This window comes from Podarcis muralis, chromosome 3, assembly GCF_964188315.1.
Source record: "Podarcis muralis chromosome 3, rPodMur119.hap1.1, whole genome shotgun sequence".
Lineage (NCBI taxonomy): Eukaryota > Metazoa > Chordata > Lepidosauria > Squamata > Lacertidae > Podarcis > Podarcis muralis.
In genome coordinates this window covers 31,334,089-31,478,267 of record NC_135657.1, presented here as the reverse complement: position 1 = coordinate 31,478,267, position 144,179 = coordinate 31,334,089, and the positions used below count along the sequence as shown (strand labels likewise).

The window sequence follows — 144,179 nt, the reverse complement described above, 5'->3', positions numbered from 1 at the left end:
AGCTTTACTTACAACTACATCATCTGTTACTTTAATGCACAGATTACCATCACAGTGCCGATATTTCAGTACCACACGCACCTGAAATGAAAGAAGCAACATCTTATGGGTGAATAAATGGCTGTCATCTTCGCACTCAAAAGCACAGAAGCATAGTTTTTCAGTCCACCTGTGAAAATAGCTCTGCGGGGATTAGTAGTCCTTTCATTCATTTTACTAACCCGTTTGCCCAAACCCATTTACCTTAGGAGTCATTTGATTCCTAAAAGGAACGCACACCAATTAATCACAGCTTTCTCTGTCTGCTCACAATACCTTCCCAAATCTAGACCGGCTTCTTGAACTGGAAGAATGTGACTGGGCAAAGTTCGCATGAATGCTTACAACGCCATCTTATATGGAAACCACTACCCGAGGGATATTTTCCTACAGCCATTTAAATGTTTCTTTCCCCAAAAACCCGGGGAGAGAGCCGTTCTGGTCGTAGAGAAAACCTAGCAAAACAATTTCACAAATGAATTCAAAGGAAAGAACCTTAAAAAAATAAACCACATGAAGACTTTCAGGATCACAACTACGAGCTCTGGCCGTTTTAGTCAGACCGGCGCGCCTATAATAGACGTAAATGAAAGCGAGGAGCTATTAGGTATTGCAAGATCCTGGCAGATCTTGTGGGCGAGACATTCGACCAGACACTCCTTCCCGCCCCTTCAGCAAAAGCTTGCGAGCCTCCTCGCTTCCCCCAAATTACCTTCATGGGGTCGGACATGTAGAGTTTCTCGGCCGCGCGGGTGAACTCCTCCCAGGTCTGATAGTGCGGCATGGCTGCTCCACTTCCCTTCGGACCGAGAATGTACAGCTCAGCGGTCTGCAGAGCGGGCAGCAAGATGGCTCGCCCAGGCGGGCCGGATTCAAGCAACGGGCATCGCCATTGGCTTGAGGGTGCGCGCGCACCAATAGCGAGCCGCGTTGTTCAGAAGTCGCTTACTTCTCTTTTCCCACCCACCCTCCACCGCCTCTTCCTGCGCCAAATGGAATGCTGCCATAGAGAGGAGCAGAGCGGCTTCCGGAGCTTCGCCTAGCGAGGAGCTGAATTCACAGCGCCCCTCGATGGCCGGTAGGGGGTTCCGCAAGTCTTGCCTCTGAAGCCGTTCAAAGACGGCACTCTTTTTTGCCAAGGAGGGAGGGCGGCCGTTGGTCTCTGCTCGGACAATTCAGAAGGGGGTGCAAAGGGCGAGTAAGAATCCCGTTTTTCTTACCTTCGCTCAGTATTCCCCCCTAAAAAAAATAATACTGGGAACTGTAGTTCCACCCCAAGCTACAATTCCCAGCACCATTAACAAAAATTCCAAGATTCTTTGGGGGAAACCATGCGCTTTAAATGTGCGGCTTTGGATGTGACGGTAACAAACTAGCAGTGCTGCATCTTACAGAATGGTCTTTCATGTAATGTGGGGCTTGATATAGTATAAACGGGACAGGCAACGAGGCTGGCCCATAGCTGTCAAGTGTCCCTTATTTGAAGGGACAGTCCCTTATTCTAGTGCCATGTCCCGCTGCTGTCCCTTATTGAAGGATGTCCCTTAAATGATGTCCCTTAAATTTCAAAGGAAGCAGCTCCTCTCCCTCCCTCCCTGCCGGCCAGGGAGGAGGGAGGCTCCAACTGTCTTGCTTGGCTGTGTTGCTCACCCAATAAGAAGTCTAAGAACGACTGTGGGGTGGAGCTTGCATGCCTTGTGTGTGGCTAGTTAATGCAAGCTGAGGGGGTTTTTGAATGCGGGACGCCATTTTGTTGCACGTGCAACAAACTTTGTAGTGCAAAGCCAGGCCAGGGAGCCATCTTAAGTTGAGGCTGCATAGGCCTTGTGGTGCATGTGATTCAGATTCTATTCAGCTGAACCTCTGGTTACAGAGTTGGTTGGACAGTGTTCTCAAAGCTACCCAGCATGAGTTTGACCAGCCCGCAGGAGGACAGGAAGACTGGAGTGCCTGGAACAGGTGAGGCTGCAGGTCCCTTATTTTGGCTGCTGGTCCCTTATTTTCAAGGCTGCTGGTCCCTTGTTTTCAAATCTGTAAGTTGACAGCTATGGGCTGGCCTAGCTTGTGCCATTTCTTGTGATGTGCAGTCAGCCACTCAAGGTTGTTCAACCGCAAGGTAGAGGACATACACCCCCAGTCTAAATCAGTGGGTCCACAACTTCATTGCGGTCATTTTTGCTGTGCAACTTATATGGGAGTAAAAATAAATGTACACAAATGTTCACACAGGCTAGTTTGTTTTTCGAAATACGGTACTTGGCATTCTAAATCTTAGTAGCCTTATTGTTAAAGAGAATCTTGCAGTAGGTTTGGAGAAGTTGTTGGTTGTGCATATGAGAGACAGCAAGACTAGGGGTGGGGTGGGCGGAGGGAGAAAGCTGGAAAAGGTAGACATTTTGGGAAGAGGGACACACACTCTGAAGTGAAGGTGCTTTTATGCTGCTCAGCTTATTAAAACTAGCAAAGAGACAAAAGAATTACTCCGTTGGGTTTTGAAAAAGAAATTGTTTGATTTTTCCCTGGCTAGAAGATTCCTCATTAAGCAAGAACTTACATGACCATCTACAGAGGAGAAACATTTTGTTCTAAAAATGTCTTTTTAAACCGCTGAATTTGAGATGTTCTAGATCCAGCCACATCTATTTCAAAGCAAAGGATTGAGTCAGAAGAGGCACTGTAGTTTAGCCAATAGCTGAAATGAAAGCTGCTTGCTTCAGCAAGAGGCTGAAGATGAGAGAATTTTTAGAGATCCTAGCTTTCCTAAAGTCAGTAAAAGCTAGTTAAAATTTATAGGAACAGCAGGAAAAATATTCAAGCTTTTCAGATTAAAACAAAATGTGAATGCATAGATGGGCAAATGTTGCTCCATAATTACAAATATAGCAAGCCTTATTTGTTGTTTCTGCCCATTCTTAAAAAAAAAAAAACTTCTATGATTGCCATCATATAGCAAGCAAGAATAGCAGCCTTCTATTATCTGCCTTAGGGGAGATGTACTTAAAACCCAGAAGTTCCTGATCTGAATTACAATGGAAACTGCTGTTGTAGATTAGCCAAAATGAGCAAGCCTCAGTGGTGTACGGCCAAGTAAACAAGAAGCAAAGCACCCCACAGAATAGCTCAGCAAACCAAAAGTTGAATTCTGCAGAGTAGCAGCTCTGGACTCTCCAGCTAGCAGCAGAATAAGCAAAATAAGAAAGTGCAAGCTATGTGTTTATTGGCTGCAAAATGATGGAATGTGGATCAAAGGGTTGTAGGAATTGTGGGAGAAGGTGTGCTGTTATTGTTTTTTCCAGCATTCTAGGGTTGTTGCTTGTGTTTGGGTGAAGAATGCCACCCAACTGTGCTGCTAATACTAATAGATTGTTAGTGTGGGCCAGTTTTTGTGGTGCTGGGTATTCTGTTAAGACATTATTAAATGATGTGCAATAAAATATACTTTTAATTTTAAAATATCCAGGTCAAACTATATATTACACAGAAAACAGTGTAATGAAAGCCCATTAAAGAGTAATACTCTTAATTGCTTCCCTGTTCCCTGAACTGATGGAGTTTTATTTGAGCACCAGGTTAGCTGAATCTGGGCTATTACAATGAAAAACACTTAAAATCAATGAAGCAACACACCATCCCAGTAGCAGAAAACTTAAGCAGCACCACTAACCAAACAGCATCATTAGTCCATCAACAGCCTGGGGAAATGGACATTTTTATCAGGTGCCAAATATGTCAAAGAAGACTCGAAGTGGACCACGGTGGAGAGGGTCACATAAATGGGGAGTCAGAGCGGAAAAGGCCCTCTTGCTTGTCATTGTCCTCCGAGTCTCCCTCAAAGGAGGGAGCCAGAGATGAAGATCTGAGGGTAGGTTCATCTCAGGACAGAAGAGGCATTCCTTGCTGCCTGCTCTCTCTTCTATTTCTCAGAGGGCAGGTGGAAATAATGGCCTATGGTTTGAGAGCCCAGCCCTCATTTGAGTTGATGTTCATTTGTGTAGTTTCGCCCCCTCAGTGGTGCCATCACAATGAAACCTTGGCCAGTTTCAAGCAGCATCCTTTGTAATGTGTAGTTATAATGTGATTATAATTGTTGCTATAATGCCTCTAAGCCTGAGCAGCTGCTGTTTACACTTGTTATTGCTCAGACATATATTATGTATCTTACCTTTGGCTCTTTTTTTCTGCCTGCTCACCCTTCTGCCAGGCAATTAGATGCAATTACACATTATGAGAGAAATACATTTGTCTCACAGTGCTAACATGGGCGCTGGAGGCGACATTTGCAGGGAGAACTGGTGAGGGAGCAGGGGGTGCTTAACCCTTCCCCTGCCGGCTGATTCTTCCCTGCAAACATTATGGTTTCATCAATCCGTATCCAAACAGATTCTTGGATCGGAAGAAGCCCCTTATATGTTAAGAGAGAGAGAGAATGCATCACCAAAAAGGAAGATCAAAGAGGACTCAGATTTACATAAAATTGGCATTTTAGAACTAATTATTATACTAATACAATACATCTCATCCTAGTTGAGGAGACAAGCCAGGTGTGTATCTGCTCAGTCAGGTGCTAACTGTTGATGGGCAACTGATTTATTTATTTTAAGCATTTTTTCCTGCCAAGAAAGGCTTCCAGAGAGGTTTTACAAATGTCATTGCTAAGGCACTGGTAACTTGTAAGACCACAGCTTTCCATTCTTATCATTCTTTACTTTGAAGCTGGACAACCCTTCAGACAGAGGTTGCTTTCAAACAGAGGAGTGCACTCTGAAAAATAGGGCAGGCGGCCACCCAACCAGAAGCAAGATCGGCTGGGGAAGAGGACTTTGTAGTTGAGGCACAATGGTTATTAGAATCGCTAAGGAGGCCACCTTCCTACACTGATTTCCCCCTCCTTATGCGTGTTTCTGAGAATTCCTGTTTGCTGAGGTAATATATAGTTATTGTTAGGGCTTTTTCAGGTGGAACTTGCTGGAACTAGGTTCCAACACTTGTCAGGTGGGCGCCATTGTCGTTCTAAGAGAACGAAGGAGGTGTTCATGGCACTGGTTATTGTGATCCTGACATTAAAAGTGCAAGTTATACCACCAATATTTTACATTGCAGAATAGCAGGGGTAGAGTCCCGATGGCCATCCAACTGTTGTGGGGCTCCAAATCTCATCAGCCCTAGCCAGCGTGGCCAGTGGTCAGGCATGATGGGAATTGTAGTCAAGCAACATCTGGTGTATGTGTGTCACAGGTTCCCACCCCCGCTGAGCAGTGTAGTTCGGCCCTTGCCCAGCTCCATGTTTGAGGGGGCACTAGATAGAGTGCCCTAGGGTGAGACCCCTCTTATGTTTGTAGGCCTTTTCTGGTGGATGACAGCCAGTAGGCAGTATCTGACCAAAATGGCAAGTTCTTTCAGCTTCAGGAGAAACGTAGCTCCTTTTTAATAGGCTGGATTTTATTTTGTTTTAACCATGTGCAAGTGTTTCCTGATCTTCTAAAAGCTCTGCCATATTTATAGTTTTGTGGGGTTTGCTATTGGGTGTACAATATATGTGCCTGTCCCATCCTCCCTGCTCCACTCCCAAAAGTCTAAATTTATGTCGCCTGATATGGCTTAGTTTCAAAATGAGAGATGTTGTCTGAAAGTCACGTTCCTTCTTTCTTAAATGGAAGGCATTCCCTCTGCCTACAGAGCAGTTGATGTTTCCTGCTTGGCAGGGGGTTGGACTCGATGGCCCTTGTGGTCTCTTCCAACTCTATGATTCTATGATTCTATGATTCTATGATGTTTCTCAGGGAGGAAAGCAGGGCACACTGACATTTTTTAAATCACTCTTTTCTTCATGGATGCTGTAAAAAATCCTGGTTTGAGGAAGGCACCAGTCCTACCACTTAAAAAAAGATACTAGCTACTAATGCCTCACAGTTGTGTTTAATATTTCTGAAATCCTAGCTGACTTATCTGGGCCTTTGTCTCAGAGACAAAGAACATTGTAAAAAATATTTGCATCAGTGAGAAGGGTTAGCTTCCTCCCCCATCCCTTTCACATCAGCTTTATTAACAACTGGAAAAAACACCTGCATACTATATAGCTCCACCACTGTCTTAAAGCAAAGCAACACATTTTTCTCCTGTGATTTCCATCTCAGATTGTGTGACAGTATCACAGTCATTTAGGTCCTCTCACAGGAGAGGAGAAACAGGTGTTGGGCCTTCGATCAAAAGCAAGTTTTTAAACCCTTTGGGGTTCATTCTGCTTTTGTATTTATATACACCTAGTAGCTCTCCTATACCATCTATATTATGATCTATAAAATCTGCCTAGCTATAGCTGGTGCATCAACTGCAGCTGTTTCTGGACCAGGATAGCCTGGCCTCAGTGACCCACATTTTAGCATCACTTCAGATTGATTACTCTTTGTTTTCCTTGAAGACCGTCTGTAAATTACTGAGATGAAAGAGCAAGCAAGGCTCAAGGCATCTCCACCTTAGTTAGAACTAGGATATTTCCTATCAAGCATCTATTTCCTAGCTATCTTATTTTTCCCTAAACTCCAAGTCTCCGTGTGATTATATCCAGGGTAAAGTGTGCTCCTCCAAAAGGGATTCAGTATTAAGTTAATTAAGTTAATAAAAGTTCTGCAGAACATTTTAACTCCAAATGCCAACACTTAAGAGGTCATACAAAGGTGTTTTCATGTCCCTATTTTCCCATATGCTCCATACCACACATATGGTATGGTGATCCCTTATGTAAACTTATTCTGGTTATATTTCAGCTACCTTTGCTCTGCAAGAGAAGAAAACAGTGCCTATAGAAAAGTGTCATTTTGAGGATATTGCCAGGTAAGAAGGTACAGGATTGTAGCTTTAGAACACAAATAATCTGCATTTAAATGTATGTGGTCAGGGGAATGTGGTAGCAATATATGTCCCAGTTAGAAAGAATGGTTGAAATGATCTTTCAGGTATCCTGGTCCCAAGCTGTATAGGGTTTTATATGCCAAAACTAGCACCTTGAACTTAGACTGGTAGCTAATATTAGGCTGTGCAGTGTTTGACTTTGATTTAGGACGATGTTTTAGGAATACAGTGTTGTATTCCCACAACTCAGTGAGTGTGGATCTGGGTCCTTGGCAAAAAGATAGTTTGGCAATTACTACTTTCTCATCCTTCCCCTGCCCTACAGTTTCATGCAGATGGATCATATGCCTATTTACTCAGAAGTAAGCCTCACTGTGTTCAGTTGCGTCTACACCCTTGTAAGTATGTACAAGATGCATACCCTTGCAAGACTTTGCCTGAGTACAGCTGCACAGTTCAAGTCTCTTGCACTAGGGCAATCTGGAAATACTGAAACTGTGCCAATACAGGAGCATCTATGCATAATCTTATTTATTTTGAGCTCTCTTTGGCAGGAGATAGAATTACTCTCTTTAAAAACTTATAATTGCATAAACAGAACAGCTCCTGCTGAAAGCCAGTGAATGTTTAACATTAGTGAGGTTTTGTGCCTTTAAAAAAATCTCTTTCTGAACTTGTTATTGCAGAGAAATTAAATATTCAAAGCCTTGGGTGGGAAGCGTGTGTGAAGAGAAGCCTTCACGAAACTCATGCATTATGTATATGGGAGGGGATTCCCTCTTTCTGAATATGTATTTCAGATTCTGGCAATCGGCTAAGTAAAATCACTTCTTTCCATGGTAGTGAGTATTTTTAACTTCTCTTGGAGAGAGAAAAAGCAACTCCCTCAAGATGCTAGTGGGGGGAAAGTACTAGCTTTTACAGAAATTAGGCTAGTCTTCTGTCATCCTGAATATTTCCAGAAACCTGTGAGTTTAGAAAAAAAGATTTCCTAGGGTCACTCTTCAGTACTGGGGTGAAGGGTAAGCATTTAGGAAGTGTGAAAGACTACCCTGCAGGTAGCTAAGTTTCCAGTACAGTGCCATCTAATTATTTTCCCTTCCGAAACTTTAGCGGTTTTAGGAAATTGTGTGATCTGTGGTCCTTCAGGTATGCAGAAGGGAGTTTTAAAAGTCTCTCCTGAAGGATTCTCCCCAACAACTCAAAGAAAGTGACTGCATTCAGTCCTGAATTGACAACATGACCCCATTTTAAGGTTTTGGAATGTACAGTAATATGTCACTGAGAGACTAGTTACATTCCCATGAATTGCCTTCTTTAGATGAAATGGCAAATTATAACACCTTGTCGTTTCTCTGTTTCCTTAAACTTTCATTCATTTGCATACGCCTGCCTCTCATGAGATCGCATATGGACAGTATCTTATGCTTCTTCCATTTCTTTGTAGTTAAAGAAGGCAAAGGGCTTGTCATAGATGCCTTACTTTGGCTGCCCTTTCTTCTTGGCTGGAGTTTTCTGCTGGGAAATCTGAAACAATAAATTGCAGGCTTGTGAACCAGGTCTCCAGCTAGCTCTTAGGCTAAAGGTTGTGCAAAACAGCACTTTTGCTTCCTTATATGATAACCAGTTGATACTGATGTCTTAGGTCCCTTCCATAAGAAACATTTAACACACTGTTTTGCTGCTACACCCCCCCAGGAATCCCAGGAACTGTAAAATACTGGGAATTGTAGTTCTATGAGGAATCTCCTAACAACTACATACTATGATTCCCAGAATTCTTTGGGGGAAGCCATGATTGTTAAAGTGGTATAAGAGTGCTTTAAACATACAATGTGGGTGTGACCTTTGTGCTCCCCAGCTTCCCCATCTGATAATAGATTTGAAGCATCTTAAGTGAGGAGCATCCTCTTAATATCCCTGAACCTTTAACATTTCTTAACCAAGGCTGGATCTAGACACCTCAAACAAGCGATTCAGTTAAACGTGTTGTAAATTTAAACAGGGAAAACAGGTAGAGAAAAATGGGAGTCCACATCGCCATCTGGTGGCATAATGTTATATCGCGTATACAACACATATAAATCGCTTTTTCTTTACCAGTCTAGCCGAGTCCCAAGCTGTCCTCCATTTTCCCGCATAATGATTGTAAAACAGCAACAAGAACATAAGAATGCTGGCATACCCCGCCCGTTGGTCTGAACCTTTTGCTTTTACTTATTTAAAGCAAGGATTACAGAGAGACAGCTAACCAGCATCGCATTTGCCAACAAACATGAACACACAGTTTCTGTGAACTAAACTCCCTGCGGAAGTGTGATGGATCATGAGGTTTCCATTTTTTGGAAGACTGCTGCTTCTCATTATCAAATCTCTCTCTCTCTAGGGTAGTGTATAATGTTCTTCCTCCATTTCTATTGAGACAAGCAGCTGTTTTACGGGAGGACAAGCTCCTCCTGGAAGAGGAACGTTAATTTGCTTTGCTGGGGATGACTGCTGGTGAAAGACTGACATCACCCTTCCCCTTTAACTAGAAAACAAATCCCAAAAATGCAATAATCTGCATAACATTCCCATGTTGTTTTCTTCCAAGGAACTGCGGCAGCTCCTCATATGCAGTGCACATGTAACACCAAACCAAAGCAGGGAGTCCAGAGCCTGAATCAATATTCCATTTTTTTGTTGCATGGTAGCATGCAATGGTCTTGGGACGCGGGTGGCGCTGTGGGTAAAAGCCTCAACGCCTAGGGCTTGCCGATCGAAAGGTCGGCGGTTCGAATCCCCGCGGCGGGGTGCGCTCCCGTTGTTCGGTCCCAGCGCCTGCCAACCTAGCAGTTCGAAAGCACCCCCGGGTGCAAGTAGATAAATAGGGACCGCTTATTAGCGGGAAGGTAAACGGCGTTTCCGTGTGCTGCGCTGGCTCGCCAGATGCAGCTTGTCACGCTGGCCACGTGACCCGGAAGTGTCTCCGGACAGCACTGGCCCCTGGCCTCTTGAGTGAGATGGGCGCACAACCCTAGAGTCTGTCAAGACTGGCCCGTACGGGCAGGGGTACCTCTTTACCTTTTAGCATGCAATGGAATACAAGCTGCTGGGAAGCAGCAGTGAGAGAGCACTATTGCTTATAGGCTTACCAGACTTCTGTTTATATCCTGATTGGCCACTCTGGGAGGCAGGAACTTGGGCTAGAGGCACCTTTGGTCTGAGCTAGCAGGGTTTTTCCTATGGTTTAGTTGCTAAAAGTTCCCCTTTCAAAATCTTTAAAATATTGGTAGCCTTAGACTAGGTCACAAGGTCAGCCCATACAAAGCTGTACCACAATTTGAAATCCAGACATCCCTTGGAAAGTAGTGAATGGGCAGAATAAACTTGAGATATCTGTAAGAAGCATTTTCATCATCATCATCATCATCATCATAATTTATACCCCGCCCATCAGGCTGGGTTTCCCCAGCCACTCTGGGCAGCATTGACAAAACATAGGAATCCACCAGTGAAGTGTGGTCAGTGGACTAGAAGGACTAGGCTAGTCCCCTAAATGTTCCCCTGGCGCCTCCTTCCCAAAGCCCAGGAAGCGTCTGTCTGGCTTAGGGAGGGAGGCATGATGCTCATGCGTGTGACGTCAAACACACACACACACCCGCATCGCCCTCACAAGTTGGCGCTTCTGACTCTAACAGTTCCTCAATGAAAAATTTCAACACACACCTCTGGAATCCATAGCAATTAGTTTAGCACAGTGATTGTCTAAAAATTGTACCAGGTTGGTTCATTAGTCGCTGTGGCTACTGTGGTGCAGGGTATAAGTCACATCCACACTATGCATTTAACACATTCTTATATCTCTTTAACTGTCATGACTTGCCCCGAAGAACCCCGGGATCTGTAGTTTTAAGGGTGCTCTTTGAGGGACAAACTACAGTTCTCTGGATTCTTTGGGGGAAGCCATTTGCTGTTGTTGTTGCTTAGTCGTGTCTGACTCTTCGTGACCCCATGGACCAGAGCACGCCGTGTGCTATAAATGTGTTTAAAATGTGTGGTGTTTGAAAACACTAGTTTGATATTTGTGCTGGGAACTGAAGTTCTGTATGGGGTCTCATAACAACTCTTAAGCTACAGTTCCCAGTATTCCAGGAAGCCATGGCTGTTAAAATGGTATGAATTCTTTAAGTGTGTAATGCGGATGTCAACATAGTTTCCCATGCAGAACTGAGAACTTCATTTTTTTAAAAAAGTGCTGATAAAGACAAAAACTAGCCACCACATATGCATGTAACACGGAAAATTGTGTGGTTTTTTTTAATCACTAAAAACTGGCAACCATTTACAGTAGGCGCTAATGTGTAAGAATTCTACTAATCCACAGCCCTTGTTAAACAAACTTGAGTTTGCACTGTGGCGCTCTAAGGTGAATTTTCTGTTACAAGATTGCCTGGAGAAACTGGAGAACTGGATTCTGAGAGCACAATGAGGTGTCTCTGCTGAGGAGAATGCTCCAGCATACTTTGACCTCCTAAAAGTCCAAGATTAGATATGGTTAGCAAATAGTGGCGTACATCTGTTTAAATGGAAACTGGAGGAACCATTTTGGAGTGAGATGAGTTTGGGGGACCTGTTCTGCCCAGGAACAGCCACATCCTAATTCTTAAGCATAACAAAGACCATGGAATGCCTTTCCCCCAGGAGTAGGTTTAATTCAATACCCCATAAAGCTTGTTATGTATTCTATTCACTCCGCAGAGAAGTATCATGAGGGTTAATTATTTTCCTGCTCTGACTCACAGTGATTCTTGTGCCAGAGGATTCTGGCAGGGAGTGTAATCCTAGTGATACCCCCAGTAAGGAAGCCATTGTTAGCAATGCTCACGAAGAAGCGCTAATGGACCCGGCTGCAGAAGCTAAGAGCTTTGGCTCAAAGATTAAAGGAGAGGCAGGGGCCTAGAAACCTTAAGACCATTGCACTGCCCTTAATAAATTCTCACCACAAATAGCTTTTTAGTAGCAAACAGCAGACAATGCATTTTCTCTCATGGGGCCAAGCTGCTTTGGTAAAAGGGAAAGCATACATTATTGAAGCTAGTGCTGGAAGCTGTTTGCTGCATCAAGAGCACTATAGAGACTGAATCTTAGGTCAAATCTAAAAATGGTATGTGTGTTTTGAGTGCCAGACACTGGGAACAGAAAAAGTGACTCTTTCCACCATGACCGGTGAGCTTCTCTGATCAACGTTGGCTAGCCTGTAATGTTAGTAAGCTGCCTTGTCCTGGACGATTGGTTTATTCAGTTTACACTTGGGTTGGGGAATCTGTGGTCCTCCAGATGTTGTTGGACTACAACTGTTGGTCATGATAGCAGGGGCTGATTGGAGTCGGGAGCCCACCAACTTCTGGAGGGCAACATGTGTCCCATCCCTGGTTTGCATGTGCAAACGGTGGTCCTTCAGGTTCTCAGACAGGAGTCTTTCCCAGCTCTACCTAGAATTGCCAGGGATTGAACATGGAACCTTTAACATGCAAAACATGCACTCTCCTACTGAGCTATAGCCTTTCCCACAAATCCTAGATTAGCTATGTTTTTGTTCTGATTCTGCAAGCCACTCCTGGTTTTCATATATTCCCATCCCAGTGAAACCAGTGCAGTCTGTTTCTAGGTATATCAAGAGTAGTTTTATTTTTCATGCTAATGAGACTGTTAGTACAAGGACACATCCTGCCCAATGTGCAATAATATTTTGTTAGTTTCAGCTATCATGTCTTCATAGTTGTTCAGCCTTTACTTTGGTCTGAAGTTCTATTTGTTTGTGGTTCTCTTTGTTCCAGGTACATAATTGTTGATGATCCTTTTGGTCCCTTCCAACTCTACAATTCTGTGATTATGTAGTCTTTTTTTTTTTTTAAGGATCAGGTAGTAGGGAAAGGAAAATACCTCTGCCAGAGACCCAGGAGAGCTATTGCCAGTCATACTGGGCTAGATGAACAAATCTGGTGTAGGGCAGCCTCCTATGGTCTTAAAATTTTAATAGTACAGTGGTACCTCGGGTTACATACGCTTCAGGTTACAGACTCTTCTAACCCAGAAATAGTATCATAGAATCATAGAATCATAGAGTTGGAATAGACCACAAGGGCCATCGAGTCCAACCCCCTGCCAAGCAGGAAACGCCATCAGAGCACTCCTGACATATGGTTGTCAAGCCTCTGCTTAAAGATCTCCAAAGAAGGAGACTCCACCACACTCCTTGGCAGCAAATTCCACTGTCGAACAGCTCTTACTGTCAGGAAGTTCTTCCTAATGTTTAGGTGGAATCTTCTTTGTTGTAGTTTGGATCCATTGCTCCGTGTCCGCTTCTCTGGAGCAGCAGAAAACAACCTTTCTCCCTCCTCTATATGACATCCTTTTATATATTTGAACATGGCTATCATATCACCCCTTAACCTCCTCTTCTCCAGGCTAAACATGCCCAGCTCCCTTAGCCGTTACTCATAAGGCATCGTTTCCAGGCCTTTGACCATTTTGGTTGCCCTCCTCTGGACACGTTCCAGTTTGTCAGTGTCCTTCTTCAACTGTGGTGCCCAGAACTGGACACAGTACTCCAGGTGAGGTAGTACCTCGGGTTAAGAACTTTGCTTCAGGATGAGAACAGAAATCGTGCTCTGGCGGCGCGGCGGCAGCAAGAGGCCCCATTAGCTAAAGTGGTGCTTCAGGTTAAGAACAGTTTCAGGTTAAGAACGGACCTCTGGAACGAATTAAGTACTTAACCCGAGGTACCACTGTAGTAGGAACCACTGTAACATATTTCTTAAATCCCGGAACTGAAAATCCTTGTATGTGCCTTTAAAAGGATTTTAGAGAGCATTTAGTTCTGCATTACCAGAATGTGGTGCATCCTTTGTTTTTCCCAATCCCACCACAATGAGACTTTTGTCAGTTTTGCAAACAGATAACGTGTTCTTCTTGGCTCCATTTCCTACCATTGGTGGCTAAGCTCCTATGGTTAGAAGTGTCTAGCAGCTGCAAAATACATCTAAAAACTGTATCACTATTTGTCAACAGCAGCTACCATTGGATACAGTACAGCTCTACAGTACTAGATAAGAAGGCTCTGTGCGTGTGTGAGTCCTCGTGGGTGCGTGCATGCATGCATGAACAAATGAATGTGTTATTTGTATGGTGTAAATAGTAAGAGAGGTTTGAAAGATTTCCATTTTTGTTCTGTGGACAGAGGAACAGAAGACAATATATATGTATGCTACAACAGTCGCCCGAATACTGTTAGCCCAAAGATGAAATGAAGAAAAGATACCAGTGAAAGAAGAATGGAAGATCGAGCTAATGGACTATGCAGAAATGGCAAAATTAATGGCAAAACTCAGAGACTACGATAAATGAGAAATTTAAAAAGAGTGGTAATCGTTTATTATTTATGTGAAAAAATATTGTAAACAAGTTGATACACTGGCAGGCTTTTAAGTAAACGCTTGCAACTAGTAGAAAATTAGATAAAAAATTTTCTCCTAGGCATGGTCGGCCAATTGGTGTCAAGGAAGGATAGAACGTTTTTTATGTATGCTACTACAGCAGCAAGGATTCTTTTAGCAAAGTATTGGAAGACACAAGAACTACCCACACTGGAAGAATGGCAGACGAAGGTGATCGACTATATGGGACTGGCGGAGATGACTGGCAGAATCCGTGACCAAGGAAAAGAGACGGTGGAAGAAGATTGGAAGAAATTTAAAGTATATCTTAAGAACTGTTGTAAAATTAATGAGTGCTAAAATGTCAAGGGAAAGGGAAAAAACAGAATTACAGCTGTAATGGATTAAGTAAGAGAAGAAGGGGAAAAAGAAAATGAGTAATCAGTTAATTGATGCGAGGGGTTGCTGAAGAAATTCTAAAACAGGGATGCAGAAAAGGGGAGGCATGGGGAGGTCAGGGAAGTAGGGTTTATGAAAAAGAGGTTTTGAAATTATACGTGTTTATATGTATTGTTTGTTTTTGTATTGTGTATTGTGTTGTCTTTAATCTATGTTGAAAAACCAATAAAAATTTATTAAAAAAAAAGAAAAGAAAATTAGATAAAATTAAGGGAAATAATCATGGACAAAGTTTAAGAATGGATATGTGGAAGAAATTGGTTAATATAAGGAACCAGAAGAGGGTATGGAGGGAAGTCCAGAAATTTAAAGAATCTCAAAAAGAAGGTTTGTGAAAAGGCATTTGTTTTTATTTGTAAAAAGGTAACTGTGAAAAACTAATAAAAATTTATTTACAAAAAGAAAGAAAGATCTCAATTTTTGTAATTTTATGCTAAATCATAGCTTCTTTTTCACAAGGTATACAAAATGGTATATCCTCTTTTGTAGCAGTACTCAGGATGGTGCACAAGTTTTAGGGTGGCCTTGTGTGCTACTTTACAGAGGACATTCCTCTATTTGGAGATTGCCAAAAGACAGCCTGCTATTCAAAGGAACCTTCTATTTGAAGAGCTGTCCAGTCTATGCCTGGATTAAATATAAAGTGCCATGAGAAGGGGAAGCAAGGTCCCTGAAGGTAACACTGGGATAGCAGGCTGAGCAGTCACATAGGTAACCTGGTCACAGTCTTCCTCGCTATGGTGCAATGTACAGAATTTCTATTTAAATTGCAGCAATTATTTCTAAATTTACAACTATACATATGAATTAGCATATGCAAATATGTGTCCTGTATTTTGGTGAACGATTATTATTTGAGGATTATGGGTAGGTAGCAACCCTAAATTCTTTATACAGTGGTACCTCGGGTTACAGACGCTTCAGGTTACAGACTCCGCTAACCCAGAAATAGTACCTCAGGTTAAGAACTTTGCTTCAGGATAAGAATAGAAATTGCGCCGCGGCAGCAGCAGCAGGAGGCCCCATTAGCTAAAGTAGTACCTCAGGTTAATAACAGTTTCAGGTTAAGAATGGACCTCCAGAACGAATTAAGTTCTTAACCTGAGGTACCACTGTATAAGATTGGTATATTAATACAGTTTGTTGTTTCGGGGGTGTTTAAGGATGGAAGGATGGAAGTTCTGTAAAAAGTGACCCTAAGTGCCCTGTCTTTAAGTTCAAGTCATTTTGATTTTAGAGTTTTTTGGCGCTGGTGAAAGTTTATGCAAAGCCAAGGCTTGCACATAGTAACATGATGAGTGGGGAAGGAATAAAGGGACAAGGAGTCAAAGTTAGAAGGGCAGGCTGCAAAAATAACAATTAATGTTATGCTGGCAATCATAATATTAATCTGGAATTATCAGCTTTCAACCTCCAGCGTGGACCTTAAGCGGAAGTTTTTGAAAAATATATTTTTTAATGTAACAAACCTATGGAAAGAAGCTTTTAAGCCAGAGCAGCGCACAGAAACACTGTTTACCTTCCCGCCAGAGTGGCACCTATTTATCTACTTGCACTTTGACGTGCTTTCAAACTGCTAGGTTGGCAGGAGTTTTCTATAGGGTGCTTGCTCAAAAGCCTGGAAGTTGACTGCAGCTGCTCAGTGATAAGGGAATGGTACCCTGTACATGCTTAGGGAAGGCATCTTTCAGTATCTTTCTATAGGTAGATAGAAGTTAGGTCTAAGTTACTCAAGGTTCCCTTGCTAAGGAGATACTGACCCACTGTATTTCCCACTGAAGTTCAATTCCTCATTCTTTATTCCCTGCTTTTCATCACTTGCCATACATTCTAAGGATTCTTACAAAAAAGTGTCTGTGTGTGTGTTGTTGTTTCTCTTTGCAAACTGCTGTGCTTTTCAGTCTCTTTCCTTCAAAAAGCCTTCATTCATCCAGCATTGAAATGTATATCCTCCTTTGGGACCCGGGGGAGGGAGGAGTATCCTATCATTTATGGACACCCAGAGACCACTGAGGACAGAAACTGAAGATCTGCTTCTCCAGATGAAACAACAGGAGGAATTTTTAGACCAGCCAGGATATAATTACCTACACTGGAACAGAGCCAAGATCGCACTAAGCTTAGCAACAGCAAAGTCCTAACGGCGCAAAGGGGATTGAGAGAAGCGAAAAAGAAAAATACAATAACCCAAGTGGGATGTCTGATTTTTACCATCTGGGAAGCAGGTTCTGCTGGTTACTGAATACATACCTTCAAGGACTAAGATGTGAAAGACAAGGGAAATGATCAAAAGCAAGGGAAGGGGTAGAGCAGGGAGCCTTCTGTATGGTGAACCTTCTGCACACTGTCAGTGGTGACAGGCAACCTATGGAACCAATTAAAAATGCTGCACAAAAATCACAGGGATTTTCTTACTGAATCTGCAATGTGAAAAGGTTGGGCAAAACTGTTCAGCTTTGGGTAGGTTTCTATGAACGGGGTTTAAAAATCGAAAAACACTCTTTAACTTGGCAGCATTAATTTAATAAAATGTTTAATTTCCATTTGCATTCCAGGGCTAATAGAATGCTAAATGCATAAAAGAAATTAAAAGAAAAATGTGTGGCCCTTAAGAACATTACTAATATTAATAATTTACATAGCCTTTTTCAAGTGTTATTTAGGAAGGGCAGGGTACACACACACACACACACACACACACACACACACACACACACACAGTGCATATTTCAGACTGATTTTTTTATTTAAAAATTGGAGCACCCAAAGTTGTGGTCTGCCCATTAGTGCTACACATTTTAGCAATTGTTATAAACAATTAAATTGCATTACATAACCAACTTGCATTCCAGAGGCCTTTGCTGAAAGAAGATTGTGTGATTGTCCTATGTGCTTGACCTTGTTATGGTTATATGAGATATAAAAAGTAACCACAACAAGTGCACTTAAAATGCACTGCCTTTTGCAACTTAATCTTGAACACATCCAAGCCTGAGTCTTTAAATCTTGCTACAGATTTCTCCCCATGCCATTGAAATCTCTTTGTCCTTTGCTAAAAACCCCAATGGAGCTCCTGTTAAAAAACCCAATTTATATAATCCTTTTATTATAAATCCTCCACAACAACCTTGTGAGGTAGATTAGTCTGAGTGTCTTTCCCAAGGGAAATTCGCCATTCAGTGTGGCTTTGATCCGGCTTTGTTGACATCCAGACAAAATGCTCTCTGCTCCAGAACAGCTTCCTTTAGAAACTAAAGTGGCAATCCTGCAGTTAGGCTGCTTAATTCCCATTGACTTCACTGGGATTTAGTGCAGCTCAGCTGTGCCTAAGGCTTCAAGCACTGGCAAAGCCAGCTCATGAAAATGCATTTGGTAGTCTTCGGTGTATCCATGCATTTGTAGGCTTCACATAGAAGACGTGGCTTAGGCAGCGCATTAAAATGCTTGGAGGTGGCCGTGTGATGAATTACGTTGAGCAAAATGTTCCCATTGGGCAATATGAAAAGCAGCACTGAAATAAGAGAAAGCAGTAGAAAAGCAATTAGATTTATTACTGTTATTTTTTAAAAAATAGTTAATTATAAGTGTATTAATAGCAGAGCATCTCAGAAATCTAGGTATTGTATAAATACAGACTCTGCTCAAATCTGGGGCGCGGGGCACAAGAATAAGGGCCACCACCCTTCTAATGTCTTTTCTGGGAGTTTGTATGACTGGGTCCTGCAGAGGTCGGTCTTGTCCCCCATGCTGTTTAACTTCTACATGAAACCCCTGGCCAAAGTCCTGTGGAGTGCGCTGTCATCAGCATCCTGGTGACTCACTGCTCTATTTCTCCTTTTCATCTTCTGCAAGTGAGGCAGTGGAAGTGCTGAACTGATGCTGGTCGCGGTAACAGACTGGATGTGGGCCAATGCACTGAGGTTCAATCCAAAACAGACTGAGATGTTCTTTGTTTCATCTGGCTAGATGAGTGGTGTACAGCCTGTTCTAGATGGGGATCACACTCCCCCTAGGGCCACTATCATAGCTGAAGGCAGGAATGCCTTCCGCCAGTAGGCCAGTGCCTCCTCGTTAGGGCAGGAATAACCTGGATTCAGTGATCTATGCTGCAGTAACTTTAATATTAGATTGCTGCAATGCATGGAGCTGTCTGTGGAGATGACTCAGAAATTGCATCTGTTGCAGAATACAGCTGCAAGACTGCTGACATGAATCAAGCAATCTCAGCATTTAACTCTGGTTCTAGCAGACCTGTACTGGCTATCTGAACATTTCTGAGCCCAGTTCAGCTGATTTTAACCTTAAAAGGGCTATAAAGCTCAGGACTCCAATATCTAATGGAAAACCACTTGAAAAATGCCTGAACCTTGCAATCATTGCGTGAAGCCATTCTCCAAATGCCCCCTGGGAGAGTTTGGGAGGGTGAAGACAAGAGAGATTACTTTTTTTTTGTCAGTGGCTCCCCTTCTATGATATGTTGCAGAATTTCTCACAAATTCACATTAGTTCACTTTTTTGGGGTGTTCAAGTACTGTGCTCTGGAACTACCCCCACACCCCAGCTTATGTGATTCATCAGTTTTTATGGGGGGTTAATTAATCATTTTTGGCACGGCGAAAAGGGAAATTTTTATTTGTAAGCTATTGACCAAGTATATACTGACATTACTGCTTCCAAACAACATCTCTGACCATTAGCTACAATGGCAACAAATCACCTGTACTTGGCTAACTCTTTCGTTGAGCACTATGCAGCAACTTTCCTCCTACAATTTTACTGTTCCACTTTTTCAAGAGGGGCACTACTGCCTCAGAAATATGTTACTATAAACTTTTCTGACGTGGCCCAGGTCTTCTGACATTATGTCAATGACTCCTCTTCCCTCCCCTAAAGGTAAAATAAGAAAGGCCTCAATGTGCTGCTCATAATAGTGTTAGTATAGTGGTATCTTACTACTTTTCACTCTTAAAGGGTTAACATATTCTTAAAAACAGATTATATAAAGCCAGAAAACTTTAAATTGCATGCAGGGAACATAAATCTTTCCATGACTTATCTTCAAATCCTTAGGAAGAGTTTATTTGGGTTTACATATTCGTTCATCTGCAATGTTTACAGCCCAAATACTCTAGCAGTGATTATCACAGGAGAACTTGAATCCAATTAAGCTCATCTGTGTGAAGCATGTTGGAAGAGAAAAGGCTTAGCAAGGCAGCTCCTGGGAGGCGGAGAGCACAATGTCTTTTATTGTGCAATGGGAATGCAATGCACTAAGAAAACAAAAGCTCAAGTAAACTTGACCTTCCAGTTTCAGTCAGCTAAGCTAAGCTGTGATGCTTTCTTTTTCTTTCTAAACCAAAACTTTATACTATGGTCTTTGAAAGCCACCATTTACGTTTAATTGTGTTAAGAGAAGAGAACAGATGTACTAACAGTATATTGATATTATAATAACAGTATATTAATAACAGTATATTGCACTGAACGCAATGCAGTTTACTCCCAGAAAAGAGTGCATAGGATTGCAGCCTCTTTTGCTTTCTCAGTCTGAAAATTTAGGACAATAGCAGAGCAATCCTGTATTTATATTACGCTAAGGCAGAAGAGATGTCAGTCAGCACTAAACTGGCAGAACAGCCACCCTATCTAATCTGTGTTCAGGCTAGAAGGGGAAGGAGGAAACTCCTAAAACTGCTTTTACCTTCATAAATTGTGTCATGTAATATGGAGAAACACAATAAATGATAATGGGCAGCTCCAGACTGCTGTTTGGCTGTGTGGGTGTACTTTGCAACATGCTTTTGATGCAACAATAGTGCATTAGTGATAGATTTATTTTGCTTTGGCTTGTTCTGCAATGTACCCCAATGCTACCGCATCATTGATGCCCGGAGGGGCTATAGCTCAACAAAAGTTGAACAAAACAAACCAGAACATTTGTGATATTAAAACTTAAAGGATTCCAGGCAATTGTGTGATATGCACTGATGAGGCAGTATGACTGCCCCAGTAGCATCTTTATTACAAATCATCATTAATGTGTGATAGAAAGGATATCTCCAGGAGCCCATGACAAAGATACGATGAGAATAAGATGTGGTGTGCAGTCTCTGTGGGAAACAGCAGTAAAGACAGTGGGAAAATGACAGATATGCCCACAGTCACTGGAAAAGCACCTCCACAGCTCACCAGGCAAGGACTGTCCCCACCAATGGAGTGAGCCAGACCCTCCAAGTGTCCCTATTTTTCAGGGACAGTCTCAGATTTATAGAAGCCATCCCAGTTTCTGATTTGAACCCAGAATGTCCCACTTTTTCTTAGGAGCTCCTTATTTTCATCAGAGAAATGTTGAAGGATATGGAGAGCTTGTCATGATGATGAGGCAGACATGCCCCTTAGTGCATCCCTGCATCACGGCACACAATATGTTGTCACAGCACCCCCAGGCCATCTGGCATAGCGACATAGCCGTAGACCCACCACTGCCAGTCCACAGACCTCCCTACAGGCAGAGGTTTGAGTCCTCTTGTGGTTGTCTCAGGTGTCAGCATTTTATGAGCAGAACAGACGGAAGGGAGAGGAAGGAAAGGCCACACAACACAGCACCCAGAAAACTCCCTGGTCAATCCCCTGGCTCCTACATGGACAATCCATGTGAATTTCTTCATATGCCCTGGTGGGCAGCAGCACCCAGCAACATAGTGGGTGCCTTAACAGTCTCCTTTTGGTCTCCTTTGCCTAAAACTACATAGCTACAGGTCTTTTAGCTTCTCCGTACCAAAATCCGTTTGTACTAATTATTATCACACAGTAGAGCCAGAATCTATTTGTCCCACAAAGTACGTAAAATTACCCTGTAGAATGCTGAGCTCTTGTTTTTTTAGTATGCTGTTAAAAATCAAATTATATAGGTTTAGCAACAAAGCTGTTATTAGGGCCAGTGGAAGGCTGTGGGAAGGGTAATAGTGTGGATTCTGCACATCTCATCATGTTGCTCCATAATTTGCCAGAATCCAATTGCAATATTACAGCTCCTTAAGGATATTAATGTTACCAGTAAACCATGCCCCCTTCCTGGGCTGGAACTGCTTTTTCAGCATGTCTTAGCCTGCCCTAAGATTACAAAGGGACCCAGAGTTGCTGCTATTAAGACGAATGGCAAAACTCCCCGTGGAATCAGGAAAGTGAGGATGGCAGAAAGAACGACGAATCTGTAGGAATGAAAAATGGGGATAGGGAAGATGAAACCGGGTGAATAAACAGCATACTCATGGAAAGTACAAAGCTTTTGGGATCTGGATGAGGCAACAACTTAGCCCATTTTAGGAAATCCCATTACATCAAGCCCTTTACTATAAAAACCACCCAAAAACAAACAAACAAACCAGCATTAGAATGCTATTTATATTTACTTACTAAATTTACATTCTGGATTCTAGATTATACATAAAACTTTCTAAAAATAAACATCCATAAAGCATAATAAAACAAAGATATAAAATGTATTCCAGGGGTTCCTTTCAACTCTACAATTCCATGATTCTATGACCTTTTGGCAAGATGCCCTTAATGGGTCACCTCATTGCCATTGCCATCCTTTCCCATTGGTTGCCCTCTTTCTTGGGCCTAGTTAGGTTGCGCCAAGTTAAAGCTGCCCCTTTTCCTTCCTCCTGTCACTGTTTCCACAGCTGGAGAGGGAAGGTGAATAGGTACTGGGATGTAAAGCATTCCTATATCCTAAAAGGCAATGCGTTACAGCACACTGAGGCAACTACTACTACAAGAAGTAGGGACTGTGCAAGACCAATGGCCAATGCTTCACCTATGTTGTAGTTCCGGGTATGTTAAGAAGAGCGGTTTGAAACACAGTGAGATCATTTGCTCTTGTTGCATTTCATGTTGCATTTACATTGTGTTGTTCACAGCAGAGAAGGGGTGAGGAGGTCTTCACCTGCTGCACATGACCTTTTTGGTTTCCCTGCCCTGTGACACCCTCCGCCCCCAGGAAGCTGTTATCTGCCTATGGATGCTCCTCTACGCAGGAACAATGGTTGTCTCAAATGTTCACATTACTGCTTATTCCACATCCAGTTTTCCAGTCGACTGATGCTGGTTCAAAGTAGACAATGGTGGTGGTAGCGTCATATGTTTAAACAAATCTGTAAATTCATGCCTTTGCATTGAGTTTGTCCCTTTAGGCTTTCTGCAATCTGGCCATCAGGAATAGACTTCTCAATATGTCAAAGGACAAAAAGGAGAAGACAATCAAAGAGCAGAATGGAAGAAGACAAACGGCAGGTTCATTAGAAACCAGGAGTTGATAGTGTGTGTGTGTGTGTGTGTGTGTGTGTGTGTGTGTGTGTGTGTGTTTAATTACCTAGCACATCCTCCATGTCAAGAATAAGCCACAAAGGCTGTATTTCCTTCTGCCTGGGGACCCACGAGATACTTATTGTACAGCTCCAAGACTGAAAATGGTTAATGAACAATAGCCTTTAGCTGCAACGAAAGTCAAAAACACCACAGAGTTTTCCAAACATGGTTTTAAAAAATAGCTTTTGCAACCAATTATCACACCACGAAAGTACGTGCCAATCTCATCTAATATATATCTAGTGAACATCAGCAAAGAATTAATGGCTGTGAAATATTCGTCAACAGAGATATATAAAAAGTAAGTGATACATAGCAAAGGAATCTCTTCTTCCAGTTACATAGTCTATGTAACCATTGTGGTCTGTGACACAGCTCCGCTAGATTTTTTCCATGTTTATCCAGCCGAGCTTAGCAAGCACATCATGCATTCCATTCATTAAATCTGTGCAGGAAAGTACAGAGTGTGACCCTAAGCAGTATTTTTACTACCCGTGAGCTTGTCAGACGGGGGGCCGCTTAGGTTGCTGCCAATGCCACTGTCAAGTATTTGTTTCAGTTTAAGAGTTCGGTGCTGCTGAGGAACCATAAAGTATTATTTTTAGGGTCTGATTCTCCCTCCACTTATGCTGATGTTATTCTGTTTACTTTCTGTGGGACTGCATGCCTGTGAAATCTGTGTAATGAAGAAGATTCAGGCTCAGATTTCTATTCATGGACGAGGCCTCGAAAGCTGTCAAGGATGATGCATGCTACACTGACATTATTCAGTTCAATTCAAGCCAGAGCCACTTATCTCTCTCTTGGCTGTGAAGAAAGCACTGTTCCCAAGGTACTCTTGATAACAGTGACGATACTGTAAAAGCATGACACAGGCCTCCTTCTGCCCCATATGTTTTCAGCATACAAAAGTCATTTAGGTTACAGCTTTGTTCCATGTAAGAGAGTCCTTACTGAAACCATTCTTCAGAGATCAGCTTCAAGTGTGAAAGATGGGAAAATCCAACACTAGCCTTACTTAAAAAGGTCACTGAATTAGAGTTGAAAGAAATTTGGGGGTGGGCTGACTGAGTTCCCCAGCCCAATCCTGCTGTTTCCTGTCAGATTTATTCCCAGTTACACATGCAAAAGATGAAAACATCAGTCAAATTCTCCAAGCTAATATTTTATTGGGTTGTTTTTTTAAAAGTTCTCTTTATTTCAATCCCAGTTGCAAATGTCATTGGACTTCTTAGGTGAAAGGTAAACTTAATAAGTTGATACTTAAAATCCATCGACAAATATTAAATGAATCTTCTGCTTTCCATTCCTTCCAGAGAACCAGAGTGAGGACTGGGGTTCCATTGAACCTGAAGCCTCTTGGTAGTTCCATTTCCCAGGATCCTTGGAAGTAATCCTGAATATTATAATCTCACCTACCAGAAGCTATGCATTAAGCATGAGGTTCTGGGTGCTGGTGAAGCCTTCCTGCCTGTAACCACAACAACCAGGGTAAATGGGAAATGAGGTAACAGAGAAAGCTATAGGACCAAGGTGAGAAATTACAAGCTTTGCTTAAAACTCAGGAGGGTATAGGTCCACAATGTGATAATCAAGTGTTGTATTTCAACCTGTGCTGAATTTGTTGTCATGGCAGTGGCACTTGTGGTGTGGTGTTGCATAGGCCTTGTTTATCATCAACTTGAAGCCGCTGAGTGAGTTGGAAGGGACCCAAGGTTCATCTAATCCAACCCCCTGCAATGCAGGAATCTCCGCTAAAGATGATGTAGCAGGAGGTACCCTCAATATAATGATGACACGCAGATCTATTTGTCCTTTTCATTTGAACCAGGAGGGGCATTGATGCCTCAATATCTCTTAGAGGTCTAGACAACACTGGATGGCTGCCACCCCCCTTTAAACAGCAGGTTCATAGTCACAGAGTGATGTTTGACCTGGGTTTTTCATTGGGTGCTCAAGTTGGTTCTGTGGCATGAAGAGCCTTTCTGCAGTTTAGACTGGTACACCAGCCAGAGTCCCTTCATAGACAAAAAGGAGCTTGCAACAGTTATCCATGCTCTTGTGAGGTCAGATTAGATTGTTGCAATGCATTTGTAGTGGGACTGCCCTTGAAGACTGTTTGAAAGACTTTCAGAATATGGCAGCAATCTTACTAATTAAAACACATGAGCCTGAACATATTTCACTTGTCTTTAAATGTCTTCACTGGCTTCCAGTATGTTTCCACCCACAATCCATGGTGCTGGCTTGGCCATTTAAAGTTCTCAGTATCTTGGGACCAGGCTACTTGAAGGGCCACTTTCTGCACACTATAAACCTGCCAGTCCTTAAGGTCATCCTCAGAGGCTTTCACTTGAGTGCTCCCACCTTCAGATGTTAGACAGTTTGCAATGGCAGAAAGGGTCCTTTTGGTGGTGGCTCCTACCTGTGGAATATCCACCCTGACATATCCACAAGGCACCAACACTGTTATTTCTGAGATTACATGGTGGCAAGTTATTTTCATTTCCCAAGGCTTTAAATTGGAGCTCTATGGTTTTGACCCATAAATAAAAATTCGGATAGCACATGTCAAAAAAGGGTAAGGAATATAAAATGAAGAAATTCCTGTAGTCAGTGCGTAGTAGCTTTACCTCAGTGCTTGTAATGAAAGCTAAAGGGAATAAAGGTCTTAATAACCAGTTCCATGAATAATTCCTTAATTAGACTTCATCTTTAAAATCCCCAACTGATTCACTACAATTTCTTTTGATTTCCCCAACATAAAATATTAATTGTATTGATTTTAGTTCCATTAAATATGCTGACCTTATTTTCGTATTTCCCAGTATGTTATGTATAATAATAATAATATAATAATTTATTATTTGTACCCCGCCCATCTGGCTGGGTTTCCCCAGCCACTCTGGGCGGCTTCCATAGAAACCAAAAACCCCACTAAAATATCATACATTAAAAACTTCCCTGAACAGGGCTGCCTTAAGATGTCTTCTGAATGTCAGGTAGTTGTTTATCGTTTTGACATCTGATGGGAGGGCATTCCACAGGGCAGGCGCCACTACCGAAAAGGCCCTCTGCCTGGTTCCCTGTAGCTTTGCTTCTCGCAATGAGGGAACCGCCAGAAGGCCCTCGGCGCTGGACCTCAGCGTCCGGGCAGAACGATGGGGGTGGAGACGCTCCTTCAGGTATACTGGGCCGAGGCCATTTAGGGCTTTAAAGGTCAACACCAGCACTTTGAATTGTGCTCGGAAACGTACTGGGAGCCAATGTAGGTCTTTCAAGACCGGTGTTATGTGGTCTCAGCGGCCGCCCCCAGTCACCAGTCTAGCTGCCGCATTCTGGATTAGCTGTAGTTTCCGAGTCACCTTCAAAGGTAGCCCCACGTAGAGCGCATTGCAGTAGTCCAAGCGGGAGATAACTAGAGCATGCACCACTCTGGCGAGACAGTCCGCGGGCAGGTAGGGTCTCAGCCTGCGTACCAGGTGGAGTTGGTAGACAGCTGCCCTGGATACAGAATTGACCTGCGCCTCCATGGACAGCTGTGAGTCCAAAATGACTCCCAGGCTACGCACCTGGTCCTTCAGGGGCACAGTTACCCCATTCAGGACCAGGGAGTCCTCCACACCAGCCCGCCCCCTGTCCCCCAAAAACAGTACTTCTGTCTTGTCAGGATTCAACTTCAACCCATTAGCCGCCATCCATCCTCCAACCGCCTCCAGGCACTCACACAGGACCTTCACCGCCTTCACTGGCTCTGATTTGAAAGAGAGGTAGAGCTGGGTATCATCTGCATATTGATGGACACCCAGTCCAAACCCCCTGATGATCTCTCCCAGCGGCTTCATATAGATGTTAAAAAGCATGGGGGAGAGGACGGAACCCTGAGGTACCCCACAAGTGAGGGCCCATGGGTCTGAACACTCATCCCCCACCACCACTTTCTGAACACGGCCCAGGAGGAAGGAGCGGAACCACTGTATAACAGTGCCCCCAGCTCCCAACCCCTCTAGACGGTCCAGAAGGATGTTATGGTCGATTGTATCAAAGGCCGCTGAGAGATCCAGCAGAACTAGGAAACAGCTCTCACCTTTGTCCCTAGCTCGCCGGAGATCATCAACCAGTGCGACCAAGGCAGTTTCAGTCCCATGATGAGGCCTGAACCCCGATTGGAAGGGATCCAAATGGTCCGCATCCTCCAGGCGTGCCTGGAGTTGTTCAGCAACCACACGCTCAATCACCTTGCCCAAGAATGGAAGATTTGAGACTGGGCGATAGTTGGCCATACTGGCCGGGTCTAAAGATGGTTTTTTAAGAAGCGGTTTAATGACCGCCTCTTTCAGCGGATCTGGGAATGTTCCCTCACAGAGGGAAGCATTCACCACCCCGCAGAGCCCATCGCCCAGCCCTTCCCGGCTTGCTTTTATTAGCCAGGATGGGCAAGGATCAAAGAGACAGGTGGTTGGTTTCACGCGTCCAAGCAGCCTGTCCACATCCTCGGGGGTAACGGATTGAAATTGGTTCCATGCAACTTGACCAGACAGAGCTCTAGCACTCTCCCGCCCCAGCCCTGCTCCCACGGTGGTGTCTAGCTCCTTCCGAATATGAGTGATTTTATCTGCAAAAAACTTTGCAAAATCGTTGCAGGAGATCTTGGGGTCTTTACAAGGCCCCGATGTTAAAGGTGGTTCCGTTAAATTGCGGACCACCTGAAAGAGTCTCCTGCTACTATTTTCTGCAGATGCAATAGAGGCGGTGAAGAAAGTCTTCTTCGCTGTCGCTATCGCCACTTGGTAGGCTCGACGTTGAGCTCTAACCTGTGTCCGGTCAGATTCGGAGTGAGTTTTCTGCCACCGACGCTCTAGCCGTCTCAGCGATTGTTTCATCGCCCTCAGCTCCGAAGAAAACCACGGGGCTGTCCGGGCTCCATGCAATCGGAGAGGGCGCTTCGGAGCCAGACAGTCGATAGCCCTGGTTAACTCCACATTCCAGCGGGCCACCAGGGAATCAGCTGAAAGGCCATCAACATGGGATAAAGCATCCCCTACCACTCTCTGGAAACCATTTGGATCCATTAAGTGGCGGGGGCGGACCATCCGAATTGGTCCCACCTCCCTGCAGAGGGGAAGGTTCGCGGAGAAGTCCAGTTGCACCAGGAAGTGATCTGACCATGGCACTTCTTTAGTTTCACTTTTACTTAGTGTCAGATCACCCACGTCACTAGAGGTGAATACCAGATCTAAGGCATGTCCATGACTATGAGTTGGGCCCAACTTATTCAGGGACAGCCCCATGGAGGCCATGCTTTCCACGAAGTCCCGAGCGGCCCCTTGTAAGGTCGTGTCGGCATGGATGTTAAAATCCCCTAGGACAACCAAACTAGGTGTCTCCAGGAGAACATCCGCCATGACCTGAAGCAGCTCGGACAGGGAATCCTTGGTGCAGCGGGGAGGTCGGTACACCAAAAGGAATCCTGTACTGCCCCTATTGCCCAACTTCCAGAACATGCACTCAGAAAACTGGGTCTTCCCAGTAGGACGCCTGATGCAAACTAATGACTTCCTAAAAATCACTGCAACCCCCCCTCCCCGCCCACATGACCTGGGTTGCTGTGCGTAAGAGAAACCTGGTGGGCAAGCGGCAGCAAGGACAGGCCCATCCGCTTCATCCAACCAGGTCTCTGTCACACATGCCAGGTCAAATCCTCCATCCACAATCAGGTCGTGGATGGCAGTGGTTTTATTCATCATTGACCTGGCATTACACAGCAACACCTTCAGGTTATATGGGTTTCCCCTGTTGATTCCAGTATCCATCCGGTCAAGGCCAGACCCGGAGGCAGGGATAGTCTTCAAACAACGACTAAACCTGCCTCCTCGGTAATGACATGGTCTGGTCTTGGCGTAACTCCGCCTCCTGCCCATGATCACCGAGATCGGATGTCCCAGTGCTTCCCCCCCTGTGGAACTTGTCCCAGCCATCGTGTTGGCTGGGGCCCCACTCCCAGGCAGCCCTGATCCCGCCCCTTAAAAACAAAACACAAACTATACAGAACCAATAAAACAACAGAAAACAAAAACAGAACAATTATACTAAAATTAATCCCCAACCAAATATCCATCCCACCCACCCACCCCCAACAAGGGAAAAAAGGAAAAAAAGAAATACAAATTTAAATTGCCACCGACTGCTTGAGGACATTTTAAAACACATTGGAACAGGGAAGCAATTGCAGAACACTTCCCAGCTTCCCCAAAAGTTTGTTCCAAATAAGGGCCTGGGCCACGCCCCCTGGGCCAGTTGGAAAAGGCCCTGGAAGGGAGCAGGCCCTGCAGTCCTCACCCAGCCGATGGTCCGAGGCTTCCCTGCAGCAGGAGTCCCTTTATAGCCGGGAGAGAGGGCCTGGGCCACGCCCCCTGGGCCAGTTGGAAAAGGCCCTGGAAGGGAGCAGGCCCTGCAGTCCTCACCCAGCCGATGGTCTGAGGCTTCCCTGCAGCAGGAGTCCCTTTATAGCCGGGAGAGAGGGCCTGGGCCACGCCCCCTGGGCCAGATGGAAAAGGCCCTGGAAGGGAGCAGGCCCTGCAGTCCTCACCCAGGCGATGGTCCGAGGCCTCGCCGCAGGAGTCCCTTTATAGCTGGGAGAGATGGCCTGGGCCACGCCCCCTGGGCCAGTTGGAAAAGGCCCTGGAAGGGAGCAGGCCCTGCAGTCCTCACCCAGCCGATGGTCCGAGGCCTCGCCGCAGGAGTCCCTTTATAGCTGGGAGAGATGGCCTGGGCCACGCCCCCTGGGCCAGTTGGAAAAGGCCCTGGAAGGGAGCAGGCCCTGCAGTCCTCACCCAGCCGATGGTATTTCCACTCTGGATTTATCAGAGGTGTCTGTTTCCTTTACAAGTAGTTCCTTTTGTCTCAAGAGGCATGTATTTCATAAACCATATTCACTAAACCACATTTCTTGAAATATTTCTTCTTCCTGTATACAAATTTAATATATAATAAAAACAAGCCTGCCATGTACTTCTGAACAATTTCTACCAGTATTGGAACTACTGAGATGTTTCCAAATAAACCCAAGCTGTGAAAATAACTTCTTTGAGCCCTGAGCCCTTCCTGCCTGTCCAAAGCAAGACTTCAGGTTCCCATAGCTGATCAAGGCTTAAAACTGTTTTCATAAAAGCATGCAACTAAGTGATCTTGGCAGTCTTTTGTGTCAAATGTGGCCACAACCTTAATTCCCTTCACATCACACAACTTTTAACAAATACAGAGAAGTATATGGTATAGAAAATGTATAATCATAAATACATCTTTGTTATAGGTTAAAAACTACCAAATCAAGGATTATTTGGGTGGGTGCCTTGCTTCACTGCTTGACTTGGCTGGAAGTACAAAGTAGAGTTTCAGACATATAACGTGCTAAAAATCCTTTGTCTCGGCTCAGTCCACAAGTGATAGCATTGAACCTCCTGATGATGTATTACAAGCCAGTGGTTTCACATTGCAGTCTCCCTTTGAAGTTCCTTTGCTTTAGGATGGCCATTCTAAGGTCACTTCAGCGTATTCAGGGAGGTTGAAATATTGCCACTTTTGATGTCAGGTTTGTCTCCGTTTATTCTTTTGCATAGAGATTGGCCTGTTTGTTCTTTATATGTAGAAGGCATTGCAGGCAGAGGAAGGGATATATATCCTGTTGGAAGATGAGCAAGGGAATGAAGCTCCAATTCTATGGATTATTAATTTATTATTGGGAGCAGCCAACTAACAGGGCAGTGAAGGGGGGTGGGCAGGTGCCTCTTCTCCTGGCTCCATCGACAGGAGTAGCAGGAAACACAGAGATCCAAAACAGGGCCTTCTCCGTGGGTGCACCATGGGTGCCCAAGGAAAATTGGGCATTCAAGAAACATGTCGTCCAGACCTGTTTTATTTGACAAGAACAATAGTTTTATGATGTTTTTACACTGTTTTTGGTTCCATTCTGTGGAATACTCTTTCAGCAGAGATTTGACAGTGGGTGCAGTCTGTATATTATTTATTTATTTATTTACTTACTGACTGACTGACTGACTGAATTTATATACCACCCTATATTCAGAGGTATATATTTTTATAAATAAATAAATAAATAAATAAATAAATAAATAAATCTCATGGGAAGGAGTTCCAAATGATAGGTGCCACCATGCTAAAAGCCCAAATCCCATATTATTGCAAAGCAGACTTCCTGAGCTGGTAAGATTGTATCTGCAGCAGGCCCTGTCCTGCAGATTTTAGCAATTTGTTATGATTGAAGGGCTGAGACTATTACAGTGGTGCCTCGCAAGACGAAATTAATTCGTTCTGCGAGTTTTTTCATCTAGCGAATTTTTCGTCTTGCGAAGCACGGTTTCCCATAGGAATGCATTGAAAATCAATTAATGTGTTCCTATGGTCAAAAAAAAGTCCAAACAAAGCCAAATTTGGTACAACAAGAGTTTATTAAGTGCTCTTTAAAGTCACACATACTGTAAAGAGCATTTCAAAATTCAAACCCAGAATTTTTTTAAAAAAACAGCAGAGTGCCCCAATGGTCACAGAAAATCATAAAAATGCAGAGAAAAACACACAAGCTTCCAGATTCTTGCAAACCCCTCCCCAGCTGTTCCCCCAGTCACCCAGCACACAGAAATTCAAATCCAGAATTTTTTTTTAAAAAAACAGCAGAGTGGTCCAATGGTCACAGAAAACCATAAAAATGCAGGGAAAAAACACACAAGCTTCCATATTCTTGCAAACCCCTCCCCAACTGTTCCCCCAGCCACCCACCACACAGAAATTCAAACCCAGAATTTCTTTCGTCTTGCGAAGCAGCTTGAAAAACAGAAAACCCTTTCGTCTAGCGTGTTTTTCGTCTTGCGAGGCATTTGTCTTGCGGGGCACCACTGTATTATTTTTTGTATCCTCATCCCATGCTGTATAGGTCTTTGTATACCAGTATCAGCAACTTGAGCTGATGTAGAGTGCATTCAGGGCTGGCCCAAGACATGTTGGAACCTGAGGTGAACTACAAAATGGCAGACACCCGCCCCCTCGCCCTGCCAGGGAAGAAGGAGTGAAGAGTTACAGCAGGAACAACAGGGGTGCCAACTTGAATAACATATTGGGGAGCCCAGGTAAGCCCTGCCCTGCATAATTGATCCCATGACATGACACAACCCACCCCTCCCCCATTTGAACGGTGGTGCCCATCAACTTTGCGGAGCCAGACCCCTCAAATATTTTATTGGGGGGGGGGGGCAAAAGGACCTCGGCCCCTAGGAGTTGGCTCTTATGGGAACAAGGGTGGGAGGAGACTAGCAGTGCCTCCTGGTCATCAACATTTGAGGGAGGGCTGCTGAGAAGGTAGCAGATCCAGCCTCCAGTGAGCACACCACAACAATCACTGCCACTGTGGCAGTTGTGGCGGCAGCAAGCAATGAATTTCTTGCAGGCCAGATCTGCTGCCTCTGTGGATCCTGCCACCTGAGCTGGCCGCCTCACATTGCCCCACAGATGGCCTGGCCCTTGAATGTATTGCAGTAAAAATGATATTAGGTCAGTACTATTGTTGCTGGAGTAGCCATGGGGACACAGCTGGCCTTTGGGTCGGCCACAGGACTGCTCTATGTGTTTGTATCTCTGTTATGTGGCCTGTTCCTGCTAGTGAGTAGCTGTTTTAGGTTGGAGGGCTGTCTGTTAGCAAGTACAGGCCTGCCACTCAGGGCCCGAGAGATGGAAGTGCCATTGTCCAGGACAGGCTGTAGATCACTGATGATACATTTGAGTGGTTTTAGCTGGAAATTATAAGTGTCATGTAATTTTCTGTCATGTTCTCTTCTATGTCTATCCTTCAGTAATTATTCTTGGCTATCGGGCCAGACTTGTTCATCTGTCATCATCCGTACCACCACAGACTCATAGTACATTAGGTGGCTATTGTAGTTTGAGGAATGACTAATGTAAATTCTTAAGTTATGAGTTTCTGTCTGATGAGCCTGAATAGATGCAGTTGTATTGAGTGGCTTGACTGGAGACAGTAGATGTTGTGGTGTGCTCTGCCTAGAATTTGGAAGCTGGGTAGAAACACTTTCTAGGAAGTCATTGTCAGGGGGGAAAGTGTGTGCAGCAGAGAGGAACAAACAAAGGAAATGCAACATAAACACATATCCGGTAAGGCTGACTTTCCTTGCTTGCTCCCAAAATAGGGTTTCGACACTGTAAAATGGTAATAGTCATGTCATGCAGGTGGAATCATAGAACTGTTGAGTTGGAAATGATCCCGAGGATCATCTAATCCAACCCCCTGCAATGCAGGAATATGCAGCTACCCCATATAGAGATTAAACCTGCAACCTTGGTGTTATCAGTACCACGCTCTAACCAACTGAGCTATGCAGGCCAGATAAGCATCAAGACTTTTTCCTTTCAAGGAAACTGATTGTGTAAAAGCCTGGAACTTCTTATCTCATGTTTAGATGAAAGCATGAAATGATGCTTAGCTTATATATAAAAGTATAATTGGGAAATTCTTACCAAAACTCTTGGAGAGTGAAGACGGACCAGAGAGACCCCCTGGTTGCAGTTGCAGATGGCAACTGATTTTGGAAGAATTCCAGTAATTTTAAAATATAACGCAGCACCCGGTGATACAGCACTGAACCAAAATGGGGGTGTGGTCTCTTGCAGTACAAAGATGGTCTGGGGAACTGCATGAGAAATGGGATGTGCTTGGTGACATCATAGCTGTTGCTCTCCACAAACTTGACGCTGCAGAATGCTAACGTGGAAATAAGAGAAGATGGAACTCTATATGCAAAGAACATGAATAACAGGGAACCCAAATATGTTCATAGAATCATAGAATCATAGAGTTGGAATAGACCACAAGGGCCATCGAGTCCAACCCCCTGCCAAGCAGGAAACACCATCAGAGCACTCCTGACATATGGTTGTCAAGCCTCTGCTTAAAGACCTCCAAAGAAGGAGACTCCACCACACTCCTTGGCAGCAAATTCCACTGTCGAACAGCTCTTACTGTCAGGAAGTTCTTCCTAATGTTTAGGTGGAATCTTCTTTCTTGTAGTTTGGATCCATTGCTCCGGGTCCTCTTCTCTGGAGCAGCAGAAAACAACCTTTCTCCCTCCTCTATATGACATCCTTTTATATATTTGAACATGGCTATCATATCACCCCTTAACCTCCTCTTCTCCAGGCTAAACATGCCCAGCTCCCTTAGCCGTTCCTCATAAGGCATCGTTTCCAGGCCTTTGACCATTTTGGTTGCCCTCCTCTGGACACGTTCCAGTTTGTCAGTGTCCTTCTTGAACTGTGGTGCCCAGAACTGGACACAGTACTCCAGGTGAGGTCTGACCAGAGCAGAATACAGTGGCACTATTACTTCCCTTGATCTAGATGCTATACTCCTATTGATGCAGCCCAGAATTGCATTGGCTTTTTTAGCTGCCGCGTCACACTGTTGGCTCATGTCAAGTTTGTGGTCAACCAAGACTCCTAGATCCTTTTCACATGTACTGCTCTCAAGCCAGGTGTCCCCCATCTTGTATTTGTGCCTCTCATTTTTTTTGCCCAAGTGCAATACTTTACATTTCTCCCTGTTAAAGTTGTAGTAATGTTGTAGGAGCACATTCCCATGAAGCTATTGGACATAGAGCTGGTCATTTTGCTTTTCTGCTTTGCAATTTTGTACACAAAAGAGGAGCTTGCCCAGTTCCAGGGGATCGCAAACACAGCTGCAGACCACACATATTGAACATGTGTTTGTGCTCAAGCCTTTGTTGCTTGCTTCTGAAAAAATGTAGCAGCAGTGACTCTGAGAAACTGAGGCTAATTCCTTTTAGCTAAGTCCTGCCATTCCAACTTTAGCCAGTCCTTAAATATTATGGCAATAAGCACATGCACTGTTCAGCCACTGGTGTGCAGTGACATTTTTTTTGCAGGGGAACAGTTAGGGCTATAAGTGCCAGCTTGCAAAAGCAATGAGGAACGGATGTCATGTGTGTGAGCATAGGACCTCCCTCTCTAAGCCGGGCAGAAGCCTACTGGGCATTGGGAAGGTGGTGCCAGGGGAACATTTAGGGGACTAGCGTAGTCCGCCTAGTCCAATGACTGCATGCCAATGTGCTCAGCCCAATCAAAACATAGGGCTGGTCCATAAGAAAAGTAGCAGACTATCTTCCCAATATGATGAAATAGTGCCTAGATTCATTGAACAAAATTATGATAATCAAATATTTTTGGGCCTGGTGTAATTACCTATCCCACTTCCACACAACCAAGTCTTAAATAATCCCGTATGGAAACAATTCGTGAGTCTTCCTTCCCTTGCAGTGAATTTCTGGTGACAAGAGTTTACTTATAATTGTATTAATGAGGTGGTTCATATTTTAGAAGATTATTTCCAAGACTCAGTTTATTCAGAGGCTTGTTGCTACATAAACATTTCAAATTTGACATGATTCTATGATACTTTAGGAGGGCTGTTTTAATTTGAAAGGGGACTGGTTTCAATAAGAGTTAATTGCGGAAGAATGTATTATTAGACGACATGAAAAAGGATGTCAAGGTCTCACCCACCCCTCCATATGGTTCTCAGTTCATGCCAGAGGTCTTGAAGTTGAACTGAATGGTTGTTATATGTCTTCTTCAATTTGTTAAAACAAAGTTCCTGGGTTGGATTTAGACATGAGCTGTCTGCGTCATAGTACTAGACCCCCCCCCCAAAAAAAAGTGGTCTCAAAGGACACTTTGAAACTCACCCTCCTTGCCTTAAAGTACAAGGCATTTTGCTGGACTTCATCTCACACTCCTTCACCCAATAACATGTGTGGTAAATATGTGAGGAAGAAAGCAGATGGAAGGCATCTCCACAGACACGTAGATGCTTTATAGTATAGTTACATATACGGTATATATCCCAGTTGCATTTTTCAACATACAAGCTGCTTTTGGGTGTAATATGTGCTTTTGTGTGTGATGGTGAGCAACAGCACAGAGTACTGTAAGCTCTCCCCCCCCCCTTTTTTTTTTTTTTGCTGCCTGTGGCAATCATTTTGTGCTGGTTTCCATAGAACCTTTATCAAGACCTTTGTCCAGCCCCCTCAAGCACGGGTGTAATATTAAACATTGGGTAGCCATTGTGGTACCCTCTAGTGTTGCTAGGCTACAAGTCTCGTTAGCCCCAGCCAGTCTGGGTAATGGTAAGGAATTATGGGAATTGCAGTTCAACAAAATGGAGAGGGTGGCCAGTTGTGGGGGAAAGGGGGGGGTAACAGAGGCATTGTTGGGTATGTAAGGTTGGAAATCTGAGTGAGCAGGAATGGCAGCTCCTAATGTGTGTGAGAGAGAGAGAGAGAGAGAGAGAGAGAGAGAGAGAGAGAGAGAGAGAGATGCACACAGAGAGAACAATGTGCTAACATCCACATTCTGAGCAACCATGGGCTTACCATAAACAATGGTTTAGTATTACAGTGGTACCTTGGTTTACGAACTTAATCCATTCCAAAAGTCTGTTCTTAAACCAAAACGTTCTTAAACCAAGGCGCACTTTCCCATAGCAGTTGGGAATTTATAAATGGAACACATTCAACAGGAAGCGGAACGTGTTCTGCTTCCAAGGCAAAGTTCACAAACCGAAACACCTACTTCCGGGTTTGCAGCGTTCTTAATCCAAGTTGTTCATAAACTAAGCTGTTCTTAAACCAAGGTACCACTGTACGTGCATAAAGCAGACTCAATCATAGAATCATAGAGTTGGAAAGGACCAAAGGGTCATCTAGTCCAAACCCCTGCCAAGCAGGAATCTCAGCTAAAGTACGGTATCCATGACAAACAGCCATCCAACCTCTGTTTAAAAACCGCCAAGGAAGGAGAGTCCACCACCTCTCGTGGGAGTCTGTTCCACTGCTGAACAGCTCTTACTGTCAGAAAGTTTTTCCAAATGTTTAGTCGGAACTTTTCCATTCATGATGGAATAGAACAGGAAAAGGGAACTTTTGGCCATCCAGATGTTGCTGGACTACTGCTCCCATAACCACTGACCATTGGCCAGGTAGGCCAGGAATGCTGGGAGTTGGAGTCCAGTGGCATCTGAGGACCACAGTTTCCTCATCCCTGTAATACAAGCAGGAAACATGCAATTTGTGCAGACTTTGGAGACATTTGGACTGCAGGTTTCGCTTCAAGGCTGCCTTTAATATGAGCCAGACTATTTTAAATCCATTTTGACAGATAATTTTACCCTCGCACTTGCTTTCAGATATCCCTTATCATGTAGCTATGACCTGAGAGGAAAAGGAACCGTTGTACAACAGTGGAAGGAATGTGTGGCAGCACAGTGTTGAAATGCTTAAGAGCGAACTATTCAGCTCTTTCGTGCACACCAGCCTCAAATCAAAAGTGCTGAAGGGGTAGTGGTGCAATAGGAGTGCAGGATGTTTCCTCTTATTGGGCCTCAGAGATATTGCTGTGAGACTCCGGGGCTGAATTGCTAAGGCAGTTAGCCGGTCTTGATCGCTCCAGTGATAGCAGTTCATCAAGCAGCTATGGATTCAGCAACCAATGAAACTATATGAGAAAAAGAGAAAACGGACCAATTAAATTCACAAGGGGATGCATTAGAGGATCCTCTTCCTGGAAATTCTGTCTGCACAGTGGTTCATTTTTTATAGTTTTTCTCTTCCTGATTTGGCCTATCCATGTGACTCAATATATATGCATGCCAACCAGTATGTACTCTCTCTTTTTAATGCAGTGGCTGCATACACAGAAACCCATTTGTAGCACAAAAATGTAGATTTTCTCAATCCAGAATCATGCATGCTCATCCTCAACGTGCTGCTTTCCATTTCGATTGGTTCCAGATCCTGCCATCCATAAGGGTGAGTGTGGTTACTCGATACATATTTGAAAACCCTCCCCCTTGATTAGGTTATCTGTGCCTTTTTCTCCCCACACATGACCCAAGTGAATGAAGAAGGATGTGTGACTGCGATCTTGCTATATGCCCACCCACAATGTCATTGGGCAGGTGTGGATGCACTCATTATTGCTGGGACCACCTACCTCTGTTTTCAAATGGACAACCTGGCGGGGAGTCAGTCACATACAGAAATTTAGGTTTGCATAGTTAAGATGTTTTTAAGTGCTCTGATGCAACAAATTCCCTTTAAAGCAAACATACAAATAAAAACCTAGCCTTTTGTGCTTAGCAAGGGACAGGGAAATGCACTAAAAAGTGTAGGTGCTAAAAATAAAATGGTACCGCTTAGAAACTTTGGTAACTGAGTGGTTCATAAGCACTTTGAATGAATAAATTGATTAATGGGGAAACATATAACCACCCCCACACAAGCGAATCAGGGCAAATGTGCTCTGCTGTACAACCTCCCTGCAAGCAAATGCTCATTAAAGACCAGCCATCTTTTGAGAGCTCATCCAGCCTTCCTTTTGTGTCATTCTTCTAGGCACAGGTCCATGTTTTAAAGCTCTGTGTTTGAGTGCCTTTGGGGGGGGGGGGGCGCTGGCACTTTCCCCATGAAAACCTGCTTTTTCTTGCTGAAAACAATTCTGCAGAAAACCCAAATTGCCATTTGTTCCGATTCAGCATTAAAGAGTAGGTTTTCCTGGGGAAAGAGGCAGGGCAAAAAAATAAAAGTGCTCAGACACAGACTGGAAAAATAAAGATCTGTACCTAGAAAGTGCAGGGCAAAAGGTAAGTGTGAATGAGCCCTAATTTCTGTGTAAGCGTTGTGCAAGCAAAGCAAGATGAATGACTCCTCAGGAAAAAGGTAATCTGGAAGATCACTTCCTTGATCACAAAGGGAAAATGAGCCCGCAGTACGATGAGGCTGCTAAAAAAAAAAAAGCTATTGCAAGACTGTATTCATAATGCATAGTATCCAGATCTCAGGAAATTTAAAGTTCTGTTCTATTCTGTGCTGGCCAGACTGCCTGTGGAGTCCTGTCTCTGGTTCTGGGTGCCGCTCTGACAAACTGCAGCTGGTCTGGAGAAAGGGGACCAGGATGGTGAGGGGTTTGAAAATGAAGTCCAAGGATGAACGGTTGAAAGAACTGAGGATGTTTAGCCTGGAGATGATAAGATAAGAGCGAATGGGCTGTGTGTGGACAGTGATCTTCAAATATCTAAAGGGCTGTCAAGCAAAAAGAAAATGGATCAGACTTTTTTCTCTGTTACTCTGCATGGACTCTGTTGCATGGACTATGTCGTTTTCCTGAGTTTCCTTACCTGATCATTTTTGTGCCTTATGCAATCTTCCACATCTTGTAAAAGCCACTTCTGGAAATTTAGCAGAATCTAGCAGATATTTAGCACTCTGTGCATTGCTCTAATGCAGGCATGGGGGATATTTTCCAGTCCAAGAGCCACGTTGCCTCATGGACAACCTTCTGTGGGTCATATACCAGTGGTGGGCACATACCAGATGCAATAGTGGGCAAAGTAATGATTTTGACTCTTACCTTTCTACAGTAGGCCACATACCAGCCATGCAGAAGTCAGCAGTGTCTACACCACCACCACCACACCTCTTTCCATCAAAGCATTGCCATAGTTCAAGGATCTATATTCCAGCCTGGCAAAAGCACTCCGGAAGGGTATGGCTGGGGAGAGTCCCAAGGGCCTGACAGAGCAGTTCCTGAGGACCACATTTGACCCCTGGCCTGAAGGTCCCCATCTTTGTTTTGCTGAATTTGAGACAGTATTCTGGAGCAAAGTCTTCTGCTGCTGTGCGGCAGCAGTTCATTTGCATGCTGTCCTCCTCTGCTTGCTGTTTTGCTGTTTTGCCCCACAGCAGGTGAGTGGGAGGCCTTGTGACTCCCCTGGCAACGGTTCACTCCTCCATGGAGGAATCCCAACTCCCTCATTAAGAATCTGAGAAGCATAGCAAGCGATTCAGCGCCGCTTGCCGAAAATTCCAGTTCATCTCCAAGCCATATTTAATGGCTTCTTCGGAACGCATGTCTTGTTCCAAATGTGTGGCGCAGAACTGGGCTGTGTGTGCAGCCACTTAGATGTCTGTCTTTTGACACCTTGTGCTATAAATCTGCTCCACTTCCCAGTGGGGAGGAGTTGCGGTGGACCGCGTGGCTATCCACTCCCCACCGGGGGCGGGGGACCTTGTCCCCCGTTGCCTGGGGGATCCTGGTCACGTCAGAGCCCGGCCAGCCAACCCGCTGGCCGGGGGGGCGTGGTCAGGGCCGTTTAAACAGAGGAGCGAGCCAGAGGACTTCCTCTTTGGCTCGTTTCAAGTTGTGGCCAAAATTTGCCCAGTAACATAAACCTAATATTCCGTGTCCTTGTATGAGTTATTTCCAACGAGGGGTGGCTGCGGGGTCTCGGCACGCAACCTGAATTGCATTCGATAGCTGCCCTTCAAATGTCTGTCAGTTCCCTAACAGAAGGAGAGAAGACACAGAATGCTAAGGAACTGATACCTCTTTGGTTGCAACTTGGACATTAAGGCTGCAAATCTTAACCTAACCATGTCTTCTCAGAAGTTGTTATTTCATCTGAGGACCACAGGGCAGTTTACAGACCCACCAAGTTAGTCCTGTTGGATTCAGTAGGATGTCTTCCCGAGTAGATGGGGTTAGGATTGCAGCCTAAAACGTACTTTAAAACTTTACAAAGCTGTCAGTTTCTTTCCTCTTTCTACTTGTTGGTACAGTTGCTGGGGAATGACTGGTTAGTTCTTACAGCATCTTTTCTATTGCTCAAGGCAACTTCCCTTAACAATTACAGTGTTAAGGGTGTTCAGCCAGTCACCGCAGTTAAGTAAACTGATTCCAAGAGCATCCCTTAGGGCACTGGTATTATCAACTAGTTGACATTGCTAGCATTACTTCCCTTTCATGTATGCTGACTGTATCCTCTGATTGCGACCACACCTTTTCTCTGAGTATTGCGATGGAAAGTAGTGCTGGGCTGTGCACACAGAGAGCTGCTGGCTGGGATCCAAGGGGGTGCCCAACAAGTTCTGCATGCCTCAAAGGTAACATTTTGGACTGGGTGTTTCCAGCAGCAACTCTGCATGGTACAAAGCATACCCACCCTCTCGAAATGGGATGTAATTTCAAAAGCAGTGTTTAAACAGGGAGGGAAAGGCAACAATCCTGCTAGATCTTCCTATTCCCTTAGGTATCCCTAAAGTAGCTCTTTGGACCCCGGCCACTGCATCTGTGCAAACCTGTGAAGTGCGTTTCATGTAGAGACACATTCCAAATTTGGCAGAGTCCCTCTTGCTTCAAGAGCTGGAGTGTTTAAGCAGGTGTGACTTTTTCAAGTCACTGAGGGAAGGCAGAAAAGCCTTTAAAAGTGAAAATAAAATGTGACCCACATTCTTCTCCCAAACGAAGGTTTGATCACATCTGTGAACAAAGGGGACATTTTCTTTACCTGTGCTACTCTGGCAAGGTAGCATTACAAAGTGTCCTCCTTCTGCCCTGCCACTGTTCTAATTTTAGTTTTAAGCTCTTTGTTTTAGCTAAGTAACTCTGCAAAGTGCCAAGCCCACTGGTAGCACTAAATAACTAAAATAAAGCCTCAGCACTAAGTATAAGTGGATAAGGCCTGCACAACTTGTGTTACCAAGCTGAAAGCACCTATTGTGCCCTTCCAGATTCCTGACAACTCATTCTCCCTATATGCCAATTTTGCAGTACCAGGCAAGCATAAAAAACAAGCGCTATAGTAAACTGCTGGTGTGCCACAAAATATAGCAAAACATGCCTTCAGCTTGGCAGGTCACAATTTAGGCAGGCTTGAGGATGATAGAGAAGTTCCTAGGGCAGGCCTGTTGTAGACCAGGCTGGCTTTAGATCAAACACCCCAAGCAAGGAGTGTCTTCTGCAAATGAGTTTGAGAGGGCCTCAAAGACAAGAGTTGGAAGGATCTGTCAGTTTTGGTTCTCTCAGTTTCTCATTTTTCCAATCTCAAATTTGGTTCTCTTTTTTTTTGCAGAAATTTGTGATTTTCTTTTTAATGCCTATGAAAATTCATTAGCATAATACACTCTTTTAATATGTAGTTTTGACTAATGCACACGTTTTTGGAAGCAATTATCTTCAATATAATGCTAATATCTTATGCACAATTCCCCCTACTAAGTACATTTTTGCAAACACTGTTTGGTTGGAGGACTGTATTACAAAATTCACATAATTCACATAAGTGTGAATTTCGATGGATAGCTGTGTGTTGGTTGGCACACAGTTTTGGAAAGTGTGAATTTGATAGATTTGGCTTTAAATGTGTGGTGCATCAAAGCTCTCCTCTAGCCCTAGTCTAGGCATGTGGATATTATTGAATATTATTACTCCACTTTGAAGTATTTCACCCAAAAGAGTATTTTTCTGGGGGAAATCTAGAGAGACAAAGATGTCAGCATACAGACAATTTAAGAAGGAAATATTTTTCTACTTTGGGTCTACATTAGTGTTGTTACAGATGTATCACCAAAAAAATGGTCAAAATATCACACAGATTTGCACAACATTTGCTTATGCTGATTTATATGTATAAACGAACATTTAGAAAGAATTACAATAATTTAAATCGAAATATAACTCCCAGTAGTGGAGAAAAGTGTGACTAGGTGACCTATGGTATGTGTCTACTCCAGGGGTCAGCAAATGTTTTCAGAAGGAGGCCGGTCCACTGTCCCTCAGACCTTGTGGGGGGCCAGACCCACCCTCTCCTGAAAGGACACCCCCCCCCCGCCGCCACTCATGCCTGCCAACGCTGCCTCATCTTCAGCAGTGGCAGCAGCGTCCTCTGCCTTGGCCATGGGTCCACTGGGTGCAGAGCCCATGCTGCTGGCCTGGGCGGCAGAGCAGCCTCCCCACCACCACCACTTCCTCCCACTCGGCTCTTGGCCATACGTGCCCGCCTCAGGGGGAAGGAAGGGGAGTTGCCCAGAGGCGTCCACGGCTTCAGATTGGCTTCCTGCAGCCAATCCGAAGCCATGGCAGCGTCGATGTCAGTCCCTGTGTGGTGAGGCCTCCGCGCCGCGCCGGTTTAGCATGGGGACTGACCGAGCAGGCGGCAGGGTCTGCAGGCTGGATTTTCAAGCCCAGTGGGCTGCATCTGGCCCCCGGGCCGTAGTTTGCTGACCCCTGGTCTACTCCTTTTGCTGTCCAGGTGTTAATTGCTGATGAAAATCTTCAAGGACCCTGCTCTCTCTTCTCATGGTTCTTTATTTTAAAGAGGACTTGCATCAGGCAGTCCTTAAGGTAGAGTAGGGATGTGGTCCTCCTGATGTTGTTGGACTCCAGCTCTCATCAGCCTCAGCTAGCATGGCTAATCTGGAAGCTCATAGGTCCCCCATCCCTGAAACAGACAGGTCTTTTTCTTTTTTTTAAAAGATATTTATTAGAATTTTACAAAATGAACAAGAAAAAAGAAAAATACAAAATAAAAATAGATTAAAAAAGACAATTCCATCTTTTCATCACTTTCTTTCGTCTGCTTATTTCCCGGACCTCCTCACACCTCCCTTTTTGTATTCCAGTTCAATTTGTTAGTTCAGCAAATCCTTTCCCTTCTTTGTTTATCCTAATCTTTAATCTTAAAATAATGTAACATTAAATTTTTGTCTGTTAATAATCCATTTTTTCCATACTCCTTATAGTACTATAGCTAAAAACCACATAACTTTCATCCAACATCATTTTAACACTCATTAATTTTACAATATTTCTGTAGATAATCTTTAAATTTCTTCCAATCTTCTTCCACCGACTCTTCTCCCTGGTCTCGGATTCTGCCGGTCATTTCTGCCAGTTCCAAACAGACAGGTCCTTCAGAGTAGAGTGTCTGCTGTAAAACAGGATACAGACTGCCTACTTCCGTCTGTGGAGAAAGAATGCTTCTGAATACCAGTTGCTGGGAACCACAGAAGAGGAGAATGCTCTTGCCCTCAGATCCTGCTTGCAGGTTTCCCACAGGTGTCTGGTTGGCTGCTGTGAGAACAGGGTGTTCTACTAGATGGCCCATTGGCCTGATTGAGAAGGCTCTTCTTATGTTCTTAGTTCTCTGAGCCAATCGGCAACTTGGAACAAGGCTGGCCCATCTGAAGCTAATGATGAAATGATGCCTCATCTCCCTTTCCATATGCTGAAGCTGACCAGATGGGCAGTTGAATCTTATTTCTAAGACAGGTGATGGGATGCCATCACTCACCCTAATGGTAAGATTGGCCTTGCAGTCCGACTTTTTTCACTTGCAAAGTTACCTTTGAAGTTGGTTTCTCCGAGTGGTCTGTTAATTGTTAATTATTAAAGGCACATGGAGCAGAAGAGAACCTAGGATGCTTCTTCACTATTAAACAAGACATTTGTCAAGTAGGTCAGGATGTACATGGTGTTGAAACAGAAGTTTGATGTGAGAGAATCGCCTGTGTACAGGGGCTATTTCCTAAAAGGTATACTCGGGGTTTTCCCCTGAATTCTTTCACTCAGTTTTGATGAATGGACGGACAACTGGATTATGAAAATGCATTCAGATTGAGTTCATATATCACAGTGTTTAGTTATAGCCTGTTGCTGCATTTGAACTACAGTGGTACCTCGAGTTAGACGCCTCAGGTTACAAACACTTCAGGTTACAAACTCCGCTAACCTGGAAGAGTTACCTCAAGTTGAGAACTCTGCCCCAGGATGAGAACGGAAATCGTGTGCTGGAGGCACAGCTACAGCAAGAGGCCCCATTAGTGAAAGCACGCCTCTAGTTAAGAACAGTTTCAGGTTAAGAACAGACCTCCGGAAAGAATTAAGTTCGTAACTAGAGGTACCACTGTATTGGTGCTTGCACAGTCTGGAATATTGCTTAGGTTAGTTGGTGTAAGCAAAGGTGACATGGCATCCCTCTTACCATGAACCATATGATGGGGCTGTTGAAGACTTTGCAGAATAAGTACTGAGCAGAGCTGTGAACTAATGCTTTATTATCTCTAAAATGGTCAAAATATAATGTCATATTCTTTAAAGTATGAAAGGGGAGGTCTATTGTGAATACTTCACTATAATTTATTGTATAGATTTTACCTTTCCCTGGAGCTTACTGCTAGATATAGTAATTATAACAGCATGCGCTAGTGATATAGAATATTATAGAACCCTGTCTTTTTATAGAAACGTTAATTCATCTGGCAACATGTTTGCGATGTTCCTTCTAAAACATTTAAAGGGTATTTTTGCAATTGTGGTTCTGTGTATTTTGCATCTCATGGATGATGTATCACTTGCTAAATTTGAAATCCAAATTGTGACTCTGGCTATGGCTGCTGCCAGGAAGCAAATGCTGCAAGTAGACAAGTACTTAAGAACCAATTATCATCCCTTTGACTTTCCAACTTGAGGGATGTTTCACACAAGACAGAATTCCTACATGAGGGCTACCACTTCAGTGTAGGAAACACCACGAGAAGCCTACCCATATCTTATGTCATCTTGCGTACACATCAGATTAGCAGCAAGCTTCTGTTGTGGGGTAACTGGGAAAATAAAAAGAGCTTGCCACACATGACAGTCTCTCTCCCAACCCCCAATGATATGGTTCTGTTAATGGAAGGCTCTTGAAGGGGTGATTTTTGCCAAAAAAAACATAATCCACAGCACCCTTCACCATGCCCTATGCTGTTATGAAGGTTCCCCTAGCCCCCTGGAGCATAAAAATTTTTTTGGGGGGGGGATGCAGGAAGATTGGGGAACTGGTGAAAATCTAAGTGGTGTCTTTCTTCACACAATGTATAATTAAACTATGGAATTCCCTGCCATGAGGTGTAATGATGGCCACCAACATGGATGGCTTTAAAAATTCATGGAGGATAAGATTATGCATGGCTACCACCAAGCTGACAATGTTCTTCTACCTTTGCTGTTGAAGTCCGGGTGCCTTGGAAAACCAGCTGCTGGGAATCACAAGTGGGGAGACTGCTGTTGCATTGGCGTCCTGCTTGTGGGCCTTTCCACAGGTATCTATTGGCTACTGTGAGAACAGGATGCTGAGCTAGATGGGTCTTTGACCTGATCCATCAGGGCTCTTGAGATTGGGGTGAGTTATATATATCCAATCATTTTCTAAATGATTTTGATGGCACAAAATCAGCAAAGACCAGGGGTATAATTTTTATGAAAAAGAAAAGCTCTTGATTGCCACTTGAGCAGTGGTTGGCCAGCTGATGATGTCATCAGAATGGAGACATTGGGAGGGGACGGTTGTCTATATATATCTTCAAGTTTACTGTTGGCACTCAAACTAAAGATCTATATCGATGACTGTGGCTTCTGAGCAGACCACGTAATTAAATACGCGGAATTGCAAAGATAGCTTTTTCCTAATCCTTGTCCATTTGGATGCCAAGCCGCATCTCCGGTATAAATGAGAAGTGAGGTACAGTACTTCCAACAAAGTTGAGAGAAGTCAACTGAGCAGCAATATAAGTGATGAAATTGCATCCCTTAATGCACGTATATACAGACTGGTGGTAAATAGTCCCATTAAGAGGCAGGATGCGAAACAAGGACTCTGATCTGCAAAGTGAAAGGATGAGGTCAATGATATCATAGACCTAAATTAAGATGCTGATGGAAACCATAGCAAATTTTAAAAAACCAAACCAACTGTGTGAGAAGTCTGTAATGCGTTATATCTGGCAAGATGAAGCTAATGAAAAACAAGAGGGTGAACAAATACATGAGCTAGTGTTTTCCATGTATGCTGCATGTGATAGTTATAGAAAGGTCTTGGATTACAAATGATAATTTGTAGCATGGAATATACTCCTTCATTGGTGGAGGGGCAAAGACGAACCCTTTGCTATAAATAGGTTCATAAATGCACATGAACAGATTTATTCTCCTTAATTTAGGGCCACCCTCCATTACTGATGTTCTGAAACAAGGGTTCCTTTCTGGAGAACATCGTCTATGCATGGCTCCTACTTGCTGCCCCATAAAGAGCTAGTTAACTTTTTCTTCTTTCCTCTTTCTATTACAGCCATGCTGTCGGGAAATGTTATATTTGTCTGTGTTACAGAGCAGAGAGAATACAGAAAGCTGGAGCCAACACCTAGGTTACCAGGGGAACCTGCTCATGGATCTGGCAGACAGTGCCAGAGGCTCATGGACAACTTTTCACAGGAGGGGGGGTCCTGCCACCACACCTGCTGTTGGCAGTAACTCCTGATTATAATAGAGTAGACCATGTCCCATATTGCTGTATAGTCAGCTAGTCGCTCCAAGTCTCTGCTGCCAGGCTGTCTTTGTTGGAGCCTAGCCCAAGCTTTTAGAAGCAGGGATGGTGCAGCTGTGATATCCGATTGAAGTTCCGTTGCTTGGAGCAGGTCTGCATATTAAAAGAAAATAACATGGGATCAGGGACAGAGACACTAGTCGGCTGGATGTGAGTTCAAAGGGGAATTAAGGCTGGAAAGCAGGACTATTTGGGTGCGCTAGAAACTGGATCGCTCGGCTGAAAACCAGTGTGGTGCAGTGGTACTTGAACCAGAATCAAGACCACCACTGAGACCACAGGTGAGCTGCGCCTAGACTACCCCCATTATGCTGGGATGGGCGACTGGGATTTATAAGCCACTTCAAACCATTGTTTCCAAAGCAGTATACAACAGGAAAGTAAAAAAAAAACACAACCCAGATCTAAACAACAGATCCTAAAAACACAAAGTTGCATAAGTTATGTAGAGTAAACAAGATAAAATGGTCAGGGAAAACCCTCTTTAAAAGTAAGTTTCCAGTAGCTGCCTGAAAACAAACAAAAAAGATAGACGCTTGTCTAAATTGTGTTCAATCTTTTTTATATTAAAAGAAAACTCAGTAAGGCAACATTCTGCAACATTTCCCTCTGCGATTGGAATGCTTCGGTTACATTTGTGTTTGAAACATCTTGGTTGCATTTTTTCCACATTACATAAGCCACATCTTCAAAGAAAAGCCCAGTGTCTGAGACAGGTTTCATCTGCAGTCAGAAAGCTGGCATGGCCCTCCAAGAAAAAGACAGGAGATTGAAGAAATATACTGAGTGAGAAACAGGACCATGGCACTGTAACGGTAGCCGATCACATTCCTAACTTGACTATGCCTTATTAGGAATGTATGTATTCTGTAAGTGAAAATAATATGTCGAACTGAAATACAATATGCCTCCTATACATAACCATATGCAAAGTAAGTTCCGAGGCTGTCAACTAGTTTTCCTGGAGCAAAGTCTTTGAAGTCAAGAAAATACTCTGATTTGTGGATGCATAGCCTGAATGCCTTTCCTGAAAGGTAACCGTGGCTGCAAACCTTTGGATGAGCACAAAATTAAAGAATTTGAATGAGGAAGAGCATCTTTGCATGAGGCTTTTAGTGATGTGTTACTAGAATTAGGTGCGTTGCACGTGTACTTTTTACTTTTTAACATATAAAACAAGTAAGCTTGTGTCATGATACACAAATCTGTCCTAAGGCTCAGAGCAATCCTGTACTCTTAATTACACCTGGGTGGAGGTAGGGGAGATACTTGTAGAGTAGCTGCTGCATCCTATATGTGATTGGCCCAAGAATGGAAGGAGGAAATGCACAACAGAACAAAAAGAGTAAAAATGACAGACATGCCTACATCCCTGGCAACCAATCAGAGACTGTGCTGGTGACAGTGCCCATATGCTTCCCATACATGGAGGGAACCAATAAACTCACAACGACAGGGCCACTCCCACTGCATCACCACCCCCACAATCACAGCACCCACAGTCCATCAGGCCCAGTGGCACAGCCAGCAGTGAGGCCACTTATTGGAAGTCTCCAGGCGAAACAATAGGCATGAATTTGAATCCCCTTATGCAACCCCCTGCCATTATTGTTTTGAGCACACTACAGAAAGAGGAGGAAGGAGAATCCATGCAACACAGCACGCCCATAGCTACCTTGGCAGGTCACTTGCAGAGAGCACACATAGCTCAGTGTCTGGGACCGATGGTCAAGCAGACCCATCCATGATTCAGTTACCAAGGAGCTAAGGGCATGGGGCAGGACATGGAACAAAGGTAACTGTAGGCCCATATTGATCAGTAGTTCACTCCATAGGATAGGGAACATATTTTTCAAAGCAGCGGTGAGACTTAACACTCCACTGATGTCTTGGGGCTTTTGCCAAATCCTGAAGCTCCTCAACAGACAGGTCTCAAGTCTAGAGTTGTTCTGTAAGATTCCTTAGTCTTACAGCACAATCCTATTTTTATAAACAAGATCTATGCAATGTAAATGAGCAGAACTGAGGGTTAAAAGTCATTTGTTGCTCATAATTTTTGATGTAAATGCTGGCATCATTCTGTGCAGCACAAAGTGTAAAAGTACTTTGTTCAGAAGTATAAAAAGCTCAATGGGCCTTGGAGTTTTCATGTGTGTTTGTGTTTTTAGTCTTATACTTTAAGAATCCATTGACGTCAACAAGATGTCCTTAAGAATGGAATGCCTGGAAGATATTTTAAGAGAATGAACACCATCATTGTCAAAGTACAGACAGTGTTGCACATGAACTGCAATGTAATGACACAACAGGAGTTATTTTTAGGATTGTAACCATTGGTCAAGGCAGTTCAGGACATGTTACTAAGGACCTTGTTCAGAGGACAGCTGAGTCAGATATCAGTAGCAGAGAGCAATAATCCCAGAATGCCTTGACATGTTTGTGGGTGTTTGCAATATCAATGATATCCATTGATTGATTGATTGATTGAATGCCCCTTAGCCCTCAAAGACGACACCCAGGTGCTTTACAACATTACAAATTCCATTTTAAAAGGTTATAAAGACAGAAAGCATTAGGAAGAGAACCAAAACAAATCCACAAGCAGGGAGAAATTCAATCAAAAGCCTGGTGGAAGAAAAAATTTGCCCACCTAAATATAATCAATTAGGAGAGCAATTAAACTCTCTTGGAAGGGAGATCCTCAACCCAGGAGATACAACAAGAAAGCCCTGTTGAACCCATGTTTTCTATCAATAAACATTTTCAACTGTGTTTGTTTTGGAGGGGAAACATGGATGTCAGAGGGCATGAATGATTCTCCCTTCTAGATGTTTGCTTGAAAACATCAGGGGAGAAATTCAACGTTGCATGAAGGTGATCATTCTGCCACACCAAGCATTTTGGCCTGTCAGACAGAGAGATTTCTCTCTCTCTCTCTCTCTCTCTCTCTCTCTCTCTCTCTCTCTCTCTCCCTCCCTCCCTCCCCCCCCCCCAGTTCTAGGGGTTCTCCTGACCCACCCGAACCTATTTTGGGGGCCGTGAGGTGGGGAGATAGGAACCTTACTGCACAATCAAAAGTCCTTGAGCAGGGCTCCCAACTGGTGGAACGCTTTAAGTGAATCATACCCTGTACATATATTTTTGAAGCATTAGTTATTTTAAAACATTTCTTTAATTCCTTTTGTATGTGCTCGGTGTTTCAGTCAAGTCAGGAGTGGGGCATAGCTCAGTAGTAGAGCACATGCAGATGGTCTCATGTTCAGACCCTGGTATCTCCAGGTCTAGAAAATATCATCTGAAACCCTGGAGACTTTCTGGCAATCAATGTAGACCAGCCTTCTCTAGCTTGATGCCTTTCAGAAGCTTGGGACTGCAACTCCCATCATCCCTGACCACTGACCATGGTGGATGAGGTTGATGAGACTTGGAGTCCAATATCACTCTCAAGGAATACAGAGAGATAAATCACAAGCTAAACAACTCTGTGGTTTACAAAAACTCATTATCAATAATGTACAGCATTTCAACACCTTCTATTACATGTAATCTTAAACAAATATACCATGCCAAAATAATAATGGCATGCGCAACTCAGTATCTCAAAGCCAAGCAAACCAAATATTCCTGAAATAAGTCCATGAGAGAAACTCTCTATGTGTATAGTTGTGCTGGTGTGGTCCCAATGGAACTTCGACATCAAGATACCCGGATTTCAATCTCTGTTTCATGAATCTTCTGGTTGACCTGAAAAGGAACTAATGGCAACTCAATGTTCTACCAAATAGATCAGCTCCAACTTTAGAAGTCCTTGTTTTGGAAAGTCAAAATTTCAAGGCCGCAAGGAGCAACCGTCCCGGTTTCTGATTTGATCCTGGAATGTCCCACTTTTCCTTAGTTCCTATTTTCATTGAAGAAGAAGAAGAGTTTGGATTTGATATCCCGCTTTATCACTACCCCAAGGAGTCTCAAAGCGGCTAACAATCTCCTTTTCCCTTCCTCCCCCACAACAAACACTCTGTGAGGTGAGTGGGGCTGAGAGACTTCAAAGAAGTGTGACTGGCCCAAGGTCACCCAGCGGCTGCATGTGGAGGAGCTGGGAATCGAACCCGGTTCACCAGATTACGTGTCTACCGCTCTTAACCACTACACCACACTGGCTCTCAACATTGGAAAAATGTTGGGGGGTATGGAGTCAAGTAGATAAGTAACTATACAACCTTCAGAAGATATTTAAAGGCAGTTCTGTATAGGGAAGTATTTTAATGTTTAATGTTTTATTATGTTTTTATATATGTTGGAAGCCACTCAGAGCAGCTGGGACAACCCAGTCAGATAGGCGGGGTATAAGTAATAAAATTATTATCATTACTCTTATTATTTTATTATTTTATGCAACAGCGGTGCATTTTAACCAAGCACTCACCAGTGCCAGTAGTAGTGACAATCTGGCAGCCATGAATGGCATACTTAAAGTGGCAATAAAAAGCTGGATCTTCCAAAGGAATATTAGAGAAATAGCAGATTGTGCAGAGTGAGCCTGCCTCCTACATAAAAATAACTTCTGGAGCTATGAATACATGGGGCACATTTTATATTTATATGGGGAAATATAGCAATCCACAGCAAAGTCAGGGTAAGTAGAGGAGATTTGACAAAGCCATCAAGGTAGAATAATCAGCTGAAAAGCAGCAGAGCCCTGAAAAGTGATACGATTTGTTAAACCCTGATACATACACACTCATCTGAAAGTAAAGACCCTGGAACTTACAAACCAAAGAATTACAACATAATATAGTAATAATAATAGTACCGGTAATTTATTATTTATACCCCGCCCATCTGGCTGACTTTCCCCAGCCACTCTAGGTGGCTCCCAATCGAGTGTTGAAAACAATACAGCATTAAATATTAAAAACTTCCCTAAATAGGGCTGCCTTCAGATGTATTTTAAAAATAGGATAGCTACATATTTCCTTGACATCTGATGGGAGGGTGTTCCACAGGGCAGGCGCCACTACCAAGAAAGCCCTCTGTTTGGTTCCCTGTAACCACCCTTCTCGCAATGAGGGAACCGCCAGAAGGCCCTCGGCACTGGACCTCAGTGTCCGGGCTGAATGATGGGAGTGGAAACGCTCCTTCAGGTATATAGGACCGAGGCCGTTTAGGGCTTTAAAGGTCAGCACCAACACTTTGAATTGTGCTCTGAAACATACTGGGAGGAGCCAATGCAGATCTCTCAGGACCAGTGTCCCAGCGGCCACTCCCAGTCACCAGTCTAGCTGCCGCATTCTGGATTAACTTCAGTTTCCAGGTCACCTTCCAAGGTAGCCCCATGTAGAGCACATTGCAGTAGTCCAAGTGGGAGATAACTAGAGCATGCACCACTCTGGCGAGACAGTTTGCGGGCAGGTAGGGTCTCAGCCTGCGTACCAGATGGAGCTGGTAAACAGCTGCCCTGGACAAAGAATTAACCTTCATCTCCATGGACAGCTGTGAGTCCAAAATGACTCCCAGGCCGTGCACCTGGTCCTTCAGGGGCACAGCTACCCCATTCAGGACCAGGGAGTCCCCTACACCCGCCCTGTCCCCCCAAAACAGTACTTCTGTCTTGTCAGGATTCAACCTCAATCTGTTAGCCGCCATCCATCCTCCAACCGCCTCCAAGCACTCACACAGGTCATTCACCGCCTTCACTGGTTCTGATATGAAAGAGAGGTAGAGCTGCGTGTCATCTGCATACTGATGAACAGCCACCCCAAAGCCTTGATGATCTATGCAAATGTTATAAACCTTTCCTCCTTGCACACCAACAGCAAGGCTTTGCCATATCAAGAAATATTTAAAATGATGGCAGCCTGCTTATGTTTTTACAGTGGTCTCCCTACAGTTGTAATAGGGTATTTATGGCTTGGGGGTAGGTGGGAAATGGTCACCGGTGTAAGTCTTTAGTTTCATGTTTTGACTTTTTTCCATGTCCGCCCCCACCCCCAGCATACCAAATGGAGGCTTATCAGTATATAGAACATAATATATTTCTGTTTATCTTAAAGTAGCTGCTGGAGACTCAGTTTTGCATCATCAGTATAAAGATAATCACATATAGAGTTTGGAACATACTATCAGCTCTTTATGGACACAGAGGGAGCATATGATTCATGCCTCAGTGCAACCAAGGGATTTGATCCAAATCCCTCTGAGTCACTCAGGTCCTTTATCCTTCAGGCATATTACTCTTCTTCCACCTTTAAAGTGCTGTTTTTGGGGGTGGACAATGAGTATGCACAAATGAATCTGGCTGAAATAAACACAGAACATTGCATATGAGTAAGGCTTATTCATTTTGTAGGGGAAGGTCCATGGGTCAGTGGTGGTATCTGCTCTGCATGTATGTGGAAAGTCCCACATTTAGTCTCTGGTATCTCTAGTTAGAGGTGGCTGTGAGCCTTCCCTGAAATTCTGGAGAGTTACTGCTAGTCAGCGTAGACAATATCAAGCTAGATTGACCAATGATCTGAATCAGTATAAGGCAGCTTCCAATATTTCTAGGTTCTAAACTATGCTTTTCCTCTAAACCTGTAGATTTCGCTGTTCCCAAATAGTACAGTGGGGTTTTTGGAAGGCATGGCATAGATGCAGTACAGATACTACTGTAGCTTGCTGTCTTCCACAAATAACTCCTTAAAAGGTTTGCCTCCTGCTCCTTTTCCCTCTCTGGGTAACAGTAAACCAGTCTACCCTTGCCCCACCAATAATAATAATAATAATAATAATAATAATACCCCGCCCATCTGCCTGGGTTTCCCCAGCCACTCTAGGCGGTTTACAACACATAAAAAAATGTAAAACATTAGACATTAAAAAATTTCCAAACAGGGTTGCCTTCAGATGTCTTCTAAATGTCAGATAGTTGTTTATTTTGTTGACATCTGATGGGAGGGCGTTCCACAGGCCGAGCACCACTACCGAGAAGGTCCTCTGCTTGGTTTCCTGTAACCTCACTTCTTGCAGTGAGGGAACTCCCAGAAGGCCCTTGGAGCTGGACCTCAGTGAACGATGGGGGTGGAGACTCCCCCTATCCTTCAAGTTGGTGGAAAGGAACCCCTTCCTTTTATCCAAAGAGCCCCCAGAGAAGTCCCATATAAGTGTTGCCTCTGCTTGTGAACTGAGCCTTATTCTTCCTTCCTGGTTCTAGTATAACTTTGCTTATAATATTGTGGGTGAGAGAGTATGGATAGTGATCTAAATATTTTAAGAAGATAAAGCATTTGATCCAGAATCAGGCTGCAATGAACTCTTTGGGACTTAATTCTGAGTAGCACGCATAAGTTTGTGCTATATGTTAGTTGAACTTTATGACTGAATTGTCCCAGTGATTTCAATGGGACAAAAAAAAAAAAATACCAACTGTGCAATCCTAAACACATATACTCAGAAGCTAATTCCCATTGATAAGTGGGATTAACATTGCTGCCTAAGTTAGGATTTCAGCCTAAGAAACACTTGCCCTGAGGTGTGTCCCTCACCTAGCTCCGTAGAGGAGTGCACTGTCAGTCTGTATCTAGCCCAATAAGTTTATGCTATCTTATTGTTCATTACCAATTGCAACAAGAAAATAAATAACCCAGGAATAATATGGAATAGTCATATATTAGAGTAGTTCAAGAACGTTCGCATCCTGTCTACACAGAACCCCTCTCAATAGAATTTATTTGCAGAATTTACGAAGGGAAGACTTTTTGTCCCAGCTATATCTGTTGCCTGGAGTCCTTTCTTTGAGGGGTCCTCCAGATATCTTTGTTGCTGCACACTGATGATGATTTGTACTTATGATGCTATAAGGCAGTGGCAAAATTAGATTTTATTTCACCCGGGTCAAAGACCCAGTTTGGCACCCCCTCCCACACACACATCTGCACACACACACACACACACACACACACACACACACACACGTTGGGAGCCTCAATGGCACCCCTCTGGAGGCTTCACCCAGAGCAAAAAAACTGGGTAGCCCTTCTGTAGCTACAGCACTGTATAAGAGCAGTCACACATTATCCCATTTTTCAATGCTGTTTGTACATTCCTTACAAAGGTTTTGGGGTGGTCAAGCAGCTTTGATTCCAAGCAGTACGTATCCCTTAATTTCCTGGTGAAATTCCATAACTTTTTATACCATAAAGGTTCTGGTTTATTTTTGTTCCGCTTTTGCTGGATCTCTCAGCGGCCTTTGATACCATCGACCACAACATCCTTCTGGACCATCTAGAGCAGGGGTCAGCAAACTTTTTAAGCAGGGGGCCGGTCCACTGTCCCTCAGACCTTGTGGGGGCCGGACTATATTTTGAAAAAGAAAATGAACGAATTCCTATGCCCCACAAATAACCCAGAGATGCATTTTAAATAAAAGTGCACATTCCACTCATGTAAAAATACCAGGAAGGCCCCACAAATAACCCAGAGATACATTTTAAATAAAAGGGCACATTCTATGCTGATTCCTGGACTGTCTGCGGGCCGGATTGAGAAGGCAGTTTGGCCGAATGCAGCCCTCGGGCCTTAGTTTGCCTACCCATGGTCTAGAGAGGGGCTGGGAGATGGGGCGCTGTCATACAGTGGTTCTGCTCCTTCCTCCTGGGCCGTATTCAGAAAGGGGGGGCATGAATGTTGGGACCCTGGGCTCTCACTTGTGAGGTGCCTCAGGGTTCCGTCCTCTCCCCCACACTTTTTAACATCTATATGAAGCTGCTGGGAGAGATCATCAGGGGATTTGGGCTGGGTGTTCATCAGTATGCGGATGATACCCAGCTCTACCTCTCTTTTAAATCAGAACCAGTGAAGGTGGTGAAGGTCCTGTGTGAGTGCCTGGAGGCGGTTGGAGGATGGATGGTGGCTAACAGATTGAGGTTGAATCCTGACAAGACAGAAGTACTGTTTTGGGGGGACAGGAGGCGGGCAGGTGTGGAGGACTCCCTGGTGCTGAATGGGGTAACTGTGCCCCTGAAGGACCAGGTGTGCAGCCTGGGATAAATTTTGGATTCATAGCTGTCCATGGAGGCGCAGGTCAATTCTGTGTCCAGGGCAGCTGTCTACCAGCTCCACCTGGTACGCAGGCTGAGACCCTACCTGCCCGCAAACTGTCTCGCCAGAGTGGTGTATGCTCTAGTTATCTCCCACTTGGACTACTGCAATGCGCTCTACATGGGGCTACCTTTGAAGGTGACCCAGAAACTACAACTACAGTGGTGCCCCGCAAGACGAATGCCTCGCAAGACGGAAAACCCGCTAGACGAAAGGGTTTTCCGTTTTGGAGGTGCTTCACAAAACGAATTTCCTATGGGCTTGCTTCGCAAGACGAAAATGTCTTGCGAGTTCCTGCAGGGTTTTTTTCCTTCCCCCCCTTTTCCCCAAGCCGCTAAGCCGCTTATCAGCTGATCCGCTAAACAGCTGATCCGCCAAGCCGCTTAACAGCTGATCGCTAAGCCGCTTATCAGCTGATCCGCTAAGCCGCTTAACAGCTGATCCGCTAAGCCGCTTAACAGCTGATCCGCTAAGCCGCTTATCAGCTGATCTGCTAAGCCGCTAATCAGCTGATCCGCTAAGCCCGCTAAGAGCGCTAATCCGCTAATGGGCTTGCTTCGCAAGACGAAAAAACCGCAAGACGAAGAGACTCGCGGAACGGATTCTTTTCGTCTTGCGAGGCACCACTTTAATTCAAAATGTGGTCACTAGACTGGTGACTGGGAGTGGCCGCCGAGACCATATAACTGTTAGAGGGAGATTTTTCACTGGTGGCAGATGACAGAAGACTGTGACACCATGAGACCGGTGTAAAACCAAATTAAATAAGGACTTTATTTCAAAACAACAAACAGCAAAGCTTGTGGGTGTTTTTCCTGCAGGCAGAGTTCAAACTGCAATTTCTCTCCTTTTGTAGTCATGGCCAGCTGCATCCAAGCAGCCCAGAGCTCATAGAAAACTGTTCTTAAAGGTACAAACATGTTTCTGTGCAGAATGATTCTTTCCCAACAATAACACCGGTTTTGAAAGACCTACATTGGCTCCCAGTACGTTTCCGAGCACAATTCAAAGTGTTGGTGCTGACCTTTAAAGCCCTAAATGGCCTTGGCCCAGTATACATGAAGGAGCGTCTCCACCACCATCGTTCTGCCCGGACACTGAGGTCCAGCGCCGAGGGCCTTCTGGCCATTCCCTCGCTTCGAGAAGCCAAGTTACAGGGAACCAGGCAGAGGGCCTTCTCGGAAGTGGCGCCCGCCTTGTGGAATGCCCTCCCATCAGATGTCAAGGAAATAAACAACTACAGTGGTGCTCCGCAAAACGAATGCCTCGCAAGACGAAAAACTCGCTAGACGAAAGGGTTTTCCGTTTTTTGAGTTGTTCCGCAAAATGAATTTCCCTATGGGCTTGCTTCGCAAGACGAAACGTCTTGCGAGTTCTTGTGAGTTTGTTTCCTTTTTCTTAAAGCCGCTAAGCCGTTAATAGCCGCTAAGCCGCTAATAGCCGTGGTTCGCAAGACGAAAAAACCGCAAGACGAAGAGACTCGCGGAACGGATTAATTTCGTCTTGCGAGGCACCACTGTATCTGACTTTCAGAAGACATTTGAAGGCAGCCGTGTTTAGGGAAGTTTTTAATGTTTGAAGTTTTATTCTGTTTTCAGTGTCCTGTTGGAAGCTGTTCTTGTTGTTGCTGCTACTGAGCTATAGCCAGACAGCAATGATGCGTAGCACCGGGGAAGCATCACATAACAAACAAAAGGTGAACAAACCCACCATTAGTGCACTATTATTGTGTCAAGAATATGCTGAAGAATACATCCATAATAAAATATTGGTGTGGAAGGACCCTGATATAACTGTTATTAGCTATCTGTAATTGCAATGCCCTGTAAGTTCATTAACCATTCTTTTTTATTGTCAAGAACAAAAATGTTAAACATAAACTCTATTAAACTTAATTTAATTTTAGAAGTATGGGATCCAAAGGATAATTATAACAAACTGTCGAAACAAAATTTAAGAATTCCTTCCAGTAGCACCTTAAGAGATCAACTAAGTTTGTTATTGGTATGAGCTTTCAAAGAAGTGTGCATGCACATGAAAGCTCATACCAATAACAAATTTAGTTGGTCTCTAAGGTGCTACTGGAATGATTTTATTTTTTTTTTGTTTCGACTACGGCAGACCAACATGGCTACCTTCCTGTAACCATAACAAACTGTGTTATTTATAGTACTGCTTTTGATCATTTAGGAGGATTAATTTACTTTGGGGCATTTCCATCACCTGTGGAGGGTGTCTCCCTTTGGCTCATAACTGTTCAATTGTTTAGTTAATTCTTATTTAAGCTCCTGATATGGGGAAGTGAATCCTTTAATACTTTCATTTGTTCAGCTTAGATAGCAGGGGTATGATAAAGCGAGCAATAATAATAATAAAGCACAATTTTCACTGCATGCTGAGGAGCAGCCTGCATTCTTGATGATACAAACAACTGCTTTGCCGTGAAGTTGGATAAGGATTGATTTCATCAACATCTGGTCAGGCATCAAGTGCCACACGAATCAACTATAATACAATCAGTTGTTGTGTGGAAGAGAAAGGAAGGAGAGAAATTGCTTGCTCTAACGACTTTATTATCTCGCAACAAGAGACAATATTTATTCACACTCTTACCTGGAAACCCTAGAGCAGCATCTAGGACTGGATTCAGTTCAATAAACTGACAGTTACCAATCTGGACAAACCAGAGGTGTTCTGTTTCAGTGAGAAGGCCATTCCCTGAATAGGGTTGCTGCCTCAGGTACAGGATATCTGAAGGACTTTCTCTTCCTGTATAAGCCGAACATTGTCTTAGGAGGTTCCCCTACATGTTGGGTGGTGGAAACACGGGAGACAACACAAGAGCCCTGTTGGATCAGATTGAAGGCTTAAATAGTTCAGCATTCTGTTGTTGCAGTGACCAAACAAGCAAGATATTAGTGCCATATCACTCTCTCTCCTTTGTGACTGTGCAGTGGAACTCTCCTTCTTGGGAGATTAATTTGGCACCTTTGCCAAGTTTTTCACTGCCTTTTAAAGATGCATCTATTTCAGGAAGCAAGGCTGCATCTGTCTGCCATATTATTGGTATTTTATCTGCCACACACTTGAACTTAGTTGTTTTATATTACAGTCAAACCTCGGTTGTCGAACAGCTCCATTTTCAAACATTTCGGTTCCCGAATGTTGAAAACCTGGAAGTAACTGCTGCGGTTGTCGAACATTTCGGAAGTCGAATGGTCTTCTAGAATGGATTACGTTCGACATCCGAGGTTTGACTGTATTGTTTTAACTGAAATGTTATGGAATCAGCACTGACATTGTTTGCTCTGTTTTATAGTATAAGCTGCCTTGGGCATAAATACACTCAAAGGAAGTTAATGACTGAATGAATGAATGAATGAATGAATAAATAAATAAATAAATGCATCACTGCGGATACCTAGGTGAGAAATGTACAGAAACAATCTGTTTGATGGAGGGTAGAGAGGGATGTGTGAGTGTGCATATTTTGCTCTGCCCACTTTAGCCTTTGCCACCCGCAATCATCGACATGTAGCCCCTGGAACATTGCTCAGAAGACAATGTGGCCCTCGGGCTGAAAAGGGTTCCCCACTCCCATCACACGGGTATGTTTACACACTTCCAGGTGCTTCTAGGTTTTTTCTATTTTCAAGATCAATTCAATCACACACTGGCAAATTCCACTTGTGCAATTATAGTTGATTGGGACATTTTGTGCAACAAACCCACTTCCCCAAAAGACTGGATTCTTTGTGATAAGGAAAGAGTCAGGAAAATGCACTGGGAAGGTGTGGGATGACCCTTGCTTTGATGCAACATCGTCTAATCTCCCTGCAAACAAATAAGACTGAATGCGAATTGAAGAGCCAATGTTGTCTAATCTCCCTCAAAACAAGTCAGGATGAATAATCAATAAACAGTGCCCAAAGATGGGGGGAGTATTTTTCCTTTCCAGGATAAACCTTGGAGCGGTTACTCTTAAATGCAACATTAGCACTTCTTCAACCTTGTTCTTACGAAGCGTTATTTTCTTTTTATTTCAGCATTTCTACAGAAGGCTAATCATGTATAAATTGGAGAAATAACTCAGCTAGAAATAACAAGGAAGTAGCCAGCAAATTCTTATCCATGGAGAATAAACATGTCATTATTTTTTAAAAAAACAAAAAGCAATATAAGCTAACAATGCAGAAAACAAGGCAAATGTCATTGTGATGGGGTTCAGCTTCGATGATTAATTTGAGAAGCTGAAGGAACAGAAAGGCAGTACATATCATTTATTCATGGCCTAAAATTAGACTTTCGTCAAGCCTTTGACCTAACCACAATAGTCTGTTGCATTTAGAACTTATGCCAGTCCTCAAACAAGACAACCTCATACCTAACCTTATACACACACTTACTTGGGGAAATGAACAAAGTATTTTGATCATGCCTTAAGCCGTAATGGACTAGAATCCCACTTCATCAGGTTGTCACAGCCTGTATACCCTTTGCATGGTCATTTAATTCCAACCTTACACCCACCCCTTCAAATCCATATGTGTGCATATTTATCTGATGACTAATGATTTATGCATCTGATGAAGTGAGCTCAAGTCGACGAAAGCTTATGTCATGATAAAGTCTCTTAGTCTTTATGGCGCCACGAGACTATTTGTTGCTTTTTGCTGCAACAGATGGACACAGCTACATCCCCGGAAATATTTGATTGTAAGTCCTACTGAATTTCGTTTGAGTTATTTCTGAAGAGGCACGCATGGGACTGAGCAGGATGCCAGAATATTTGGATACAACCAGACATACAGCCCAATCCAATTATACTTACTTGGAAATAAGGCCCTTCTGAGTTCAATGGGACCTACTCTCAAGTGTGCATTTCAAAATGTGACCTTAAGTGCACTTTCAGGATAGAAACAAATGAGATTCATTTCCAGGCGAATATGCTGAGTACTGGTGTTATGCATAGCATAGGTGCAGCTAAACTTGGGTACAGCAGTGGGATTTCTTCCACGGATTTAATATGCTCTTCTTCCTGAACCATGGAAGAGAAACCAAGATTGGAATTGAAACAGGAGTCATATTCACAATTGGGACGCGTTAACTGGAAAGTGGTGCGCACTGGTGGCAATCTGCACGCTGAATACAGGAGGACCACGCCGAGACTAAAGTCCAGAAACTTTAGGTAAATGTGGATTGAATAACAAGGCGCATGAGAACCAGGCAAAGCAGAGAAGCAACCGGGGCGTTGAGCAATAAAGAATTCAAGGCAGGTCTCGCGGTAGAAAGGACTGAACAGTAACCAGCGGCTTGAACAGTAATATATGCAACGCACGTGTCCTTAGTAACCTACACGGCACGCAGCCGCTAACAAATGCAGGATGCTGTGCGGAGCAGAACATCGAAATACCGTATGCTTTAAGCACGGGAAGCCTGGAGGAGAAACCAGCAGAGGAAAATTAGCCATTCCGTGCCCATAGTCCCTTGTGACGATCTGCAAACGGCTCGTTCCAGAGAGGGCAGTCTTCTGGAGACTGCAGATTCCAGCCTTTTCGGTCGTGGGCTCGGGAAGTGCACCACTACCACCACCGTCGTCTGCGATGGCGGGGGGGTTCAGCTGCGCGCCACACCGGCACACGCGCCCAAGGTGCGCAGGGGAACCACCCGGGCGGTCAGCAGGGGTCGCCAAAGCGTATGAGCTCACCGCAGTGGCTTCCTCCTCCTCCTCCTCCGCAGTTGGTTGCTCCCACATCTCTCTACGGCGCTTCCACCAACCTCCCCCCCCCCCCCGCGCCAGGACCCGCATGGAATGCACAGGGAATGCAGAGCAGCCAAGGAGGCGGGGCTTGCTCTGCTCCGCCCCCTTGGCGTCCCCCTGCGTCCCCGCCCCCCCCATGCAAGCCGGCGTCTCGAGCAAGCCGCTCGCGCGCTGCCCCCCGCGTTCCCGACGCTCCCACCTTCTCTTGTTCTCCCCTCCTCCCGCTCCTCCCCCCCCCCGCGTGCGCCATTCCTCCCTCCCCCCTCCCTTTCTTCCCTCCCTCCTTGGACTCCCCGCTGTGGTCGGGTTGGGCCAAAGCAGCCGAGCCGGAGGGCGCAGGCAAGGCAAGGCGAGCCAGTCTCAGGGTTGCCAAGGCAGGGACTGGCTGGCGCCTGCGGGGGGACCCCCCTTCCCCGCTGCTGCTGCTCCTCTTCCTCCTCCCCTCCCTCCCTCTGCACTCGTCGCCTATTGAGAACGACCCAGCCGGCTCCTGAGGAGAGAAGAGCGAGGAGCGGGGGGGGAAGACGCCCCCCCGGCCCTTGGGCAGCAACATGAGGTGAAGTGTGTGCGTGTGCATGCATGCATTTGTGTGTTTGGGGGGGGGAGCCTTTTTGCTCTTTCCTCCTCTGCAAGGAGGGGAACCATTATGCCGAGAGGGGGGCCTTGTGGGTCCGTGTCCATGGAGGGCTTTTTTTGTTGTTGTTGCGACGGTTTGGGGTGGTGGAGGAGGGGGAAGAGGTTGCAGCCGAGAACGGGGAAGCCTTGCGCGGGTGGGTTGAGGAAGGGCCCCCTCCCGAGTGGAGCGACTGAGGGCTCGAGGGGGAAACCCCGACGGGGTGGGCATGACTGAGGGGGGGGGGGTCGTCTTAGTAGGGAAGCCTCGGGCGGGATATGGGAAGTGTCGGCCGGTTTGGAGGGTAGGAGCTGCGGCGAAAAAGCAGGGTTGTGTGTGGGGGGGGAAGGTTTCTTCTCTCACCCCCATGTTTTTCCTCTCTCCCCCTCTCCCCCCCTTCCAAATTTTGCATTGGTTTCCCGCGGTGTTGTAGTTGCATGTCCTTCTCCCTATCTCCCCCCCCCCCCCCGCATTGTTCTTTTCTCTAGAATGGGGGGAAGTTTGCGTGTGCGTGTTTGCCGGCAGGAGAAAAAGAAAAGGGATTGTGCTGATGGTGTGACCATAGGGATAATAATGGCTCATCTGGCGTGCAGAGCTTTTGTTGCAAGCAAGGGTTGTGGAAGAGCTTTTGGGGTGTGTGGGGGGGGGGTTGCACAGAAAGGAAGGGGGAAAGGTGACACTGGTTCGTTTGGAGGGTTGAAAAACCACCTTTATTTTCTTCGGGAGGGGCAACTGGAGCTGGAGGGAAGAGGACGGGCTATTTTCGGTGCCCTTTATTCGCGGTTAAAAGCAAGGCATAGAATCACCTATCTGTTCGCCCCAGCTACAGAATTCAAGGCGTAGAAGTGAAAAAGAATCTCTCTCCCCCCCCCCCCCGCTCCAATCTGAAATCGGCGTATGTTGCATTGCAGCAGCCCCTGCTGGGTTTTTCTTTGTGTAATCGATAAATAGGAGAAAATCACATACACAACACTAGCAATGACGAATATGTGTTTGGGTGGGTTTTCTGTTTTTGCTTTAAAAGGGGCTTCTTCACATATTGTCAGTAGTGAAGTGGGTATCTCCCCTCCCCCACTCCCATGCCTAAACGGTTTTTAATTTCTGTATTTTATATTCTTTCACCACTTTGACGCAAGACTTTGAACAGGGGACTTGCTAGGCTGTTGACCAGGCTCCAGGGGGACCCTATCCTTGTAGTTTAAACTATTGGGATCGGGACTAAATTACTCCCCCCCCCCCAAAAAAAAAAATGCTTGTCACTGTATTTGAATTTCCTTTGTGTTAAAGATTAATGACCAACAGTTGCCAAGCCCTTTAGAATGTAATACAATAAGATTCACATGATATGGCCCACCACTTCTTTTAGTGAGACAAAATGTCAAGTAACTTGACTTCACCAGGAATTTTAAGTACTTTCTTCTGAAAAAAAAGTTTAGCAGAGAACGTACATAAACTGTGCAGTCTTGGCAGCCTGCACCCACGTTTAGTACTTCTCATGGCTCTCACTTGGTCCGTTTATAAATCTGTGGTTTTGTTCATTCATTTCATTGTTGGGTGTCCTCCTAGTGTGTGAGCGAGGTATAAATGTATTTTACAAATCCTCTGCGAATATATTGAGGAAACCAGCTATATTTATACAACGCACAACCAGAAAATGCCATATATTGTGTGTTCTAACTGAATTAGAGCTGAGTGCCCTATGTATTTGTTTACCTTTAGTTCAGTATAGTATGGATTACATATTAGTGTTTCTGAAATCTTCCCATTTACTTTTCCAGTGGTGTGTATTAGTATATTAGAAACAGATTAGAAATTATAATATTCTTATATTTGATGTTCTAAGTTCAAATATCAGAATTTCTACAACTTTTGTTTGCATTTGATTGTGTCTTAAAATGCCCAGATACTACAGAGATTGTTTTTTTTTTTTAAGGATGGTTGTGAGTTCTTTTGTGGAGACACTAAAACCCTTTCAAAAGTGCCTCCCATTAATTGTAGGGTATGTCTGTAATGTGTTGAACACATGGCAAAAAGATGTATTGATATGTGTTCTAGTGTTGGTGTTGATGGGCTACTATGTATTTAAACATATGTCAGCTAGTTGAAGTAAGCTGTATTCCTGGCAAACATTTCTTCAGAAGTGAGGGCATTAGTACGCTAAATTGGCTGCCCTTGATTTATCAGTCATTTTACCGTACAAACTTCTTCCAGCATAACTTGCACAATTAGTTTTCTTAAACTTTAATATTTTCAATACTTTTAAAAGGCTAGAACGTACGTTCTTTGGATTATTATTGCAAGTATCAAGGTCCTTAATGCACACGAAAGGTTTTAACTAAGCAAGTACATGAAGGGGGAGCAAACAAGTTTGTTACTATTTAAAACACATACGGTACTTTAAAAAAGTATTCCGTGATCTATTGGCTAATTTATTATTATGAGCATAGAATTTATCCTAGCCAGAACACAACTGTTTAGTAGTGACTTTATGTCCCTGCTGTATCTTTAAGTGGTATTCAAGTTTTGTGGCCTATTGTTCATAATGGGTTGATAATACCAGTTTGAAACAATAGGTGCTGCTATAACTATATTCATGTACAAATAATGGCTTTGAAATGTAATTTAATATAATAGCAATGCAATATTATAAATGTAAGTTAATATAATTATATAATGGCAAGTTAATATGTATGAAACAAAACAAGAAGAGCTGTTTTAAAACCTCATTTATTCTGTTAGCATTTACAGGAACATCTTCTGTGGCATGGTCCTATTAAGCCAGTGTCATGAATTCGCAGAAGTATGGACTGAGTGTTTTCCCTGGAAGTAGTGAAATCACTATTTCTATTCAGTACAGATATGTAATGTAGCAAATTTGGTTTTGCTCTGGTTTAGAACTGCAAGTCACCATGGGAATTGGGGCAGGAGGACTCCTGATTCTCAGTCTCATTGGTCTACTCTGGAAGGATTGTGAAGACAGTACAAGAAAAGAGTGTATAGTCTTTCTCTCCTCTCCTCTTGGTTGCTTAGGATTCTGAAAAAATGAAACGAAGTCAAGGAGATGCATTGCTGTGGGCACTTAGACAAGTAGGCCAGTCAGGTGGGTGACCTCCCTCCACTTTGCCATCTTGGTAAATGTTGTATTGTGTGAAGTGTTGGGGAGATTATTCATCTTCTAGTATGGTGAAACATTGAATATTTTTAGTGGTTTTGACCACAGGCATGAATATACGCAGTTGAGGAGTTAGATAAAGCCATTGGTGTTTTAAATTCAGTTCCTTTGCAACAATTACTGTTGGTGCCTTTGAAAATGGTTATGTCTAATGTTGTCCCAGCGCCTGCCAACCTAGCAGTTCGAAAGCACCTCCGGGTGCAAGTAGATAAATAGGGACTGCTTACCAGCGGGAAGGTAAACGGCGTTCCGTGTGCTGCGCTGGCTTGCCAGATGCAGCTTGTCATGCTGGCCTGGAAGTGTCTGCGGACAGCGCTGGCTCCCAGCCTATAGAGTGAGATGAGCGCACAACCCTAGAGTCTTTCAAGACTGGCCCGTACGGGCAGGGGTACCTTTACCTTTTAATGTTGGTAATACTCAATATCTTTCAGTAATAATGTCTCTTAATATGAACAAGTACTGCAGAGTGGTGGGATAACATGTTTGAGTCAAATCTGAAGTATTTGTAAAGCAGTCTATATGAATAGCTGGTTTTTTTAGCTTTCGTTATCTGAGCGATCAAGTGCTGTAGACCATTGTGAGCTTTTGCACATGTTGAAATAGTAAGTAATTTAGAGTCAAGGAGGACGCGGGCGGCGCTGTGGGTAAAAGCCTCAGAGCCTAGGACTTGCCGATCAAAAGGTCGGCGGTTCGAATCCCCGCGGCGGGGTGCGCTCCCGTTGCTCGGTCCCAGCACCTGCCAACCTAGCAGTTCGAAAGCACCCCCGGGTGCAAGTAGATAAATAGGGACCGCTTACTGGTGGGAAGGTAAACGGCGTTTCCGTGAGCTGCGCTGGCTCGCCAGATGCAGCTTTGTCACGCTGGCCACGTGACCCAGAAGTGTCTCTGGACAGCGCTGGCCCCCGGCCTCTTAAGTGAGATGGGCGCACAACTCTAGAGTCGGACACGACTGGCCCATATGGGCAGGGGTACCTTTACCTTTAATCTGAGCGATCAAGTGCTGTAGACCATTGTGAGCTTTTGCACATGTTGAAATAGTAAGTAATTTAGATGTCTTAGTGCATTTATGCAACTAATAACATGTATGAAAACTTGGTTATAATATGGATCTAGGCAATACAGAGGCTATACAAAAGAGAAGCATTTCAGCAATAAAAAAGCAATGTAGAATTTTTCATTATATCTGGGTACAGAGCATATGCATTGCTTCCTTTGGACTCAGGTTCATTAAGTGGTGTTGCTTGAATGAACCAATAATGGGCCATCTTGAAGATATATGTATCATATTATATAACATGTCCAGGGATATTTCTTACTTTGTCATTTGAAATATGATAAAACCAAAGCTTGAGTTTGAGTATGGTTTCTGAAACATTTCCCCCCCCCCCTTCTTTCCTCACTAGTGGTTTCAATCAGATGCCACAGTTAGCCACAATCTGCAGATAAGCAAATGATTCTGTGTATGAGCTACATTCTGGTTTTACTCCAAAGAAACCACAGTCTGAAGCCTAGGTTTGTTATTTGCTTTCTGATCATGGATAAGCAGTGTCAAAGTTGCTGCTTCACTCCTCCCCCACTCTTGTACCTGGTGTGGCTTATTGTGTCATCTGGACCTGGACTTGTGATTTGTTTATTTCCAAATAACCATAAGGCAGAAGCCAAGGTTTGTTCTTGACTTACCACTTATGGTTTGTTTGGGGGCAACAAACTGCAAGCTTGGGTTCAGATAACTCAACAAGCCAGACTATGGTTTGTTCCCAACAGCATGAAAAGAAATGGGAGAAAGAATGAAGAATGACACAATTTAATCAGCACACTGCTTGTTCATATTAAGCCTTTGGGTTATAGTCAGCTAAATCATTGTACATGTGGAATGACTTTGAGGATAACGTATCCTCCCCCTTCACACCACCCACAATTCTATTTCAGAGGGTTAGGGGGGAACCCCAAGAGCAAATTCTAGGGCAGCACCCCCTACTCAACCCTATAAAAAGCATTATACAGAATAGTGGTTGCACCACCCACTAAGAAAGAGAATGACACAAAAAGAATTCGAAACAGTAGCAATTAATTACACATTTATTAAAAATCCAATTAAAACTATTTAGCTTAATTCATCAAAATTGGTGAACTTGATCCAGGGATGCCAGCCTTTCAAAGTCTTAAAGTCATTTATGTATCCAGCACCTCCCTGCTGCCCCTTTGCCTCTTAGCATCCCCCAGGGTCAAAGGGGGGTCCATCTTTTTGAGTCCACAGCTCCCTTGACTAACTACATTCTTTCTGTGGCACCCCTGTGGGGCTCAGGAGCCCAGTTATGTCACCCCTTACCTGCAAAGCCGGCAGCCCCTTGCCCCTTTTCAAATAGCCTCCCTTGTGGAGTGTTCCGTCAGTTTCTTCTCTCTCCTTGGAAGTCCTCCAGGCAGCCACTGCTGCCGCCCTTGGTCTCTGAGCTGCCCCCCTGCCCCAAAGAGAGGTGCCTCCTCACACTGCCCTACAGGGGCCTGGAAAGCACCCCCTGGCCAGCCCCAGAGGCACCATTCACCTGGGGAGCTTGTAGCCAGGGCTGCTGCAAGAAACAGCTGCACAAGCCTTTGGGAGGTAGAGACACAAGAGGGCATCAGAGGAGGGAGGGAAGGAAAGAAAGAAAGAGGGACAGAGGCTAGTGTTGCCCACAGCACCCCTGAACATCATTCAAGGCACCCCAGGGTGCCATGGCACACTGGTTGAAAACCACTGTCCTAGGCAATCCCGCTGTTTCCCAAGGGGTGGTATCAACCACTTTGGGAACCAATGATTTAGTGTAATGTGTTTTTGGTGTAATGTTTCACTGTGGTGTTTGTGGTGTCATGCAGAATTTTTGAGATCATTTATTAGATATCCATTTCCTTGCAGATGTGCACATCCATAATGTGAAATTTCAGCTGAAAGTAAAAATAAGTTTTTGCTAATATGTAAATATGAAATCATTGGTAGTATCAAAAGCAGTAAATTCAGCACATTACAAGAAAACAAACTTCCTGTGTTTTTTCCAAAGAAGGTATTTTCAGTTACTTTAGAACAATCTGATACTCTGTTTGGGACACCAAGGTGCTTCATGTTATTTTAGAAATGTAATTTATAACTTGTGTCTATGTTTATACATTTTTACCAAGCTTTAATGCAATGTCTGATAAAAGGAGAGAAGACCTTACCAGAGGGTGGCAACAGTACAAACAATATAAACTCAAAGTGTGTTGAACATATTATTGGCATGACCATATAGTCATACCATAAACTGAAAAATCAAATAGTAATACAACTTGGGGAAATGTCAGTGTTGCTTGTTCCTGGGGAAAATAGGTTTACCTCACAGTGGTTGAGAGCACAAGAGTCTTGTTTCCCCCCATATTAATTATTAGGATGAATGTTTGAATCCAGTGCAGATCCTAGTGGCATTTCCTTTTGGTTCTATAGTGGGCTAAATGTTTGACTTGAATGGCCCTGCTATTTTCAGTCATCGTTTCCCGCTTTAGGATTTTTTTTTCATACGATTATAGACATTTGGGAAGCTACCTCATACTGAATCAGACCATCTAGCTCAGGATTGTGTATACTGATTGGCAGTGATTCTCTAGAGCTTTTTTCCATCTGGGCTCTCACTCAGTCCTGCCTGGATAGGCTAGAAATTGAATGTGACACATTCTACATGCAAAGCAGTTGCTCCACCACTGAACTATGGTCCTTTCCCCCTGTTAGCCTCTGAGGGAAGTGTGCCTGTTGATTTTTTTCAGAAATGTGACATGCAGGGGACAGAGATACAGACTAATGATACCTTCCTAGGAAGTGCTTTAGTCCATTTGTTGAGTCCACAATGATGATGTTGGATCCGCAATGTTTGATGCTGATGTTTTTTACTGCTCAGCTGTCTGATGCCCTTTTAAGTCGATGTGACGTACTGAATTGGGGTCTTATATGTGCCATATGTAAAATAAAATAAATAAATAAATAAATACAGTGGTACCTCTGGTTGCAAACGGGATCCATTCCAGAGCCCCGTTCGCAACCTGAGAGGAACGCAACCCGTGTCTGCACGCGTGCGCGGGTCATGATTCGCCACTTCTGCGCATGCACATGAAGTCATTTTGAGCATCTGCGCGAGCAGCAAAACCCAGAAGTAACCCGTTCCGTTATTTCCGGGTCGCCGCGGGATGCAACCTGAAAAGATTTAACCCGAAGCGTCTTTAACCCAAGGTATGACTGTATGTAAGCATATGCTCTCATCAGTGAATTATCTATGATTTTTCAGGAGTGCATGGCCATAAAAGTTCAAATTCAACTGTACTGGTAAAACTTCAGTGTCACCTTGACATTGTCTGTGTTCAGTCATACATTCCAACCACACCTTGATAAATGAACCCCAGGATCAAATCTGGGTTGCAGTGCTAGTCAAACGTTGATTCAGATGTAATGAACGTCCAATGAAACAGGCCCTGGCAGTTTTATTCACCATAGTGAATTGTCGTTTGGTGAGCATGATGAGCAAGACTTCTTCACATACTTGAAGCGCGGCAGATAGAGAGGTGGGTGGGGATTGTCTGGCAGGTTTCTGGTCATCCTGCTTCCTTCCTGTGTCCATGTTTGGGTGTTTGGCAACTGCATTGCAAAGTTTCCAGAGCCCCACTGATTCCATTTTCTGGAGCAAGAAAGAGAGGGATGCTTTTGCTGCTGTGCAGAGACATGCAGAGCAGTAGCCCAGTTCAAGCTTGGCTCGATGTTTTCAAGCAGGAAAGGGGGGTGCAGAGGTCTTCTTTGCAGCTGCTGTTGGTATAGGGCCAACAATCTGGCAACAGTTTCTGGCTTGGTTACAAATTCCAGTCAAAAAATTGTGGACTTTGGAAGAAGCTCAGACATAAAGTCAAACATGGGTACCTCTGACTTACCTTATTTTAGCTGTGGTTTAATATACAGTGGTACCTCGCAAGACGAATGCCTCGCAAGATAAAAAACTCGCTAGACGAAAGGGTTTTTTTGTTTTTTGAGCTGCTTCGCAAGACGATTTTCCCTATGGGCTTGCTTCGCAAGACGGAAATGTCTTGCAAGTTTGTTTCCTTTTTCTTAACACCGTTAATACAGTTGCGACTTGACTTCGAGGAGCAACTCATAGAACGCGGTGTGGTAGCCTTTTTTGAGGTTTTTAAAGCTTTTTGAGGTTTTTAAAGCTTTTCCAAAACTTTCCCAACACCGTGCTTCGCAAGACGAAAAAAATTGCAAGACGACAAAACTCGCGGAACGAATTAATTTCGTCTTGCGAGGCACCACTGTAATGTCTGAATTGAAGAACTATAGTTGCAAACTGGAATTGAAAGCCATGTGTTGAAGTGGATTTGAAAAACATGGTTGGTTTGGCATAATGTTGAATTGACAAATTGCAGTTGAGGCAATTTTTCTACTTCCAAAAACTGCTTCATTGTAGAGATGGGGAGGCAGAAAAAGCAGACAAACGCTGTAAACATGATTAGACCAATGGTTTATCAACTTATACCATAGTTTGTTCTAAACTGGTTAGCATGAAGCAATGCTCTCCCCAGGGATGTTTGCCTGGCAACTTCATTACATATCTTTAGGCACCAAGCAAAAACATTTTTCTATAACCAGGCTTTTGGCTAATTAAACATTCTATAACTTTCTATAGCCTTTTAAATGTGTTTTTGGGAGGGGGTATTGGTTTGTTTTTGTCTTGGGTATTCTGTGTTCTCATGTCATATTTTCATGTTGTGAACCACCCTGTGATCTTTGGATGAATGGTGGTGTACAAATTAAATGTCTGTCTGTCTGTCTGTCTGTCTGTCTGTCTTGCTGGTCTGGAGCTATACCAAAACAAGTTCTTTTTAAAAATAAAATGTGTATGTGTGTGTGTGTGCGTGTGTATGTGTATGCATTCGAGCACACACAAACATACATATAGTGGGGATACTCAACACCATGGTTTGTGCAAAAGTGTTTCCCTTTGACACGGACAGGGATAAAAATTCCTTTTCAAGCAGACTTTGGACTGGTTAACATCCTATATATACCCTTTTAAATCTGTTTGTGGGTGGTTATTGGTTTGTGGGTGTTTTTTGTTTGTTCTTGTTTTTATTATGTATTTTGTGTTTTCATACTGTATTTTGATTTTGTGAACCTCCCTGAGATCTACAGATGAAGGGCAGTATACAAATTTAACAATAAGAATAATAGAATGTTTTGCCCTGCAATTACTTCTGGAAGGCCTTAGACACTTGGTCTTCATGCTGTCATGCTGAGCTAAGTCTAGGACTGTGACTCTCATCTTAAATGAAGCAATTGTGTTGTGGAACGGAGGATTGCTACCCAACTGCTACTCAGTTCTTCATCTCCAAATTTGTGAGGGAGGCTGTCGTTTGCTACATCTGCTATTGAGCAGTGAAACATTCATTGTCATGAGTGAAAATGTGAAAGCAAAGGTGTAGAGCGCATGTGTCGCATGCTGAAGGCCTAGGTTTGATCCCCAACTTATTCAGTTAAAAACAAAACCTTGGCTAGTAGGTTCTCCAAAGGACCTCTGCTTTCAAATTATAAAACCATTCCGAGGGAATTTGCATTGGCATGCTTGATAATAATGTTGCAGGCAATATACCGTATATATATAATATACTGTCCTGATAAGAAGTAGTGGCTTGTGCAGTTCCATTGTCTTACAGAGCAAGCATGTGCAGATGTCGGGGTTGAGGGATCCAACTTGTTTTTGTTTGTTTGTTTTTGTTTACTAGAACTCTTAAGATTCACCAATCCAGAGCTGGGTGGAAAATGATGGGTTTGGAGTCAGATACCAAATGGTGACCCAAGGGACAGTGTTTGTTATCCATGCCATGCCATGAGCTATATACAGTGTTGGCGCATCACATGCGCATTTAACTTGCGCTGAATCAATTACATGTGCTCAACTCCAGCTTGTAGCTTTCAGCGTTTAGTTTCTCTCCAGGGGTCCCCAGTGCCAGCTCCCTTGGCTGCGGCAACCAGCAGGGAAGTTGTGGTGCGGGAGAGACCAAGGTGGAAGGGAGGAGGAGGAGGGTGGTGGCAGGGAGAGATGCAGGCTAAAGAAAAAAGCTAGAATGGATGGAGCTGGCACTTCTGTCTGCATTCCTCTGTCTCCTCCCTTCCACTTTGTCTCTCCTCCTCCTCCACTGCAACCATTGCCCAGAAGGCTGCCACTGCCACCAAAGCTGATCACCCCACTGTCATGGTCATCAGTGAGGGAACTGGGTTACTGCTCCTGACTCTCACCGCAATACCCCAAAGAGGAGGGAAAGCAATATGCAACTGCCATGTGTGGAGGAGTGAAGGGGAGATAGTGGAGACACTGAGAGGGCTTCATCCCGCCACCTTTCCTGCCAGAAAGCAACCAGGTAAATTTTGGCTATGCAGTATGTGAATTTGTGTATTCATGCTGCCTCTGTAACTGGACCTTCACATATAATGTGACTACTGTACACTATTATCGGTTGACATGCAAAAATACGTACAAATTTACTACAGATCAGCAGGGATCCTAACAGCCTAATATGAAAGAAGAAAGAAGAGGACTTTTGTTGTTGCTGTTGTTAAACAGTTATGAGTTGGAAACTCTTTCACGTCATCTACCGACCCACCAGTAGATTCTGATCTGTCTTTTGCCCATTCATTTTTAGAAGTTGGAATTGGGGGTCATATTTATAATGGGTTTGGCATGACTTATATTGATCACTGAGCCCACTAATGTCATTGCAACTTTGCAAATTGAATGCAGTGTTCACTAATACCAGTCCACCTTTTACTGCATAATTTGGTGGATGTTGGGCACATTCCTTGAGCAATCTGATCACTCTCTGTCAAAGGAGTTTTCCCATTTGCCAAAGCGAATTCATTTGGGTATTTTAAAATCTCAGTACTGTAAACAGCTCACTGAACTGACTGTCAGTGTTAAACATTCACTGATAAAATACCTGAGCAGATATACTATTATACCCTGCATCTGAGTTACATTTGAAGATCATTCAGAAATATCAGCTGATCCAGAATATGGAACACCAGTTATTAACTGGTCCTGGCCAAAGAGAGCAAACTGCACTGATGTAATAAGAGTCCCATTGATTAATAGGTTTTCAGGTGCAATTCAGTTGCACTGTTTTGTTTTAAAAAAAGTATCTACCGTATATGTTGTTTTTCAGACTCAAAAAATCACAATACAATAGAAATATAAATTACTAAATGCAACATCAATAATAGATAAAACATATAGCATTAAAATCCATTTACCGTATTTTTCGCCCTATAAGGCGCACTGGCCCATAGGACGCACCTCCTTTTTTTGGGGGGGGGGGGAGAATACAAAAAAAAATATTTTTCCCCCCTCCAGTCGCGGGGCTGGGGCGGGGGAAGCCCGAGCTTCCCCCAACCCCAGCCCACAGAACAGGCTGCTGCCCGCAAGCCTTGCGAGCCCGCGGGAACTCCCGCCGGGCGTGCAAGGCTTGCGGACACCTGCCCAAAGCACGGGGCGTCCTCCGGAGGACGCTTCGGGCTGCAGGCTGCCACCCCAAGCCTTGCACGCCTGGCGAAACCTCCCCCCGGGCGCGCAAGGCTTGCGGATATCTTCCTGAAGCGTGGAGAGCGAGAGGGGTCGGTGCGCACCGACGCCTCTCGCTGTCCAGGCTTCAGCAAAAGCCTGCATTCGCCCCCGGGCGCGCAAGGCTTGCGGACATCTGCCCGAAGCACGGAGCGTCCTCCGGAGCGCACCCCGTGCTTCGGGCTGCAGGCTGCCGCCTGCAAGCCTTGCGAGCCTGGCGGAACCTCCCCCGGGCGCGCAAGGCTTGCGGATAGCTTCCTGAAGCGTGGAGAGCGAGAGGGGTCAGTGCGCACCGACGCCTCTCGCTGTCCAGGCTTCAGCGAAAGCCTGCATTTGCCCCATAGGATGCACACACATTTCCCCTTCATTTTTGGAGGGGAAAAAGTGCGTCCTATAGGGCGAAAAATACGGTAACTGTAACAACAGTGGAGATGACAATTAACAATGACTGCAGCAGGCAAAAGCCTGCTAGAATAGAAAAGAGTTTTACCAGCCAGTGAAAGAAAGAGGGGATTTTGGTGTTCCTGAAAATAAAAACTGCATCACTGAATGGACCATAACAAAGGATTCAAATTAAGCCCCATCACCCATCATCTAAGAGTGCAGGGGGGGACAGGCCAAGAGTGTGCCTTGCAGTGTGGGTGGGTCTTTGAATTGAGAGAAGCTGTGGAAGTAGTTTTTAAGGTTGAGAAACTCCTTACAGCTACAATTTTGAGCACCCTTAACAAGCTACAGTTCCAAGGATTTTTTTTGGGGGGGGGATGTTGCTGGTTAAAGTGATATAAGACAGCTTTGAGTATATTGTGTGGATGTCAGTTGTGTGTTCTAGAATCTAGATCATACATTCATGCAAACACACTTGTGTATACTTGTACTTGACTGATACATGTAATAATATATCTTTAGTTTAGAGACATGGTACTCCAAAGGGAGATTACCCTTTAAGTCATAATATATATATAGAGGAAGTCAACAACAAACCAGAATTCAGAATTTTAAAAATGTAGAATTTTATTACAAGTTAAGATATTGATTAATATAAAAGTTGTTACAGAATGAAAAAGGACTGATTAATCAAGTAGCATTAAAGTTGGATTGGCTGCTTAGTTGCAGCTAGGGCAGTTTGAGGTAGGAAAAGCCCCTGACCAAATAGAGGGAGAGATGGCAAGAGATACAAAAATAAATAAGTGGAGCCCAACTGGTATAAGAGGAGGAATTAGATATCATCATCATCATTGTCATTGTCAATTTCATTTATGAATCACTTCCCATGGGGCATGCCAAAGCAGTTTACAGATATAAAACAGTTGCCTATCCAAAAACAATAATAGCACATACATAAAATCAATTCAAATTCAAGACAGATACCAACTGTGATAAAGATTTTTGAAGACTCCTTAAAATAGGAATGTCTTTAGCCTGTCTGATATGCAATGAGAGAGTTCAAAAGGTGTCACCATGACTAAAGGCCCGATTCCAATATTGTGCAAAATAGACTTCCTGATAGGATGGTATCTGCAGGATGCACTCTCCTGCAAAGTACAGTGATTGGTTAGGTATGTAGGGGATGAGATTATCTTTTGGAGAAGTACACATTGCTAATGCCAGTGGGAATAAACTTAGAGCGGAAGAAAAGAGCAGAGTTCAAAAGGAAAGGGATGCTTCAACAAGGTCCTTCTAGATGTGAGAGGAGGAGGTGGTGGGAGTGAGCCTGGAGTTCATCATTAGCACCAGGCTGATTAATGTCCCTGGACTGGCTGGAGCTGTGGATGTCCAAGCTATGCAAGTCCCTGTGACCTTGTGAAACGTGCTTGAGTATCGCTGGGAGAGGAAGCACGTTCCACAAAATCTCTTAACTGAAGCAAGTTCAGAACAACAAACCAGAACATGGAAAGGAATATCAAGGAGCAGGGAAGGAAAAGGGGACCAGGCTAGCTAAATAAAGGAAGAAGGTTGGAGCAGCCTGTCCAGTGAAGTAATCCTCTTCCTAGACCCATAGAACAGCCCATCCAAGAATGTGTCCAAGGCTCACCATGATGGGGGCTAGAGCAGCCTGATCTGAACCAAACAGTTGAACTTCAAGACTGAACACGGAAACCTAGGTGGACACCTATTGCTTAAATAGGCCAGACTACACCTGGTGAGAATTTCCTCTCATGATCCAGAAGTGAAAGGGTCTTGATAGGTGACAAGGAGTTGCCATGGGTGCGGAATGGATGCAAAAAAACGGTGGTAGTGATTTACAGGTGACCTGTTAACTGCAACCAGGCTCTCTGGAGAATCGAATTAAAAGTGTGCTTTTGGATAGCTTGATTAAACTATGTGTTAATCAAAACTAAGATGAGGGAGACATATACATGTCTGGAGCTACTGGTATGCATACTTAATGAGAATATTTCATTAGCTGAGGTCAGCAAATACAAACTAATTTAGAGCACTGGAAAAGGTTTTGTATGGGTGCTTCTGGGAGAAGTTCTTCCTTTACTAGTCTTTCTCTGGAGCCAACTGAAGAAATTTTATGCTCTCAAAGTAGTAAAGGAAGCTTAACTCTGATACCAAAATAAGTATTGCATATTTCTGAATTTACTAAAATGTCCATTAAAAAAAAAACACCACACTTTTCGCCCCTCCTATGGATTCATAATTTGTGGAAATGGTAAATTTCTATGAGGGTGTAGTTATTCTTTAGAATTATTTGTTATCGGAGTAAACTGGGACACAATTTCTGAATGCACTGAAAATGTGGTCTTGTGGGTGTATGGGAGAGTGTCAAAGAGCAGGCTGAGTAGGGAGTTCTGGCAGTGGACAATCAGTTCATTAGATGAACTGCAGCTTTCCTCAAGACCTAGGTTTAGTTTCCTCTACTGCTTGACTTCCCTTTTTTTCCAGAAAGAACTGTAATTTGGCAAATCAAAAGGTTTTCTACTTCCCTGCAGTAGATTCTTGTTGCCATGCAACAGTGTTACTTGGAGCACAATATGTTAAATTGTTTGCTCTGCATATTCATTTTATTCCTCTATATACCTGTTGTAACATCAGGGTTGAATCCTGTTGTGCCTTCAGGTGGTAGAAGAGCTTTTGATCCAGTGGAAGCCTCTGCTAATGGAAGAGGAGGGGATAAGGCTTTTGCCCACACCCCCAGTTGCTCCAGAAGGTTGGAGGCATTGTGGAAGAGAGCAGCGTGGAAGGTGGTGTAGGGAGCTACAGGGGAAACAGGGAATCTCAATTTCCATTAGCCGAGATATCAAGGCTTTTCTGCAAATGGAAGAATTGGACACAACACTTAAATTTGTTAAAGATTGGATACAAGTTTAGATCATTTAACATATGTTATAACCCTGGTTACATAAAAAGACATAGTCTTTATTCTCCGAAGATTGACACACCTGTATAAATATGAAAACAAATGCTGATTTATTCTAGACTATGGGTTGGATCCTAACCATAGCTGTCAATGTTTCCCTTTTTTAAGGGAAATTCCCTTATTCCGAATAGGATTCCTCGCAAGAAAAGGGAAAAGTTGACAGCTATGATCCTAACAATCATTAAGTGGAGTTTTACACGTAGAATAGGTTGGAATAGACTTTCCCACCCACTTCTTGGCAGTTCGCTGTGTCCCTCTGAAAGTCAACTGACCTTCAGGAACAGCTTGCAAGAAATGGTGTGGGGATGCGCTTGACGTTCAGAAACAGGTTTTCCTCCTAAGTCTTATATCAGACAAACTTACCACAATTTGCTGCAACCAGTAGTGTACCTTTTCTAGAGAATCATGGCATTCATTCAGCCACGGAAACTGTGGATTGCATGGTAGAAACTTTTCTAGTAAAACATGATTTTTGTGAAAGAAGCAGACACCCATCACTGTCACCACATCACTTCCATCTAGATAGGTGCCTCATGGTACCTCATCTAAAATCTGGTGTCTTGTACCCCACCTTGTGCTCAAATGAGTTCTATTACAATCTCAGGAAATGAATATACATCTGAAACAAGGTAGAGAATAGAGAAACCTGAACACCCAAGAATGATCCTTATAGGGTAGGGGTGGGGAACATCCAGCTTGTGGGCCTACTTAGGCTTCCCAGGCCTCTCAGTTTGGCTTACAAGGCTATGCCTACGTATCAGTTACCTGACATGATGTCATATGATATCAGGCACAGAGATCTGTTGTTACCTTTGATCTAAGCATTAAGTCAGGAGTGATGAAGCCTTCACCCTTCAGATGTTGCTGAATATAATTCCCATAATCCCCAGCAAGACTGGTCAATAGCTAGGGATTATGGGAGTGGTACTACAGCAGTATCTGGAGGGCTAAAGGTTCCTCACGTCAGCACTAAGTGTTCCCACAGTGCTAAGTTAGGAGATATGGCTCTGCTGCTGGCATTTAAAGAGCAAAGTTGTGCCTACTCCCAGTTTCAAATTTGAATTGTCTGATGTCATGTGATTGACAGGTGGGTGGCCAGTTGTCGATCCAGTCCTGAAAAGGCTGAAAAAGCTTCCTCATCCTTTTACAGAAGCTTGCCTGTAAGAGCAGACAGTCGAGGGATGGTTCAGAGCTGAGAAAAGAGTGTGGCTCACAAGGACTCCTTGGACGGCAGGAAAAGATTATTTTATATTGCCTCTTTACCTTATGATGCTATCCTGAGTATATTTTTTTCTCCTCTTCACATTGGGCTGCACCAGTGCTCTTTAATGGACTGTAACAATATTAAGGATACTCTGTTGGTAGTCTCACAGAGAAAGATTATAATAGCAGCTAGTCTGAGAAAGTGAATGCAAACTTAAAACAGCTTTTAAAAGTCAAAGCTGCTTTTTAATGTTTGATCAATATTGTGTAGATCACAGCTTCAGAACTTCTAAAGCTTTTAACTTTGGTAATTTGCTTTTTTGTAACTTCTGTTTTGTGCCGTGCTAAATCTACTCTTAAATTTCTTTGCCTTGAGAGTTTGCAGCACCTGTTTCTCCTCGACTGGGTGAAACAGACATTTGGGACTCAATGCATGACTGAACAACTGCTTTTTTGTGGCTTAACTTTAAAAGCCCCCTCCCTCCGTGTAAAGTTTTTTTAAAGGCAATTTTTAATCTAAATATTCAAAGCGCTTTAAAAAAATGTATAACTATAGTTGGATGATGGAACAAGTTGCAGAGGAAAACTTGGAGATTGTCATTGACAGGTAAGAGGATATTGGCTGAATATTTATCTGTCTTGGATGGTTTACATACAACATATTGAGCATGAAATCTTGAAGTTCTGGATATTTTTGTTTCAAGTTTTCTGGCACAAGGTATGGTTTTAAGGCAGTGGATTGGAGAAAGGTGAAGGGAGAGGATATATAGCTAGGCTATATCTTGCCTGCTCATTTTTCCATTCATTATTTTTATGACTTTGTTTTTTAATAGATGCATGTTGATACATGATACAACATAAGTAATAAAACAAACTTGAGTGAGGGAAAAAGCAGCTAGCTGCCTTTTAATTAAATTCTACATTTGTCTGGAAGATCATAGGGCAATACCAGTCTGTCTTTAATAAATGTGCTTTGATCTTAAATGCCAGCCCTATCGTTTTGGGCAATAGTACTTTCCCATTTTTGGGTGGAAACTTCATAATGGTATTGAGATGAGGATCTAACAGTTTCTCAGGAGGTTCCTCACGATTTTTGGAAGATATGTTGAGGGCTGTGCCACTGTCTAAAGATGCATGCAATATAGCACTCTGCTATAGATAAATGCTGAAGAATCATTCATGCCAGTGTCTTTGAGAAAGGAGCATGTATTATAGTTCTAGAACTGCACATTCATTTACCTTGGAACGAAGATTCGCTGTTGAGCCGTACCATGTCTATCAGTAGTAATCCAAGAAGGGATGTTTTGTTTCAGTTCCCAGGCAGTGGAAGAATAGTCCTTAACCTGAGGTGCACCATTGTAATCATAATACTACCCAACATAGGAGGTTGTACCTTTGAGTCTTTGTTGACATGTTAAAGAATCTTTCAGCTGACTCTAGGATTACATGCTTCTCTTACAATTTGCTGTCCACATGTCCTAGGACTGGCCTCTGTGCGTTTCCAACACAAGTTTCTGTCTGTACAGAAATGCTTGCTGCTTGCAAAGAGGGATCTATATTCACCGAAGTAGGTTTGGCAGTCCGGTATCTCTCTTACACCTGCAATTCTGTGGTTTTTATTTGCTTTTTCATTTGCCCTAGGGCCAAACTAGATTTGTGGTGTGTGGTTGCATTTTGCAGATCTGGGTTTTGTTTTGGTTTTTTGTTCTTGGGACACCAGGACGCAATAGCAAGATCATGGCACAGGGGAAGAGATTGCTATTGCCGCCTCCCCCATACTTACATATCAGAATATCAGTCCTGATTTAACCTCCACACGCCTGTTTATTCCTAATTTATCCCCCCAAAACACACACACACACACACACACACACACACACACACACACACACCCTGCCATGAAATCACGGGCCTGCTCTGTGGCCACAGTGTGTTCTCTAATTTAGCAATGGGTTTTACTGTGAAAAAAATCATGAAGATCCAATGAGCACCTGTGTCTTGAATCAGTGTTTCTGTGGTGCTGAAAATAATGGGAACTTTGATTTTTACTGTGCGGTTTACAAATGTACCGCGGGACGCAGGTGGCGCTGTGGGTAAAACCTCAGCGCCTAGGGCTTGCCGATCGCATGGTCAGCGGTTCGAATCCCTGCGGCGGGGTGAGCTCCCGTCTTCGGTCCCAGCTCCTGCCCACCTAGCAGTTCGAAAGCACCCCTAAGTGCAAGTAGATAAATAGGTACCGCTTTCTAGCGGGAAGGTAAACGGCGTTTCCGTGTGCTGCGCTGGTGCCGGCTCGCCAGAGCAGCTTCATCACGCTGGCCACATGACCCGGAAGTGTCTCCGGACAGCGCTGGCCCTTGGCCTCTTAAGTGAGATGGGCGCACAACCCTAGAGTCGGACACGACTGGCCCGTACGGGCAGGGGTACCTTTTTACAAATGTAGGCTTTAATCTAATGGTGGGTTTTTTGTGTGACCCTATGCAAAACCATGTACACTTCAGGAAATCTGCTTTAACTCTATTGCCTTCCGAATGCCACATGTATGCATGTGCATGCCTGTTTTCCCCTCTAGTATGTGTGGAAGCAGGGTAAGAAACAGCCCAGGGGTGTTGGTGCCCATGGTACCCTCAAAATTCCAAATGAGGCCAAACCGTTGGTGGCCACATATCTCTCGGTCTAATCCACTTAAGAACATGAGTACATCAGACCAAATGCTTATCTAGTCCAGCTTTCTGTTCCCACAGTTGCAAACCAGGTGCTGTTTGGGAAGCACACAAGCAGGACCATGAGCACGGTAGCACTCTCATCATGTTCTCCGGTTGTTGTGGATAAAGTGTTGGTGCTGATGAACCATGTATGCTGCCCTGAGCTCCTTGGAGGAAAGTTGGACTGTATATATAATAAATAAAATATATGCTACTGTTGTGCATAGCTAAGGTTTTTCCCTGGTCCTGTCCCCCCCTCCCAGCATAACCCATAAAATAGCATTTATTTGTGCCATGATAAGCGATCAGATGACTGAAAATCTGCCATTGGTGTTGGTATTCTTTCAAAGGTAGGAATGTAGTATTGCATAATTCCAGTACTTAGCCAGTCATAAAGCATCATTGCCTTTCCCCTGTAAAGTGGAGGAACAGTTTCATGCTGCTTGCATTCACTCAGTCACATCTTGAACGTTTTTTAAAATGCTAGAAGGCATAAAACCCGTGAGCCCTGCTACATTACTTACTGGTGATGGTATATGCCCAACATGATGGAAGTCATTGTGACATGGGAAAACGCTTGCATGCAGTCTTGGAACTGCAACTCACCTGGAACTGTACCCATTAGTTTAAATCAGGGGTCAGCAAACTTCTTCAGTAGGGGGCCGGTCCACTGTCCCTCAGACCTTGTGGGGGGCCGGACTTTATTTTTTTTGGGGGGGGTGAACAAATTCCTATGCCCCACAAATAAACCAAAGATTCATTTTAAATAAAAGCACACATTCTACTCATGTAAAAACATGCTGATTCCCAGACTGTCTGCCGGCCGGATTGAGAAGGCGATTGGGCCGGATTCGGCCCACGGGACTTAGTTTGCCTACCCATGGTTTAAAGTGTTATGCTGGTGCTTACCACTCTTATTTTCTTATTTTAATGGTTATATTTTTGGAACTCACCCTTGGCCCGTGGGGTGAAGAGTGGGCTAAGAGTACAAATCATAATTTTTAAAATAGATCAGTTTTACTGCTTTGTGTCACATGAACATTCATGGGTAAATTTAGCCTTTTCTGTGGTCACGTGACTGTTGTGCTGTTCAGTGATTTTTATTTATCCGTGTCGTACTAAAATTGCTTTGATTTTCATAAAGTGTCTGGCATAAATCATCACAGCGCTATTGGAGGTTTGTATTATGAGCTCTTATTTGATAACATATGCTAGTTTAGAAACAGCATTGATTTACAATTTCACAGTTTGCTTGTATCAAAATAGACAATAGTCTGTAATTGCATGTAGATGTTTATATATTCTTCTAATGCAATATATATCAGTAAGCTCGTTTTAGTGCAAAATCTCTCAGTTGAGAAGAATCTTAGAATTAAAGTGCCTTTTGTTTGAAGAATAACTCTGAATACATTATAACTAATTTCACTGAGATGTAATTAGCAGTACTTGTGTCTTTAATCTTGCAGCTGTACCAAATGGCTGACAAGGCAGGTGCATCTGATCTTTCCACCTGTTCACAGAGCACCAAAATATATATGGAACTATTTTTCCTAGCTTTAAAAAAAATAAACTTCACTTCAGATGATTTTCTTGGCAGTAAACCTGTAGCCTGAATATTCTAAAAATTGTCCATAGTAGTTTGTATCTAGTCTAACTACTGAACAAGTAATGCTGGCCATTCTTTTAAATGTATTATTTCATACAGAGATGTACATTTATCAAACTTATGGTTGGAACTTCTCATCTATGATGACATGATGTGCAAGAACTGATTTGCAGTTTTGGAGAGAAAATTGTTGCTATAACTGTTCTAGGGCTTGCAAGCCTGGCACTGTTCTCCCTGCCCCCGCCCTGAAAAAAACCCTCATTTGTGACTAAGGAACAATAAGCTATTTCTTTTTGCAGTTAGGTTCCCTTCAAAGCACTGCCAACCCAACTTGTTGTGTCTCTCCAATTAAATTCTATTCTTTGTGCTGTATTAGTTAAGTAAAGTTTTGTGGACCACTTTATAGCAAGTGACTGCATTTGGATGGTGATGATCTGAACTGGGTCAATATGTCACATGGAAATAGGAATATGTACAGTTTGTGAAATGCCTCATGATAGCAGATGAGCCTGTTTGGAACAGCTTAATTTCTTTATGGGATTCCCACTGTTTGTCCTTGTAGTACTGCTGCCTCAGCAACCAAATCTGCAATTATTCAGTCTCATGGCTTGGGGAATATGATCTGCAACCTAGAAATAATAGTCACTTATCATCAAAATAGAGATTTGGAAAGTGCAATAGGTAAATGAAACTATTTCTTACTTTGGGCTAAATCATATATTGCCTTCTAGGAGTACTCCTCTCAAAGTTGTAAGGCGATTCTTCACTCTGGAGTTATTGTAATATGTTAAATATGATGTAGTGCAAATGCTGGTAACAAGAAACTCTTCACTGTGCTTCAGCAATTGATCAGAGACCTAAAATTTCAAAATACCCATCTGCAGTATCACTGACAATATGGAATTTTTTCTTTGTGATTAATACTTCACTTTTTCAAGCTTTTGGCAACATATTCCATTGTCAGCATCTACAGCAGGGATGCTGGGTTTGGGGGGAGTTGTATGAGGTAGAATATTCTAACCAAAAGTTTTATGTAGTGATTGTAGTTATGTGGTGATTGATTTTATGAGATATAATTATATTTATGTAATTATTAATTTTACTTCTTACTTGTTTGTTGAAAGTTGCCTTGAAGCTTTGGCATAGGTGATGCACAAGTCTAATAAATAATATAATATTAATTTCACATTTAGCATTTTCTGTTTTAGCAAGTTCATGGCAGAACTGTGTTGGTGAATAGATTCTTGACAAAATGGGTCAGACTTGGAGTGGCGAATCTTGCTCTCCCAGTCTCAGTAACCTAAGGAGCAGTGCCAAAAGTCTCTTGACTGGAGGAAAGGAGAGCATCCTGGCTTTCTCTCAGCCAGAGGTTTCTATTACTGTCCTCTACCCAGCCAAATTCCATCTTAAAATTAATGCTCTGTGTTTTTCTGCCTCCAGCATTGACCGTTTGAGGTGTGTTTAGGGTAATGTGTACTTTGTTCTTAACCTGTAATTGTGGTGGAGTTTCTCATGGCATCTGTAATTTGCGATTTAAACCATGAGATATTCAGATGAAATTGGCAAGATTAGAACCTGACTTTCTAGAGGCACTCAGCAGCAAATGCAGCTGGCATCATTTCTGTGGAACATAGAAGGGCTTAATCGGATGCATGGAGCATTGGCAGAAAAAAAAATGAGTGTTTCGGAGTATCAATTTATGCCAGTAATGCCTTATTTGTATAATTGGCATTATGCTGCATTGTTTATTGTAAGCTGTTTGTGCTCCATGAGAAAATAAAAACTTGGTTTAAAAGCACACCAAATTCTACATCATGCTATGATAGACCTGCTATGATGGAGTCTTGGCTGTTGCTAACTCACATTCTCTCAGCATGTACCCTGCAAATAGCCTTTTAAACAGTTATTTCTAAAGATGCCTTAGGCTGCAGTTGTATACCCTTCACCTACTACCTTTGAGTAAGCCACACTAAACTAAGTGAGGTTTACTTTGGAGTACACAAGACTGCATGGCTAATAGGCTTAACATTTTAAGCTGGCAGTTGTAATAGTTAGGCCTGCTAGGCCTGTGATTACAATGAGGATTGCTGGAATAACCCAGACCTTCCAATATTGGCAGCGGGGGGGGGGGGGCTTGTCCTGTGGACTGTTCCTGAACTGTGTGAGTTTACAGTAATTAGTTGTTAAACACTGAGGCAGCATAGGATATTGGGAATGTCATGATGGTTTAGATGTAGAGGTATAAGAAGATTGGATGCATGCAGGAAGTAAAATTGATGAAGGGGAAATATGGAGAGAAGTAGGAAGTTGAGGCCCACAAGGATTGGTATTGAGGCGTGTGTTTTTTAACTTGTTCATAAATGATCTAGAATTAGGAGCATGCAGTGAGGTGGTCAAGTTTGGTGACAAAGATACTAAATTGTTCAGAGTCAATAAAAGGAAAAAGAGATCACGAAGAGCTCCAAAAAGACCTCTCCAAACTGAGTGAATTGGTAAAATGGCGAATGCAATTTGTTCTGAACGAGTGTAAAGTAATGCATGTTGGGACAAAAAGCATTAATTCCACATAAATACTCATGGGGTCTGAACTGGAGGTGAACCTCCAGGAACCTTGGGGTCATAGTAGATTGTTTGATGAAGATGTCAACCCAGTGCGTGGTGACTGAAAATAGCAGATTCCATGCTAGGGATCATTAAGAAATGGATTGAAAATAAAACTGCCAGGAACATAATGCCATTAATAGTGCGGCCACATGTGGAATACTTTGTACATTCCTGCTTGCCACACCTCAAAAAGAATATTCTGGAGTTGTAAAAGTTTCAGAAAGAGCAACCAAAATTATCAAGGGGATAAAGCAACTCCCCTATGAAGAAAGGTTGTAACTTTGGGGACTTTTCAATTTAGAAAAAGGCAAGTAAGAGGCAACATGATAGAAGTATAGAGAATTATGTGCAGCTTGGAGAAAGTAGATAGAAAAAGTTTTTCTCCCTCATAACACTAGATCTTTTGGACACCCTATGAAGCAGAGTGTTATAGAAGATTCAGGGTGGATAAAAGAAAGTGCTTCTTCATAGCTAAACTATTGAACTGACTCCCATAAAAAATGATGGGCCAGATTGAGTGAAGTCTTCCAGTGTGTGAGCTAGTGTAACTGGAGAATTGTCAGAGAGTAGGCCCTACTGAGTAGGGCATAGTGTGTGTGTGTGAATGTGATTTTTAAGTGCATTTGGAACACCCAAGAATATGTTTTGAAACTAGTGCTGTTCCCATTTGTCATATCTTTCCTTTGTTGTTTTATCATCTAATTGTAGAGTTGGAAGGGGCCCCGAGGGTTAATGCATTTTCTTGAAACCAATGTGTCTCTTTGAATAGGATAGATATTGTTTGTCACTTTAAAACTGGTTTTCAAATTCTCTGTCTTCCACTTCCACTTCCACTTCCAGGGAATCCTGTCCTTCATTTGTCACAGAACAGAATTTTGCAAACAGTTTTGGGTTTCATGCTTTGAGGCAGACTATGCTGATGTCAGTCTTGCATAGTCTAAAATAGGAAAATCTCCATGATCCATAAGAATGCATTCCCGGGGCCACTTAACACAGATTAGTTATGCTTTAACAATTAAGTGGGCCTGATAGGAACCTCTTGAGCTGGACAGAATAGCTGGATGTACATGTACGTTCAGTGAAATGTTTAAACAGACAGACATGCACACTATACAATTGGTTGTATCTTTTCAGCCATTTTTATCTACATTGTAGGGAATGTTTAGTAGCAGTGGACAAGCCTGTCTTCAGAAAAGCCTTTCTGCCAGTATTGATTGAGTCATAGATGATTCCCTGATAAGCTTCCAAAGAACTCCAGAATTCCCCAGTTCCAACTTGAAAACCACTTACATAAACAAATGTGAGCAAGGTCATAGAAGCATAGCATAGTAGATTTGGAAGGTATCCCCCTTCTAGTCATCTAGTCCAACCCCCTGCAATGCAGGAATCTCAACTAAAGCATCTATGACAGATGGCCACCCAACTTCTGCTTAAAAACCTCCTCCACCTTCTGTGGGAGTCCATTTTTGTCTTAGAAGGTTACTGCCGTTAACAGCATCTGAAGTGATAAAATACTTCCTGTTCAAGTCCGCATGGAAATAATTGAATGGTAATCCCTCTAAAAAAATATTGGCCATATGCCACACTAGTGGAGTGAGTCAGTAGTACGGTCTTTACTAGCATTGCCAATTATATATAGGTCAGTGGTAGATGATGTAATATAGGTTATTTCCTGTGGTCATGAAGCAGAGAGTTTGTCATTAAAGTGTGTGTGTTTTTTTGAAATAATGCTGCTCATCTAAAGGATACATACAATTGAATTCTTGGACTGTAACGTGGATTGCTAAAACATGTACCTTGAAACTATTGGCTCAATTTATAGAAATGTGCCTCATGATTGGCTGCTTCTCCCATTTTGCGCATTGTTTCCTTCCTGTACTTCCTGCCCTGCAGATTTTTTTTAAAAAATTTTTTTGCATCATAGCCTTTGGGGGCTAATCTAGGCTTCTGTTTGTCAGAGCTAGCTGGGATATTTTTGATGGTATGCTAGTTGTATGTTCTTTAGGTGAATTGGATATCTTGGTTGTTTTAAGCTAGCTGTGTTGGTCTGACGCCGTTTTACTTTTTTATTTTTATTTGGTTGTTTTAAATATGTTTTATTTTATGCATTTATATTTTGTTGTAAACTGCTACAAATATTTTCTGTAAATAATTAAAAATAAAAATACTTAGCTCTGATGTCTAAACTCCACAAATTATGTTAACTGCTAACTATAGATTTCCTCCAATGTTGATTAAAAATGGATTTCTAGTTCTGGTTTGGGTGGCACCCTGTGTACTAACTGTGGTTAGTGGGAGCATATTTCTGATGGCCAAAGCATGGTTTGGCTGACTTCTTAACTGAGCTGTTGAGGCTTGCTTATCATAACAATAATTCTATATTTGGTGTTGTCTATAAATTTAGATGCATTTTGAACAACTTTCTGTGGCATAAGGGCATTGGGATACTGTGCTGGTTTGGAACTTAGAGATATGTGCCATAGCAATTAAATGAAACTGCACAATAGAAAAGGCACAGACGGTGCCATTATGAGATTTGACATTTCAAGAGCTGATTTTAAATGTGTTCATCTGTATGCACACATTGAATAACTACTGCTTTTTACCTAGCCCTGGAATGATAGAAATGAGAGCTCGATTTATGAAAAGTCAGTATGAGCAGAAGACCTGATTGCATTAGCTTTAAGAAGCAGTGAACGTTTGAAGATTTTAAAATGCCCTTACTGCTTAATTTACCGCACACGGTATCCAAAACAGCTTACAATAGAAACTAAATACAAAAACAAAAAAACCATCCAACAGTACAAAATCTAAAGTACTTTATTGATTGATTGATTGATTGATTGATTGCATCCCAACTTTTTCTCCAAAGTGCACAAAGTGGTGTACATGGTTCTCCCCTCTTCATTTAATCCCCCAAACAACCCTGTGAGGTAGGTTAGGCTGAGAGGCAGTGACTGGCCCAAGGTCACCCAGTGACCTTTATGGCTGAGTTGGGATTTGAAACATAGTAATAATAATAATTTATTATTTATAACCCGCCCATCTGGCTGGGTTTCCCCAGCCACTCTGGGCGGCTTCCAACTGAATATTAAAAACAGTACAGCATCAGACATTAAAAACTTCCCTAAAGAGGGCTGCCTTCAGTTGTCTCTCAGGTACTAGTCTTATCCGCTATACTACACTGCCTCTATTACTACTGTATAATAAGTACAGTACAGAAATACGTCTGAATGTTTCCTGTCTCCTGAATCGTGGTTGGGTTGTAGTAAAATTTGTCTTGGGTGTGCTGTGGATTTAACTTCTACACGGGAGGCAATGTCCTGCAGTCTCATTATGTGAATGAAGGGAGTGAACCTTCCTCCCTCAATCTCAACCAATGGGAGAGTTCCTATGGGGAAAAGTGTTCACTTAAGTACAAGTCGCAACCATTTTGCGCTTGTCCAGTTGATACAAGACAGGCAATGTGTGGGTCTTTTGGGACACGGAAGAGGGCAGAACAGGCTTATGCATTCTCCACTGACATGTGCAGACTCCAGGAATGGAACCCCCGTGCAAAATGGTCGTCATCTTTATGCAGAATTCAGGTACCTTGTAGATAATAACATCAATTTGTACCATTTTTTAAATAGATGAAAACAGTTGATATGTTGTGTGGAACACTTCCAGTCACCATTATTTTTTACTATTTATGTGTAGTGATTTATAGCCCACCTTTCTTAAATTATGGAACATAAGGCTCCCCAGCACCTGTTTGACCTTCATTAAGGGTGTACTAGGCATGTGTACTAGGACTACTGTTTCTTACTGGAGCGTCATCAAAATATTCATTAGCAGATGCTGTGCTAATAATAATGACACTAAAGATCTGGAATGCAGATTGAGAGACTTGCCTTATCCCTTCCATACCCAGTAAGTTAATGTGGTCTGGGAGAGCAGCTTCTTCAAGTTCTGAAGATCTCAGAAGCTTCCTCCACAGTAGGGCTGGGCAATATATTGGTATATCATCCAAAGTGGTTGGACGTCTATATTGTGATATCAGTTTCATAATTTTTGACCTGGCAATATATCGCAAATCATGATGTGTGTGTGTGTGAGCTGTGCAAAAATCACAGTGGGAAAAACTATGAAGCCAGCCAATGTTTCTCTTGATTCCTGTAGCCCCTATTAACTCTGCCCAGCTCACCTCTCCTCTGCCTCCTGCAAGTGGCAATGAATCACAAGAGCAGGGGCTGGCAAAAATCACAAGGGGGGGGGGGAACAGTGAAGTCAGCCAGTGCCTCTACATAGCCCCATTATATCTCAGACATCGTGATATATTGGCGTATCACGTTGTTTAGCTGGTGGTATATCATGATGTTGAAAACCAGATACTGTCCAGCCCTAGCTGAAGGGTGGTCTTTCAATTTTTGAAATAAAATAAAAACATACCCATATGGTTTGACACTAGTTAAGCAAAATTATTTCCCCTATAGCCAGCAAAAGAATAGAGAGCTACAGTGAAGGCACTTTGGACAGGCTTTTAGTTGAATCAAGTAGTACTCGCTAAAAAGTGGTGCTAGCCATTGTGGGCTTTTTTCCCTTTTAGCTGTCAAGATACTGGGAGGAGTTTCAAGGCTAGCGCCTGCCATCTAATATGTCTTGCAGTCTTCACTGAATATTTTGCATCTGTTTTTAAGGCATTCCCCCCTGACTCCTTGTTTGTACTGATTCTCACTTCACAATTTGTGCAAAGCTTTTCATAACATAGCATTAATTAATAACATGAATGGTGGTTCTTCAGTGCAAGAGACGGAACAGTTCTCCTTTAAAATATCTGGTGAATGCTAAAAACAAACAAAAAAACCCTGCAGATGATTAGCAAACAGGTTAAGAAATGCCACCATGTCTACAATTATTTATTATTTAGCAAATAGAACTTTTTAGAAAGCTTAAGAGCACTTGCTGATTGATACGGCATTCTTGTTCCCCAAGAGCTGTTCTACAGAAGTGATTTATAACACTTAGGTAGGTGGCATGCGCACTCCATACATTATTCTATTTGTATATGAAGAAAGACAATTTTTCTTTTTTAAAAAAATCCACCAGTAAGTCTTAAATTACTTCTACGGTTCTTGTAGAAGAGTAACAATTGAGCTTAAGCACTTGAAAACAACACATATTCCTGTGGTAAAGTGATCTGCTACAATGGTAAACTGTTTCAATGCTATCTCTAAGAGTTTGCCTGTCTATAGTGTGTAACTAACCCCTTGTTTGGGGGTGGGGGAATCTAGATTACTATCTTAGACGTTCAAGAACTAAGGGTTGTATCCAGCTTGCACAATAGACTTTTCATTCCTCTCCTCTTCTCTGCAACCCTCTGTGTACCCTCAAAATCTGCACCAGAGACAATAATACATTTCCCCTCCATATATTCTATGTGTATACTGAGCAGTTGTGACTGTGAGAGGAATTAAGTCATTTCTCAAAAATTGCTCCATGTAAATTAGTTATGGCAGAGTTCTGACAGAGACTGCATAGACTTAATGCATGAATGGTAATGCTGCTCTAACATGGTAGGTACAGTTGTACCTTGGGTCTTGAACAGAATCCATTCCGGATGTCCGTTCGACTTCCGAAAATGTTCAAAAACCAAGGCACCACTTCCAATTGGCTCCAGGAGCTTCCTGCACTCAATTAGAAGCTGCTGAAGCTGCATCAGACGTTCAGCTTCCAAAAAAATGTTCGAAAACAGCAACACTCACTTCCAGGTTTGTGGTGTTCGGGAGGCTAGGTTTGTGGTGTTCGGGAGGTGTTCGAGTCACAAGGTGTTCCAGAACCAAGTATCTTGTAAGCTTTTCTGTACAGCTTGCTCAAAGTTTGTTACAAGAAAGTGAAAGGCAAGACTGCATACACTGAGATGTGGTTTAATGCATCACAATTCCAGGTTGCCTTAGAATACCAGCTGGTGTTCCCAGAATAGGATTGGTTGTCTAATATGTATCCTGCTTATTCTGCAGCATGTTGCCATCATGAACATCATGAAGTAGCACATATGTAGTAAGCAAATGCTTAGCAAGCACATATTTACTTCTTTGCCATAAGCTTGCCTTCAAGCATTAGTGTTCAGCATTGGAATATGTAGTGAGCGTTCATTGTATTGTGAAGCTGTCCTTTGATAGTAGGCGAGTGCCAGAACCTTTGCAGCTGAAAATGAATCTGTTAGATGCTTCTTTTTAACATATACAGCAGGGATGTCCAATGGGTTGACTGCAGCTAGCGGCTCAGTTAATTTCCTCCGTGGGGGGAAGCATCCGGCCCTGGCCCTCACTCGTGCACAATCGCAAAAGCGGCAGATGGGGTAATCCCTTAAAAAAGCTCAACAACTTGGACCTGCTCCCCTAAAAAAAAAAAAATCAACAATTTTGGTGCACCCCCCCCAAAAAAATGGGTAGATCACTGCCAGCTTTTTATTGTGGGATTAGATCGCAGTCTCTCAGGAGTTGAACGTCCCTGACATATAGTAATAAAATTTCCTGCAGTATTAATAGTTTAATTCATAAGCATTTTTTAAATGCTAAAAATAGCATACTTGATGGATTGTATATTGTGCTCATATTCAAACACCCATGCAAGTTTTGATGTCACAAAAAATGAGTACTTGCCTCAAGTAGCTGTCATGTGCTATGAAAACCCATTGCTTCCTTGCAGGCTCAGGGCATCTAGTGATCAAAGAGGGCAGACAGTTCTGCCCAAGACTAGGCCAGTCTTCCAAAACTTTGTGCTCTGTATCTGGCTGGGGTTGATGGGAGTTTGTTTATTTTAAAGCATTTCTAGGTGGGGCCTGCTAAAAGTGGCTTACAACAATAAAATACAACATACAGAAAAACATGACTCTACAAAAGAAATAGAATTGCCCCCCAACCCCCCAAAATCCAGTAGAACAGCAGAGAATAGCCATAGTCCGAACAACAAAACATCGCTTATGGAAGGCAAGTAAGAAAAAAGTTCTTCCAAAATCCTTGAAGCCAGGGCATTTGATTGCTTTTCTACTCAGAGGGACTTCCAGAGTCACAGGGTCCCCATGTAAAAGGGCCCTCAGCCTTATGTCCAGTAAGATCCAGCCAGGTGGTCTGATCATCTCACCGGCAGTATCTGCATTTTGGACCAACTGCAGCTACATTCCAAAGCAGCTGAAGTTTCAATAGAATCAGTTTCGATAAAATCATTCCATCAAAGAAAAACAAGAAAAATTTCAACAGCAAGGACATTCTCATCAAGTAGGCCGTCAACCAGCTTGTCATATTCCCATCAAATGCCTGGGATAAAAGATGAGTTTTATTTTGGTGCTAAAAGGAGGTTAATGATGACCTCCTTTTAGACCTCACTGGGGAGAATTCCACAGCTAGGGAGTCCCAACCCAAAAGGCTTTGCTCTTGGTAAACCTCCCTCACATGGAGAATGCCCTCAGATGAAGGGTCCGGATAGGTTCGTATTGGGAGAGGCAGTCACATATGTATTGTGTATTTTAATTTCTTGCGGATCGAGTTGCACTGTTTCGGTGTAATCTCCCATATGAAGGAGCGATGTGGAATGATTCCTTTGGAGAAATACCATGATTAAACAGTTGAGGAATGGTTTTGCAGGAGTAGGACCTGTCTGTGCTGCTCTATTTTTTAAGGTATTTTTAACCTGTCCTTAAACAAAATTGCTGGGATGGATGCATTGTGCTCATCGATCTTTTCTGCACAACCTGTGAAATCTTCCATGCCGATTTTCTGCTTGTATTCCTTCATAACACTTTATGCAGAAGAAAATGCCCTTGCCTGAATGCCTGTTAGAGTCACTTTGTAGTAGCTTGGTAAAAGTTTCTCCAGTTGAGTCCTGCATACACTTCACTGTTACCTACTACATTTAGAGAATGAGTTCAGGAAGGAAAAGAATTATAGCATATGGCTAAGATTTCAGTGGCATGTTTATTTTAGGGACCAGTTACATTCTTGCAAGACTACTCTCTGACTTAATTAGAAATTGGGACATTACTTTCAAGCTTCTAGTCTAGTTGAGCACTCAAAAGTCTTAAGAAATATCCATTGCGGGGGGTTATACTTTTACTATGAGAATTTTAAGATTGTCTGACAAAGAGCAGCAAACCATGAAACTGGCAGATATACCCTTGGCTGTGCTCCAGCTGCCTGTAGCAATGTAAGTACACACCATAGCTCTTGCTTGTGATAAAACGTACAGAAATTCTGCTTCTGAAAGATAATACAAACTTTTAAATTAATTTAAATTGTTGTTGAAAAGAGGTTGATCTCTTTCTGATAACAAGTGGAAAGAAATTAATTGTTGCACGTAGTTTTTTATATGTAGCAAACTATTTTTAGCACAAATAGCTTGAGCACTACAAAACAATTAACAAAATAAGAATTAAAGGTACATTTGGAAGATGTTCCTGCATATGTGACTTTCTGACAGACATAAGGGAGTGACTGATATCCCACATGAAGCGTTTTCCCCGAGTACTTATAAGATAGTTATATTTATCCTTTTGAACCTTTTAGGATTAATGGTGAAAGTCATTCTTTACTGAACAGTACTTGAACTGCTCAGGTACTACTCGTTTTCTTATTATTAGGATAAACAAAAAGGTTGATCTGGTTTCTCCTTGCATCATAGATAAAATGTTTTTAAACAAAAAACAAAAATGGGCTGTGTGCCAAGAAAAGGTTTTTGTACCAATATAATTTTGTATCTTAGTCGCTTAAAGCATGCTGTTTTTCAAAAACATTTTAAAAGGGGAAAGTGAGTCATTACTGGTTTTCCAAACAAAGTTAGTGTTTAAGATTGAACTGTTACTATCTCAGTAATGCCATTTATAACTAAATCCAAATAAATCTTACATTTAACTAGCATAGTAAATTATTTTGTTAGGAACACAAATCTTCAGTTTATATAACAGTAGCATAATCTATAACATCATTTCCCTAGGGGAAAAACTGCAACTGAAAAGGCAAAGAAAAAGCGACTTTGAATTGATTTACCCTTTAATAGATAAAGTTTGTTCACTGTAAATCATGGGTGGCATTCTACTAAAGTTTAGAGTAGACCTGTTGAAAATAATGGGCCTAACCCAGCTCATTAATTCCTGTGGTTCTACTCTGAGTAAAACTTAATTGAAAACTAGCTCATGGTTCCACAACACATTTAAAAGGGTATTGGATGTTCATCAACCCAAGACCTGGTTTCCCTCCCCCCAGCAGGGTAATGAATGAGTAGGTCTGATATGTATAAAAATATATAATGTGTATAAAAAAGGATTCAGAGCAGGAGTTAGGGGGGAGGCTCCAACAAACAATGCATACCAGTAAAATACTGCATTTTCTCCAATACTGTCCCTCATTTTGATACACTGTGCATTGAAAGCTCTCAGTCATTGTGCTTGCACATTTTGATTTAGTTCTCAAACTGCAATTCCCTCTGGAAAAACTAGTTAAGTATTCTTGTCTTGTCTAGCTAGGCTTCATGTTGTCTATTGGTGACGGTGCAAATACTCTGGGGTTATTGATTTGGTTTTTCCATTTATAGCATGAAGAGACTAAATACCTTTGCAATAAATAACACAGCTGACATACATTGGTGTGCTCTAGAAACAGCCTTAACTAAAATAACTTCTACTTTGTACCAAGTATAGACAGGGGTATAAAGTCTGAGTAAGGCAAGTGGCATAATCTGTGTTTTGCATCCAATATCTGCATCAGAATTGTGATGAACATATCACTAACATGCCCCTAAATGCTTTACCACTGAGTATCTGCTTAAGATCTTAAATGCCAGAGAAGCTAACCTAGTCAACATGGTGAGCTCTTTGGTCAGGATCCAGCATTTAACATTGGAATGCAGTTTGCACATAACATTAGAAAATAACTATGGTTTAACACAGATTAGTAGCATGCTGGTACCCACTGCTTAAAAGGCTTCTACAACAAACCACAAGCTCTAGCTGCTCGCTTATTAGTGCAACAGAGCTGCTACATTTGTGTTGGTGGGTGATCTGGACTAATTCTGTGCAGGTTTATTTCAGTAAGCCAGTTAAATATGAAGAGATGACTGTCTTGCTGCAAGGCTGCTATATAAAACAGGTTATAGTTTTCTAGGTAATATCCTAAGTCTTCATAAATAACCCCAATCCAGGTTAATTTGTGACCTCTTTTTCCTCCACCAACACTTTAGTTTTTACATGCTGAAATCCTGTACCCACTTATCTGGGAATAAGCCCCTTTGAGCACACTGGGAGTTACTTGTGAGTAGACCATGTCTAGGATTGTGCTGTAACAAATGTTTAAAGATAGATTAACGTAGTTTGTGATAGAGAAGGGACTTCACTCTTGATGTTCATAACGCTCATCTATTCACTGACTCTAGTGCTTCTGTTCTCTTAAACTAGCAGACTACCTTCTCATTTTTATTCAGCAACCATGACCTGAGAATGTTTTAGGACTGTGCAAATGGTCTGGTTTCAGTGTACTTTACTGAAGTACATTGACGTAACTTTTCCCAAGTCTTTGAGGAAAGGGCATTGCACACTGGGCATTTCTGTTGGATCTAGAAGTAGGGTTGTTGTATCTAAAAAAAGAGCTATCCAAATAACAGCTGGGAAAGTATGCGTCAAACACCACAAGCTAGTTTGTCTCACTCATGAAGCAGATGTCCTTGCAGTTTCTTTGAGGATGAGCTATATAGTCATTGTTTTTATGTTTCATTTTTGATATCTGATTCTATTGTATTTTTAGTCCTGTTTTTCACATGTCATAGTGGATGTTTTCTAGCGGGGAAGGGCAAAACTTGAATGGGTTGTTTATACTTCAAGATTATACTGAATAAATGGTTTATACTTAAAAAATAATTTTTTTATTATTTTATTTATTATAATTGATACAGCCTGTGTTAACATTTTTATTTAATTTATATTTAGAGAACAAATCAAAACTAGCATTTCATGTTAAATTTATATGCTATATAATTGCAAAAGCAAAAAAAGAGTTGAACTGACATATTTCAAACGTGTATTTAGTGTGGTTTAACTATTATAATGAAACAAATTCAGACAAATATTTTAAGACATGACAACTAAATATATGGGAAGTTTATACTGCTATTTAAATTTTTGGGGTGGGGGGATGAAAATGCTGAAAACTGCCCAAGGTGTTGTCAACATAAATCTGCAGGTTAATGGCTCATTTGACAAAATATTTGATCCTCCTACAACAGGGGTAGGCAACCTAAGGCCTGCATGCTGGACGTGGCCCAATCGCCTTCTCAATCCGGCCCACGTATGGTCCGGGAATCTGTGTGTTTTTACAGGAGTAGAATGTGTCCTTTTATTTAAAATGCATCTCTGGGTAATTTGTGGGGCATAGGAATTTGTTCATTTCTCCCAAAAAATATAGTTCGACCCACCACATGGTCTGAGGGACAGTGGACCGGCCCACGACTGACCCCTGTCCTACAAGACAGCAGGGTTTATTAATGTTATTTTTTCCATATTTTTTCTGAATGCATTGTTGCTTTCAGTTTGCTTCATGTTATTATGTAGCACCGGAAATTATAATAAAATTCAATAAATAAATAATTATGTAGTAGTGAGAGATGGTCTTCTGAAAAGATTAAAATGCAACTTTTGATTTTAGGTTTGACTAAGAACATTCAGGTTACTTTATAGTTGCCCAGTTTGACTTGAACCCTGCCATATTGAATAATTTCCAGCCAGTCTCCAATACTCAAGTATGTGTTCTGTGCTGGTTGGATAATGTCTCGGATGAACCTAGCAGCTAATTGTTCAGGCCAGTAGATTATCTTAGCAGGCTTTTTAACATTATGCTCCTTTTTGTAAATCCTATTGAGCCACACTCTGAGTTAAGTCCCTTGGAATCTGGGCTAAAAGCCAGTTATTCCCAGATTAATATGGGTCGTTGAATATTTGGGCAGTTATAAATGGAAGAAGAATCTGTGCTCTGAAGTTGCAGGTTGGATAGGTCTGGTTCACATCTCATATTAAACCTTAGTTTAAAACAAACCATGATTTAATGAGAATGAGCAGTATACTGCTACACAATGCTCAAAGGTTCCTGTGGCATCCCATCCCTGCTTTTCCACCACAAATTAAACAAGTCACCGTCTGTCTTGTTATGTTGTCCAAATCTGGGGCTGTTGGTTTGTTTCATCCAAACAAGTCATAAGTGGTAGCCAAGGTTTCTTACTGGCTAGCGTTTTGCGGTTTGCTTGAGGAAACAAAACCAGGAGCCTGTGTTCTGTTGGCATGACAAGCCAGATTCTAGCTTGTTTCATCCATGGTGCAATAGGAGGGAGGGGGAGCTCTGTGAGTAGCATGCACTAGCATATTGAACATTCAGATTAAACCATGGTTTGTTTTAAACAACTGTGGAGGCCTACCTGTATTTTAAAATAAATCAGTCAAGAGAAGCCTAATAGTTAAAAGCAAGGATGCTTACTGAATCTCTGTTGGAAGAATGTTTTTCATAACCTGGGACCAGTGTCACTAAATACTGAACTTCTGGTTGAGTCCGGTCAGGCCTCTAACATGGGGGGGGGGGGGGAGAGAATAACTAGCAGTGCTACTCTGGATGATCTCAGTCATCGAACTGGAATATAAAGCCTTAGGCAGTCCTTAAGGCACTGTGAGCCCAAGTTGTGTTGTATTTACAATGTTTATTTTCAGTCATTTTAAAGCTGTATTTATGCCAATTTAATATTATAAGCCATTTTGTGAAGATTTGTGCTTTGAAAAGTGGGTTAGAAACGTATGAATTGCAAGATTGGATTATTATTATTATTATTTTAATGACATAAATTGGTCCACCGTGGTTATCCCTCCTCTTCCCCTATTCAGAAGAATTAGATGAACTGTTTGGAAACAGTGTCTGATTGGACTAATGAAACTATGTATGAACGTTTCAGAATGGGAAATGAGTGGTAGAATGTTGCCTTCGTTTTGAAAAGGTGTTTCCTTTCATATAGGACATTTAACATCACTTGTTGTTTTTTTCCTTCTAATAATTTGTTTTCCCTTGTTTTAACAGTGAGCAGAGCATCTGCCAAGCACGGGCTGCTGTAATGGTCTATGATGATGCTAATAAGAAGTGGGTACCAGCTGGTGGATCTACTGGATTTAGCAGAGTTCATATATATCATCATACAGGCAACAATACATTTAGAGTAGTTGGCAGAAAGATTCAGGATCATCAGGTAAGTGATTAAACTCAAGTAATTAAAATGGCCTTTTATTTTAGTTGTTCAGATGTAAATGTTCTCTGACATTGATGGAAGGAGATGAACTTTTGGATCCACCTCAGAGCCTTTAACTTAATAGAATAATGGGACAGTCAAACATGTCACAGGCTTTCAGAAGATTTTCACCACAAATCTGCATTTTTTATAATCTTTTGCCTCTTTTACCAAAAAACAAATAATGCCAACTGAGTGGAATTATCTGGGGTTTTTGGAATGTAGAGTCCAAAGAGTTGGTGTAGGTGAGATCAAAGTTTCATTTATTGATTTAACAAGCCAGCTAGTTCCTAATCACAGTTTCAGATGGAGAAGAAACTAGGATGATTATATTTTTACATCATGCCACTTAGAAAATAGCAAGGGTCCCTCATCGTACTCACCCTTACAGTGTGATTTCTTTGTGAACTTTACAAAAGTCCCAGTCTGCTTAAGCGGAAAGGATTGCATTTGTGACTTCAACATTCTGATTTTTAAAAACCAATATTAGTATGTGTATTGCTTACCTCTTGAAGGATCAGGGTATCAGGGACTTATAAAACAGAAACGTTTGTTACAACAGATTCATGACCGAGGAGCCGAAGGTATGTAATTGATAATGTTTTGAAGACAAAATGAAGATCATCATGCAAATCTTTAGTGCAGCTGCACCTGGAATACTGTGTAGAGTTCTGGTTGCCTCACCTCAAAAAGAATATTATAGAGCTGGAAAGGGCTTAGTAAAGGGCAATCAAAATGATGAAGGGGATGGAGCAGACCCCCAAACCTCACCAAGAAGTGGACTGACCATGACAACAAAGTGATATTCACCACCACCCCATTTCCAGACAACGTCCCACACCATATGGAGCAAAGACTAAATCAAGGCTAAATTTTCTGCTCTCTGCATTGGACCCATGACCACTTGAGACAGGCCCATGGTTGCCATGGAGGCAATGAACTCCCAGACTGGACCTGAGGCATGCTCAGCATGAATATTGAAGTCACTCAAAACCACAGAACTGGGGTTCTCCAGCATCACACTTGAGACAAGCTCAGCCAGGGAGACTGATGAGCAGCAGGGTAGGCAGTACACTAATAGCACCCTTAACAGGTCTCTTTGGCCCAGCGTCAGATGCAGACCCTCTAGTGCTGCTCCAAGGAAGGTGGTACATGATGGTGGTATGTGAATAGTCTCTCCATTCTGGGCTGATGTCACACCAAGTACCTGGGTGGGCAGAGCTCAGTCAAATTGGCCTACCTGGCTGCCCCACCCAGGTCTCAGTGAGACCCAGCCTCAACCAGGTCAGCCTGCTGAACCACACTCAGATCATGGATTAGCATTCATTGCAAACTGACCTGGTATCCAGCAGAAGAACCAGCAGACTGAAGGGGACAGTGTTAGATTATCCATTGATGCTGTGATAAGGGGGAGTTTAATGAGGAATATCAGGCACAAACACCTGCCATCCCTTCAACATCTCATTCTGTAATGCCTACCCTTCCCCTTGATCCCCTTATACTCTGATATGCTTCCCTCAAGACATATCCTGTATGTGGAACACTGCAAAAGTAAAAGTAAGAATACACAATTTATCATGCCACCAGGCCATGCAGACAGACATCAATCCACAATAGGTCACATGTAAAGCCCACCATAAAAACGTCAAGCCACAAGCTGAGGAATAGAACAAAACCATCTTGTACAGGCATCCCACCCCATCTCTCACCTGGGGTATAAGCAATCTCTGCAGATGGACCATAAATAGACACCAACAGGTGCTGTAATGAAAATATTGTCATTCAGCACTCATTGGTAAATAGTAACTGGCCCTCAATAAAGAAAACTGTAAAAATTCTCCATCTGTTCCTATCAACTCATCTGATGTATAAATCCCAGAATCTAGCCACTTCTTCCATAGAAAGAATTATCTTTAAATCAGGGTTACCCCATGAAGTTAATTTAACTATCAGCATGTGGATCAAATTATAGTTGGCAAGCCAGCATACACAATGACTCCTTAGTTGCTGAAATTGGTGATGTAGACCCTTTTTTACATGTATAGACTGCAGCAGCACTACCCATCCCAAAAGAGGTATTACATGAGCCACCTCTCAAATTGCCCATGCTGGGGTACTCCTAGAAAAAGAAACTTGCCACTTGTTTATGCCTTGTAGTATAAAATAAAATATGGAAAACTAAATCATCTTCCCATTTTATTATTTTAAGTGATATACAAGGTGGTGAATTACCCCAAATAAACATCGGAAATAATACATGAAACTTCTGAAAATATGCTTGGGAAACTTGTTGACAAATACCACTCAGAAAAATTATTGTTCATGGCAGTACATATTAAGTGTGTTAACTGTGCTAAGTGCTAAGTTAAAGTAGTGCCAGATCTCTGTTATGAACCTATTTAAGCTTAATTTAATGATTTGAGAAATATCTGTAGAAACCAAAATCCCTAGTGAAAATGCTTAGTGAAAGACATACACAGCAGGGAATTTAGACTTGCCCTCTGGCATTTTTATTTTAACCACTTTATTGTTCATCCTGAAATCTAACTAAACTTTATCCATTGATCTAATAAATTCTTATATAACTGTTTCATGCCTGCTAACAAATAGTAGCAAATCATCTTCAGACAAAGCTAATCTAAATTCCACTTGCTCATGCACATACCATAAATCTTTCTGTTCTGTCTAATTGCATATGCCAACGGTTCCAAACATAAATCAAATATCAATGGAGAAAGAGGACATAAGAACATGGGAATAATAGTCTCTGTAACCTATCCCCAAGCCTTTCCCCACAGCCAAATCAAGTGACACAAAGGCAGGTCTCATCTGCAGGTGCTGCTTTTCTCCCCTAGCCCTCTTCTATAAGGTAAAGGTAAAGGACCCCTGGACGGTTAAGTCCAGTCAAAGGTGACTATGGAGTTGTGGCGCTCATCTCGCTTTCAGGCCGAGGGAGCTGGCGTTTGTCCACAGACAGCTTTCTAGGTCATGTGGCCAGCAGGACTAAACTGCTTCTGGTGCAACTCTTCTGTACTGCCCTACTGGCCCAGCATCTGTTTCCTGTGCAAGATCTCACCTGGAGCTGCACTCATTGGGGCAGAAGGATGGAAGAGAAGTGATACTATGTTACACCTAGTCAGAGAGGGTATGCCCGGTACTGGAGCATACATGTACCTCTGCCTTTAAAAAAAAATAAGGGAAAAATCCCTAAATGAAGTTGGAACTATGAGAAATACATGTCTGAATGAATGAGTCGCAAGAGGAGTCATACTTAGCATTTCCTTCCATCTGTGCACATAGTTGCTCATTAACTGCCTCTTAAGATTCTTCTCAGTCCATTTCTATTAATGCTGAACAATATAGTCAAACGCTGTGAAATATATCTATTTAACGACCACTTACGCATTTTCATTGGAAAATTACTGCTTTATCATATATTGGTGGGGGTGGTGTTTTTTAATTGTTATTTGGAGTGACCTAGCTGGCACTGCAGGTTTTTTTTTTTATGGATGATAATTAAAACAATGTAATTGAGGAAAATCAATAGGGATGGGGACATTTGCTGATAACAGGAAGTGTATTCCAAGGCACTGGGCTCCTTAAGCAGGACCACAAGCAAATATCTCAAATTCTTTTGGAACAAGGGGAAGGGGGAAGGAATACACATCCATAGGTGAAAATGCTACAAAGCACCTTTAAGCCATAACTATACTTTACTATTTTTTTAGGTGGTAATAAATTGTGCCATTCCAAAAGGATTGAAGTACAATCAAGCAACACAGACGTTTCATCAGTGGCGGGATGCTAGGCAAGTGTACGGGCTCAACTTTGGCAGCAAAGAAGATGCCAATGTCTTCGCAAGTGCCATGATGCATGCCTTAGAAGTGTTAAATTCACAAGACTCTGGTAAGGCTGCCACAAATTTCCACAACGGTTTATAAATAGTGTCTTATTGTTCAATCTTACTTCATTCTGTTTATCTTGAGTTGGAGTAGAAGGTCCAGATACATATTTTAACCTAAGCTGTTATCTTTCCAATAGATATGAGTTAGTTAGAAGTAGATGCCTTAATCCTATGACTGTACATAACAGAATGTTGCAGTCCTGTATGGTGAAGGATTAGCAAATCAGTCTTATGTGCATCACAGTTCGCTTCATGGGTATTGTAGAGTGAGTGAGTAATTACTTACATTTGGGAAGAGACTACCAGGTGGAATGAAATAAGAACTTCCTCAATAGGGGGTGGGAATCGCCTTCAAGAATGCTTAGATGAAACTACTGTTTGGATCCACAAACCTTCAGGAAGAACATTATTTTTATTCCTTAAAATATTGCATTTAAAATATTGCGGCACTGCTTAGGAAATATATATATTTGTCTTTAATGCAAGTATTAGCATTTGTGTGCAGTATAACACAATGGGTGCTATCCAGCTAAGGGTGGTTCTTGAAGCCCATGGCGCTCTACTGTTTGAACCAAGCTTAAAATGACTATGGCCACAAGGCAGCAGAGGTTTAGGGTCAGAGTTTTCCTTCTCCTTGGCTGGGCTCCCAGCTGTGCAAAAAAGAACTGTTTATTGAACTCATTTTGACAACTGAAGTCCACATAAACTTTTGAGCATGAAATAACCTTGGTTTTTTCTTTATTGCGAAGAGAGCTTTGCGCAGGTACTATAGGAACAACTGCTAGGCAAGTCGATGCATTAATAGTCCAAGGCTTCAGATCTTTAAAACTTAGTTCTGTCAGTCAAAAACAAAGACATCTTAATTAGAAGACCTGCTAGAAATCATTCGTTCCCTGAAATGGCTTTTAGGAAAGACCCAGCTTTAATTAATGGAAGCAATTGCTTAAAACATAACATTAAAGTGGTCTGATATTGGCCTTCTGATGGAGCATGAACAGCAGAATTAGAACATGGGTGTTCTCTGTGAATGTGAATAAGACCAGCAAGCCGATTTATCCAGCAGTACTTTGAATTCAACTGACCTCTCAGGCTTGAATAACAATGAACTCTAATCATACATTGTAGTGCAGTTGGTTGCATTCCTGTTGCCTTTCAACTATACTGTATGCAAAATGGTTTTTCTTGAAAGAGAGCCAGCCATTCCACCCCTCCCCCTTTTTCCCAGGGCTCTCTGCAACAATGGAGAGACATAGCATTAAGTGACTGATATATTCATCAGTGCTTCACAGTCATCAAACCCCTCAGGGACAAACTAGATGATACATTAAATATGTGAATTATCTGTTGTTAAAGATTTAAATAGCAGCATATATCTCTGATCAGTATTAGGGCTGTGGGCAGGGGTTATTTAACAATTTCCTCTGCTATTCAGACAAAGAAAATACTGGTTTGGGGTGGGGATCTTTTTAGTTGGTACCATGAGGTGGGGTGGAATGATTAAAAATCTTGCCCAACAATCCACTGTCCTCATCTGCATTGGTTTTTAATTTTTCTTTTTAAAAGATAACATCAAATATGTGACAGCAGTCACATCTAGTTTAGCTCTGAGATGGTGGCTTGAAGTAAGGAGTTTGGTTTGAAAATCTAAGGTGGATACTGATGCACAGAGTCCTATATGGCTATTGTGAGAGTGCAAACATACTAGTGAACCTTTGGCCCATCAGTCCCAGCCTGCATGGCCAAAACTCCAGAAGGGAGCTTTAGTCGAGCAACATCTGGAGGGACAAAGCTTCACCAGTCCTGCTATACAGTGGTACCTCGCAAGACGAATGCCTCGCAAGACGGAAAACTCGCAAGACGAAAGGGTTTTTTGTTTTTTGAGCTGCTTCGCAAGACGATTTTCCCTATGGGCTTGCTTCGCAAGACGGAAACGTCTTGCAAGTTTGTTTCCTTTTTCTTAACACCGTTAATACAGTTGCGACTTGACTTTGAGGAGCAACTCATAGCACGCGGTGTGGTAGCCTTTTTTGAGGTTTTTGAAGACTTTGGTGATTTTTGAAGCTTTTCCAAAACTTTTCTGACACCATGCTTCGCAAGACGAAAAAAAATCGCAAGACGACAAAACTCGCAGAACGAATTAATTTCGTCTTGCGAGGCACCACTGTATAAGGTTGCCATATTTGTGACAGTCACAAAGCCCCTCTCACCACCCTTCATGGATCGTGTTTCAAGTAAAAAAGATTGATTTTAAAAAAAACACCAGGTAGAATAATCATTATCTCAATAAATCTGTCAGGTGCCTGGAAAAGAATTGTTTTTTAAAAGTTGCATGCAAAATAACTGTCAGCACTAAAACTAGGAGAAAAACTACAGGAGAAAAGGTTCCCTTGTCCTGGAGTAAATACCATATAGAACTTGTTTGCATTTTATTTCGAGAATGTGTATGAGACTGAGCTGTAAGTCACCACACAGCACATGATCAGCTATTTAACACGCTGCAGCTGGTGCTTCATTTTGAACTGTTGATCACATATCCTAGAACAGTTATTTCTAGCAACTCCTTTACTGATGATGATGAAGATTTAATAATTTTGTTACCTTCCTTTCACCAGAAGGCCTGCAGCTCACAACATTTTAAAATACAATGTTATGAACAGTTTAAAACAAATTAACAATCATGGGAATGGGGTGGGTCCTAAAAGTATGCAGCTCATCTGCCAGAGGCCCAGGAAAACTGCGTTATGTAGGGAGGGAATTCCACCACTTAGGGAATGCCGCAGAGAATGTCCTTTTCCAGGCAGCCACACCGAAAACTTTTGAGGGTAGTAAAACTGTCAAGAGGGGACCGTCAGCTCACTCGAGTATAAGCTGAGGGGGGCTTTTTAAGCATAAAAAATGTGCTGAAAAAGTTGGCTTATACTTGAGTATATACGGTAATCTTGCTTCCCAAAGAATTGTTTTAAAATTTTGGAATCTTTTAAAGGTTTATAAATATGTGTTTTCTCCACACTCATCATATTCCTGCTGAATATATCAGTTTACATTTTGAAAAGATGTGGAGCAATATTGATGGTGATGCTCAGTTTGTTTTATGTATCTTGTAGGCTATTTGCTGGAAATTTAATAAGTAGTCAAAAATTGAAAGTTGATTTCTTACTGGACTTTACATGTGACTTTTGCATAACAGCTGAAGTGTAACTTGCTTTACTAGGTCCAACGTTGCCTCGACAAAATGCACAACTTCCCCCACAGGTGCAAAATGGCCCATCACAAGAAGATTTAGAAATCCAGAGAAGGTTAGTGTGGTTTTGCATAAAACAGTACTATTATGATGGTGATTGGGCAAGTATTTATTGGGGGGGGGGGCAGTTATTGTTCAGTACTATGGTATGTATTTTTGTGTTTTTATATTGCAAACCACCCTGTGATCCTTGGATGAAGTGTGATGTAGCTATTTAATAAATAAATATTTGTTCATGTGAGGCTTTTCATAGTACACCAGAAAGCGCAGCATGGCCTTCTCTGAGTAGACATGTATATTTCCACACAGATTGGCCCATTTTCCATTCGATGCCTAGCCATTGCTTGTTTAAGTCATGGTTTAGCAAGGTGATTAAACAAACCATGATTTATTTCACCAAACATTGGTTTGTTTTCCAGCTGCTCTTGTATCATAGTTTTGTGGTTTTGGTTAATGATGGGTATTGGGTTCACATGTACTGCCAAGACCTAGTTAAAACAAACCAAGGTTCATAAGACAACACCCAACCTCAAAATGGCTTCACACTGTGTTTTCTTAAGCTGCAGGGCAAGATGTGTACAATACACAAAGCCATTGTTTAATAAACAGAAGTGTGTAGGGGGTAATTTTTGTGTTGATGCATTTCTTTCTAGAGGGTTATTTGTTGTTGTTGTTTTTGTTTCTGTTGTAAAACTACATTTTACCAAGGCTATGGTTTACTACTTAATGTTAATGGACCTAATAGAACTATACTTGTTATTATATTGCTTTCTTTAACTTTCTGCATTTTGCAGTCTTATATTTAGTGTTAGAGGAAATATATAAAACAATCAATACCAACTTTGAAGTGCAAAATGGCCTACAGGAGCCATTTTTGTAAGAAATACGGTGATGTCATCCAGTCAGATATATAGGACAGGCAGCTTTCCTAAGTTGTTCATGCTAGTTTGTTTTTCTTTGGGGTTTTGGAATGATTCCTTGAGCTTAAGTTTAATTTCAACAATTGGAAAAGGTTCATCGGAAATGTACACAGATGATAACATGTTTAGAAAGCAGACCCTATGAAGCAGTTCTGAAGGAATTGGGTACAGCATACTAAGGAAGAAGAAGAAGAAGTCTGAGCAGGGAAACAGGGAATTTAGGTATTTAAAAGGAGATTCCCAAAGGGAACTGCTGGTTTACCGTATTTTTCGCACCATAGGGCGCACCGGACCATAGGGCGCACCCAGTTTTTAGGGGGGGAAATCAAGAAAAAAATCTTTTTCCCCCCCCAGCCCCAAAGAGCAGCGTACAGGGTGCGCACAACCTCTCCCTGCTGGAGGGGTTGCGAGCAGCTATGGAGCAAGCCAAGTTTTGGCTTCCCCTTTAGCCCCATGCAGCCTCTCCTTGCGGAGGGGTTGCGCGCGGCTATGGAAGAAGGCAAGGCAGCGAGCGGGATGGATCCCGCTCGCTGTTTTGCCTTCTCCTTTAGCCCCGCGCAGCCTCTCCTTGCGGAGGGGTTGCGCACGGCTATGGAAGAAGGCAAGGCAGCGAGCGGGATGGATCCCGCTCGCTGTTTTGCCTTCCCCTTTAGCCCCGCGCAGCCTCTCCTTGCGGAGGGGTTGCGCGCGGCTATGGAAGAAGGCAAGGCAGCGAGCGGGATGGATCCCGCTCGCTGTTTTGCCTTCCCCTTTAGCCCCGCGCAGCCTCTCCTTGCGGAGGGGTTGCGCGCGGCTATGGAAGAAGGCAAGGCAGCGAGCGGGATGGATCCCGCTCGCTGTTTTGCCTTCCCCTTTAGCCCCGCGCAGCCTCTCCTTGCGGAGGGGTTGCGCGCGGCTATGGAAGAAGGCAAGGCAGCGAGCGGGATGGATCCCGCTCGCTGTTTTGCCTTCCCCTTTAGCCCCGCGCAGCCTCTCCTTGCGGAGGGGTTGCGCGCGGCTATGGAAGAAGGCAAGGCAGCGAGCGGGATGGATCCCGCTCGCTGTTTTGCCTTCCCCTTTAGCCCCGCGCAGCCTCTCCTTGCGGAGGGGTTGCGCGCGGCTATGGAAGAAGGCAAGGCAGCGAGCGGGATGGATCCCGCTCGCTGTTTTGCCTTCCCCTTTAGCCCCGCGCAGCCTCTCCTTGCGGAGGGGTTGCGCGCGGCTATGGAAGAAGGCAAGGCAGCGAGCGGGATGGATCCCGCTCGCTGTTTTGCCTTCCCCTTTAGCCCCGCGCAGCCTCTCCTTGCGGAGGGGTTGCGCGCGGCTATGGAAGAAGGCAAGGCAGCGAGCGGGATGGATCCCGCTCGCTGTTTTGCCTTCCCCTTTAGCCCCGCGCAGCCTCTCCTTGCGGAGGGGTTGCGCGCGGCTATGGAAGAAGGCAAGGCAGCGAGCGGGATGGATCCCGCTCGCTGTTTTGCCTTCCCCTTTAGCCCCGCGCAGCCTCTCCTTGCGGAGGGGTTGCGCGCGGCTATGGAAGAAGGCAAGGCAGCGAGCGGGATGGATCCCGCTCGCTGTTTTGCCTTCCCCTTTAGCCCCGCGCAGCCTCTCCTTGCGGAGGGGTTGCGCGCGGCTATGGAAGAAGGCAAGGCAGCGAGCGGGATGGATCCCGCTCGCTGTTTTGCCTTCCCCTTTAGCCCCGCGCAGCCTCTCCTTGCGGAGGGGTTGCGCGCGGCTATGGAAGAAGGCAAGGCAGCGAGCGGGATGGATCCCGCTCGCTGTTTTGCCTTCCCCTTTAGCCCCGCGCAGCCTCTCCTTGCCGGGAGATGCTGCGCAGGGCTTTCCTGGCTTTTTCACTTTAAAAGGGCTGCACGGCTTCTTCTGGTTTTCCTGGGAGGTGGGGGGATTCCCTCACCTCTCGCAAAAGCCCGCAGAAGCCGTGAGCTCTTTAAAGGGGCTGCGCGGCTTCTCCTGGCTTTTCTGGGAGGTGGGGGAATTCCCCCACCTCCCGCAAAACCGGCAGAAGCCGCGCGCACTTTAAAAGGGCTGCACGGCTTCTCCTGGCTTTCCTGGGAGGTGGGAGAAGGGACTGATGCGGCCAGTCAGTCCCTTCTCCCTCCTGTGGAAAAGCCCGCAAGAGCGCACGGAGCTTGTGTGCGGCTCTTGGGGGCTTTTCCTGCCTGCCTCCCCCTGCATTCGCTCCATAGGACGCACACACATTTTCCCTTGCTTTTTAGGAGGGAAAAAGTGCGTCCTATGGTGCGAAAAATACGGTAATTGTATTATTTTCAGCTTTCTTTAAAGTGCTAAAGGCAGCCATACTTTATACGCTTATAAGCACCAGCGAACTTAATGGGATTTATTTATAAGATGTCCATCAAGGATAGGCTAAGAACCAAGCAATTATAGGCTACTGATATTAAATATTTTGGAGGGAGGCAGTTCTTATAAGAACACTTGAGCACTGATAGTAGCTAATAGATCTGTAAGGCATAAGAATATGTTCTAAGGAGACAGGAAGATGGGATTAAATGATAACTTGTTGCTGTTATTTCTTTTGTAAGCACAAAAGTATGGGTAGTGTTTGAAAGTAAGGAATTGATCAGACCAGTGAATCATATTCTTAGATTGTGCATTTGTTGTTGTACACATACAGCACTTCTCTTAATGTGAAGCAAATATTTGTCAGATGTGGATTGCCTCCTGTTTGGCTATCCCTGCAGCTACTGCCCATGCCAATATGGTGCCCTCCAGGAGTTGTGGACTACCAGTCCCACCCAGCAACCCTTCGTGCTGGTCGGGGAGTTGTAATCCAAAAACATCTGGAGGGCACCTCATTGATTCCCGCTGTTCTAGAGTCTTTCAGGGTGGTTAACACCAACACAGATAGCAACAAACAGCTAAAATAATTGCTGGGCTTGTTCAGTTCTAATGCATTCTCTGTTGAATATAATATCCGGAACCCCATTTTAAGATTCTCAGAATAAAAGATCCTAACTGTTGTGTTTAAATAGAGCATTAGTTCATAATATATCTTTAAACGATTCATGATGTTAATATAGCAGCTAGAAGGGGTGCGAATGTCATGAATGTAAATCCGTTGCTGTATCTTATATCAGTTGGTAGCTGATTGAGTTAATATCTATAAATAAAGTAATTACTGCATGCCTATGCTTATAAAGAGGGCAGCTGTAAGAATTAGTATACAGACTTCAGAAACAATGAAAGTGTATAGGCCTCCACTTATCCTTCAGAGGTATGATGGACCAAAGGTTGACCGGCTTCTGCTGTAAGTAATCAATTTTAATTTTTCCAAAGAAGCTGAATTACTCTTAACCTATTTCCACACACTCAGTGAAAGTCTAGCTGGCCTCATGTAATGAAAGTTAGTGAAACTACCTAGAGGTATTACTTTTGAAAATCACTTGAGGGGGATTTGTCTCTGTATAAATTTATAGGCATTTTTGTGTCACAGGAGTATTTGAATATGGGTGTATGTAACCAAAACAAGTTTTTTTAGTTGTGTGTACAGCAGCATTCTGTTCTACATCTTTTAAAAATAATAGACTAGATCTGGGACCTCGTGAGCACTTCTCAGTCTCAGGCAGCTCCAGGTGCCCACTGTGCACCCTTTCCCTTCTAATTTTTATTTTTTAATTTTAAAATTAGATAGGTTTTTTGAATTTATTAGAGTGACTGCCTGTTCTGTTTTGGGTGGGGGGAGCTTGTCTGTGTTTAGTGGGTATTTTGCCTGTTGTTTTTTTTTTTTTATTGTTGTTGGAAAGGGGGGTGGTTTCTGAGCATTACTAGCTTTTCTTTTGTGAAATGGGCATTTTGTGGTGCTTGTGACAGTTTCTTAGATTTTCAAATGTGCCCCCAGGCCCCAGAACATTAGGAACTGTTGAAATAGACTGATATCCATTTGATAATATAGGATAATATAGAAAATATTATATAATATAATATATAATATAATATAGAAATTTTTTTTGCTGATGATCTACGCTTTTGAATGTTTGTGATGAGGCTGTAAATAAAGACATTTTGGTTACTGTGTGCTTTTAAATTCCTAACCTATCCTGCAGTATTTATTTTTTTTAAACAACTTTAGTAAACCAAACTAGCAAATTTCAAAATAGCTTTTGAATGACTTTTAAGACACCAGAGTGACTTTAATCTTTGAAGAGGTTGATTACACTTTTGCCCAGAAAAATCAATGCAGACTCTATTTTTAGGTAGTCTTTAAGCTCTGAAATAAGCTTTCCATGTGTGACATGTCAAAAGCACTTTCAGGTGATCAGGCAAGAAATATTTGTTGACTAGTGGTGTGTGTGTGTGTGTGTGTGTGTGTGTGTGTTGGTAGTCTCAGGCTGTAGATGAGGCAAAATCCCTGAAACTTGTGTGTGTAGACAGGTACAGTAATAAAGTAGGTTAGGAACTTCTGTAAGCTTGCTTGCTAGTTTGGTTGAAGTTGCCTTTGTTAACTTCTTTGAAGGTCCTGAATTCAGTAACATGTCAGAATTTTCTACAGCAGTTTGCTTAAAGGCACATAAGGGGAAAAACAACAACTCCAAATGGGCAATGCCTTCATTCAGACCAACTGTCAGGGAACTGCCATCGGAAGGACAGGAGGTGCAAAGGCTCACTGAGGTTGAGAGAGACATAGCAGCTGAAGAGGGAACCAGTAGGGGGAGAGGAGGAACTCCAAGGGAAAGTGAGTCGGAGGGATGGCTCAGAGACGCTTCCAGCGAAAACAGTGGGGAGGTCTCAGGACCTCCTATAGGGACACCCATTCCTCGCCGGAAACTGTCACGCCGAGAGTCCAGAAGACGTGTTTCCGTTAAGGAGCTTTTATGTTGGAAACGATTCCGAAAGCAACCACTTTCGGATTCTGCTAGCGACTGACGCAGCCATGCCGGAGGGGCTCCGTCACAGGCAGAGGTTTGAAAACCTGATCAAACTCTGAGGGACTTGCATTTTACGCACAAGCAGCTCATCATCCCATCACAGCAATCCGAAAGTCCTCGAAAGCCAGCTTGTGCAGGGAGAGGCATCATGAGCGACCCAGCCGGAACCGGAGGAGCAGGAGCAGCTGGAGGGGGTCCAAGCCTGGAAGAAAGGTACTGGGCGTTGGAGATCCAGCTTGCGCTGCAAACGGCGAGGCTCGAGGAGAGGAGGGCTCAGGATGCAGAAAAGGGAAAGGAGAAAACCACCCCGCTCGCCAGAAAGGTGCCAGGATTGGTGCAGAAGTTTGGGGGGGATCCCAGGAACTATCATGCCTTTAGAACAGAGATGCAATATGCTCTCAACCTGCAGTTTGATGACTTCCCCGACGAGGAATCGCGAGTGGCTTTTGTGATTGGCCATCTCGAATCGGGAGCGAAGGACTGGGTTAGACCCCTGATGGCAGTGAATAATGAGATCCTTAAGGACACGAGGAAGTTTTTTCGTGCCATGGACCTGATGTTTTCCAGCGACATTGAGCAGGGAGTGGTGCGAAGGCAGTTAATGGCTTGCAAACAGGGGAGCCGATCTGTCCGTGAGTACTGGACTGAGTTTACCATGCTGATCCATAAATTGGGGTGGGATCTATCGGCGGAACCCATCCAGATGCTTTTCGAAGAGGGGCTTTCTTCGGCCGTGAAAGATGAACTTTCCCGGGGGCCCAGGGCGGAGTCTATGGACCAGCTGACCAAATCCGCGCTGGCCATAGGAGCACGCCAGGAGGTGAGGGCTTTGGAAAAGCGGGAAGGGAAAGGGGAACGTTGGAGGGAGTTCCGCATTCCAGACATTCCAGAGCCACCTTTCCCGCCGGCAGAGCCGATGGAAGTTGGAACAGCGCGGGCGCGCACAGTTTCAAATCCCAGTGAAGGGCGGAAGAAGGAGGGAAAGAGCGCCAAGAAATGTTATCTCTGCCAACAGCCAGGGCACTTTGCCAGAGTCTGCCCACAAAGAAAGGAATGGCAAGGGATGGCAGGAGCTGTTGGGGAAAAAGAGGAGGAAGGCAAGGAGCAAGTAAAAGCCAACGCCTGGCTGCCACCGTTGGGGCACAGCAGCCAGGCCAAAGAGCAGTGAAAGTGCCCACGCCGGAACCTCCAAGACCTGCTTTAGTGATAGAGGTGTTACTAGAGCTGCCAAACGGACACCCACTAAGGATCAAGGCGCTTTTGGATTCAGGCAGCTCCTGTAATTTCATGAGTAAGGAGTTTGCAGCTGAGCACCAGATACAGACCATCCCTTTAAGTAACCCCTTGCAGGTGACCACGATTGACGGCAGAGAGCTGTTGGGAGGAGAAGTTAGCCAACAGACTGTCCCGATGATAATGAGGGTGGCAAGGCACACCGAACGGATAGCGTTTAACGTGGCCACCTTGGGAGGAGCTCCCATCATTTTGGGGATGAGCTGGCTGGCGCTACACGACCCGCTAGTGGGTTGGCATCAGAGGGTGGTCTCCTTTGGGTCAGCGCATTGCCTAGAACACTGCAAAGAGGGGAAGGTTCCGGGAGGAGCCAGAGTCACCCTAGCCGGGATGGAAGTAACGGATAAAGGGAAGGTGCCCCCGCAATACGCAGATCTGAGCAACGTATTCAGCGAAAGGGAAGCAGACAAACTGCCGCCGCACAGACCCTTTGACTGTCAAATCAATCTACTCCCTGGGGCCCAACTCCCAGTGGGCAAGCTGTACGCCATGTCAGACAGGGAGATGCAGGAGTTGAGGGAGTTCATTGACAAAAACCTGAAACGAGGTTTCATCAGAGAGTCCCGAGCGGTGGGGGGCAGCCCAGTGTTTTTTGTGGACAAAAAAAACACAGATAAGCCGAGGCTTGTAGTGGACTTTAGGGCCCTGAATGCAGTGTCGGAACCCCTGGCTTTCCCTATGCCCCGAATTGATGACATTTTGACCAGGGTGAGGAAGGGAAAGATTTTTACAAAACTGGACCTGCGGGGGGCGTACAACCTGATACGCATAAGGAAGGGGGATGAATGGAAGACCACCATGTTCACCCCTTTGGGAGCCTTTGAATACCTCGTGATGCCCTTCGGTCTACAAGCAGGCTCGGCGTGCTTTCAAGCCTTTATGAACCACGTCCTAGGACCTTTGCTCTACAAGAATTGTGTGGCCTTTTTAGACGATGTGTTGGTATATTCGGAGGATGAGGAGCAGCATGTGAGGGACGTTCGAGAAGTGTTGGGCAGGCTGCAAGCCAACCAGCTGTGGGTGAAACTGGAGAAGTGTCAGTTTCATACCAAGGAGGTGGAATTCCTGGGGTACCGCTTGTCAGACAAGGGATTGGCAATGGATCCAGGCAAGGTCCAAGCGGTACTGGAATGGAAGACACCGAAGACCAAGAAGGATGTGCAAAGATTCCTGGGGTTTGGGAACTTCTATCGGAAGTTCATCAAGAACTTTGCCCACTTGACGGCGCCCATCACCGACTGCCTCAGCAGCAAGAAGAAATTTGTTTGGACGGCGGAGGCGGAGCGAGCATTTGAAGAACTGAAAAGGGCTTTCGCCTCGGAAGAACAACTTCTGCATGTGGATTTACGAAAACCAATGAGAGTGGAAACCGATGCGTCTGACTGGGCAGTGGGGGCGGTCCTTCTTCAACCGGGGAGGAGTACGTCGGAGTGGAGACCGTGTGCCTTCTTCTCGCGGAAGCTGAATAAATCCGAGAGGAACTACACGGTGTATGACAGGGAACTACTCGCCATTCACGAAGCGTTCCGGAGGTGGAGACATTTATTAATTGGGGCACAACACAAGGTGCAAGTGTGCACCGACCACAAGAATTTAGAGTATTGGAGAACGGCTCGAGTGCTCAACCAACGACAAGTGAGATGGGCACAGGAATTCTCCAAATTCCATTTTGAAATTTGTTATGTGCCAGGCCCAGAGAACATCAGGGCGGACGCTCTCTCACGCAAACCAGAGTATTTGGAGGGGGAGGGGGCAATCGAAGAGAGACATGTCATCCCTGAGGACCGCTGGGTGTGTGGGGCGGCGCTGGTGGGGCAACGAGAACTGGTAGAGGAAACGGAAAATGATGAATATGCCCAGGATAAGCTCAGAGGTCTCAGGGGGGAGGGCGAGAGCCCCGGAGGTTTTGAGGAAAGAAATGGGGCATTGTATTACAAAGGGGCACTGTATATACCCGAAGGTGAATTGAGGGGGAGAGTACTCAAGCAGTTCCACGATAGCCCCACGGCGGGACATTTTGGGCAACACAAGACCATGTGGTTGGTTACCAGGGAATTTGGGTGGCCCAAGGTGAGGGAAGATGTAAGGGAGTATGTAAGAGGGTGTGACCAATGTCAGCGAGCCAAAGGGGAAAGAAGGGCGCCGGCAGGGTTATTAGAACCATTACCCACGCCAGAACGGCCCTGGGAAGCGGTATCGATAGATTTTATGACGGATCTGCCGAAGTCCAAGGGGAAAACAGCCATCATGGTAGTAGTAGACCTGTTAACTAAGATGTGCCACTTTGTAGCATGCTCACATGCAGTCACAGCGGAAGAAACCGCGAAGTTGTTTGTAGAACACATCTTTAGGTTGCACGGCGCCCCCTTGAGGGTGATCTCAGACAGGGGCAAACAATTTACTTCCAGGTTCTGGAGGAAGCTCATGAGCTTGCTGCACGTGGAAGTCAATTTTTCGACTGCCCGGCACCCTGAAACCAACGGGCAGGCGGAAAGAGCAAATGGCATCCTCCAACAATATCTGAGGTGTTATGTCAATGACAGAGAGAACGACTGGGTCGAAAAGTTGGCGCTGGCAGAATTTGCCTACAATAATGCGGAGAATGTGTCCACAGGGATGAGCCCCTTTTTGGCTAATTACGGGTGTCACCCCAGGGCATTTCCAGGGGATGGAGGGGAGAGATGGAGCGTCCCAGCGGCCGAACATTTTGTAGAAGAGATGGAAGCGATCCATCATCAGCTCCAGCTCAACTTAGAAAGGGCCAAGGCACAATATAAGAAGCAGGCAGACAAGAACAGAAGGGAAGGTGAAACCATAAGGGTGGGGGATCAGGTGTGGCTGTCAACCCAAGGGTTGCCGTTCAAAGGGGGTTGTAAGAAATTGAGACCCAAAAGATTGGGACCCTTTGAGGTCATTCAGCAGATCAACCCAGTGGCTTTCAAACTCCGGTTGCCCAACCACATGAAATTGCACCCAGTGTTCCACAGGTCGTTACTGTCACCGTACAGGGGGGGACGTGAAGGGGAGCACGCCCGGGAACCCGCCTTGGAAGAAAGGGAAAACAGCAACCATGTAGCGGAAATCCTCGATTCCAGGTGGAAGGGAAATCAGGTGGAGTATTTGGTGGCGTGGGAAGGGGAACCGGAGTCAGAAAACACCTGGGTGACTGCAGGGGAGGTCAATGACGAGGTTTTAATAGAAACGTTCCACCAAAGATTCCCGAGGAAACCTCAGCCTGTAGCAAGGTTTAGGAGGGAGTATTTCGGCACCACCAACGAGGAAGAGGAACTGGAAGGATTCGCGGATTCGGAGTTGGAAGAGGGAATGGACTCCGATGACGAGGAGTACCGAGTGACCAGGGACAGCAACAAGTGGAGGGAAGTGTTCGAGACTTCGGAAGATGAGGGAGGTTCTTTCAGGGGTTTTACCTCCTCACCGCCCGTAGGGGAGGAGACGGGAGGGGGTGAAGGGGGCCCTGGAGGGGAGGTGGATGTCAGGGAACTGCCATCGGAAGGACAGGAGGTGCAAAGGCTCACTGAGGTTGAGAGAGACATAGCAGCTGAAGAGGGAACCAGTAGGGGGAGAGGAGGAACTCCAAGGGAAAGTGAGTCGGAGGGATGGCTCAGAGACGCTTCCAGCGAAAACAGTGGGGAGGTCTCAGGACCACCTATAGGGACACCCACTCCTCGCCGGAAACTGTCACGCCGAGAGTCCAGAAGACGTGTTTCCGTTAAGGAGCTTTTATGTTGGAAACGATTCCGAAAGCAACCACTTTCGGATTCTGCTAGCGACTGACGCAGCCATGCCGGAGGGGCTCCGTCACAGGCAGAGGTTTGAAAACCTGATCAAACTCTGAGGGACTTGCATTTTACGCACAAGCAGCTCATCATCCCATCACACCAACCAAAAAAGTCACCAAAAAATGTGACAAACTTTCAAGTTCTCCAGAATACTATATCTGTAAGACATTGCAGAAATCCAGGTCTGGTGGGATGTGGAAAAGGTTTTGTTTTTTAAAAGGCTATATGTTGTAGCTATTAGGCAAGCTTGTAGACTTAGTTCCAGAATGGGGATTGCAGGTTCAGTTTGTCCCTTCCAGGTACTACAGATAAAGTACGTGCCTTCCACTTAACTACTGGAGTAAAGCAGTCATGGCTGTTTTCCACATTGTTTAAGAAAATAAAGTCTGGCTTGTAACCTAGCAATGCAACTTGATAGCTGTAGCACCCTAGGCGAGATATGCTCATCTTGCAGTCTGATTAAGACTTATCCAACTCAAAAGTTTGCCACATTTTTGTGACTTTTTGTTGAGCCCAATAAAGATTAATCAGTTGTGGAGTCAACAATAGTTTAAATTACCATTATGCATTGTATTTGAGCATGCCTTTGGAACTTCAGTTGGTCCAGTATAGGGTTGAAAGGTTGTTAACTGGAAGTCAACATTTTGAATATATTTTATAATATTTATAATATTTTATCAGCTCCACTCTTCTAGTCCATTTCTGGAACCAATTAAAAGTGCTGTTTTTAACCTTCAAACCCATAAATGGCTTGGAGCCAGTTTACCTGAAGCATTGGCACCTCCCATATACTACCTCTACAGTGAAGTTGCAGAGTGTCATTACCAAGTGATACCTGATGGGTGACTATGAAAGGGAGGGCCTTCATTCTCTCTGATAGCATTCCAGCTGTGAAGTGCTCAATCTCTGCCATGATTCCCGCCCCACCTCCCTAGTTCATATAATATATGACAGTTTTTATGTACGCTACACAGAAAGTTTTTGGTTATGGGCACCATGGAAATATTGTTGCTAATATAACAATAACTCCTAGTATATTTTAGGAGTTAGCATGGTATCCTTCTTAGTACTGATAGGTAAGGAAGATTCCCCCTGTGCCATTGTGTCTAGAATATTTCAACACTGACAATATAAAACCAGGAAAAACAGTTTGTATTCTTTTCATGCAAGAAAAGATTAAAGATCTGCCAAGCTGATATTTTAAAGGGATATTAAAAGCAAATGAGGATCAGCTTTTCAAGTTGTAAATGCTTTTCTTCTGAAGTGTGAATTTCCTTACTTGGCTTTTGAAATATATTAGCCCAGTTTGAGTATAATGCAGCTAAAAGATAGTTTAATCATGAGAATAGGTATTTTAATTAACCTCAACTAGCTATTTAATCAAGAAAATAAGTAATTGTAAAATGTTAAATAAGTTTTCCATTTTTAAAAAGTTAACTCTACTTCCATTCCTTAAATCTGGGACAGGAATTTATTTTTGCGTTTTTAAAGAAGAGAAAAGTAGGACACTAAAAATAGCTTTAGTGACTTAAAGAAAAAAGAAACTGAAAGAAACTGTTTTTTTTAATAGAACATTTTTATCTCCCTTTCAGCATTGGTCAAAGGAAGGGTCAGGCTTTTACAGTGGAAGCTCCTCTGTTGACCCTCCAAAGCTAAGGTGCAGTCTTTCTCCTCTGACCGCAGTCATTATTAATACATTTCCACCTACCAAGAGTGGCTGGGGAGGCCCAGCCAGATGGCGGGGTATAAATAATAAATTATTATTATTATTATTATTCCCAGATGCTTCTGCCCATCTTTTCTGCTTAGCCAGTCAACAAAGTCACTACCAGCAGGTCCCACCCACCCCTGTCTCTAGCATCTCCCTTCCACAGAAATGGCTTAGTTAGGGTGGTGGATTATTTTGCTCATTCCTCTCCCATTTTTTTCTCCACATGAAGACAATAAAAACCCCAAAGATTTATAACTGGGGTGGGGGTCAGGGAACCATGTATTCCTTCTGTGGGTGTTCACAAGCCAACCAGAACTGTGTACAGTCGTACCATGAATGCCGAACAGAATCAGTTCCAGAAGTCCGTTCGACTTCCAAGGTGCAACTTCTGATTGGTTGTAGGAGCTTCCTGCAGCCAATCGGAAGCCCCGCCAGACATTCGGCTTCCAAAAGAAAGTTCACAAACCAGAACACTCACTTCCAGGTTTGCGGCGTTCTGGAACCAAAACATTCGACTAGTAAGGCGTTTGTCAACCAAGGTACGACTGTATTCCTTTTGGGGTGTGGTCTGCAGCATGTGCCAGAAAGAAATATACATTTACGTTAGAAGCCTTGTTTACTTATATTTTTGTCTGTGTGTGTGTCAGTGGGAGGAGAGCAGTAGGATATCTTCCTGCCTTTGTCCCTACGGCCTTGTTGCCGCCCGTATTTTCTTTGGGTCTTCCTCCCCTCCCAGTGTCTTCACTAAGGAAAAGCAGGACATTCTGGGATCAAATCAGAAACCAGCTTTTGTAAATCCGGTGCTGTCCCGGTGCAGGTCTGCTAACCTGAAGTATACTTTTAATCATGTTTTAAATTGCAGATTGTGTTATGATTTAGGTTACAGTTTTAAGTGTTTTGCCTTGCTTTGGGAGACACCCAGAGACCAGTTCTGGGACATGATGCAGTTAATAAATTAGTAAAATGCAGTAAATAAATTAATTTGATAAATTAAATGCAGTTAATATATTAACCCCACTTAACCTGGGCGTAAGTGGAAAGAACACTCTAAACAAAAAGGTAGATTTATGAGATTAGCTGTGTTGTTCCTTAACTGCAGGGGCAAGCCTAATCACTTTTAATTGATTCTGCATTATTGTGAAGGGAATTTCACTATCCTACATTTTTTTCTTACAACACTTTAGGGTTTGAAATCTTAGGAAGTAACTGAAAAACTGACGGGCTTGGTTGCATCCAACTTTTACAATAAGATGAGTTGCACTTAACTGAGTGGGGCTTTCCCCTGTCGTGTTGCAGCCTCTTACACTGCCAGGGAGATGGAATTTCTTCTGAAATGGCATGAGATGCAACAGGGGACTGTAGAAGGAGGGGGAAATTGTCTTATATCAATCAGGAACTTCCCTTCTAGATTAAGGGAAGGCCTTTCCACTCATCCTGTTTCTTCATTGGATCCATGCGTAGGGTTTTGTTGCATTTGTATCCTAACCTTCCTCCAAGTATCTGAGGGTCATTCATTCTTACTTAAACAATATTTGAGGTAGGTTTAGGCAGAACTAGCCCACCATTCTTTATGTCAGTCGAATGCTTGTATTTATGGAGAGATGCATCTTTTAAACAAAGGTAAATCATTTCCCAAAGGGAAAACAGGAGATGGGTAAATTAATAGAACCTCAGCTGGAATAATCTCTTCCTGCTAATTAGCTAGCTTGGAGGTTGTTTTCCACATGAACTGAAGCTAAATCTATGGTTTTATAATGCATGTTCGGGGATATGGCAGCAATAACTTAAACATTAATTGGAAATTTAAGCACTGAACTAACAAGATGACAGGATAGGAGTCTTAATGAATGGACTTGGGGAGTGCTGATGCTGCAGAGTTGTTGAAACTAAGCAGGTGTGAATGTAGTCAGTCACCTTGTGACTATAATAGTTGAATATGATACTTTCCCCTTTTATCTTCTGCAAAAATTCCAAAAGAAAAGTTACTAAGGACATTAAAGTTGTAAGTGCTGTTATTCTATATACGAGAAGGGTCATTGTGATTCCAAGTGAGCTGGAGCAAAATTTAAAACTGAAAAAGTTTAAAATGCACAGATTAAAAGGGAACAAGTTAAAACTAGCTAAATTGGTTTGGGAATTGAGGCGAACTACAATGAAGAATGATACAAATGTGTGGAAGCTGTAAATCTCTACTGCCCTCTGTTGGGTGATCCTTCTGATGTGAAGAAAACAGAGCTTCCTTTTCAAATCACTTCTGTGAGGTATCCAGCGATTCACAAGGTTTGCTGTAATAGGTTCAATTTTCAGTGGCTTGGTGCCAAGATTTGCTGCTTCAGGAAATTGGTGTATATGGTGGTGCAAATCCACTGCTGCACAGAGCGTTAAATTACGATTGCAAGGATGTTGAACCAGTGTTTTATATGCAAACACCCCATAAAATCTTTAAAATTGTGATGCTGCTCATGAGTTGTTTTATAAAGGGTAGTAGTTACCAGTCAACCTTAGAGACTGGCTTGGATGTCTTAGTGTTATCTTCACATGTATCACTTTATTCTTATCTAAAATCAGTTTTGTAATGTGGAAATGGCTGCATCAGTTTGCCATAGTATATTTTGAGAAACGGGCATGCATCCGTGTCTCTGTAAGCATGGCTATCAGGACCTCAAATGTTATATAGCAAATAGTCTTTAGCAAAAAGGGAGAGATTTTAATTAATGTATTAACAATGTATGTGCATCATCAGGCAAAAAAAGATACATTATTCTGAGTATTTTTAGCCATTGTTTCAGTAAGCAACAAAAGGGAACAAATCTCTGCAATAGTTCATTGAAAATCCCTTTCCTGTTCCAATGGCTACACTTTGTAGCCATTTTTTAAAAAAATCAACAAGAACCTTATCTTTAGGGTGTGCTAGATTCACTTCAGATATGCTGCAGGGGAACATAATCTTAGCACGTCTGTAAAAACAGGAAATAATCTATTTAAGACACACATACCCCCAAATTGGCTCAACAATGGATGCTCCCAACATGTATGCATGAAATTATCACCCATTACCCCATACTCACTACAACTAACTTGAGTGGTTTTATATAATTTACATCTTTGTGGCAGTAAGGTGTTACCTGTGTAATATTTTATATAGCTTCTCTTGTGCTTGCAAGACTACGTCATGTGGGACTCTGGGTCCCTTCCAACTTTACAGTTATATGATTCTATTACTGTATTCTATGATTTGAGCTCCGCCTAGTGGTAGCAGTCAGAGTTTGCCGTTCTGAGACATTCTGGAGCTCGTCTCCCCTCACGGACACCACCTAAAATTCTTCCTCAGTGCTGTAGTGGCATTTCTACCCCCAGTGCAAAGTTTTGTCTGCTTTCCACCCATTACCTTCTTCCTTTCTCCTGTCTTTCTCCCAACTAAGAAGACCTGCCATTCCCTTGAGGCCCCTGAAAGCCGATATTGCCACAACTACAGTGGTGCCCCGCAAGACGAATGCCTCGCAAGACGAAAAACTCGCTAGACAAAAGGGTTTTCCGTTTTTTGAGTCGTTCCGCAAGACGAATTTCCCTGTGGGCTTGCTTCGCAAGACGAAACGTCTTGCGAGTTTGTTTCCTTTTTCTTAAAGCTGCTAAGCCGTTAATAGCCGCTAAGCCGCTAATAGCCGTGCTTTGCAAGACGAAAAAACCGCAAGACGAAGAGACTCGCGGAACGGATTAATTTCGTCTTGCGAGGCACCACTGTAAAGCTTTTTGTCAGTCTGTCACCCTTATTCCTTGCATAGGGAAGTTTCTAATTCCACCTTCGCCAGGTAGACTAGGGCCTGCGTCACTCTGGCATGTAATTGCCTCATTTAAAGCCTACCAAAATTCTTGATTCATTATTTGAAAGCTTTCCTTGAGCAGTGCCACGTGGGTAGAAGTCACTTTTTTATTATTATTTACTTAAACTTCCTTGGGGATGCTTCTGGATCAACAGGCAAGCTAAAAATGCAAATTAAGTAAGAAGTGGTATGGAGACTATTGTCTGAAGAGTGGGATATAAATTATTACCTGTGTTCAAAATTAGCCAGGTGTCAGGTGCATTTTGCACCTGTCTATCAACCATTTGTGACCAAGTGAAGGTGCCCAGGTGCCAGGATGGCACCTGACATCTCCACCATCTGGAGGTGCATGCCTGGGGATCTTGACTGTTTTCACACACTTAATACCACATCCTGGAGAATTCTGTCAGTCATATTTTATCTGCACAATCAGAATGAATTTCAGGAACCAAAATGATTTTTTCTGTGCGGCCTGAGCAGGAGCAGTGAACAATATTATAGTTAACTATTGTAGCTTGCTCACAGTTGTGAAGAATATTCTTATGAATGCTCTGTGTCACCATAAAGAAAAAGAGGTCGGAGTCGGCCAACATATATGTAGACTGTCCCTGGATCAAGTGACTTTTCCACTTTTAAGTTCTCAAACTTCTTAACCTTGCTCAAGGTTGTCATCTGAAATAGCCAGATGTTTAGCTGATAATCAAAAAAATAAGACTTCAGAGCCATCTTGCCCCCAAATGGCAAGTAGGTACCACTCTTGCGGGAAGGTAAACGGCGTTTCCGTGCACCGCTCTGGTTTCGGTGTTCCGTTGTGCCAGAAGCGGCTTAGTCATGCTGGCCACATGACCCGGAAAAACAGTCTGTGGACAAACACCGGCTCTCTTGGCCTGTAAAACAAGATGAGCACCACAACCCCAGAGTCGTTCGCGACTGGACTTAACTGTCAGGGATCCTTTACCTTTACTTTAACCATTTGGTGTCTAGCTTATATATCTTGAGTTTCCAACACTGATTATTATGTCACCCATTGGCTCGCTGTGTATGTGTTCGTAGCCAGGTGGCCTTTAATCTGGTTTTGGCTCTTCGTTTTAACACTCCCCGTTTTCCTCTGTTGCAGGCAGCTGCAGGAGCAGCAACGGCAAAAGGAGTTGGAAAGGGAGCGGCTGGAACGCGACAGGCTGGAGCGCGAGAGGCTGGAGAGGGAAAGACTAGAACGAGAGAGACTGGAGCGCGAGAGGCTGGAGAAGGAGAGGCTGGAACGAGAGCGGCTAGAACAGGAGCACCTGGAGAGGGAGCGGCTGGAGAGGGAGCGGCAAGAGCGAGACCGGCAGGAGCGCCTGGAGAGAGAGAGGCAAGAGCGGGAAAGGCAGGAGCAGGAGAGAGCAGAATGGGAAAGGCAAGAAAGGGAGCACCAGGACCAACTGGAAAGAGAGCAGCTGGAATGGGAAAGAGAAAGAAAACTGTCAAGCGCTGGTAAGAATTGCAGTGTGTTGTTTTGAACTGTTAACGTGATGAAATTGATCAAAATAATCACGTATTAAAATGGCTTATTTCCCGTTTTCCTGTAAACTAACTTCCAAAAATTGGAACCTTATTGCCAGCAACCAGACTTTCTGTATTTCTCAAATAGTATACGTGTAGGATGGTGTTTTTGAGCTTTCATTAAGTGCCTTCTTTCTTTTTTCTGTTAATCTTAAGAAGCAGTTTATATAACATCAGTTAGGAAAGAAATCCTGCATTGATCACTTAAGAAGGAAGCCTAGAGTTCTGTGCTAAGAGAACTACAGATTCTCACAACTCAGAATCCGTCTCCCTTAATGCTAATCCCTTTGCCAGAACTTGAAATCCTCCTCTTATCCTGGGCTCTGTTTCTGTTCTTGTCCTCCCTTTCCTCTCCGCCTTAGCCTCCTCTATCCTGTCCTGTAACCTTAGGCAGTTGCCTTCCACCTGCAGCTTGGGCCCTGTATGTCCCTTACCTTTCAGGACTTGGGTGAGAGGCGTGTTGTGCTTGAGAAATGCTGCTTATATCGGGCAGTGTTCGTTCTCTCAGTGTGGCTCCAACCATAAGCACACTAGGGATTTGATGGCCAAGTTCTCTGGCAGTTTTACCAGCCAAAGTTGGTAATTGAGAGGAAACTTTGACATTGATGTCTGTCAGTTGTCTGCGTAATTGAATGTTTGGCATGAGAGTTTAATGTCAGTAGGCAGACCTCGTGCAAAGAGTCTTGCAAGAGTCTTTTAGCAAGTTGTATGGATAGTATTTTAGATGAGTCACTGTACAAAATTACTTGGATCAAAGATGGATCTGTATTCTTCAGTTAGTTCTTCTTTGAACGCAGAGCTATGGCTTTCGTTGTTATTGTTGTTGTTAGAGACTACCTTGATAAATGGTTAACTTGAGAAAAACTTTCAAAATCTTAGTTTGTTTCCAAAGACCAACCAATAAAATATGAGATATAAACTGACCATTGGTGCAACAGATCCAATAAAATATGACCCAGCCAATAGTTCTTGCTATGATAGAGTAGCACAGAATGCTTAGGATGCCTGACTGTTTATATTTTTTTGTTTTACGTGATCAGAAAGTTGGGTCATCTCTTTTTCGGGAATGTGACATTATTCTTTTTATATTCTTCCAAGGCTACATGCCTCAGAGACTTGTGTATAAATCTACAGCATAGGACTTGCTTCATTGCTGAACAGGAGTGCAGGCCGGTGTGTGTGTGTTTTCCTGAGGCCAAATGGCTCAGGAAATGTGCATCACTCTTGAGTATAAAACCTAGAACTTCAGGAATGGATGCAAGTTCATTACAGCACAATGTTCTTGTTTGGACAAAACATTAACAGTAGCCCAGCTTTCCCTGGGAATGAGCGCTTTTCTTCTATAGTGTAAATGTGAGAGGAGTTCAGAAGCTTTTGCTTTTGCATTTGATTAACTACAGCTTGCCATGTTGTCTGAACCTGGAGGAACTATGGTTAGTAGCAACAAGCCAACTTCATAAACTATAGTTCGTGAAGCTGGTTGGTTTTGGCTAACTTTAGTTAATCTTAATTACAGTTTAGGCTTCAGATGAGACACTGAAATGCACTTAATACAAAAATGGAAAAGGAAGCTTCTGATCTCCTCTCCTGCATTTGTTCTTGTCTGAATGAAGCTAGTGTAATAGCATATGCAGGCAATGCCTGTAGCTGTGTAAAATATTTTGTTTCTCAGTGTAATAAACATACACTTGGTTTGTGCAGATTTGCTCATAAGTCTACAAAAATTATTAGCCCACATTTTTTACTAGTATGCCTGCAAATATTTTTGATAGCCGCAAGTGGCACATCAGCACTCTAAAAGAACTGATTTCTCTTCCAGTGTCCTGAAGCTAGATTCTGCCTTGCCTTGTAAACAGGAGGCAGTTCTTGCTTGACAAAGGCAAGCAGGCAAATGGCTATTTGCAATCCTGAATTCTCAGCTACTTTTTTCTACTGTTTTCCTGTTTCTAATTAATAAAATATTTGCTTGAAGAATGAACGATCTGTAAAGTGGAAATTTGTATAAGCCAGTCACTTTTGAGGAAGAATTTTCTAATTTCTCATGTTTCACATGCAGTTCTTACTTTTGGGGCATAGTTTCTACTTACTGTTGATGAAGTGTGAGCTTTCAACTGCAATCCTGTTCTCACTTACCTGGGAGCAAGTCTCGCTGAACTCTGTGGCCTGCTTCAAATACCATTTTAAATCATTGTTAAACTTAAACTATGCTTTAATGTGAACGAACAGGGTGGGTGGCTGTATGTTGCATGCTATTCCATGCCTGTGAGTTGATTCTCTCTCAACAAACCATGAGTGGTAAGCCAAGAAGAAATTTTGTCTTCCGCTCATGATTTGCTGGGAGAGGAACAGGCTGCTAGTCTCGATTCACATGTGATGTGAAGCCAGCCCCGGGTTTGTTGAAGGTGTTGGGGAGGAGTACAGCAGGGACTGTGCAACAGCACACTGTTTGTTCACATTAAACCATAGTTTAACTATGATTTAAAATGATACCTAAACCATGCCAATGGGGCCTACATCTGAGAAGAAAATGCACTGGATTGCACTGTTCATATGCTGAAATTGTCATTCAGTAGTATTTTTTTTAAAAAATTCTTAAGATCACTTCACTTGATTCCAACCAATTGATTTTGCTGATTACCTTTGAGAACTTACTGTGTAGTGGAGGGGTTTGGGCATTGTTGTTGTTTTTGCGTTTCCAGAATGTGCTTGTAAATTCAAATGTTGGCACAAATATACAAGGCAAAATTGGAAGCATCTGTTGACAGTGTATAAATTCTCCTAACAGTAATTTACTTGTGCCTAATCCTCTGGTACTAACTATAGTCTACATTTATACATTTTGTTTGAATGCTGGTTTTGTTGCTTCATTAGCTCCCTTTTTCTCTCTCTCCTCTTTTATCCTGCCTTTGCTGCTGCTTTCCATCTTCTGTCCAGCTCCATCTTACGACAACTCCCCGTATAGTACTTCACTTCCTGAATACTCCAGTTGCCAGCCTCCTTCGGCACCACCTCCTTCATATGCTAAAGCAATGTCAGACTCTACTCCGGATTATGCTAATGTGACTTCTGCACAATCGGTTTCCTCTCCCCCTACACCACCACTAAGGCACTCCGCTTCACGTTTCGCTACATCTTTGGGCTCTGCCTTTCACCCCGTCCTTCCGCATTACGCCACAGTTCCTCGTCAAGTAAACAAAAATTCTCGGCCACCTTCACCCGTGAACCCCCCAGCCCCTTTGCCCCCTAGTACCAAGTCCACTACTTGGTCTGCTTCTAGTTTTGCACCTCTTCCCCCTTCTCCTCCTGTAATGATTAGCAGCCCCCCAGGCAAAGCCACTGGCCCAAAGCCTGTTCTCCCCATTCCAGTAACCGCTCAACTCTCCCAGTTGTCCCCATCCCCTACTGCACCCAATGGTCTTCCAGAACTGGCAAATTATCCAGCACCTTCGCCACCTACCTCTGGTCCAACGCCGCCACCTTCCTTTCAGCCTCTCTCGCTCTCTGGACCTCAAGCTTCCTCTCCAAGTTCCCCATATGCCTCGACTCCCTCATCCAAGCCTAGTGTTCTCCCTTCTCCCTCTGCAGCTCCCCCTGCCTCTGTTGAGAACTCTCTAAACTCTGTGCTGGGAGACTCCTCTGCTTCTGAGCCAGTCTTGCAGACAGCCTCTCAGCCGATTGAACCTCCTCCGTCCCAGCAGGGTAAGGTTTCCGTTACTGCTACTAATTAACTAATCAGGAATGCACTCAAAACTAATTTGCACCTGAAACTTGATTTATCCTGAAGAATTAGCATGTTGAAAAGCTGCAGTGATCTTAATACCCTCAGCAAAAGTTCATCAGAATGTCATGAGGAATTGTGAAACTTTGAAGAGCGGAGATACGTTTTTTCAGTCAAATTTAAATAGTGTATTCTGTTTTTGTTTTTTCATTTCTGGAAGTCTGCTGAAAGAGTTTTGCTAGGTGGTTTCTTGCTTTTTTAATCATTGGACATTAAATGAAGAATGTTGGCTGTGAATTGGGTTTTTCTCAGTTCAGTATTATTCACAAAAAGTATACGGAAAGCATAATTAGTAAGATTTAATAAGTCCATTTACACATACTTTAATTTGGTTTGTTTGTGTATCCAAAATAGTTTTTAAATTGCAGGTGTTGCATCGATTTAATATGTAGCTGAAATTTCTGAGGAACCCAAAGGCAGTTACTTAATGTGATACAAATATGGTTTATAACAAGATGAATTGATCCTTTTAATGTTTCCCTCAGTCTGGGCTAAACATTTTAAAGAGTCTGTTACTCTAAATAACACACAACCCAGGAGCAGGCAACCCTTTATTGATTTGAGGTGTTCCACCACTGCAAGGACAGATGAAAATCAACTTGCATTTCATAGTAAATTTACTTCTGTAATTGTGGACCACCCTTGGTTAGGGATTTTTTTTAAAAAAAATCTAATCTTATTTTTCATCCAGGCAGTGGGGCAAAACTACTCATTCCACCAACATTTAAAAGTCTTCTAACTCACTAATGTATGCTGTATTAATATTTCTGGAAATAAGCACGGGCATGGGTTGCAAATGTATAAGGTATCTTGTCTTAGGTTTACTTAAATTGGTGGAATTTAGGCCTGTGTTCTTTAGACTTATAGTGGGGATAGAAACATTATTGATGTTGTGATCATCACCGTGAATGGAGGGTATTTTTTATTTTTCTTATATTATGTACTTTGTGTTTTTATGTTGTAAACCACCCTGTGGTCTTCAGATGAAGGGCAGTATATAAATTCAATAAATACAAATAAAGAAGAAATGTTGTAGAACTGGAAAAGGTGCAGAATGTGGGCAAAATGATGAAGGTGATGGAGTAGCTTAGAGCTTTATAGTTGGTGAAAAGGGGGTAGGCATAATAGAGGTGGACAAAAGGGAATAGACAAGTTTTTCTTGCTCTTTTAGTTCTAGAACCCGAGATCATCCAGTGAAGGTGAACCCTGGGAGATTAAAGACATACAAAATGAATTACTCATTCACCTAGTTTAGGCATAGGAAACTTCCTAGTACAGCTCCCAGTTTCTCCCTCATTGCTGTCTCCCCAGCAAACCACACCCATCTTTCTCACATCTGACATCATCTGTGATGTCAGGCGTGGGGCAGGTAGTAATGTGCCTGCCAGTGCACATCTGGGGAATCTTAAAGTGCACTGCCAAGGGAGGCTCCACCTGTCACTATTGATCAGCAGATTGCTGGTGAGAGCAAACCAATTGGAGTTGGCTGCACTATGAATTTACTCATGGGGAACTCCATAGCCAGCAGATTCCAGCCAGAGTTGATCAGCTGATTGGTAACTTCCAGCAGCACTTGTCTGGGCTTGAATACAGAGGTAAATGGGTCACCTGGTATCATAGTGCTGTCTGATGATTGACAGGTCAGAGTCACCCTTGGAGGGTGAGAGAACCCAGCATTTGGCCCACCAGCTGAATCCAATTCCTCGCTCCTGATGCAGTGCGTAGTTAAACTATGGCATTTGGTACCACACGGTATAGTAATAGACACCAACTTGCACAGCTTTAAAGTAGGGTTTGATATATTCATGGAGGATAAAGCTATCAAAGACTACTTGCATCAAGGGCTATATGCTCTCAATACCCATTATTGGGAATCATGAGCAGGAGAGTACTGTTGTGTTCCTGTCCTGCTTATGCGATTCCCATACACATTTGGCCACCATGTGAGCAGAATGCTGGACTAAATGTGTCCTTGATCTGATCCAGCAGGCTCTTCCTATGTCACTGGACTTCTGTGCATAGATTTTTCTTGTGTACATCATGTTCTACCTCTGTCTTTTACGATAGGGGTCTGTTTTGTTTTTTGATAACGTCGTGCAAAGATCGCTCAGTATCACGCCCCTCAAAACATTCGCATGAATTTTGTTTGTGGCATCTGTTTCCTCTTAAGAAGTTTTGAGGGTATTTTTATTTCAAGCTGAATTGTTTGTGCATTACAATTTATGTGTGCTTATTAGAATGAAGGAATGTTTTTCTTTGATATTGAAACCAGCATGGGGACCATGCAGGTTTTTTTTCTTTCTTAATGTAGTATAGAATTGGTTTCCTGACAGTCTTCCCTTTTTGTCACAATTTTTGTTTGGTTTTTGTGTGTGTGTTTTTAATTAGGTGTTATCCAAGGACCACCTGCACCCCCACCCCCACCCCCTCTCCCACCTGGCCCTGTCCAGTCACCACCAGCAGTCCCCCCTCCCCCTGGACCCCCTCCCCCTCCCCCTCTTCCACCATCGGGGCCGCCTCCCCCACCACCTCCCCCCCTTCCTAACCAGGTTCCTCCCCCACCTCCGGCCCCTCCTCTGCCTCCTGCGGGTTTTTCCATGGGATCGATGTATGAAGACCACCGTCCTTTAACAGGACTAGCAGCTGCTCTTGCTGGAGCCAAACTCAGAAAAGTATCGCGGGTAAGCACAGTTCCAGACATTTTAATTTTAACTTTCGAATTAAGGTCTTCATCTGCTCAGACTGTTCATAACGAATGGCTAGAACAGCGATCAACAATGTCTCTAAAATGCCTATATCTAACTTTATTAGAATTAACTATACAGTGGTACCTCGGAAGTTAAACAGAATCCGTTCGACTTCCAAAACGTTCGGAAACCAAAGCGCGGCTTCTGATTGGCTGCAGGAAGCTCCTGCAGCCAATTGGAAGCCGCGGAAGCCCCATCGGACATTTGGGTTCCAAAGAACGTATGCAAACCAGAACACTCATTTCCAGGTTGCAGCGTTCGGGAGCCAAAACATCCGAGTACCAAGGCGTTTGGGATCCAAGGTACGACTGTAATGGGATACTGTTCAGATGGAACCCAGTATTGGCCTTGCAGGTCAAATTTGATAGGTGGGCAGGCTGCTGCTGTGCTTCTACTGCTTCCGCAAATAAACAAAACAAGGAGCACATCTTGGAGTCTCCTCAGCCCTGGGGTATGGCTAGGCTTTCGCTTAGTCAAATTAGGCAACCTACCGGTAATTATTAAAATATTTCAAACTTTCCCCAGACTATTTCAGACCTTTGTTGCCATCTATAAAAGCTGACTCCTCATTCTAACAATATAATTTCCATGTCTTTACTCTTGGGCCTTGTCAATTTTAGAATGAAGATTCTCCTAATACCAGTGGAGGAGCGAGCTCTGCTTCGCCCAAAACAGATACTGGCCGTGGGAATGGGCCGCTCCCGCTTGGAGGAAGTGGCTTAATGGAAGAAATGAGTGCCCTGCTGGCAAGAAGGTAAGATGATAGTTTAATTTTTGCATCTTTAATATAGTTCTCACTGTACAGGTTTGGCAGGTGTGTTTTTCCCATCATGGGAGCAAATGGCAAAGAGCTATATACACCTCAGATTCTTGGTATGCATACTGTATGATGCGCCTATGATGTGAGCACATTTTCAGTGTTGCGCACTTAAGTTTTTGCATGTTGAGTGTCATTTGTTTCCACGAGGACAATTTTCGCAAGCTGCCAAGGAGCGATAGCAAAGCCATACATTGGCAAGCAGTGTTGAGTAAGGAGTAACTGAGTTCACTTTTTGTCCCTGCTTGAAGGAGACGAATTGCTGAGAAGGGATCATCAGAAGCAGAAACAAAGGAAGAAAAAAATGTAAGTTGACAAATTAATCTGGCACAATATGCAACATACCATATAACCAAATTACAGGCAGCTCACACCTTATGCTTATTTTATTTACGTGATCTCAGCTTTGCACACACCACACAGCTGCAATTGTGGGCTTACCTGGCAGCATCTCAGAGCACTTGCACCTCCTGCCTTTCTTGTTGGGCTTTGAGAAGGCAGCGGGGGGCTCTGAGACCCTGCCAGAGCTCTTAGGCCACCTTCCCACACCTGGGTAAGCAGCCCTCCACCTTGCAGAATGGGGGTTCCAGGGGTTCCTGATTTTACACGTTTTTGTGTTTATACAGGGACCCTCAGAACCAAACCCTCACATAAGATGCAAATTACCTGTATTTTAACTTTTGAGATTAACTTGCCTTAAGAGGGAAAACTGCTTCGGTGCTTCAAATCTTGCTAAAAAAAACCCCAACAACTTTAAATGTTCCATCTGATTATGTCACCTCACTTCTGGAAATTTTGACTAGACTTGCAGGTTGATTGTATTTTTCATCTAATTTAAATAGGAAGAACCAGAGCATTCAGCTTCAAAGCCTCCTTCAACAAGCACACCTGGTAAGTTGTACAAATCTGTGACATTCACATAGCTGACACAAATTCTGTGCATTCATTGTCCTTGCTTTTAAGGTTCACTTTCCAAAGTCAAGTATGTCAGTAACAACTTAAGCTCTATATCTAGAACAGATTTCTAGTTTGACAAGCAAAAAACAATCTCTGCAGCTTTTAATTGGATGCTGCTGCTTATCGTAAATATGGATGCAACAAAGTTCTTAAGATAGAAATGTTTGAATTCCTAGAATAATAGAAACGTAGTGTTGGAAGGAACCCCAAGCCTCATCCAGTCTAACCCCCTGCAATTCAGGAATCTCAGCTAAAGCATCCATGGCAGATGGCCATCCAACCTCTGCTTAAAAACCTCCAAAGAAGGAGAGCCCACCACCTCTTGTGAATTCTTCAAGGTCAGGCATCCCCAAACTCGGCTCGCCAGATGTTTTGGGACTACAATTCCCATCATCCCTGACCACTAGTCCTGTTAGCTAGGGATGATGGGAGTTGTAGTCCCAAAACATCTGGAGGGCTGAGTTTGGGGGTCCCTGTTCAAGGTGTTGTGTGTACATCAGGTGGGACTGAAGCCACCCTTTCCATCTTAACCTATCATAATGGGGCTTGTATATGGGCTCCCTTTTTTTACTCTTCCTTTCAACCAGTTTTTTAAAAAGGGGAATATAGCACATATTTCCTTTTAAAGGACTGGTTGAAAGGAAATAGGTAAAAGGCAGTGAGGTAGATGATAACCTGTGATTCAGCATTGCAAAATTCTTAGCAGGAGCTTTAAAAAAACCTCTCTGAAGTGAGAGGCCCACAGGATGATTGAGTTTGTACGGTGGGTGTACATAGTAATAAAATGCCCTAATGGCTGGGGTCTAAATTGTCTCTGTCTCCCTGGGAAGACTTTCAGGTCACAGTGTATCACTTACTGAAAGCGTTGGCTCGGCATGCTGTGGGTAAAATTCAATATGGATTATTGGGAAATGGGTGGAGTACACAAGACAGCAAGTTTTTCAATGTCACTGCTTAAATCTGTGGTACACAGCCAGGCGCAAAGTGATTGGAGCCATACAAGTCATCTTAGCTCATAAAGATTACTCTTTTTAAAGTACTATTGTTAACAGCTCAGAGAAGGACTTTTATACAGCAGTAAACAAATGTATGTAAGTAACATCCAGTGATTTTTATCTCCTGCAGAACTAACAAGAAAGCCTTGGGAAAGAACGAGTGCAATGAATGGAAGCAAGTCACCCATTATCTCGAGGTAGTTGTCTTTTGTTTGCAGGGTACAACCCCACCCACCCACCCCAATATGACGGGAACAGAGGAATTTTATTTTTAAAAACTGGATATTAAAATGGAAACCTAAGTATTTTATGGCTATAGATAGTGTTCAAATGAATCTTGTGCCAAGGAGTGGAAGAATCAAATACCTTTTAGCCCTTCAATTATTTGTCCTTTAAAGATTTTTGTTTGTTTGTTATAACAAAGCATGCAGTGAAAGATGAAGATCAGTAATAAAAAAGGGTGAGGTTACTTTCCTTTTTCAAGAAAGCCTGATATTGAATTATTAATTTTACATTGTCATAGCAATTTTTCCTCAGGAATTAAACAAGTAACATATTTAGAATAAAGTTATACTAAGCTTAAGTAGTAGATTGTGTATGAGTTCAGCATTAATAAGGAGTTGAAAAATGATTTCACTACAGAGTATTTCCCCCAGGCTGAGGGCAGTGAAACAATAGCTGAGATGGCTAGAGCGCTGGTGGAGAAAAATTTGTTCTAAATCGGACCGAACATGGGTTAGAGCTCAACGTCGGGCCTACCAAGTGCCGATAGCAGCAGCGAAGAACACCTTCTTCGCCGCCTCTATTGCATCTGCTGAAAACAGTTCCATGAGACACTTTCAGGTAGTTCGTAATTGAACAGAACCACCTTCTCCATTGGGGACCTATAAGGACTCCCAAGATCTCTTGCAATGATTTTGCAAAAAAAAAAAAAAAAGGAGATAAAAATCACTTAAATTGGAACTAGTAATGGTGGTGAAGGTCCTGTGTGAGTGACTGGATGCAGTTGGAAGGTGGATAGCAGTTAATGGACTGACATTGAATCCCAAGAAGACATAAGTACTGTTTCGGGGGGGGCAGGTGTGGGGGACTCCCTGGTCCTGAATGGGGTAACTTTGCCCCTAAAGACCAGGTGTGCAGCTGTGGGGTCATTTTGGACTCACATCTGTCCATGGAGGTTAATTCTGTTTCCGGGGCAGCTGTCGACTAGCTCCACCTGGTGTGGTGGCTGAGACAGTGCCTGCATAAAGTAATACCTTTAGTGGATTCCTCCACTAGATCAAAAGTCTGTGGACAGAAGGAGCCCATTGTTCACTGATGGTGAAGTTTGGGTCCAAGCTTCACCAGCAATGAACACACAAATTTACCATGTAACCAAACATCCCATAGCCTTCCATTAGTTGTGTGTTTTTAGAAGGACCCAGAAGCATTATTATAATTATAATTTAATATTGTTGCTGCTTTGAAGACTTATATCAAGGCAGAATATAACCTTTTATGTAAAGGAATACACTCAGAAGTGAAACTTCCATTTAAAATCAACAACACAGCATTCTACTTTTAATGGTCAGACTGCCATTCTCCTGATATTTTTTCAATTTGAGCAAAAGACCATCTAGGTCCGGCAGAAGCAGTTTGCTCATCAGTCAAGAAAACAGAATAATTGAACTTCTTAACTACTTGGCGGGGTGTGTGTGTAAAGGCATGGTAGGCAGCAGATCACTGATCTTATAAATTGAATTTCTGGTGGAAGTAGCAGGTAGCATAGTTAACTGGAACCATGTTTGTTTGTTCTTCACAGACCAAAATCTGCATCCTCTGGGCAACCCAGTACAAATGGAGTACAGTCTGAAGGGCTAGACTATGACAGATTGAAACAGGTAAATATTTTATACTAGAACTCTAGTCCTAATGTTGTTTATGATATTGACTTTAATTATTTATGGTTGACAACAAACTTTATTTCTATAATTTCTCTGCCATTTGAGCAGCATGATGGTGTACAACATGATAGAAAGAATATAAAGTACAACAATAAAACATTTTTAAAAACCACAAATATGCTTAGTATGCATGTCTTAAAGCAGTCTATTGAAAACATCTACAGAAAACATCTAACTATAGCTGCCTTCAGTCACTATGAAACACTTTAATGAAAAGGTTTTAACCAGTTGTCAAACTGTCAACATAGGTGGTTAAACATGCATCCCACAGACATTATTAAGCTTCTGGGCTTAATATCCTGGTTAATTAACAGGACTTTAAACCAGAATTCCCAGATTTGACCTTAATAAGGAACTCTAGTTTTAAATGAGCAGGATCTCTGAATGAATGGCAGAGGGGACATGGGCAAAGTGCACAGGCCTTAAACCAGTTTCTGGCGTCATAAATTGTGGTTACGAAGTAGGTAAGAATACCTCCTAATCTGACATAGAATCGCTACTTAGCTACTTTCATTGTAAGCTACTGCCCCTGTTTTACAGAACATTTCCTCTGGGAGGGGGGTTTTCTGCAACACAGTGAGGCAGCAAAATGACCTTTTTCTTCCTTATCCTATCACCCTTGCCTATCTTGCCACTCAGATCCCCGAGTTTCCGCAAATAGATGGCAACAATCAGTATGTGATCAATTCCCAGATTTGTGTGGTGGAGAAGAATTAGCTCTACATTTTGAGCTTTTGTTCACTGGATTCTCTCTGTGCACAAGCTCTATACAAAAGTAGGGGGAAATTATAATTTGATCTAGGTCATAGAAGCACTTCATTTGGAGTGTCGCTGCTTGAAATTTAAAAGTAGGCTTGTTAAATCTTTTTCAATTCTGATGCCTTTTAAATTGCCTTGGGCAAAACTTTTGACTTTTTAATTCTGCTCTGATACTATAGGATATTTTAGATGAAATGAGGAAGGAATTAACGAAACTAAAAGAAGAGTTAATTGATGGTGAGTATTTCAACCTATGACTGGTTTTCAGTCATGGATGGAATTGTATGAATGGGTTAGGGTTTTGAAATGGAAAATTGCTCACATGCTTACCTTTCATTGGCACATGATCCTGACCCCCAAATGTTCCACTATCACAATTACAATGGAGGAGTATGTTTCAATTGATCAAGAGTTTGGCTTCAGGTCCATGAGGCTTCTATCCACTCCTACCTATCCACTTGATATCTAGTTTTGGGGCAAGTCACTGTTTTTCCTCAGCCTCCCTATCTATAAAATGGTGATGTAAATATCTGTTAAACTGGCCTGCCTTCAAAAGGTGATGTTAAAATATAAACTTGGAATTTAAAGCAGACTGCAGATTAAAAGCTCTGGATAAATTTACTATGTCTTAAGACCCTGCCCCGCTTTATTATGTACTTGGGCTGGCTGTGGCACTCCCAGAACATTAGATTACCAGAGCATAGTTTACTGTGACAAGGCTATCCATCCAAGAATAACAATAGCTGTAAACCAGCTAGAGCTGGAAAAGCGTACTCAGCACCACCAGAACCATTTGGGCTTCCCTGGACAAAGCTGGATCCAAGAAAACACCCAGGCTATGTACCTGGTTTTTCATGGGAAATATAATCCCATTTAGAGTGTGCTGTCTACCTAATTCCCAGACCCTAGAAACACCTAGCAACAGAGACTTCATCCTGTCAGAATTCACTTTCAGTTTATTAGTCTTTTTGGGACTACCACACTATAATGTAGCTCCCTCGGCCTGAAGAGAGATGAGCGCCACAACCCCGTAGTCGCCTTTGACTGGACTTAACCATCCAGGGGTCCTATACCTTTACCTTTTACCTATAGCCACATTGTCTGTACTACGTTTGAGGAAACACTGTCTTGATACAGGTTTTCTCAAATGAACAGACCACATCCTTTCTCTGTTGAGATACTGCAGAGTTTAACAGCAATTTTCCCTCCTCTTTCCAAATCAGCAATCCGGCAAGAACTGAGCAAGTCGAATACAGCATAGTAGGACTTAGCCGTTGTGACCACTGGTCTTGGCACAAAATCGACTACATTTTGCGAGCTGTTAGAAGAAAATGGAAAAAAATACACTTGGAAGAAGGGCAAGATTCTGAAAGCTTTCAGACATCACTTCGGTATACGATTTCCCTTTGCTGCTGTTTTCTGACTTTAAACCTGGTGGAAAATGTTCTTAAGTTGCGGTAACGATTTATGCAGAAAATCCTATACCTGTCAGACGAGATCACAGTGCATTGAAATGTTTTCATATCGAGATGAAGCTGCACATTCACAATTCATTAAGACTAAAAGAGAGAGAGAGAGAGAGAGGAGAGAGAAAAGCTTGGGAAGGCTTTTCAGAGAGGTTTTCTTAGTGAAGGATTTAGCAAGTTATACTGTTGTACAAATGTATCTCAGGTTAGTCTTCCTATCATATGGGGTGTTTCCATGAATTAAAGATCAAACATGACTTCAGTTCACAAAATAAAGAACAGATAAGAGTATGCTGTAAAATACAATATTGGTGAATGAGAGATCTTCTAGGATGTGGTGATATATTGAGTTTTGGAATCTTATGATAGGAAGCCTCTCTAGTTAGCCTTCGTACAGTTTTGTAGGGGAAAATGCAAATGCTGTCCTGAGTATAAAGATGTAGATGCCTTCCTAAATTGTAATGCTTTACCAAATCTAAGACTTCTCCAGAAAACAAATCAATGGTCAAATGTAAATTGTTAGATTGTTAGAGACTTACCGTAGGTTTTTGAGCTTTTAAGATTTATGCATGTCGACATTTTTGTAATATAACACAACCACAGAGTTGGCTTTTTAATTTAAAACATCCTTGCATGCCACAAATATTAAGTAGCCTTTTTACAGTAAGGCCTAGTTAACGCCCAGGCAAAACTTGGGAGGTGTAGGGTTGGGGGTAGGGTGACTTTTTTTATTTAAAAAAATTTGTATTAATTACTGCACTATTTTTCCTTATATTGCATGCATGTGTAATAATAAGGAAAATGTTGTGACTTATCAGTAACCATGTTAAATAGAAGCAGATACTTAATATTTTTTTTGTATCATTTTGTTTGTATTTCAAAATTAGTAATGCTTCAGTAAGAGGTTTGGAAACCCTTAAGCGATTTTGCTTCTTTTTCTTAACTTGGTATAAAGTTAAGCATCATGATTAAACTTAGAGGTAATTTTTTTAAAAAAGAGGCATACAAAAGTAGCACAGGGCAGTCTTTCCACAACAGCTACTTGAACCTGTGCATTGAGGTCAGTTTCTACTTAATTTGAGAGTGAGCACAGTGCAACGGTTATTTATGCTGCCAATCCTTTAATCCCAGTTTAAGTGACTAGGAACAGGTCATGAGATCATCTACTTCTTCCCAACCTCTCCCCAACATAAATTCCTCCTGCCCTTCTCCCCATCTCTGAATCGTGGTTAACAGTTGCATCGTCACTGGCCGGAAACTTGACAAGATCATATTTTAACCAGGACTGGAAAAGCTTTTGGTGCCAGTGCTACCTGTAACCAGGGTTAAGGAGCTGGGGCCTGAGCGGGTCATGCCAGGAAAGGTGCACATTTTCCTACAGCTTGCTCCTGTTCCTTTAACCATGCAGTGGACCTAGGTCAGGCATGGCCAAACTTGGTCCTCCAGCTGTTTTGGGACTACACCTCCCATCATCCCTAGCTAACAGGACCAGTGGTCAGGGATGATGGGAACTGTAGTCCCAAAACAGTTGGAGGGCCCAGTTTGGCCATGCTTGACCTAGGTAGTCTAGGTCAAATATTGATGCACAAAGTCACTGTCTTAAGAACAGTGGTGGCAACAACATATTCTTCAAAGATGAAATTCACTTTGTTCCATCTCCTGTTCCAGTGTCCAAACTTTTACTAAGATATCCCATACAGACTTCCAGAAAGGGATGGGGTGGGGAATCCTGCAATTTTAAATGTTGTAATTCGGCAAATAATGTGCAACCATCTATAATTCCCACTGCCTCTTAAATTCTCCATGCTATATAATAGTGCCATATTTATCTTGTGAGCTATGCTGATTTGAAAAAAATAACTTGTGGCTATGGACAGAATTATTCATTTTCTTGAATTACCCACTTTCATCCAGTTTAGTTCATAAGAAAGCTTTATTTACCATATCCTCCCAAGTGTTGGGCACCAAAGCAAATTAACAGCTGCTTATTGCTGCTTAAAGTTTTCATTGAGGACATTCTCTGTTTCCCCTCTTTCTGTAAGATGGAAGTATGGCATATAAAATATGATCCAAAAATCAGTGGTTACATTTTTTTAAAGTGTTATCTGCATGCATTAGTTGAAGGCATTTTTAAAAATAACAAGGCAAACAGATGTTGCTCTCAAATTAAGAGGAGGCATTTTCATCTTTTAAAAGTAATTTCTGATTAAACAGTATAACCCTAAATGCTTACTCTTTTCAGAAATCATGTCTGATTTTGTTTGTAAAGAAAATTCAGAGATAGCCTAGCAGAATGTTAGAGGTGTAAGTGGTCCAAAGGTAAGAAAACTGAGTTACTAGATTGTGAACGAAACTGGTTAATGCACTAAACGTTTTGTGCCTTGGTCTAAAAATAACATGATTTCTGTGCAAAAGGAAAAAAGAAACAGGTCTTTGTACTCTTTCTACATGCATAGTTATGTGATCCTGAATTGGACCGTTCCAGGAAATCCAATTTTAGTTAAACTGTAAATTAAGGCTGTTTTAACGACAGCTATGCCATTGCTAGATAGTCCTGTAATTAAAATGAGCTACAGAGGAAGCTTAGGTTATTTTAATTACTGTTCTTTTAAAAAAATGTTATGATGGTTCCTGTGCTTTTGTACAGCGGATGCCTTAAGCTGAATATGGTTTAGGGGATCACTTTTAATTCCAGGAAGGTATTGCTTTCCTCAACACTGTGATCTGATCTGTGATAAATCTGTCCTATTCATACACAAGTGGCTAACAAGTCAATTGCAAACAAACTGAATGTACAAATCTTAGTGCTGGTGCTGAAATCTCTTCAGAGTTGTCATGAAACAAAGTTCATTGTTCAAAAAGTTTGCAAGCATCAAGTGTCAATCAAAACTGAAGATGAAACACTAATGAATGTTGAATTTTCATGCATTTAGTTTTACCTCCTTTTGAGTTTTTCAGTTAATTCTCTGCTATTTTTACCATATTGTGTCATTTTAAAATTTCTTAAAATGCTAACTTTGTTTTGTTTGAGCAGATGAAATAAAATTGCAATATATACATGCTGCTGCTATTGTTTATGAGACTTGATGTCATAATGAGAAACCGATTCCTCCTCCTTGGCGTTACCTATTCCTATTGTCCTAAATTCACAGCATACTAAACATGCTACCTCCACAAAGAATGTAACAAATAACGCTCATAATTCAAAACTTATGCTGAATCCAAGAAAGTGGAGCTATTTCATCTTGAAGTTGCTTTTGAGCTTTGTTTTGTCTCCATCCTGGCTCCCCATACCAATGAATGAATGAACACACACAAACACAACACCACACTACATTATGCTACACAAAAGCAACACCATACATTTTGTCCAAACAGTTGTTTGTGCTTGTTCCTTTGTTCCATTTCTTTTAACCCATTAGTCCCCCCCCCTTTTTTTTCTTTGCTGACATCTTGTGTTGGATATAACGCAAAAGTGATTTGTGACGCTTTCTTTGTCAGGCTTCCACCCTTTCACTCAAATCACTTCTCACTTTCTAGGTAATGTCATTTATGTGATTTGACAGACTAGATCAGGCATGGCCAAACTTGGCCCTCCAGGTGTTTTGGGACTACAATTCCCATCATCCCTGACCACTGGTCCCGTTAGCTAGGGATGATGGGAGTTGTAGTCCCAAAACAGCTGGAGGGCCAAGTTTGGCCATGCCTGGACTAGATCATAAAAAGCTCCCTGTTTAAGTTAGAAAGACAAGATCAGACATTAATGAGGTCAAAGAGAAATTATGGGTTTCATTAATTAAATGGAACCAGGGAGCACTTTCCCATCAAGTAGAGAGTATGTGGGTATCTTGACAGTGAGATTAGAAAGAGGATAAGTCGCTGATATATGTAGAAAACAGAAGCAGAGGAGGAGGGACAGTAAAGACATAAACCTCTGATTTGAGGCTGGAAGGGAGTACTATGGATAATTGTTAAAACACTTAAGTAGGTAACCATATGCCTTTCACTTAGGAAACAGCATTTTGAAGGCATTGGATTGTGTAAGCCTAGGTTTCCCTCTGCTGACTACTGTTGGAATTTCAACTATTTAGGCTTGAGCTTAGTTTGTTAAAAGCAAGTAAAATGTGATGCTCCATAAATAGGATTTAAATACTTTATACACTCAAAATAAATATTTGTCCAACTAAATCATACTTGGAAATAAATGGACTTATCTTAATTTGAAGAGTCTGTATGAGTAACCACTGGATATCACCTTATGCAAATAACTACACAGGGACATTTCATTTTCAAAAATTACGCCTAGTAATTAAAGCCTGCCAAGCTATCATACATCTCCCATGAGGGAGGGGAGGGCTGTTGTCACTTGTTGGAGAGGGGAGCCACCTATTATATTAAAGTTTAGTGCACTGCATATAAATTACAACTTATTGAGCGTAAGTTTTGGGAGCAGATGGATACCATGTCAGCCTGATCAAAGTTCTTAAGAGCCACATACAGCAAGGTTTTGGTATGCAGCACAAGAAGCACAGTCCTTGTTCCTGCAGCTTCCCCATTAGCACTCCCACATATTGCCTCCACAATTGGTTCATTTCCCAGGATCCAGTCATTGCTCTCGAGTTTTTCATGGCATATGTCTCTCCCCACTTCTATCATTCATCCAGCTCTTCTTTGGTAGGTGGGTTGTCCTGTTCTTGCTGCTGCCACCTTTGCTCGATTATGCCAGATGGTGTTGGCAGTCGCTATCAATTGTGTGTTCATCCACACAGCCACCATGGGAAAACACAAGATCACCAGATTTGCTTGTGCCGTAGCTGTTGTGCCCAGTAGCATTTAACATTATTTTTTCCCTTGCCATCTCTTTTAAGGCATTTCCAAGGGATGGTATAATCATTAGCGGCTGGTGAACAAAGCCAGCGTCATTATTTTGATTCTTCCTTCCATTTCGGTCATGACAGGAGCAAATGCTTCATAATCACCTGCTTCTGGTAAAGGCCTTTAATGCGTTCTTCACAATAGCGGTGCCTTCTTAAAGCATTCCCTAAACCGGCTCAGCATTGAACTGAGCTTAGGCAGAATTAAATTCCTTTAACTCTTTTCTTTTTAAAAAAAGAATGAAATGTTGGCAGGAACATTGTAAGATTCCATGATGATCAGTTTAAAACAGGGATGGAACACCTATGACCTTGATAAGTGTTTGCTGGTCTACAGCTTCCATCACCCTTGAGTGTGCTGGCTGAGCTTGTTGAGAGAGTCTAGCAATATCTGGAGGGCTGCAGGTTACCCTCTCTTTGTTTATGAAAAAGGGGTGGACAGACCACCTGGAGCGGGACAGGAAATACTGAATTGGGCTGAGAATGGGGGGAATCATTTGGACTGGGGCTGAGTGCAGGTGCTGGATGGTAGGGAAGTGATTGGACTGTGAACCCTGTGAGGATAACTGCCCACTTTTTTGTTCCCCTATCCGGAAAAACTGTCTAGACAAACGCCGGCTCCCTCGGCCTGTAAAGCGAGATGAGCTCTGCAACCCCAGAGTCGTCTGTGACTGGACTTAACTGTCAGGGGTCCTTTACCTTTACCTTTACCTTTACCTTTATATTGGGTTGAATGGTTTGTGTGACCCAACCTAATAGGGCAGGCAGAAAGCCATGAGAAAGGCATTACACCTCTCAGTTCTGGGCAGTCAGGGAGGCTGAAGGAAGCAGGAAAGACTTGTGGTGCCTCCAACTTTCCAAGGCACATTATATAAATAGAGCTGATGGGCCCCTTACTGAATACTGGATCTTGACCTTGGCTTAACCAGGCTGACAGAACAGCACATGTTCCACTTTGAGAGATTCGTGCTGCCACTTTAATTTCCAAGGCTCTCCATGCAAATTTCAAAAAGCAGATCTGGCTTGATAGAAAATTGACAGTATCTGAAGCAAGATGAGATCAAGAAAAAGCTATAGCAAGTGTATTGTACCCAGGCACAAGGAAGGCAGTAGTTATCTGAGAAATTCAACCTCACGAGGCAGAAATTTCATACATGCCACATGGATCTCTCTGAAGTTGCCACTTTCCAGATCTTAATAAAACTCTAATTGAGAATGTAACTTTAAACAAAAGCAACCCCCTTTTTTAAGCACAAGACCTGTCCTTGCTTCATTTTCCTTCAAAGTTGAGTGTTTTCCTTGCAC

At 43.0% G+C, this 144,179-nt stretch overlaps 2 protein-coding genes and 1 long non-coding RNA gene across 9 annotated transcripts in view; 1 reads left to right on the top strand and 2 right to left on the bottom strand.

Moving 5' to 3' along the window:
- SRP9 (signal recognition particle 9) overlaps nucleotides 1-944 on the bottom strand; it is a 4,828-nt gene extending 3,884 nt beyond the window's left edge. Inside the window, exons 1-2 of the mRNA XM_028724533.2 lie at nucleotides 752-944; nucleotides 13-81 (exon numbers count right to left, since the gene is read on the bottom strand). Of these exons, the coding sequence (XP_028580366.1) occupies nucleotides 13-81; nucleotides 752-823 (141 nt within the window). The 5' untranslated portion in view covers nucleotides 824-944. The remainder of the gene's footprint in view (nucleotides 1-12; nucleotides 82-751) is intronic.
- A 42,596-nt stretch (nucleotides 945-43,540) lies between these two features.
- LOC144327226 (uncharacterized) lies at nucleotides 43,541-62,295 on the bottom strand. The gene is made up of 3 exons (XR_013392161.1): nucleotides 61,346-62,295; nucleotides 59,128-59,360; nucleotides 43,541-47,529 (listed from the first exon to the last, which is right to left on the bottom strand). It is a non-coding gene; the product is annotated as an uncharacterized LOC144327226 (long non-coding RNA).
- Nucleotides 62,296-62,525: 230 nt separating this feature from the next.
- On the top strand, nucleotides 62,526-141,057 carry ENAH (ENAH actin regulator). 7 transcript variants are annotated; one of them, XR_013392160.1, is made up of 15 exons: nucleotides 79,776-79,834; nucleotides 99,219-99,384; nucleotides 103,152-103,329; nucleotides 106,539-106,623; nucleotides 124,114-124,469; nucleotides 127,473-128,237; nucleotides 130,705-130,997; nucleotides 131,684-131,817; nucleotides 132,132-132,186; nucleotides 132,723-132,771; nucleotides 133,963-134,029; nucleotides 135,634-135,712; nucleotides 136,714-136,771; nucleotides 137,758-139,417; nucleotides 139,571-141,057. XR_013392160.1 is itself a non-coding variant. In XM_028724525.2 (14 exons), exons 1-14 carry the CDS (start codon nucleotides 62,827-62,829, stop codon nucleotides 137,793-137,795), a joined length of 2,328 nt encoding a protein of 775 aa, XP_028580358.2. In that variant the 5' UTR covers nucleotides 62,526-62,826; the 3' UTR covers nucleotides 137,796-141,057. The 7 variants fall into 7 exon arrangements, 5 of the variants coding, with proteins under 5 accessions (XP_028580358.2, XP_077781743.1, XP_028580361.2 ...); XR_013392159.1 differs by having other exon boundaries at nucleotides 139,562-141,057; XM_028724525.2 differs by lacking the exon at nucleotides 79,776-79,834 and adding an exon at nucleotides 62,526-62,831 and having other exon boundaries at nucleotides 137,758-141,057.
- The last annotated feature ends 3,122 nt before the right edge of the window (nucleotides 141,058-144,179 follow it).

Excerpts from the sequence above, each read along its gene's own strand:
- ENAH (XM_028724528.2), top strand. The coding sequence starts at position 79,788 with ATGATGGAACAAGTTGCAGAGGAAAACTTGGAGATTGTCATTGACAG. Across the intron at positions 103,330-106,538 it reads GTTAAATTCACAAGACTCTG|GTCCAACGTTGCCTCGACAA; the intron begins GTAAGGCTGCCA and ends TTGCTTTACTAG. Across the intron at positions 135,713-136,713 it reads ACTATGACAGATTGAAACAG|GATATTTTAGATGAAATGAG; the intron begins GTAAATATTTTA and ends CTGATACTATAG.